General features: G+C 38.7%; 1 protein-coding gene across 1 annotated transcript; it reads right to left on the bottom strand.

The window, feature by feature from the left end:
- Positions 1-2499: 2499 nt before the first annotated feature.
- Positions 2500-113523, bottom strand: sh3bp1 (SH3-domain binding protein 1). Its single transcript, XM_028815260.2, has 18 exons — positions 113391-113523; positions 73620-73662; positions 72966-73070; positions 60810-60886; positions 60431-60542; positions 58109-58185; positions 55413-55503; positions 51642-51710; positions 51306-51396; positions 48302-48438; positions 41250-41361; positions 41081-41162; positions 31481-31561; positions 21726-21839; positions 21013-21110; positions 15732-15876; positions 9349-9590; positions 2500-3633 (listed from the first exon to the last, which is right to left on the bottom strand). The coding sequence occupies exons 1-18, from the start codon at positions 113441-113443 to the stop codon at positions 3362-3364; spliced, it is 2001 nt and encodes a 666-aa protein (XP_028671093.1). The 5' UTR covers positions 113444-113523; the 3' UTR covers positions 2500-3361.
- Between the last annotated feature and the right edge of the window lie 21330 nt (positions 113524-134853).

Below are 134853 nucleotides of genomic sequence, written 5' to 3' on the forward strand. Positions count from 1 at the left end.
AGTCTAGAGGGTTCCATGGACTTCACGGCTTGGTTTTTGTTCTGACATGCAGTGTGGATAGTAGGACATCATAAACACAGGTATGTGCCTTTCTAAATGAAGCCCAATCAATTAAATTTTGTAGCAGATGGACTCCAATCAAGAGTGAGACGTGTCTTAAGGAGAATTAAAGCAAACAGGATAAGCTGACCACAATTTGGAACAGTACAGCAACAGGTCTTAAAAAGTATACTGTATATGAATGAGAGGTTTCAGTTTTTGATTTTCAATAAATTTGTAAGCCATCTGGAAAAATATTTTCACTTTGTCACTATGGGTTATTGAGTGCAGATTGATGGACAAAAATGGTAGATTTATTCAAACTACAACACAATAAAGTGTGCTGAAAGCGAAAGGGTCTGAATTCTTTCTGAATCTATCTATCTATCTATCTATCTATCTATCTATCTATCTATCTATCTATCTATCTATCTATCTATCTATCTATCTATCTATCTATCTATCTATCTATCTATCTATCTATCTATCTATCTATCTATCTGTATATACAGATGGACTCACCTGGTGGTTCCAATATGGTAGGTTGCACGACCCATTCACTTGTTCACACACCTCTTTCCACACAGGCAATTTTGGTGCCTCCTTTCCTTTTCCTCTAGCCAGTCTCCAATAAAAGCTGATTTCCATGTAAGACTCCACCACTTCTTTAGATGACCATTTTTAATTGGTTTGTTATAAAATTGCAAACCTATATGGTGTGCTTACGGTTACAGACATTAAAGAAACCAGAAAAGTGAACAACACAGACACATGTGACTGTTACAGGTTTGCAGAATGTACGTTTCAGGAAGTTTTTCTCAAGCTCTGTCAGTTTGAATGGGCAACATTTTTAATGTTTATTCATCAAGACTTTCCATGATAAAAAGGAAGCCACTTCATTAATTATTTGATGTAGCACATGTAAAGATATATACTGTATATTATATACACTGCTCAAAAAATGAAGGGAACACTTATTCATCACAGTCTAACAGCAAGACAGTTAAACTTCAGGGATAGCAATCTGTCCAGTTAGGAAGCACAAGCAGTTCTGAATCAACTTTACTTGCTTTGGTGCAAATGAAGGTGACAACTGGTGCACTGGAGAGGCAACAGCAAGAGAACATCCAAAAAGGGAATGGTTTTGCAGGTAGTGGCCACAGACAGTTGCTGTCATCTTATCTTTCCCGATTGATTCTTCTCACGTTTTGCATTTTGCTAGTGTGCATGTCACAAATGGTAGCATGAAGCAGTACCTGCAGCTGATTCAGGCTGCACAGTTAGTCCAACTCCTCCAAGTGCCACCTCAAAAAAGTGTACTGTGTATCCAGGAGATGGGCCATTAAATGAGGAGATCTGGATAGGGCCATTGAAGGGCATGAACCCAGAAGCAGGAGTGGAATGTACTCCTTGGTTCGAGGAGGAACAGGAGGAGCACTGCCAGAGTCATCCATGATGGTGGCATGAGGGCCCAACCTTGTGTAGTGATCGCAGCTCATCACTTTGCAGCTCAAATGGCATTCACTAGAAAATACCACAAATGGGAGCTCCACCATTAGCACCCCATTCTCTTCAAAGATGAGAGCAGGCTCACATTGAGCACATGTGACAGATGAGAAAGAGTCTGTGGACACCGCAGTGAACATTATGCAGCTTGCAACATCATCCAGCATGACTGTTTTGACGATAGGTCAGTGATGGTCTGGGGAGGCATATCCTTGGAGGTCACCGTGCTAGACAACAGTACCCTGAGTGCAGTAACTGTAGGTAAATCCTCAGTGCCATTGTCAGACCTTCAGCTGGTGCAGAAGGGGGCCGTGGGTTCCATCTAGTGCAGGACAATGCCTGGCCTCATGTAGCCAGAGCATGTATGTAATTCCTGGCTGATAAAGGCATTGATGCCATTTACTGACCTGCACGGTTCCCAGTCCTGAATCAAATTGAGAACCTTTGAGATGTTATGTATTGGTGCATCTGACGCCACCAAGTAGCTCCACAGATGGTCCAGGTACAATCGGACACAGAAATAAAAGGCAAAGAGTAAGTAGAACTTAATTTTAACAGGCGACAAGAAAGGTAAAGTAGTACTTATTCCGCGAATAACATTAGACCCCAAAGGAGATCTTGATATGCCATTCATACAGTATTAAAACGTTTACAGTTTCCCGTGAGAATAGCTTTTGCTATGACAATTAACAAATCACAGGGACAAACATTCGAAAAAGTCGTTTATTTATCAGAGAGATAGAAACGATATTCACTCATGGGTAGTTATACGTTGCGTTGTCACGATGCAAGTCCAAACACAGAATCAAAATTCAATGCCATCTTGAAGAAAAGTTAATTCAAAATATTGTTTTTACTGAAGTTTTAAAGCAAAAGTAAAAGTAATGAATTTGTTACAATTCCCATGAATTTAAATTGTATATCTGGTTAACCAAACCCAGGGGTTGGTGAGCGAAGCGAGCAGGGGGCAGAGCACCCTTGTATAATAATAAAATATGAATATTTCCTATGGGGTGAAACCTTTTTAAACTCACCATAAGAACTTATTTCCTTTCCTTCTGTGCTGAGATGTCCTGTGGCCAGCCAGGCCTAGTCTTTCATCAGATTCAGTGCTGCCTGAAACTATTCCGAAAGTATCATTAACAAGGCTTTTCTTGCATGGCTGTGCTCATTAAATAAGATTTCATTACAGTTCCCAGTAGCATTTCTATTTGAAATCATTCCAGCCATTTGTGACGGCCTTAGGAAGACTCCATTTAAATCACAAAGAAGCTAAGTTTAAACTAGATCATTGTTTAAAAAGCAAGCAAGTGTAACAAAATGTAATACTTTAATATTTTTTTAATTATGAGTAAAAAAGTCGAGACATTTCATTAGACTTTAACATTATACAGTTGTGTGACAATGTCAAAAAGCCATTATAAATACTGTATGTTATTAACTGAGTTAGACAATTACTTAATAAAATGTAAAAAACACATATAAGATTAACACATTCTACAAGACACTGTACAATACTAGTATTTTGAGGAAACTCTGCATATTTATTAAGTAAATCTTATGGTACTGATGACTGTATAATAAAGACAACCACAACTTTGACTTTTTAGAAGCAATCTGAGTCCAGTGTGATATTTTACCTGATGTTCTAAGTGACTAACTCAGATCCAGATGTTTTGATATGGTGTGGCTTTATAATAAACTCAGAAAAAAAGAGAAAGACATTCTCCAACGTTGAAAAACAGATTTGTATGAACTCAATCAGCCTTTTGTTTCTCAGGACAATCTGAAATGGGGATCATTAACACATAAACGATTACATCTGTTTGCTGACTGTCTTTTGTGATGGTGGCAAAGGAGGTGGAATATTTGGAGCTTTAAGTGGCCCCGCAATTGTTTTTTTCTTCTTGGCTGTAGATATATCTTGAACAGAAGATGATGACCTGGAGATGTTTGATGGACCTGGGCTGTTCATTTGCCCTCGGGGTCTAGAAAGGCTCAGGTTCCGGCTGACAGCCTTACTCGCTGATAGTGATTCGGGATACCTGATGTGACTCAGAGCTGGTTTCTGCATTACACCTCTTTTAGCTTGAAAAGAAAAAGAAGAAAATTTAGAATATTTTACACCAATTTTCAACTTTTTTGGCATGGATGGGGTGAAATTTGAACCATTCATCAAATCTAATTATAAGAAACCTAAAGAGCCTAAAAAGTACCAGCATACTGGAATAACATAACATTTCCAAACCTGTTCAGCCCAACTTAGGGTCTCGGGAGACATGACCCTATTTCAGCAATATCTGGTGAAAAGTAAGAAGCAACTGTGGTCAGGGCATCCCACCCACTAACATCCTGGACCAACTAACTTTCATCAATTACTTTAACATGCATACCTTTGGGATGCAGGAGAAAAAAACTGACCGAGAAATGGGAAGAATGTGCTAAATCTGTTTTGAGTTTTCTTAAGTAAAAATGAATATGGATCCTTCCATATATTCCAGATCACTCATTTTTACTTAATCAATCTTTTTTATTCTTTATTTAATAGTGTCTTCCATGCCAACTACCATCGTCAAGGATTTTGAGTCAAATTTACACAGGTATATTTTGAGCGTAAATGCAGTCTCATAAACAGTGAAGGTTAACTATTGTCTATGGAATGAAAGTCCATTGATAATATACAATTAGGCCTTTGTGATGGATGGCTGGGGATCGTGCCCTACCGGGAGACCTGGAGAAACAGGGTACCAGGAGAAGGGCAATTTATACCCTAGGACATGAGAGGGCACCCACGGGCTTGGGGCTTAGAAGCTCCAACCTGTTGTGGTTCATGGCCACTGCCAGGGGGCACCTGGACAGCTCTGGAAACAAGATCTGCAACACTTCTGCCACACCCGGAAGTGTTCCCTGAAGAGGAGCTGGATTCAAGAGCAGCGCTTCCGCCACACCTAGAGGTTAATCGGGAAGCACCTGAAGCACTTCCGGGTGCACTATTAAAGGGGCTGCCTCACTCCATTCAGGGAGTCAGGTGGAAGAGGACGAAGCTTGCGAGGAGTGCAGTAGAAGTGGCAATAGAGAGAGAAAGAGAGAAGAAAAGGACGGTAAGCATTATTATTGGTTGTTTGTGCACTGTGTCTTGTGCAGGTGAAGAATTGTGCAATAAACGTGTGTGTTTTGGAACAGTCAGAGTCCGTGTCTGTCTGTGTCCGGGCTGAATCATTCACACCACAAAAGTGACAAAAGTTAACTAGAAGGTGAGATGTGGAACATCTTTAATGGCATTTCTCATTTCATAACCTCTCAAAAAAGGTCAAATAGGTATGAAAAATTAGTAAGACATAAAAAGATCTTAGACTTGCAAAAAAAGCATTGCTGTTCAAATGTATAGTTACCATTAAAGGAATATCTTCTATATAGTAAAACACTAAAGTCTGTGTGTTCAGTCCCTCTGAGCAATCTGATTGGTCATTTTAGCTTTGGTGACATGACGAAAGAGGAAGAGCCAGAGGAAAAACACCATGGGAGGCATGAGGAGAGTCACCTTCAAAGACGGCAAGCATAGGTGCAGACAGGTTGCGAGAAAGATGCCTTGAAAATAACGACAGAGTCTAAGAAGGAGGTTTTCGCTCTTTAGAGTAAAGAAATGTGCTACCGACAAAACGTTCACACACGTGCGCACCTGAATACCAAGGAAAGTAGCTGAAAGTGCATGTAGGGCAAGAGACAGCAAATATTTGAAACATTATTCTATTACCTATCTTTACCAGGTAGCATCAGGCTAGTAGTATATAGTACTTAAGGTCTTTATATATACAGAATAATAGCTAAAATGATAGCATATTTCAGTGGTGCCTATGAACAAAATTCATCTAGTCAACCATTCTGCAAGGCAATTTCTGAATCTTCTTTATGCAGCACAGTAACACAGGGAGACAAATACTATCTTGGTAACAACTGGTGCAAAGGCCGAGGCCAATCTACTAACCACTGGTGAGCTAAACAATTTATACAGAGTTGAGTTGACAGTGAAACTCGGTGTCTTGCTGAACACAAAAAAAAAATTCACACCATTCACACAAGAAGAAAGGTGAAGTGTCACATCTGGAGGCATTTATATGCATTAGTTACACATGTGTATGCCTGTCAGTTAATATTTAAATAAACAACTCTGATGGCGAAGGGAATGAATTAATCAATGTCTTGCCACATGTAAACATTATTTTGTTCTGGTAGTACTATTCCCAATTATGATAGCAATCTCACAATCACAAAATAAAGATTTACAGTGCATCTGGAAAGTATTCACAGCACATCACTTTTTCCACATTTTGTTATGTTACAGCCTTATTCCAAAATGGATTAAATTCATTTTTTCCCTCAGAATTCTACACACAACACCCCATAATGACAACGTGAAAAAAGTTTTCTTGAGGTTTTTGCAAATTTATTAGAAATAAAAAAACTGAGAAATCACATGTACATAAGTATTCACAGCCTTTGCTCAATACTTTGTCGATGCACCTTTGGCAGCAATTACAGCCTCAAGTCTTTTTGAATATGATGCCACAAGCTTGGCACACCTATCCTTGGCCAGTTACGCACATTCCTCTTTGCAGCACCTCTCAAGCTTCATCAGGTTGGATGGGAAGCGTCGGTGCACAGCCATTTTAAGATCTCTCCAGAGATGTTCAATCGGATTCAAGTCTGGGCTCTGGCTGGGCCACTCAAGGACATTCACAGAGTTGTCCTGAAGCCAATCCTTTGATATCTTGGCTGTGTGCTTAGGGTCGTTGTCCTACTGAAAGATGAACCGTCGCCCCAGTCTGAGGTCAAGAGCGCTCTGGAGCAGGTTTTCATCCAGGATGTCTCTGTACATTGCTGCAATCATCCTTCCCTTTATCCTGTCTAGTCTCCCAGTTCCTGCCTCTGAAAAACATCCCCACAGCATGATGCTGCCACCAGCATGCTTCACTGTAGGGATGGTATTGGCCTGGTGATGAGCGGTGCCTGGTTTCTTCCAAACGTGATGCCTGGCATTCACACCAAAAGAGTTCAATCTTTGTCTCATCAGACCAGAGAATTTTCTTTCTCATGGTCTGAGAGTCCTTCAGGTGCCTTTTAGCAAACTCCAGGTGGGCTGCCATGTGCCTTTAACTAAGGAGTGGCTTCCGTCTGACCACTCTATCATACTGGCCTGATTGGTGGATTGCTGCAGAGATGGTTGTCCTTCTTTAAGGTTCTCCTCTCTCCCGAGGACCTCTGGAGCTCTGACAGACTGACCATCAGGTTCTTGGTCACCTCCCTGCCTAAGGCCCTTCTTCCCCGATCGCTCAGTTTAGATGGCCGGCCAGCTCTGGTGGTTTCGAACTTCTTCCACTTATGGATGATGGAGGCCACTGTGCTCATTGGGACCTTCAAAGCAGCAGAAATTTTTCTGTAACCTTCCCCAGATTTGTGCCTCGAGACAATCCTGTCTCAGAGGTCTACAGACAATTCCTTTGACTTCATGCTTGGTTTGTGCTCTGACATGAACTGTCAACTGTGGGACCTTATATAGACAGGTGTGTGCCTTTCCAAATCATGTCCAATCAACTGAATTTACCACAGGTGGACTCCAATTAAGCTGCAGAAACATCTCAAGGATGATCAGGGGAAACAGGATGCACCTGAGCTCAATTTTGAGCTTCATGGCAAAGGCTGTGAATACTTATGTACATGTGCTTTCTCAATTTTTTTATTTTTAATAAATTTGCAAAAATCTCAAGTAAACTTTTTTCACGTTGTCATTATGGGGTGTTGTGTGTAGAATTCTGAGGAAAAAAATGAATTTAATCCATTTTGGAATAAGGCTGTAACATAACAAATATGGAAAATGTGATGCGCTGTGAATACTTTCCGGATGCACTGTATCAGAGAAAGACATGAAATTTGAAGCTCCATGGCGCTTTGACAGTGCTTATCCTCAAACTCTTCTGCAGGAATCAACAAAAAGGAAGAGGTGGCTCCTAAATAATGGAGAGTGGTGTAGAGAGGCCATCTGTGTAGTGAGATTTTTCCCATTTGAAAAAATGTTCTCAATTTGATGGGTCTTCATATGAAAAACATGCAGCATGTCACTGAAAAAAAACACACACACTAGTCTTCTCCATGGTGATGTGAATGAGAGACATTAAAAGAATTAATTTTACTGGTGTCTAGCAATATTACCATAATTGTTTTCTACCCCAATAAACTTTTAAAACTGCCCCAAAACTCTTTTATGTGTGTATTGCATTTCACATTTGCAAAAATCATCGGTGAAATGAATTTTAGTGTCAGTTCTGCAAAACTATGTAAATTGTAATTCTACTATTTCACTTATCACTACAAATAACACACCCAGCAGCAAATTGCCTCACTCTATCAATCATACAGTATTTCTTTGAACTATAGGAGGAAACTGCTGAACTGAGAAAAACAACACATGCAAACATGAATAGAATACGCAGAACAGAAGGCTCATTGGAGACACACCCAAATTATTGTGAGGTGGCAACAGTAGCTGGTTCACCACTGTGACATCTGAATGTTCTTCAAATTAGAAGGAATTAATTGCATTGCATGCAGAAGGAAAATTCTATACCTGAGTGAGAAGAGGTGAGCCAACTTTCAGGAGTAAGTGAACAACCACTATCCTTACGCGATACCAATGGGGGTTAAGGGGAAGTGCATTTAGGATTGAAGGCAGATAACACTCCTTTATGAAAAGATTTGAGGGAATCTGAATCAAACTACCAGGCCAGGTAACTGAAGCTAAAACCTTGGCAACCTTTAAGAAGTGTTTAGGAGTTAGAAAATGACTGACTGACATTGGGACAGCTTAGCTATAAGTTAAATATACAAGCCTGATGGACTGAATGGCCTCCCCTCTGAGTGATATAGATAATAATAATAATAATTTATTTTACTAACCTACTCATCTGTTACTGGGTTACGGAAAACAATAATAAAGAAGGGAAATGGTGCAATCTTTTCTTGTGTTTACAGCTGTTTGTTTTTCTACATTTAGAGGCTGTTAAATGTTAAAGTTGCATTATTTTTAAATTTGTGTTTTTAGAATGTGCAAAATGCCAAATGTATCTGATTTTCATCTATCTAATCTAATTGAATATCCTTCATAACCACTTACACTGCTTACAGTACTGTATGTTAGCTATTTTAATTCTTCCAGTTAAAGTACTGTAAGATGCAGAGATGACCACCCGTTGTCATCTTGTTTTATCCTTTTCAATGTATTGCAGAAATTACATTTGAATAAGGTTTTACACATTTTTGTCACTGAAACACATGTTATATCTGAAGCAATCTGTGGTAATTCAATATTGTGATCTTGTTTAATCTGACATGCAGAACTATTCACTAGGAAATATACTCTTATTCAAGTTGATTTTTAACCCAGAGATCCTATGGATTTAATTTAAAATACTTAAAATGTTAACTTACTTTTTTAATGTACCCCTAGCCTGTCCTGTTAGCATTAAACACATGGAGGGTAACCAATCCAGGTGGAGTCACCTGTCCATTACAAGGTAGACTTATTCACATTCTTACACCCATTCATGTAGTCCAATTTAGCATTACTAGAGAACCTAACATGTCTTTGGAATGAAACAGCAAACTGAAAAAGTCCACAGAGACAAAGTAGAAAATTCATACAACACCACAATACACAATCATGAGATTAACTCATGTGCTGGAGATGACCAAGCAGGTAATGCATATATACACTGAGATAGATGCGTAATGCATCCCTCAAATTCTTACCTGGCTTTGGCGATGCTCCGGATCCAGTGGAAGGTTTAGGCTTTGTTGTCAATGTTGCTGGTACATTTTCTGTTATTTTTGGCCCTTCTGTGTGAGGTGTGGGTGCCTGCTTTATTGGCTCTTCTCTAGAAAGATTCCGATCAGGACTTTTTTCCCATTGGCTCGTCCGTCTGCTTATTGATCCAGACTTTATGATTGGAATAGCGTTGCTTTCTATGGAGCTAGCTGTGCTTATTGAAAAGCTGAGAACAGATAGATAGATAGATAGATAGATAGATAGATAGATAGATAGATAGATAGATAGATAGATAGATAGATAGATAGATAGATAGATAGATAGATAGATAGATAGATAGATAGATAGATAGATAGATAGATAGATAGATAGATAGATAGATAGATAAATCAATCATTATTTACAAGACATCAGTCTGCATGATGCATAATACATTTACAACTTTCAGGCCTTTCTAATCACATTACACAACTCGAAATTTATTTCCTATAGAACATGAAGCATTACAATATCTAAAATTTCCAGATAGGCAGATAAATAGAAAGTGTGGAAGAAAAATGTAAAACTTTATTAAATCCAGTGAAGCAAGCTTGGTTGCATTCTGCAACTCTTTGATCTGCTTGCTTCGGCAAGCTTTGATATTACCAGCTTTTATTGATCAAGTAGTTGTTCTTCTCATAGGCACAATACGTAAGCTTGTAAACAAACCCACCTTTTACAGAAACATGTTTTGTATTAAAGGGATCAAACTGTAACATTGCTGTTTTCCCTGGGGGTTTTTGCTGCCCCCCAATCCTTTCTAGACATGAGATGATACCCTTAATCCACATAAAATGCATATTGTAATACAAGCTTCAAAAAGCAGTACTCCCATGATACAGTGTATCTTCATCTCATAACACCAAAGCAAAATAAAAAATAAATAAATAATATACAGTATTTTGGGAAAAGTAAAGTTCAGCTAAAAAAAATCACTTTTACAATTGCAGAATAAAAGGCAAAACAAAACTCAGCTGTTTCACTCATTGGCACTCTTTTCTAAATACCTTGCCAGTTTCAAACTTTGTCTTGCAAGGCAAAAGGGGTCTGCCCCTTTTAACGAAACACACGTGGTGCAAACTTAGAGACATTTAACAGACAATGTACCTGTGACTGACACCTTAACAACATTGCAGAAATCAACATAATTTACAAAGTGAAAAAAATCAGTTTATATATATATATATATATATATATATATATATATATATATATATATATATATATATATATATAAAAAACCATCCAGACGCCCCCTGGCGGTGCCAATGGACCCCAACAGGGTTGAGCTTCTAAGTTCCGATCCCGTGGCCCCGATGCAAACCAGGGCGGCTGCACTCTTGTGTCCCGGGGGAGGTATCGTTCCTCTCCCGGGCCTTCCATTCTCCAGGTGTCCCGGCAGAGTAGGATCCCCAGCCATCTGCCTCAATAATAATAATAATAATTCTTTGCATTTATATAGCGCTTTTCTCACTACTCAAAGCGCTCAGCAATTGCAGGTTAAGGGCCTTGCTCAAGGGCCCAACAGAGCACAGTCCCTATTGGCATTTACGGTGATTCGAACCGGCAACCTTCCGATTGCCAGTGCGGATCCCTAGCCTCAGAGCCACCACTCCACCTATCAATATATATATATATATATATATATATATATATATATATATATATTATATATATATATATATATATATATATATATTATATATATATACTAATAAAAGGCAAAGCCCTCACTCACTCACTCACTCACTCACTCACTCACTCACTCACTCACTCACTCACTCACTCACTCACTCACTCATCACTAATTCTCCAACTTCCCGTGTAGGTGGAAGGCTGAAATTTGGCAGGCTCATTCCTTACAGCTTACTTACAAAAGTTAGGCAGGTTTCATTTCGAAATTCTACGCGTAACGGTCATAACTGGAACCTCTTTTTTGTCCATAGACTATAATGGAGGAGGCAGAGTCGTGTATCGCGTCATCACGCCTCCTACGTAATCACGTGAACTGAAAACAAGGAGGAGCCCCAAAGAGCACTGAAGAAAACATTCTCCGTCAACCCCCACACTCCCCCCGCCCTTTCGCACATCACGGCATTTTCGTTAATGAAGTGAGGTAATACTCCAGCTCCACCTTCTTCACAAGTTCGTTCACCAAATTATTTGTCAATTATATTTCACAGTAAGAATTTACAGCATGACTCAAACGCGGGAATGAAGGTAAATGACGTTAATTGTTGAGTGTCTTTTAATACTGTGTAAGCATACATATTAACACATGTGCAATTAAACGTGTGCATTTACGGGGTGATTTCTCAAGCTTAAAAGCTCGCCTTTTATTAAAAAGGTAAATGCAAACTGTTTTCATTCTGAAGGGCACAAACCACGTTGGATTTCAGCTGTTAAACGCGCAAAAATGTCGGTACACCAGATAAATAAGCTCAACATATTATCAGTTGTATTGTATGCTTACAATACATATAGAAATGTGTTAATCGTTAACTAATAGTATGGAATGGTGTTTTTCGACTCAGCTACAGATGCCGATGTAGACCAGAACTGCTTTGAAAAAATATGAACACCTTGAGGCCGATCTGGAAGAAGGTAGCGCAGCTCCTTGATTTAAACGATTCCATGTCTTGGTGGGTTTGCGTAACTTATTGTCAATATCTTTACACCTGTTTTTAAATCTTATTGACTGAAACGGGCTTTCACGAAAAAAGTTGGGCTTTGCTACAGGATACACCCTCCACAAGTTAAGGAAGTAAAAATAAAGGTATATATTTCTGTTTTATTTAAACCTTTAAAGTTCGTATGCATAGTCCCATTTGGCTGTTTTAGTTTTTTTTTCAGGTAAATGACGTCAATTGTTGAGTGTCTTTTAATATTGTGTAAGCAAACATATTAACACATGTGCAATTACACGTGTGCATTTACGGGGTGATTTCTCAGGCTTAAAAGCTCGCCTTTTATTAAAAAGGTAAATGCAAACTGTTTTCATTCTGAAGGGCACAAACCACGTTGGATTTCAGCCGTTAAATGCGCAAAAATGTCGGTACACCAGATAAATAAGCGCAACATATTATCAGTTGTATTGTATGCTTACAGTACATATAGAAATGTGTTAATCGTTAACTAATAGTATGGGATGGTGTTTTTTGACTCAGCTACAGATGCCGATGTAGACCAGAACTGCTTTGGAAAAATATGAACGCCTTGGGGCCGATCTGGAACAAGGTAGCGCAGCTCCTTGATTTAAACGATTCCATGTCTTGGTGGGTTTGCGTAGCTTATTGTCAATATCTTTACACCTGTTTTTAAGACTTATTGACTGAAACAGGCTTTCACGAAAAAACTTAGGGCTTTGCTACAGGATACACCCTCCACAAGTTAAGGAAGTAAAAATAAAAGTATATATTTCTGTTTTATTTAAACCTTTTAAGTTTGTATGCATAGCCCCATTTGGCTGTTTTAGTTTTTTTTTTTTCTTTCTTCAGTAATATTTAATCTCCTTAAAGAAAAACAACATATGCATTTTACTTTTTTTGTATCTCTTTAGTAATATTTTAGTGTAAAAGGATAACCAGTACAGTATTTAAACCTTTTATGTTACTTTATAAAGTTATTTTCCACAATGTTGAAAAATTAATAAGAAAGCTACATATTTTGGCAGCTGCTGCTTTCATTTTCAATGAAATGAAAAAAGCTCTCCAAGAGAAAACCTCAATGAAGAAGAAACAGTTTGCACTATCTAAAAAGGAGAAACCCTCATTTATAAAGGTTTGCTGCAGATGACTTAACTGAAAATAAATGAATAGTTCCTATGTGTATAATACATATTTATCTATTTGACTTATGCCTTTATTCCAGCAACTTGCAACATCTGAGGTACAATTTGTTACATTACTTTTGTTTTTTGCAACACAGGCAGGTGAAGTGACTTCCTCAGGGTCACACAGTGGTGTCAGTACCAGGATTTGAACTGACAAGCTCCGGGTTTGCTGAAATATTACTGAAGAAAGAAAAAAAATGAAAACGGGCAAATGGGGCTATGCACACAAATGTCCATCCATCCATTATCCAACCCGCTATATCCTAAATACAGGAGCCAATCCCTGCCAACACAGGGCACAAGGCAGGAAACAAACCCCGAGCAAGGTGCCAGCCCACCGCAGGGCGCACACACCCACACACACCCACACACCAGGGACAATTTAGAATCGCCAATGCACCTAACCTGCATGTCTTTGGACTGTGGAAGGAAACCGGAGTACCCGGAGGAAACCCAGACAGACACGGGGAGAACATACAAACTCCACGCAGGGAAGCGAACCCGAGTCTCCAAACTGGCACCTTTCACTGCGCCACCATGCCGCCCGCATACAAACTTAAAAGGTTTAAATAAAACAGAAATATATACCTTTATTTTTACTTCCTTAACTTGTGGAGGGTGTATCCTGTAGCAAAGCCCTAACTTTTTCATGAAAGCCCCTTTCAGTCAATAAGCCTTAAAAACAGGTGTAAAGCTAAACTTGCAGCACCGCTATTCAATTACACTTCCCTAATGCCTCTCCTAAGGGGAGATACTGTGGGATCTGGACATCAGTCAAAGCACCAATCACAGGCCCGATTAGAAAGCGGGAAGCTGTGATTTGTCGTCTCCCTCCCATGTAACAATCACAGCCCGTGTTACAACGCACTATGTATGTATGTGTATATGTATATATGTATATGTGTGTGTGTATGTATGTGTGTATATGTATGTGTATATATATGTTGATATGTGTATATATATATGTATATATATATGTGGATGTCTACATGTGTGTATATATATATGTATATATATGTATATGTAGATATGTGTATATGTAGATATGTATATATGTATATGTATATATATGTTTACATAACCTCTTTAACACACTACTTCTCCGCTGCGAAGCGCGGGTATTTTGCTAGTCATATATATATATAAATACACACAATATTGAAGTCCAGAAAATAAATGACAGTATCAGGCACAAACAAGTAGCTTTGAAATGTACATGATTCTCAGAAGTTAGTGGTGTGACAAAGCTGTGCGGATTTGCATTACGTGCAGTTTGAAACTTGAAATGAAAATGTTTCTCAGTTTTTAAAGTTAGTGTATATATAAGGAACAGGGTGTTCATGTATTTCTTAAGGTCTACAATTAAGTTTCATTTTTTGGTATTATTTTGTATTGTCAAAAAATATCTTTAAATGAAAATATCGGCCTTATCAAAGTGCTGCCACGGGTCTTGTCTTGTCTTGTCGCATCACCCCACATGCCTGCTCTATTTTAGGCCTTGCAACTTCAAGATTCTGCTGCTTATGAACTGGGAAACAGAACTAAGTGCCAAACTATCGTAATCTTTATTTTAAATGATGATTTGATTTTGATCTAATTAGTCACTTGAATTTCTCAGTACAGAAATTTTTAAATTGAAGAGTCTTGGACTTAAGCTGGGTAGAGTATATGCTGCCTGTATGGTTGACTAGATAGAAATGGCACCAAGATGAGTGTAGCCATTAGTTCAAGATGTAGCTAATGCCTGCTCTATAAGAACCCAAGTGTACACCCTACAGTACTGTGTGAGTTTTATTTACATTGGATAGTGCTCTTCGGTTATTTAATTGAATTATTGCATGGTTCAATGTGAGGAGAAGAACACCAGTGCTCTCAGCATGACTTCCACACAGACTTGTTCAAGTCTTTAAGCCAAGAAAATATGACATTTACTCAAATATAGGAAGCCAATATAATACGTAAATAAGGTCACAGTTTAAAATATAAAAAAAAATCACTATGCCCATTGCATTTATTTTTACATCTTGAAAATGTGGCTACTAATGCCATGTCATGCATGTATGTCAGAGGGTCACATTTCCAGCTCCTCCAAGGTAAGCGCTACCAGCCAGGGACATTAGGGGTCACGATCACTAATCACCTTATCTCCTTTTCCACCCACAGTCCAATAAACCCCACCCGTTCCAGTCCAGGAGCTATAAAAAGGGGGAACCCTTAGAAGGTGGCAGTTCACAGGCAGGACAAGCCTGGCAAACATATTTAAACACTACAATAGCTCATGACTTATTTGATTTCTTCTGTTTTTGCGCCATTACGTGTTTGCTCTTTTTATCTTTATATCAATGAAGCAAACTGGGTGACCCCAACATTTCACCTGAGGTTCTGTGATTACTAGTGGTTGATTCAAACCAATATATGGTCATGTTCTTCTGTCTATCGCTCCCTGTGTCTTAGACACTCTTTTACAGACCACCTGAAATATAAGTTTAAATGTACCTGTCTGAAATTGTTTCCTTTTGTGGCATTGGTGGGGCTTCTGCTACAGGAACCTCCTCCTTGATGTTTAGTGCAGAAAGACTCATCTCATCCGAAACATTGGTATTCATGGCTTCTGGCATTTGTGTTTCTCCAAAGTCGTTCTCTGTATTGAGAAATAGGCTGATAGGTGATGTTTCAGTATTTTATTTTACTTCATTTTAATCTGCTAACATTTTCATCATAAATGCTGCTGCTTTTTGTTTGCCTGTTCAGAAAACATATACACAAAATAAAACATTTAGCCACTGGAGTGTCATGCCATGTAAACAGGCAAAATACAGTGATCCCTCGCTATATCGCGCTTCGCCTTTCGCGGCTTCACTCTATCGCGGATTTTATATGTAAGCACAATTAAATATATTTTTGCTGGATTTCTGCGGACATGGGTCTTTTAATTTCTGGTACATGCTTCCTCAGTTGGTTTGCCCAGTTGATTTCATACAAGGGACGCTATTGGCAGATGGCTGAGAAGCTACCCAACTTACTTTTCTCTCTCTCTTGCGCTGACTTTCTCTGATCCTGACGTAGGGGGTGTGAGCAGGGGGGCTGTTCGCACACCTAGACGATAAGGACGCTCGTCTAAAAATGCTGAAAGATTATCTTCACGTTGCTACCTTCTGTGTGCAACTGCTTCGTGAAGCGACATGCTGCACGGTGCTTCACATACTTAAAAGCTCAAAGGGCACCTATTGATTTTTCACTGTTTTGTTTTTCTCCCTCTCTCCCTGTTCCTGATGGAGGGGGTGTGAGCTGCCGCCTTCAACAGCTTTGTACCGGCGGTGCTTCGCATACTTAAAAGCCAAACAGCCCTATTGATTTGTTTGCTTTCCTCTCTGTTTCTGACAGCCTGTGCTCCTGACACGCACTCCTTTGAAGAGGAAGATATGTTTGCATTCTTTTAATTGTGTGACAGAACTGTCATCTCTGTCTTGTCATGGAGCACAGTTTAAACTTTTGAAAAAGAGACAAATGTTTGTTTGCAGTGTTTGAATAAAGTTCCTGTCTCTCTACAACATCCTGTGTTTCTGCGCAAATCTGTGACCCAAGCATGACAATATAAAAATAACCATATAAACATATGGTTTCTACTTCGCGGATTTTCTTATTTCGCGGGTGGCTCTGGAACGCAACCCCCGCGATGGAGGAGGGATTACTGTAATGTATTTGAGAACAAACTGGCTTAAAAACTTGAACTTCAGATTGCAGAACTCAAGATGGTGTGTGAAGTCTGACCACATGAAATTAAGGGTTTTCACTCCTGTTCTCAGAAACCTTGGTATTTTGTTTAATTCACTTAATTTTGAGCTACACATTAGGCCTCTGTCCAAATTTTCATTCAATCATCTCCGTAACAATACTCGACTCTGTCCATTTTTGTCCTTTAATTATGTTTGAACTCTGGTTCATTGTTTTATAATGTCTCGTATTGATTACTGTAATTTCCTCTTCATCAGCCTCCCTGCAAAATCTATACAGAGGCTACAGTACGTTCAGAACTCCACTCCAGTCCTCACCCATACAAAGCATTCTGCTCACATCTCGTCTGCTCTCTCCCAACTCCACTGTTTACCAGTTCCATCCAGGATGAAATTCAAGATTCTGCTTCTCACCTTCAAAGCCCTACATACTGTAACCTTGGCCCTCTCTACCTCACAGCTCCTAACACTCCTTGTCACTCTCTCAGGCCTCTCCTTACTGTCCCACACACCAGACTCTCCACCCTGGGAGACAGGCAGGTCCTTCAGTGTTATGACCCCTCAACTCTGGAACTCTCTTCCTCAGTCTCTCCGAGATTTCTACTCCTTCTCCATCTTTAAATCTCAACTCAAAGCTTTCCTCTTCAAAGAACTTTTGTCTTCTGTGTGGTCTTTATTTTTCTTTTTTCTCCCCATCTATATGTAAAGCAACCTTGGGTTTGTGAAAGGTGCTTTATAAATGCAACTTATTATTATTATCTTTGCCAGGGGCTAACTATTCAGGCAGATGTTAAAGTGGCTTTGAAAGAGAGTCCTGTGCAGTGATGGAGACTGTCTGGGCTGTAGAAAGACTGTGAGGTGTGTGTTGGGTTGGCTGAGAAAAAGACAGAGACAGTGAGAGAGAAGAAGGGTTGATTTCTACAAGCAAACAGAAGCTGATGAAGAAGGAATGAAAATAGAAGTTGAAAGTTGTTTGCAAGAACGATTCCACTGCCTCATTTATATAGATTTACATTTGTTTACTCAGCAGGCGCTTTTATCAAAGGAGGTCAACATAATCGAGCACTACCAGTTTAGAACTGTTTTGAACAAGTGTAGCAGGACACGTTACAAAAGTTGATCGCCACAAGTGAAGAGCTATAAAGCTAACAAAACAAAGAAATGACTAATAAACAATACGACAGATATCCACAAAGCAAAAAACGTAACTTAACGACTTTACAAATATTCATAGAACAGTAGGGTTTTCAATCGTTCCTTAAGCACATTGAGGGAATCAGCAGTTTGGCTTGAGGTGGGAAACTCGTTCCATGAAATAGGAGCTGCATATAAAAAGAGAGTCTGGCTTGAGATTTGATACCACACAGAGGTGGCATCACCAGGCTCTGTTTACTGCCAGAACTGAGTGGGCAAGAAGGAGCGCTAGCACCTCACCAGGGTCTCCATATATATACAGTACTCTGTGGGCAAACATCCAGGATTTTAACTTAGTGTGTGCTGCTAACGGGAGCCAACATATTGACCTGAAGAAAGGAGTCACATGTGCCCATCTTGGTAGGTTAAATTCAAGACGGGACACTACATTTTGGATAATCTGCAGTGGCTTGATAGCACATATGGGAATTTCTGTGGAGAAAGTCATTTTAAGAGCACAGAGGTCAGACAGCAGCATGACTGTTATACATAAATAGTCACATAAGTAAATAAGTACATTATCTCTCTATATACAGTATATAAAATCCAACGTTTGTCTGTCTGCCTGCTTTTCACAGCACTACTTAACGGATTTAGATCGGGTTTTTTTCTATAATTTGCTTTAACATTCCAGTTGATTTTATGACTTCTCTCATCGCGCTAAGAATCTGCTTGCTAATCCGAGACAGAGGATGTGGGCCAAGGGGGAAGTGTGATGTTAGCAGTGGGGAGCCTGGCAGGGCCCTCTCCTCGCTGTTCTGTTTCACTACTACACGGGCAGAGCCGCTCCAGTGTGCTCAGCACACATTAGTAATTTATGTTAAAGGGGTCAGAGAGATTGTTACCCAATTAGAGAAAGGGAGATTACCAGAATGACCAGGCACCCTACACCCTACTCTTTACAAAGGATGCCCCGGGGTCTTTCATGAGCACAGGGAGTCAAGACCTCATCAGACATATAGGTGAGTTGAGCCAAGAAAGAAAGAAAGAAAGAAAGAAAGAAAGAAAGAAAGAAAGAAAGAAAGAAAGAAAGAAAGAAAGAAAGAAAGAAAGAAAGAAAGAAAGAAAGAAAGAAAGAAAGAAAGAAAGAAAGAAAGAAAGATCTAATATGCAAAACAAATATAAAGGTCAAAGAAACAAAGCAAAGGTTTAAACACTAAATGTTCTTGGGAATGCCTTTTTGCTTCTCCTGACACTAGAGAGGAAGAGAAATTTCTAGAAAATTCATTCCAGTACATGGATATCATAAGCTGTGTGCCACCATTTTATATTGGTGGACGAAGATGATGCGGTATGAATTGTGACTGCAATGTGACATGACCAATGAATTTAAACACCATGACTGCCACCATAAAGACTGGTGGCGATCATTCAAAGAGTAAAACCCAAAATGATGCCAAAACAAAGATGCATATGTAAAAACAAATTACATATTGTGATAGATGGCCGGAAGCTCAATCTGGCCGGGACGTCCCAGAATGGGAAGAGTGGAGAAGGACAGCCTTTCCAGGACACTGCCTCCCCCAGGGAGCTAGGTGGCAGCTCCCCTGGACAGTAAATGTACCCCAGATTCTCACAGGGAATCATGGGACATGGAGTCAATTTTCTCAGCCCTGATGGGTGCCGTGGGTGCCGCCAGGGGGAGCTCATAAAGGACCTGGGGACTTCTACTTCTCCTACAACCCGGAAGTACTTCGGAGTCATGGAGGAAGGATGATGTGGCGTTTGACCTGGAAGAAGAGGAGAAGCACTTCCGGGTCACAGAATATATAAAGGACTGTTGGAGACCCAGCAAAGGGAGCCAGAGTTGGGAGGTTGGGTGACGAAGCTGCTGGGAGAGCAGGATTATTATATTGTGCTTATTGATTACTGGATATTGGTGAATTGTGGTGTGTGTGGTGCTTTGTGCACTTTATTTAAGAAAAATATTAAAGATTATACATAGTGGTTTTACATGTGTGTCCTGGACATCTGTCTGGTGGGTTTCACGGGGCAACAGCAACCCCTAGTGTCCACAATATATACAGAAGGTACAAAGATGAGCATTCAGAGTACAACACTATTTTTCAGTTTGTTTCTTGTCAGTCAGTGCTGCCCACCTTATATCTACCTGCATGTACTTTACATGTTTCTTCTTGATCACTCAAACGGTTATTTTTGTCAAACCCAGTCCAATTCAATGAAACATCACCAGTGTGTCATTTATACAAAATGATCTTTGCTTTTTTAAAGTCATCATTAATTTTAATCAGATCAGTTTAAAAAAATTGGATCATTAAGATGAAACTGTTCCAAAAGCTAAAATTACACACTTGCAAATTTTGAATTTTTCTTCCAGATTCAAATTGTATAGCACATCCCTAAGACATGAAGAAGCAAAACAGGGTAGAGGGATCTGATCGTGTTCAGCTCTGACAGGAGAGCGTCCCCCGCATGGGGAGAAGAGCACGTGGCCGTGATATCTCTGCCAATCACTAGGACCCCGCCTTCTTCACCCTCCCCTTGGCCCTCAGCCTCTCTGTCGGATTTACGTGAATAAATCGATACCGCAAGGGAACTATGTTACTTAGAGCGATGACAAAAGTCGCAAAATTAAATGGGATGTTATAAAATTATAGAAAAAAGCCGATCTAAATCTGTGAAGTAGTTCTCTCGTGAAAAGCGGACAGACATACAAACAGAGAGACAGACGTTGGAGTTTATATATATATATATATATATATAGATGTGATGGTTGAAGCCTATTCCAGAAGTATCATTCACAGTGCTAAGGTCCCTTCTCGCAGGATTTTTTAACTTTCAAATCCCCTAAGCATTATTAAAAGTGTGGAACTCAACTAGGAACTTACCTCCAGGAAAGAGTTGGTCAGCTAGCTGGATAAGAGGCTCAATCACTGTGACCACCTGCACAGAGGATGCTGAAGCCATGTCCAAGGTGGCTGTGTCCCTTTGCCACATGAATAAAGGGAGAGGATTACATTTGGACTGTTAAAATTGTATTTTATGTTTCAGAATAAAAGCCAATAGATTTTCCTTAACAGCGCAAGGATTTTGTTACTTCCAACATTTTTCTGACAATCAAAAACATACTTTTAAAGTTACAGTGCTGTAAGGCTTTTGACATAAAGTGCAATTTATCAAAGGTTCAGTCTTTTTTTAAATATTGAACTTATTTCATTTGCTGTAGGTAAATAAAATGTTAACATAACAAAACCCATTGTTCAAAAGCTGAAATGTTGCATTTGCAGCTGTCATTTTCTGTTGTCCATATAGGATTAATTTCCCACTGGCACAGCCATCCGCTGGCTCTGTTTGTACATTGCAAATCAAAAGGAATCACACAAAGCCATGCATTCATAAAATGGTGCTTTAAGCGGTAACAAACAACAAACAGCTGATGAAATTTTAATTGTTTTGATTTTTTTGTGTTGTGGTAGAAGGATTAAGGTTCAGCAGAGAGCCAAGACTTAAACACAGCTTGGCATTAGTTAAAGAGCAAGAATTTAGAAAGCAGAATTCAGAAGTTCATAAAAAATGGTTATATTACCAAAAATATACTTACCCTTCATTTTGTGACCACAGCAGATTGGGACCAAGGACAATGGCAATATTGCTTGGAGACATTTTATTGATTTCTTGCAGCTCGGCTAATTTAGCAAGAAACTTGACCAAATACCTAAAGAACAGCACAGAAATAATAAGAAAAAACTTAAGCATTAATATTTAGAAAAGTGGGCAGCACAGTGGCTCAGGGCTTAGAGATGGTGACTTACACATCTAATGCTAAAAGTTTAAATATCGTGACTGGTAAGTTTTTTTGTGTGGATTTGACACATTCTTTCCATGTCTATGATGGTCTTCCTCTAGGCACTCCAGTTTTCCTCTCACCCCTCCAAAGACATGCATGTTAAATTAATTTCGGTCCTGAAATGGACTGGTGCCTCATCCAGGCTTGTTTCATGTCTTGTATTCAGTGAACCAAGAGAGCCACTCATCTTGAATTGACACACCTCTGCATCAAACCTTCAGCACTTCTTCTTCTTTCGGCTGCTACCATTAGGGGTTGCCACAGCGAATCATCTTTTTTCATATCTTCCTGCCCTCTACATCTTGCTCTGTTACACCCACCTCCTGCATGTCCTCTCTCAGCACATCCATAAACCTTCTCTTAGGCTTTCCTCTTTTCCTCTTGCCTGGCAGCTCCATCGTTAACATCCTTTTCCCAATATACTCAGCGTCTCTCCTCTGCACATGTCCAAACCAACACAATCTCGCCTCTCTGACTTTGCCTCCAAACCGTCCAACCTGAGATGACCCTCTAATGTACTCATTTCTAATCCTGTCCATCCTCGTCACACCCAATGCAAATCTTAACATCTTTAACTCTGCTACCTCCAGCTCTGTCTCCTGCTTTCTGGTCAGTGCCACCGTCTCCAGCCCATATAACATAGCTGGTCTCACTACCGTCCTGTAGATCTTCCCTTTCACTCTTGCTGATACCCGTCTGTCACAAATCACTCCTGACACTCTTCTCCACCCACTCCATCCTGCCTGCACTCTCTTCTTCACTTCTCTTCCAGAATCCCCATTACTCTGTACTGTTGATCCATATTTGTTTTACTCAGGTTTGACTTTCCTCCCATGTCTCAAAGATTATGTTAACTGGTAAACTGACAACTGTGAATTATCCTTATGTGTGCATATGAGTGCGCCATATGGCAGACTGACGTTTGGTCTGCTCTTTTCCCATCTTGTGATTGGGGTTGTCCGCACAGGCTTCACCCCATGACTAAACTAATCAAATATATAATTATATAAGATTTTTTGTTAGATTTTCTCAGTTTTCTAAAATGTATCAATATTTCTGAAAGAATTCAAAATAGAATAATCCAAAATAAAAACTGATACAATAAAAGTTATGCAGAAAGTAATTCACAAGACACAGAAAATGAGAAGGGCTAGAGCTGCAGTGAATGGAATTTGAATGAATATTTTGTACAATAGGTCTCATACATAATGCCACTGAGATACAGTACCTAGAAAATGTATTTACCCCCTTGGAAGTTTTCACATTTTATTCTTTTTAAAACATTGAACCACAGTGGATTTAACTTTTTTGATAGTGAGTAACAGAAAAAAAAATAATGTAAAAGTGAAAACAAATCTCTGCAAAGTGTTAAAATGAATTACAAATATAAAATGCAAACTAATCCATGGCATAAGTATTAACCCCCTTCAAAACAGTATTTAATAGAGTCACCAGTCTCTGTAAACATGTCTCTCTCTCAGCTTTGCACATCTGGACATGGACATTTTTTTCCTTAGTTGAGTGAACAGGTATTTTCAAGTGACATCACAAATTCTCTGTAGGACTAAGATCTGGACTCTGACTGAGCCTCTCCAGTACATCAACATTGTTGTTTTGAAGCCATTCCTCTGTATCTTTGGCTTTAAGCCTGAAGTTGTTGTCTAGCTGGAAAACAAATCTTCCAAACCACAGATGTCTTACAGACTGCATCAGGTTTTTGGTGGATTTTGCTGCTTTCTTTTTGCCCAGTTTCCTCATAAACCTTCTAGGGTCTACTTGAGAGGAGCATCCCCACAGAATGCTGCTACAACCACAATGCTTCACGGTGGATGTGGATGGTGTGTTTTTTGATAATGTGCAATATCTGGTTTACACCAGACATTGTGTTTAGCATAATGGCCAAACCGTTGGTGTCATCAGATCCTAGAAACTTCTTCCAGATGACTTCAGAATTCCACATGTGCCTTCTAACAAACTCTAGCTGAGATGTCATGTGTGTGTTTAAAAAAAGAAAAAAGAAAAAGTGTCTTTCTCTTTGCATCTTCCCGTAAAGCTGTGACTGGTGAAGTACCTATTCAATGTTCTTGTCTGCATAGTCTCTTCAATCTCAAATACAGTAGCATGTAATTCATTCCGAGTTCTCATACGTCTCTTGGTGGCCTCCCTCACTTATCTTCTTGCGCGATTATTCACTTCTTGTGGACGGCTTGCTCTAGGCAGATTACATCTCTGACATACTCTTTTCATTTCTTAATGATTGATTTAACTGGACTCCAAGGGGTATTCAGTAACTCGGATATTGTCTTGTCTCCATTCCCTGATTCGTGCTTTTCAGTCACTTTTTCACAGAGTTGCTTGAAGTGTTCTTTTGTTTTCAAGGTGTAGGTTCACCACCATACTGAGTGACTGCAAGATGGCCCTTCCAGATAAGGTGAGTTTATACTTCAATCAAATACGACCCAAGACAGGTGATCTCCATTGAAGTAACTTTGGGACTTCAAAAACCAGTGGGCTGCACCAGTGATGATTTTGGGATGTCATATTTCCATCCAACCATTATCCAACCCGCTATATCCTAACACAGGGTAACAGGGGTCGGCTGGAGCCAATCCCAGCCAGCACAGGGTGCAAGGCAGGTACAAATCCTGGGCAGGGCGCTAGCCCACCGCAGGGCACACACACACACACACACAACCCACACACCAAGCACACACCAGGGACAATTTAGGATTGCCAATGCACCTATTCTGCATGTCTTTGGACTGTGGGAGGAAACCCATGCAGACACGAGGAGAACATGCAAAATCCATGCAGGGAGGACCCGGGAAGCGAACAAAGGTCTCCTTACTGCGAGGCTAGCACTGCGCCACCGTGTCGCCCCAGGGATGTCATATTTATGCAATCAAATTGTTTGTCTTGTATTTGCATTTAATTTAGAACAGTTAGTAGAGATCTATTTTCACTTTGACTTTAAAGGGTCTTTTTCTGTTGATCAGAGTCAAAAAAAGCCAAATGAAATCCACTGTGATTTAATGTTGTATAACACTAACATGTGCAAACTTCTGGTTGAATACTTTTTGAAGGCACTATCAATGTTAAATATATTCTAATATGTAATGCTGAATGTGTGTTTGTGTGTTATGAAAATCCAAACCACTGAATGTCTCTCTGCATTGATTCCATATTTGTACAGGGGATGACTATAGGTTATGCTTCTTTATGAAATTTGTCATTGCAGGGAGACCTTATTCAGTTATTATTAGGAAAGTGCACTATGGAAACATTTTTGAGACCTGCGAGAGGGGTACAAAGTTGCTCCCTACAGTAGGTTTAGTCAGTGCAATTCTGGTTTGTGGCCAAAATCTTTTCACCTGGGAATTAATTTAGTGAATGCAACTGCGCTTTATTCTATCTCAGGAAATGCCAGGTACCCCTTGGAGTTTATGATACAAGTGCACGGAGGCTGACTGACATACCTGTCGAATAGTTTGACCGTGGGCTTAACATAATTAAATTTACATTCACATTCTGACTTGCAGGGCAGTTCTAAGCAGTTTGGGAGCCCTACGCTGTTCAGAAATGTACAGGACCCGGATGGGGGGGGTGGGGGTGTCCTGGGGGGCAGAGCCCGCCCGGAGCTCAGGAAGGTGTTCTAAGGCCTGATGACCAGTAGACCTACATATACGCTTGTGTGTATGCAGAGTGGTAAAATATTGATTTTGGTTCTGGATCTGGTAAAGGCCGGTAATATAGGGATATTTCATGATTTTATGGGGATCTCTCTGAATGAATCCGAAACGAATCTCTAAAATTAACGTTTGCTATAGTGCATTTGGCAAAGTTACGATGGCGTGACAATATTATTAGGGATTTAGGTGAAGATTGCAATTTGGATAATAAATTACCATTGTTAATAAGACTAAGAGATGCACTGAACTGAATTTCCTGGGACTGGCACAGACTGCTGCAGTGTCAGGGGCATGACAGGGACCCCAGGCCCACTGCCCGACAACAACAACAAAAAAAAATTGTAAGTCGGGGCCCTACGCAGATGTGTAGTTTGCGTATGCCTAAGAACGTCCCTGTGACTTGTACGTATGCTAATAAAGCTTTTCTAAACAGATATTTTAGTGATAAATATAGTAAACTAAATTTTGGCAAATGGAATACAAAGTAATCTTAAACTTAATAAAAGTTTAATAGAAGAAAGGTTCAGAAAATAACATTTTCAGGAATCAAAAACTTACTATGGGGACATAAGTTACTATTATCTATGGAGAAAGATCAGTTAGGCCCGTACCTGCGTGGGATTGTAGCTGATACAGGAGCTGTTGGGCTGTAAGCTGTTCTGCTAAAAGTTGTACTGGTATAACTTGTGTAATCACACCTGAGTAACTAAACCATTGTTGGGTGGACGTGCTATGTCTTTTATGATATGATTTCATGGAGATCGAAGGAGGCAGTGTGATCAGGATATGGCACCAAACAAACAGACAGTACTTAGAGTCACAGGCAGATAGGAGAGTCTAATATCGGTAAACAGAGAACACAGACTGACGAGCAAGAAACTCAAACTAAAATACTAGAGAAAGAAACAGTTAACACAACATGGCCTCTTTTTGGAAGCAACATTTAACTTTGCCTTGAGAGAGAGAGAGCTGCCTAAAGGCAGGAGTGATAAGAGTTGAGGTCAGGAACAAGAAAGATGACCAGAATACCAGACAAATCATCAAAGCCAAAACACAGTAATTAAATTCAAAGCCAAATGATACCAAGCAAAATTATCTCAACTTGTTTTCCTCTAACTAAACAACAAAGACATTTGAATTGTTTTGTAACATAATACAATACAAAGACAAATGTATTACTGCACCGCCATCTTATGTAAGGAATGTGAAATGACATCCGATGTACAACTCTGATTCCAAAAAGTTGGGACAGTATGGACAGAGAGAGAGAGGGAGAGAGAGGTTAGGAGCACATGCTGATACACCGCATTGCCGGGATCCCAGTGCAGCCATGTGACGTGTGACACTCCAGTACCACAATAGTTCAGATTAGAATGGAACCAGTGTGAGGTTTTTTATGGTGACTGGAGTGCCAGTTCTGCCACCAACCCCCAAGGTTTTCCCTGCAGGTAGGGCCTCCAACGCAGATGCAGATTAACGTCATACCCAGGATGGATCAATTTCAGGTTAAGGGCCTTGCTCCAGAGCTCAAAAGACTAGAGTCACTTTTGGCCTTTATGGGATTTGAACTGGCAACCTTCTGATTACCCGTGCAGATCCCTAGCCTCAGAGCCACCACTCCAACAGTATGTAAATGTTAATAAAAACAAAAAGGAATGGTTTAGAAATTTACTTTGACTTGTATTCAAACAAAAACAGTATAAAACACGAGGCGTTTCATTTTTTGCCTCATCAACTACATTGTTTTTTGAAGATACACATTTATTCTGAAATGAATGCCTGTAACACATTGGGACAAGGCAGTTTAGAACTATAAACAATGTGATAAGTAAAGTGACGTGAAAGAGGCGATCATGATATAAGGACCATCCAAAAAACGGCCCAGCCCTTTAAGAGCAAGGATGGGTGGAGGCTCCTTACCAACAGATGCATCAGTGAATGATACTACACTTTTTGAGAACAATGTTCCCTAAAGACAAATCAGTAGCCATGAGCAGGGAGTTCTGGAATGAGACTGAGCTGCCCGCTGTACTGACCTGCCTCTGACTGAGAATGTGTGGCGCATTATCAAGTGAAAACTATGGCAATGAAGGCCCTGTACAACTGCTGAAGACTTGCATCATGGATGAAAGAGGGAAAATTCCTCGGGGTTATTAAACAAACTAGTGATGCAACACAATGGCAGGCAATCGATTGTCCCAACTGTTTTGCGGTGTGTTGCAGTTATTGGATATGACATGAGTGTATCAACAATTAAATTCACAAAGTAAAACATCCAATAAATGTGTTGTGATATTTTCACTATAGTACACAGTGAATGGAATGTACACATCACTCCTGTTTGTTTTTATTAGAATTTTCCATTACTGTCCAAACTGTGTTTTTAATAGCTTCCTGGCCGCATAACCAGCAACAGGTGTCATCTGCATGAACAGCATTGCTGCAGCAATGCAAAACAAGCACAAGATGGCACTGTGGTGACATCACCTGTCACAATGCTACAATATTTCTCTGTGGTACATAAGCATCCATATATCTACTAAAAGTGGACATGTATTTAGGATGGGGCTTAAAAGGCTTTCCTAAGAAATGGTCAGTGAACTCGGAATTAGGAGATGATTTGGGATAAGTGTTGAAAATGTGGGAGAAAGGAAAGCCAAGGATTCTAGAAAATAATTGGGAAGTGAGGTAGAGCAGTGTTACTGGTGTTATTAGTACAAATACGTGAACAAGGCATCTGACCAGACTGACAGGGTTGCAAGTCCAACATGGTTAGATCTGGTGCGGAGTGTTTGTATATTTTGCATTTTATTATTTGGTGTTTTCCCATTTTTGAGCCACATTTTCTTCAGGGTCCTCAGAAAGCACAACCTGGACTCCAACCTGCTACTGACCTTCTACCGCTTGTCCATCGAGAGCCTGCTGATGTACTGTATCACAGTATGGTACGGCAGCTGCACCATGGACGACAGAGAAAGGCTTCAGAAAGTAGTAAAGGCTGTACAGAAGAGCATCGGCTGCCCTCTCCCCTCCCTGATGGACATTTACACCTCAGCAGAGCAAAAAACATCATCAAGGACAGCTCCCACCCTGGCTCTGATCTGTTTGACCTGTTGCCCTCAGGGAGGCACTACAGGTGCATCACAACAAGGACAAACAGACTCAAGAACAGTTTTTTCCCAAAAGCCATAACCATTCTAAACTCACACATGCACTGACTACACAGTCTAACCCCCCAACCCCTGGACGTCCTTCTATGCATCAGCTGTGCAATATCCAATATCTAAATGGTACTGATAATAAGTGTGTAATATCTGTATACTGTACAATATCATTACTCTCAGGGTCCAACATCCACTACTCACTGCACATGATCATCATTATTGTGCAATATTTAAATTATGTGCAATAACCCAATAGTGCAATAGTAATTTATTCTTTCCAGAATTTAAATAATGTGCAATAACCCAATAGTGCAATAGTAATTTATTCTTTCCAGTATTTAAATAATGTGCAATAACCCAATAGTGCAATAGTTATTATTCTTTCCATATGTATAGGCCTATAGCGTCGCAGAACTTTTTTGCAACTTCTTTGCAGCTTTTCTCAACTTTTTGCACCATTTGTTTATTTACTTGTTGTGTTCTACATATATGTCTGCAGTGAAGGAGCTGCTTTTAATCTCATTGTACATGTGTATAGTGACAATAAAAGGCATTCTATTCTATTCTATTCTATTCTATTCTATTATTCAGGTTTCATTTATGTCTTATGTGCTCTCTTTTTTCTAATGCCACTCTGGTATTTGCAATTATTTATTCTTTAAGAAAAAATCACTTTATTCGTAACTAGCTGAAATACCCAGTGTTGCCTCGGAGGAAAATAAAGTGTTTTTTTTTTTAAATTGTTTGAGAAAAATATAAGAAAAAAAAACACAACTTTAAAAATAAAAATAAATTAACAAACAATGAAGACTTACTAATGTGCTTGTCTTGTATGTATGTTATCATGCAGTTGACGCTCGGAACCGGACAACTCTATTTAATTTCAAAAGCAACAGGGACGCGGTGTTGCTCAAACCTAAAGAATGTTGGCAGTCACTTCCAGTTCGCCCTCTGGTGGTCATTCCAAGTGTCTACTGGATGATAACGTGCATACAAGACCGCAAGATCACCCCCACAATACCCAGAAGGGTTGATTTCATCCTGCAGTATTTTTAGTTAACCAATGAGAAACGTGTGTAACAAGTTTCGTGAAAATCGCTCCAGGCATTCGGAAGTGATACTGGAACGAATGAACGAACATACATACATACATACATACATACATACATACATACATACATACATACATACATACATACATACATACATACATACACATAGACTTTTATATATTTAAATAGATTAAGATTATTTGATTGACTTCATCAGCATGCCATTTTGATCATCATCTTTCTTGGGTGAGTTTTCTGACATCTACAGTGACTTGTTGATGGGGAAGACCTCTGGTTGGTAGTCATGAGATGGGATGCTGACAATACACCCTTGATTTCATTATGTACATCTTATTTAAAAAAAATGGCCTGCAGTTTTCAAGCTTCTGGATGCAAATTTACAAAACAAGTTGAAATCATACAGTTAGGGAACAGGAGACTTAGTCATGGCTTGGACCTTTTACTCTTCTGTTTATTTAGTCACTTGCTTGTCATGACATTCCAAGTTTAGAATCTTAGCTTGATATGATTATTTTATATCAATTTTTAAAGTCTTTTTAGATGTCACCTTGGGCAGAATACTGTCAGTCATGACAATGTTTGTTTGTTTAAATAAATTTAGGGCAATGCACAATTTAAGTTTTCTTTTTCACTAACTAAAGCTAATTCAAATCCAGTAAACAAGTGAAAAAAATGAATTCATTTCTAATCAACAAATTAGGCATGATTATAAATAACAGGTTAAAAAAAGTGTTAACGATTCCTGTGATGGACTGGCAACCTGTCCAGGATTTGTTCCTGCCTTGTGCCCTGTGCTAGTTGGGATAGGCTCCAGCACCCTCTGTGCCCCTGGTCTGGATTAAGCAGGTAAGAAAATGACATGACATGGCACTAACAGTTCATGCAAAAATTAAATGTGATTGCTAACCAAATAAATGAATTGGCAGGAATTACTAAATTTGTGCAGGATACCCACAATCCCATGCCATATTTCAAGCCCTGATACCTTCATTGTATAAGTCAGCGTTTCTCAACTTTTAAGTATTTGCGACCCAAGTTTTCATAACAGTTTTAATTGCGCTCCCCTAACGTTTTTTAGAAACCCTAATAAAATATATTCCTATATTTTTTGCTGCCGATACACCTATACAAGTTTCAAATTTCCCTACGAATAGCGAAATTCAGCCACATATGGCAAACATTCGCGCCCCCTTTTTTGTTTTGTTTTGTTACGCCCCACAGTTTGAGAAACGCTGGTATAAGTGAACAACATTTTGCTTTAATCTGTTTTCAGAAGTCATTGAGTTCCTCTTGGGGTCGCTGGTAGTCACAGCCTTTTCCAGCAGCAGGAGTCAACCCGGGGTGGCACATTAGTCAACTGCAGGGTAGACTCGCACATTCGCACTGTGTGTGAGATCGTGCAGACTTCCTATTGAAGGCACCCCACTATAGTCCATTCATTATCACTTGCTATACCATCATGTTATCATATAAACATCTGTTAAACCATCCATACATTAAACAATTTAACTCGGAAATTATTCTGTTAATGGAACAAGAAGATTAAAAGATGAAAATATAAGCAATTCACTTAAAAGGCTTACCTCAGGTTGTCATAATTCTCATTTGGTAACCTTCTACAAATGTCTCGGAATACTTCCAGCTTTGCTTCTGTATTTTTCTCACTGTAACATTTCAGAAAGAGTAGTCATATACAGTTTAGGGAGAAAGGCTCTTCCAAGACTTGATTAAAATCAGCCAAACATATAGTGTTTATTCAAACTCAAGCCCTAATATTTCACCCTTACGCTTTAACATCATGGTTTATGGACATGTTTGCCTGTTCACATGTACAGAGTACAGTTACTTGCACTCGTAATAAATATGAAACACACTGGCCACTCTTCACAGCCATGATCCACAAGTATTACTAGAATGGAATGGGGTAAGCAGTACTATGACTTCACAGGTTTGGTTTGCTGACTTACTTTCAGTCTGTCGTCTTTTCCAGATTATTTGATTTTATTTTTAAAGAGTTAGTGTGATTGGTGACTATAGCTTTGATTTTGTCATGACTGTGTTCTCCATTCACACCCTTTATTTGTTAATTTGGCCTCTCATCTGGAAAGTACAGGGATGCCATTCACTAGGCTGAGAACTGGACTCATAGCTGAAGGGCACTGAACATTGAATGAGTCAGTAAAAGCTGAGCACTACTCATGTGATCAAGGATTTATGGATTTTATTTCAATGGTTGCTTGCAAAGCAAGTGCCTAAGGGATTTTGCATCATAAAAAAGCAAAAATATAAAACAATTTCAAAAAATAAAACTTTCTATTAAATTACAAAAAGTGTTCCATTGTGTCCGTGTTATTCAGCCTTGACCACTCCCCTCCACAAAGCTCGCCCAATCGTTACTCCTACTGCGCACATCCTCTCTCCGTCCAACCCCGTGACACTTTCAGTGCTAACTCGCCCTTCAATGCAATCGGTTATAATGGCAAGGCAGGAGAGCAAATTATCTGTTCAAGAACATCGAATTTTAGATTGCGACAAATAAAGAGCAGCAAGAGCTGATAATGAACGTCGAAAAAAAAGAAGTCCCCTAGTGTCTACATAAAATATAATTACATGAAACAAAACAAGATTTAAATATTTGAAATACATGAAAACAAATATCTACATGGAATTAAAAAATTGCTCAAGTAATACAAAAAGTTTCATGTCTTGATTTGAACTTGTCTAAACACTGCAGCTTCCTCATTCTGATTGGAAGTGAATTCCAAAGTTTAGGTGCATAAAAGCTGAAGGCTCGAGCCACAGAAGATTTTGGAGCCAGAGGAAGATGGGAGTCAGTGGACTAAAAGACCTCTATTTGCCACATAATAGTTTATCAAACTGAATAGTTACAAAGGAGATTTATTGTTTAGATTAAAGTCAAAATTTTTAAATTAATTTGGTTCATAAAACTAAAGTTATACCAGAACATGTCTTGCTATGTGCTGAAAGGTGAGTGGCTGAAAACTAAAGACCATTTGAAGGCTATATTTAGATCACTTTTGAAGAATAAAGCAGTGGCCAAAGTACCTGTAACTGCCTGGTTATATTTGTTTAATGGGTTAAGGTAAGACAATATTACTGTTGTGAAAGAGTGCTCGGACACAGACAGACACGACACCAGAGATCCACAACAAACACATTTATTGTTCCCTCTCTACTTCGCAACACAGTGGACAAACCACCAGTATAAATTTAGCTCACAGTCCTTTTCTTCAGCCACCTTCACTCCTCGAATCGCAAGCTCCGTCCTCTGCCTCCCAACTCCAGCTCTCCGACTGCAGTGAGGTGGTCCCTTTTATAATGCACCCAGATGTGCTCCAGGTGCTCCCTGATGGTCTTCTTACAGCATTTCCTGGTGTGGCGGAAGTGCTGCGGTCCAAGGCTCCATAGTTCATCGGGCGCTTCTAAGCTCTGATCCCGTGGCCCCAATGCAAACCAGGGTGGCTGTCCTCTCGTTGTTCAGCAGAGGTATTGTCCCTCTCCTGGTACTTCTAGGTGTCCCGGCTGGGCAGGATCCCCAGCCGTCCGCCACACTGTACTAACTGTGTAAGCCCATGCTGTAAAAAGCTTGGGGTTGTAGAAACTATTGACATCATCAGAAAAAAAAAAAATGAAATGTAGAGATGTCAGGTAATTGAAAGGAACTACTCTGGTCGTCTCTCTCCTATGAGGATTTGTGTTGCCGATGTGCTTACATCGCTTCTGCATTAGCAGCTAAGTGACTTTGTTTTTCTTTGGAGGTTTTATTTTGCCGACATGCTTGCCTCACTTGTGTATTAGCGGCGGGAGGAAAAGTAAAAGGGGTACCATTTTGCCGATGTGCTTGCCTTGCTTGTATATTAGCGACTAAGCGAGTTTCTGTTTTCTCAGAAGTGGAGCCCTTACCCGACTCCAACTCTCACTTCTGGGTCGGACAGACACACACACTTCCACGCGTAGATGTTTATATATAAGATGTTTTAAATGTGTACCTTTTCATAATTGCTGACTTAGACTTAAGTGGCTTATCTATTATCAATCTTTTTGTGTAGTTGACCATTTTTTAAAATGGTATATGTTCAAGGAGCGGAGTTACAGCTGCTCGGTAAAGGGGGCTTTGGAGATGGTTTTCCTAGGAGTTTCAAATGATCAGTGAAGGCTCCCACTTTGCAGTTTTGAGTTTGGGGGTAGGTTACCCTGGAGTTTCCAGTGGCTTGTGAACAGTGGGTTTTGACCGGCCAATACGTTTAACCAGAAATATTACTGTACAGCAGATGAAAAATGAGCTGGAATAAGATCTATCTATCTATCTATCTATCTATCTATCTATCTATCTATCTATCTATCTATCTATCTATCTATCTATCTGTCTGTCTGTCTGTCTGTCTGTCTGTCTGTCTGTCTGTCTATCTATCTATCTATCTATCTATCTATCTATCTATCTATCTATCTATCTATCTTTTTCAAAGAAAGACATAATCGTCCTTTTATTAAGAACTAGCTGTGCTAACATTCAAAGGTGGGTTAAAAATGTAAGTAATCAACAATCTCATTGTTAACATGTACGATGCAATGTATGTCTCTGTTAAATGCCATTTGGTATTGGATTCATAAAAGCAGTGTTAATGTCTGAGATGTGCCATCTATTGCAATGACACATGTGATGCATTTTATTGCTAAAAATGTTTGTGATGTGCCATCTTTTTGAGTGACAGAGACATAACAACTGGTTGGACACAAAGGCAGACATTTGTCCTTTTATTAAGGTGGATAATATGGCATTTCTTATCAGTTTTTGTATCATACTTGAATCCCAAACTATAGTATAATTCAGGAGACATAGTTCTTTGAGTAAACAATAAAACAAATTTTCTCTAGGAAATCAGAGTTTTGGTAAGTTTGTACTTCACTGCTAACGAAATAAGGTTCTTTCGAGTGTCACTGGCTATTTCTGATTCAAACTGGGTGTTTTTATTGTGAATTCCAAGAACTACAGAGGCCCCCACTAACTCGTAAGACGGCACTCATCAGTTGCTTGGTGATGACACAATCCTTACATTTCAGATCATCAGTTTTCACACATTGTGCACAGCTCAAATACAAATTATAGTATAGAGAGACAAAATACCAGTTACCACTTTTTTTTTTTTTTTATTTTACACACTTTTTAATTGGAAACAAATTTGTAAGCCTTAAAAATCACTGTATTGATTCCAAAGACAAATTGTTTATCTTACTATGGAGTGTAAAGTTTTCCTATCCTGTTTCTTGATCACAGAGAAGGCTAATTAAGCACTCACTGTGCAAAGGAGGTAGTGAAATGTAATTAAAATTTGAGTATAAACCAGGAAGACATATAGTGTAAATGGATAAATACTGTATATGATTGTAATGACACCACTTGGATGGAATTTCATTTGGTGAATATTGTACAAATAAACATCTATAAAAGCTAGGGGCCTTCGTTTGCCAACCCCCCTGCATGCACTATGTGCCAGCAACTTTGTGTCTCTGCCACTCGCAAACAACAAAACGTTTAATTCTCATGGGAAGAAAAACTACTTTTCCATGATGGCAACACGAATTAGACGATCTACAAGTCTCCGACTTAAAGTTTAAATCCAAACAATATCTACATACTTCTGTCATATCACCTATGTCCATATATTCAATCTCTTTTAGCTTTTACCTTTTCGTCAATTTTGCTTTGAATTTTGATTCCATGTTTGGAATTACATCGTGACAACTCAGCGTATAACTGCCCGTGAGTGAATATCGTTTCTTTCTCTCTGCACAAAGTGTGTCTGACAATAACATTCATACAAATGAGAAATGATTGAATTGTGTGCGTGGTTGTAAATATTTTAGATGTGGGCAGGACTTTTCCAAATCTCTTTGCATAAAGTCTTGTCTCGCGGGGCTTGAAATTTTCTCTTGCGGGATTTCACTTTCACCAAACAACCAAATCTTTTAATTCCCGCAGGAATCCCCTCTTCATTGGGAAGAAACACTACTTTTTCCTGATGACAACACGAATTAGACGATCTACAAGTCTCCGACTTCAAGTTTAAATCTGAACAATATATTTGATCTCTTTTCGCTATTCCGTTATTTTGCCGAGTATTAATTTCCATTTGTTTGCGCTAATGCGATCTTTACTATAATTTTTTGAGTCTTTCGAATTTTCGTACTTCCATTATCTCTAACCTGCTCTGCATGTGTATCGCGCCAACATTTTTTGAATTCTTTACGACGTTCTACTTTGTCATCTACTCTTTGTCTTTTATTTCCGGCCCTGGGCGCGGTTAATTCTCTTGGCACAAAGTCTCATCTCACGGGATGTGAAAATGTCTCTCTTTAAAAGATCACATCTCGTCGCAGGATAAAAAGTCTCCTCTCCCAAGATTTTTTATTATAATAGAGAGACATACAATAACAGAAATCAAAACACTGTAAACAACCAATTGAAAAACATGCCAAGATACATTTATAAAATTGGTGCAGATCTATTTTAAGTTCACCCATCTCACCACTTGTGTATAAGTACTATTATAAAATATGACAGTCCTGACCTTGATTGGGTGAGGTGTGATAGGTCAGTTAAGATCTTAATGGTTTTACACTTCATTCTGCAAGACTATAGTAAGCTGACAATGGAGAAGAAGTGACCGCTCTATCAGACCACTTCCTATCCTTGGCTGACACACTGCCATACTGAACTGTGCTGGAGAAGGTCAAAATGTTCAAGTAAAGGACCAGTAGAAATTTGTACTGCTTCCTCTCATAGTCAGAATATCTTTGACTGCCTCTGCTGAGCATTTTTGATTATGACAGATTTGTTGAGCTGCCATGGTTGTGTTGTAATCTTGGATTTGGGACCTTGTATTCCCAGTTTTGGGTTGAATCATTGAATCATTGCTCTGTGTATCTGGGTAGGCTGTGTTTGCATCACTGCAGCCATATTCTTTACGTTTGCTAGGCCCATTGATGGTCATGCGACCTGCTGAGTCATCTCGAAACAGCACCTGACTTCTATGTATTGGATCCTCTTATGAAAGCTCTCTACTTCTTCTTATGGTTAGTGTGCTGCTCAGCCACACAAACACTGGGAGACAGATAAGAGTAGTAAACAAAAGTGAAAGTCTCTAACCTGAAAATCAATTAGTATGTAGTGTTTAAGCCTAAAACAAAATTTAAGTTGAAGACAAAAATTCAGAAAAATAAAGGGTCAGAAGAACTTTAAATCACACAACAGCACTTGTATTCAGGTATTCCCAATTTCAGGAAGTGACCCTAAGGACCAATCTCTAAACACTGTAACCCCAGAAGTCACTCCTATACTGAATTCTGATGTCGCTGGCAACAGCATGGCAGCTGTCATAAAGCTGTAGCAAGGCAACTCCTGTTTCCAGACCAAAATGTTGTCATGGTGTGACGGTTAGGGTTAGCTCTTTGTCCCTTGGCAGCTGGTGCCGGGAAACATCGATAAACAGACTGAGGACACACACAGTCAAGAGGCTGTGCAAAGTGCTTCAGTGTTTTGCCTTTACCACTACAATGTGTCCAAAATGTGCAGTGTGATCTCTCTATTATAAAAAAAAATCTTTGGCACAGGGAGGAAGACTAGGGAGATGAGACGTGATCTTCTCAGAAGACAATTTGAAGTCCCGCACAAGACACTTTAACTTGCTCCCAGCTCTTAAAACAACGATGAGAGACAAGCAAAACTCACAGCTCGCCAGCAGCAGAAAGCCAGCAGATGATCCGACCGCTTCTCCTTAAGTGCATGCAGCCACCCTAAATCTCTCCCCCAAACCCCCCCCCCCCTCTTCACAATGCGAGTGGCAGAGACGCGAAGTGGCAAAAGGACAGCTGCTGTATAGGCTTTGAAATGATCAGGCAGTGCAACAAGCAGAAAAGGCAGCTCGCAAGCAGCAACAAGCCAGTAGATGATTCGACCGCTTCTCCTTAGCGTGTGTTCAGTCCCCTCCCCGCCCTTCACAATGCGAGTGGCAGAGACACGAAGTGGCAAAAGGACAGCTGCTGTATAGGCTTTGAAATGATCAGGCAGTGCAACAAGCAGAAAAGGCAGCTCGCAAGCAGCAACAAGCCAGTAGATGATTCGACCGCTTCTCCTTAGCGTGTGTTCAGTCCCCTCCCCGCCCTTCACAACGCGAGTGGCAGAGACACAAAGTGGGTAAAGGACAGCTGCTGTACAGGCCTTAAAATGATTGACGGGCAGCGCGACAGCAGCAGCAGCAGAAAGACAGCAGATGATGCGATGGCATCTCCTTAGCAAGCGTTCAGCCGCCCCCCCCCCCCCCCCCCTTCACAATGTGAGCAGCGTTATATGCCCTGCGAGAAAGAGATTTAACCACGCCTGGGGCCAGAAATAAAGGACAGTGAGACATCATTTAAAACAAGTCCACGGACATCTAACCTAGCAGTTGTTGGATTGCTTTTGGCAGTCAAACAACGACAAGCGACAAGTAAAACACTAAGCTCAGCAGCAGCAGAAAGCCAGCAAATGATCTGACAACTTCTCCTTAGCATGCGTTCAGCCACCCTAACTCCCCCTCCGCCCCCTTTCACAACGTGAGCGACAGAGACATGAAGTGGAAAAGGGACAGCTGCTGAACAGGCTTTGAAATGATCGGGCAGAGAGACAAGCAGAACAGGCAGCTCGCCAGTAGCAGATGCAGCGTTATACGTCCTGCGAGAAAGAAATGTAACCACGCCCGGGGCCGGAAATAAAGGGAAAGTTTTGTTTTTCTACAAGTTTTAAAGTAAAAGTGAAAAAAATGCATATGTAACAATTCCCATGAAAATAACAATCTCTTTAAATTGTATATCCGGTAAACCAAACCCGGAGGTGGGCAAGCGAAGTGAGCAGAGGGCAGAGCCCCCTAGTCTTCAATAAATAAATAATCCATTAAACCAAAATGTATGTGTGGGTTAAAAAGTCATTAATAAATAGATACAATAAAAAAGAGGTTAAAATCCAGACAGAAAACAATCTTCTAAAAACAAATATTATGAGCCTTTGATTCCACTTCCTATACTGAAATCTCCTCTGCTTACCCTCCTTAGTGTGAGATGTCCTCTGACTGCTGCTGGAGTATTTGAATTTCCCCTTGGGTATTAATAAAGTATCTATCTATCTATCTATCTATCTATCTATCTATCTATCTATCTATCTATCTATCTATCTATCTATCTATCTATCTATCTATCTATCCATCCATCCATCCATCCATCCATCCATCCATCCATCCATCCATCCATCCATCCATCCATCTATCTATCTATCTATCTATCTATCTATCTATCTATCTATCTATCTATCTATCTATCTATCTATCTATCTATCTAAGTGCAGTCAACTCTTTACCGGTTCGTGCCTTACCGCATCTCTCAGTGTCTCTGTGGAGGCTCATAAGCCCTGCTCCCTTTCTCCTTCCACTGTTCCCAGGCGTCTGAGGGTCCTCTAGGAGTGCCTGGTTGCCTTTGCTCCCCTGCATTGCTCAGCAAGGAGTGACCATATGTTCAAGTGGTATATACACAAACCATTTGGGGTCATTCCATTCCTGACTGATAGCCTTTTCCATTTCTCTTAACCTCCATTCTCTCCACTGCAATCTCGCCCCCTGTTCCCTGTCTGGACTCCTTCTATATATGGCTAGGGATGCAGGTGATGATAGACCCCGGAGTGCTAATGAGACAATCAACTGGGCCATGTCAGCCGATCTCCCCAATTTACATGCCAGAGCTTCTCCACCATGCGACTAGACACACCCACACTGCTCTGAAGCTCGAGTGCCTTTATTAAATTATTTAAAATCACGCATCACTACGGACCTCTCTAATCACATTTGGGGGAACAGAAGTAAATATTAATTACTTTTAAACAACCATCAAAAAATCATTATGGAGCAGTCCATTGTACTGTACAATGATATAAATGTAACTACATTAACCTATAATAAACTGCTCAAAAAATTAAAGGAACACCTTGAAAACACATCACCTCTAAATGGGAAAAAATATCATGCTGGATATCTCTACTGATATGGACTGGGAAATGTGTTAAGAATGACAGGATACCACATCGTTTGATGGAAATGAAAATTATCAACCAACAGAGGGCTGAATTCAAAGACACCCTGAAAATCAAAGTGAAAGAATGATGCGGCAGGCTACTCCATTTTGCCGAAATTTCATTGTAGCAACTCCAAACCATACTCAGTAGTTTGTATCGCTCCCACGTGCTTGTATGCATGCCTGACAACAGGGCATGCTCCTAATGATACGATGGATGGTGTCCTAGGGGATCTCCTCCCAGATCTGGATCAGGGTATCACTGAGCTTCTGGACTGTCTGAAGTGCAACCTGGCGCCGTCAGATGGACCGAAACATAATGTCCCACCCAGAGGTGTTCTATTGGATTTAGGTCAGGTGAGTGTGGGGGCCAATTAATCGTATCAATTCCTTCATCCTCCAGGAACTACCTGCATACTCTCGCTACATGAGGCCGGCCATTATCATGCCCCAGGAGAAACCCAGGACCCACTGCACCAGCATAAGGTCTGACAATGGGTCCAAGGATTTCATCCTGATACCTAATGACAGTCAAGGTGCCATTGTCTAGCCTGTAGAGGTCTGCGCGTCCATCCATGGATATGCCTTCCCAAACCACCAAACCGGTCATGCTGAACGATGTTACAGGCAGCATAACGTTCTCCATCGCTTCTCTAGACCCTTTCACGTTTGTCACATGTGCTCAGGGTGAACCTGCTCTCATCTGTGAAAAGCACAGGGCGCCAGTGATGGACCTGCCAATTCTGGTATTCTATGGCAAATGCCAGTCAAGCTCCACGGTGACAGGCAGTAAGTACAGGGCCCACTAGAAGACGTTGGGCCCTCAGACCACCCTCATGAAGTCTGTTTCTGATTGTTTTGTCAGAGACATTCTGGAAATCATTTTGTTGGCTCTGGCAGTGCTCATTTTGTTCCTCCTAGCCACAGGTCATATAACAAAGATGTAAATTATAACAATGTTCTTAAAAATGTCAGTCCTAGTTGAGTAAAATGCTATCATATTTTATTTCATAGGAACATTTTTGCCCCCAAAAAACTGCATATGGTTGTGGAGTTCAGAAGCCTACCTTGAAGCTTTAAACCAATCATTGTAGAGTTCAAAAGTCATTATTGGCTCAGGAAGTTCTCTCAAGTATGACTTCAAGGCACCTAAATGAGAAAATGCACAATAACTAATGAGCAGAGAAGAGTCACTTGCTGAGGATATCACTGGAGCATGCTGTCTTTTTCCTGTACCTGCAACTGCATGTGGATCAGAATAAAACTCTGTAGGGTCAATATTTCCACTGTCCAGTCCTGATTTGAGCTTCTTCAAGATGGAAGCTGCTGCAGCTAACCTGAAGAGACCCTGTATGTGAACAGACAATGATGCATTAATACACTATACATACTAAAGTTCTACACCCAAGAGTCTGACTGAAGGTGTAAATTATTCAGTTATATACAGTGGTGTGAAAAACTGTTTGCCCCCTTCCTGATTTCTTATTCTTTTGCATGTTTGTCACACAAAATGTTTCTGATCATCAAACACATTTAACCATTAGTCAAATATAACACAAGTAAACACAAAATGCAGTTTGTAAATGGTGGTTTTTATTATTTAGGGAGAAAAAAAAATCCAAACCTACATGACCCTGTGTGAAAAAGTAATTGCCCCCCTGAACCTAATAACTGGTTGGGCCACCCTTAGCAGCAATAACTGCAATCAAGCGTTTGCGATAACTTGCAATGAGTCTTTCACAGCGCTCTGGAGGAATTTTGGCCCACTCATCTTTGCAAAATTGTTGTAATTCAGCTTTATTTGAGGGTTTTCTGGCATGAACCGCCTTTTTAAGGTCATGCCATAGCATCTCAATTGGATTCAGGTCAGGACTTTGACTAGGCCACTCCAAAGTCTTCATTTTGTTTTTCTTCAGCCATTCAGAGGTGGATTTGCTGGTGTGTTTTGGGTCATTGTCCTGTTGCAGCACCCAAGATCGCTTCAGCTTGAGTTGACGAACAGATGGCCGGACATTCTCCTTCAGGATTTTTTGGTAGACAGTAGAATTCATGGTTCCATCTATCACAGCAAGCCTTCCAGGTCCTGAAGCAGCAAAACAACCCCAGACCATCACACTACCACCACCATATTTTACTGTTGGTATGATGTTCTTTTTCTGAAATGCTGTGTTCCTTTTACGCCAGATGTAACGGGACATTTGCCTTCCAAAAAGTTCAACTTTTGTCTCATCAGTCCACAAGGTATTTTCCCAAAAGTCTTGGCAATCATTGAGATGTTTCTTAGCAAAATTGAGACGAGCCCTAATGTTCTTTTTGCTTAACAGTGGTTTGCGTCTTGGAAGTCTGCCATGCAGGCCGTTTTTGCCCAGTCTCTTTCTTATGGTGGAGTCGTGAACACTGACCTTAATTGAGGCAAGTGAGGCCTGCAGTTCTTTAGACGTTGTCCTGGGGTCTTTTGTGACCTCTCGGATGAGTCGTCTCTGCGCTCTTGGGGTAATTTTGGTCGGCCGGGCCACTCCTGGGAAGGTTCACCACTGTTCCATGTTTTTGCCATTTGTGGATAATGGCTCTCACTGTGGTTCGCTGGAGTCCCAAAGCTTTAGAAATGGCTTTATAACCTTTACCAGACTGATAGATATCAATTACTTCTGTTCTCATTTGTTCCTGAATTTCTTTGGATCTTGGCATGATGTCTAGCTTTTGAGGTGCTTTTGGTCTACTTCTCTGTGTCAGGCAGCTCCTATTTAAGTGATTTCTTGATTGAAACAGGTGTGGCAGTAATCAGGCCTGGGGGTGGCTACGGAAATTGAACTCAGGTGTGATACACCACAGTTAGGTTATTTTTTAACAAGGGGGCAATTACTTTTTCACACAGGGCCATGTAGGTTTGGATTTTTTTTCTCCCTAAATAATAAACACCATCATTTAAAAACTGCATTTTGTGTTTACTTGTGTTATATTTGACTAATGGTTAAATGTGTTTGATGATCAGAAACATTTTGTGTGACAAACATGCAAAAGAATAAGAAATCAGGAAGGGGGCAAATAGTTTTTCACACCACTGTACATAAAAGGACTGGAGCATATCCTGACAGTATGGGGCACAATTCAGGAAGCAGCCTGGTAAGAGCAGGCTTATCATGGTCCACTATATTTTCATAGCATGCTGAATGATGGCATTGGTGATGAATTTTTAGTTAACCTTACATGGCATTATTATATTTCATTTGTTTATCCTTTCACTCTGTGGTAAGAGCCATTTCTGGACAGGGCACACGTTTGTGTAATTCACTTTATTAGAAAATAATTTTGAACCGTTGGTTAATGCACATCATTTTTGAGAGATTTATATTTTATGGTACTTTATATGAATATAAGAAGGAAGGAAACATTTTCAAAGACAAAAATATTTTAGTTCACTGTAGCTTGTCAGTTCTGCTTTACTTAATAAATCCCCAGGGATGTGAGAGACTCATATTTAATAGTGAAAAGGGCAAAATGAATTCACATCAAAATTCATGCTATTCACACAAGAAGGAAGGTGTTTAGTTCTTGTCTGGCAGAGCATTCATGCATTAATTCCGCATGTGTCTGCGTAATTTAGTAATTAGAGACGTCTAGTAAAAACAAAAAGCAAAAAAGAAGAAGTGAACATATCCTCGACTAGGATAAGGTGGTTCCTGGGTAATGGTCATGGAGAGGGTTTTTGGCAGCTGTGAATTACTGTGTACTCTGGAGAAAACACAGTAATGTACAGTGTCTGTCTTTGTATGCAAAATGTCACATTTAAAAAAAAATACATACTCTACTCCTCTGCAGCAATGTGAGCAAGAGGTGTAAAAAGAAGTGATTTTACCATGTGTCGTATGGATTATATCCTTTACAAAGCTGTAGGAAAAAATCAGAAGAGGTCTCCCCTAGACTTTTTCATATACTCAGATATGGGGATGGATATTTGAGGAGTAAACTGCAAAACAATGCTTATATTTTTATATTATGTACATTAAAGAACCAGGTGGCACAGTGGTGCAGTGGGTAGCGCTGCTGCCTCGCAGTTAGGAGACCTGGGTTCGCTTCCCGGTCCTCCCTGCGTGAATCTGAAAAGTCGAGATTCATCAAAATCTCGAAATGAAATTTTTGGAGATTCCAATATTTTCCTTATACTTCGTATACGAGAAAGTCAGGGAGGTATAAAATGTAGAGATTCATCAGAATCTCGACATTGAATCTTTGGCTGATTACAATACTTTCCCTATACCTTGTATACAAGAAAATAAAAAGGGTAAAAAGTGTGAATATGGCTTTAAGTAGCAATATTCCTTTGTCTTCTACACAAAAAAAAGATTTAAAACACCAAAAAAACTGTTTAGTGAGTTTTATTGTTTGCAATTTCAAAACTGCCGGCAAAACGAATTTTAGTGTCAGATTTGCAAAAAATGTATGCAAACTGTCATTTGCTTCTCTCATTCATCACTAATATTGAATTATAAAATGAGTTTGGAAACAGTTAATGCAGCTAATGGTGGTCCAACAATTAATTAAGTATAATGGAGTAATAACTTTTTCTAATAGTTCAGTTCATGTTGAGTAACTTCATTCAAAAAAATTCTCAAACAAAAAACAGAAGTGTTATTTGTTCATTCAAGTGCTATTCACGTAATGTTAACTTTTGGTGGCAGCAACTTTGCAATAGGAAAAGAAATTTAAAAAAATACACTTATCTTTTCATGGCATTAGATATATTTAAAACTGTGATGTACTATGAAATGGTGGCATTGTGGTTAGCAGTGCTGCTTCATAGCTCTAGAGTTTGAATATCAGCCTAGGCACTGTCTGTACAGTATATACAGTAGCTTTCATGTTCTCCTTTTGTCTGGAGGGATTTTTTTCCAGAAGTTTAATCTTTCTTCTTAAATCCTAAATGTGTGTGTTAGCTTAACTGGTAGTGCTAAAAATTGCCCCAGCATTGGTGAGTCCACACTGTTCAGAATTTGCTCCTCCCAATGAACACAATACTAAATAAAAGGCTTCAGATCCCCTCAAACCTGAACCTGAACTGCTTGAGTTATTCTGTAAAATTAATGGAAATACTTAACATACACTCCAAAAAACAGCTTTATCTAGTTCATAGCCACAGGAGAGCTGATAGCAATGTCAGCAGCACTTTGAGCAAGGTACAAGACTGCCCTGTCACTTGCATGGCACAAACAGTTACTTATGGTTCTACTCCATGCTCCAGTCTTGCATCTGGGAGCCCTTGAACCCGACACCGTCGGTAATGTTACCGATGAGCTCAGCAGTGAGGCACAACAATGGAGCAAGGGGATGGTGTCAAAGAAAGTGCCAAGTGCTTTTATTAAAATACAACAAAACAAGTGTCCAAAACAAAGTGCAGTGCTTCACAGTTTCTTGAAATAAATAAATAATCCCAATAAAACAGTTGTAAAGTGGAGGTTAAAAATAATAGAAAAAAACAATCCTTTAAAACAACAAGGTTAAAACAATGCTGAAAGCAGTCCTTTAAAATCACAAAGCCTGGTGTCTTCTTTACATGGCGGCTCCCCTGCTTCTCCCATTTGGGCCCCGCGACATGAGAGTCACCCTACCAGCAGCTGACCATCTCTCTCCGCTCATCTGGTCTGGAGGCTTCCCAATCCCTGGCTTCGGTTCAGCACTCTCCAGACCAAGACTTGGGTTCCCCAAAGGCCAGGACGCTCACACTGGGGAAAGCCATCACCCAAGTCTCCCGACTCCCGCAGTTGGTCATGCCAGGATCAGGGGTTGAGGGTTATCACCACAAGGATCTCTCGCAGCAAACATCAACAACCAGTATGGAAGTAATCCACCTTTGTAAAGGCTGGAGAGAAACTGTAGGAGCAGCCCAAGTCTCCATGAGGGAAACTTACAAAAGCATTAGACTGACAGCTGATGGTGGATCTAGGGAAACAGTTCAAATTCCCAGATACCATCATAGAGACCACCCTTAAGCCTGATATGGTTCTGACGTCAGAGACAACAAAATGAGAGGTCGTTCTGGAATCTCACTGTTCCATGGGAAGACCTGATGGAGGAAGCCTTTGAGAGGAAGAGGGCCGAGCATGAAGAACTTGTAGGCAAAAGTTACAGCATGTTATGGAAGGATCAGTGTGAGCCCATTGAGATTGGACTTAGAAGTGTCGCAGGCCAATCCCTCTAAAGGTCACAAGGAATTGTGGGTCTGCATGACAGGAGAGCCATCATGAAATCACAGATGCCACAAAGAAGACACTGAGATTTCTGTGGATCAAGAGGGAGAATGTGTGAACTATATAAGCTACTTGATCACAAGCCAGGGCCTGATCCCATCAGCCCTGGCTGGGTCACCTGGGAGAGGATGTCTGATGTTGAAACACCTCATGACCCCAGGTAACATATCTGATGATGTACAAGTCGCACTGCAAGTTGTATACAAAATCATAGGTTTACAGGATTACTGTCAGGTGTGTACAGAAAACAGTCAAATGTGCTAAGCAACATCCAACACATCACCACTGTACAGTGCCATTATTAGTGAGAGATGCATGTGGTATAAAAGACACTAAAGCTGCCAGTTCAACTAACATGTAGATCATTGATGATATAGGAGGAAATACAATCTAGATATGTGGGAGAATGTACAAACTGAGAACTCTTGACCTGTGAGGTGGCTGTGCTAACTAAAGGGCCACAATGCCACCCCTGGATGGATGCATATTGTGCAAAATGCATTGAACAGGATGTGCTTTGTACAGCATCAGTCAAAACAGATTGCACTAACTTCTTCACAGACCTAGTAGCCTGGGCTCAAATCCAAGCCAGTGCACTTACCAACATTGTCAAATTTATATTCTGCCAGTGTTAACATGAACTGTTTTTGGAGAATTTGATTTGCGTTCACATCACAAAGGCATGAGTATGAAGTTAAGTAGCAATTGGTGTTGGACTGGTGTCCCATCAGTTTTGGGATCCTGCAGTGCACCTGTTGCTACACTCTATAGCAGGGGTGTCCAGGGGTGTCCTGGTTGGTCGAAGTGGCTGCAGATTTTCATTGTAAGGTTTTCCCTAATCAGTTAGCAGTTTTCACTGCTAATTAACTCCTTTTCCCTTCATTTTAATACCTCTGTGTTTAAGGATTCAGTCCTCTGAATTGATTCATGTCTTCATTAAATGGCAGCCAAATCGAAATGAGATGTGAAACAAGCCAACAGATGACCAGCTAAAGTGAAACGACAAACTCCAGCCAATTTCACATTCCAAACAGTTTCTTAATGAGGCGCCAATTCTTGCTGTTAATTCAAGCCATTATTGAATATCAAGAGTTGTTGCTGCGCTCATTCTGCCACAGCAGACTGTTGATTTTCTGTTTTTTCTAAGACCACCATCAAGATGTTTTGTAGACCTGAGCAGACCAACATGACCGAGACCTTCACCTTTCTTTATTTTTAGGTTAGCTGGTCATGTGGTGGCTTGTTTTGTGTTTCATTCTTGTTTGGCTGCTCACTAAGAAAAAAGAAACAACTAAGGGGTATGAGTCACGTCAATTAAAAAGAATGCAAAACTAGTTAATCAGCAGCAAAAAACGGCTCACTAATTAAGAAGATGGATAGAATGAAAACGTGCAGCTACTGCAGCCCACCAGGACCAGAGATGGACACCCCTTCTTTATAGGCTACTGCAGCCTTGCAATGGAGCAAGTTGGTAAAGAAAATGGATTAATAGTTATAATGTTGTAAATGATTACAAATAAAAGCTTATAACATATGCACTCTCAAACCTGTTTAATCCAATTTACAGTCTCAAACAGCAAAAAATGAAGCAAGACAGAATTTAGTTCTGCACAGGGCAAGTCTATAACAGTATGCTATAATTTTAGGATGCACAGAGTACAGAATGTTGGCAGTCATGGACAGACTGTCAGGTAACTCTGTTGTTAAATATATTATAATATATGTTAAATCATCCGTGCATTTTATGGCAGGATGTTAATGCTGAATAGAGCACTTTTTCAGTACAGTGAACAGGCATTAGGTAGATTATCCATCCATCCATCCATTATCCAACCCGCTATATCCTAACTACAGGGTCACGGGGTAGATTATCTACATGCAATTTGAATTTTTTCTCCAATGCTATTGAGTTTTTGTTTTTGTTTCTTCAGGTGGGATATCTTCCTTCCATATCATATAGATGTGATGTGTTGTCTAAGGTGGCCCAGTGTAGTTGTTGGACTTATTGTAGCACGGCTGAATAGAGAAAATACAGTTCCTCACCTCTTCCTTCATTCCTTTTGTCAGTAGCATTTTGACACATTCTTCAATAGGCAGGGCAATCTTACGAGAGCTCGTCCGCAAGTGTGTTTCTAATGCAACACCATACACGCCCAGAGATGGGCTTTGCAACGGTGAACCTGCAAGGGAAAATAAACGCTGCTAACACCACAAACCAACAAATCAAAAGAGAAATCCTGGTTGCTCGGATTAGCATAACCTAAGGGAGAGTGTGGAGAAAAATCAGGAATTTTTCATTATTCAAGATGGACAATGCAGACTTGATACAGGTTTGTAACATTCTTGGACCTAAAGCACTTTGCCACACTCTGATCTCACATCTAAATTAGGAAATATGATCTCATTTTACAGTGAACCATAGCATTTAAACATTTCACACTAGTCTCTCACATTAAGGATGCACTCTAATGTACAAATATGCACATTTGAAGACTTATTGGGTGGAGACCATTATATTTTTAAAGTTCATATAAAAGCAGATCTTATCCACAATCATTTTTGAAGAGCCTTCAAATTTTCTATAAAGAAATATTTTGCATTTCTTACATCTCACAAAAATGTCATGGTCTGTCCTGGATGCCACCGTGAATTTTCGTTTTTACTCTCTTTGTATTTTACAGTACTTTTTTTCTGGAATTTTGTATTAGTTGTATTTTTACAAATTGTTTTCTAGTTATGTCTTCCATATTTCTAGCTCTATTGTTAGTATCAGTAATTCCCTAGTGTATCTATCCAAATATGTCCTTTCTTGTGAGGCAAGAAGCGATTAGTTCTTTGCCCTCATATGCTGTCATTAGGAATTTATGGAAGTTTCTGGGGGCTATTTAAGACAGTAGGGGAGCTCGTTAGTAAGCACATTGTGATCAGGCCTTCACCCTTGTGGCCTGGCTGGGCACAGTCCAAATGAGAAGCATGGTATCATCCTCCAGTGGAGCCACAACGTGTGAATTGTGGTTTTGGTGGAGGTCGAACACAGGTGCCTTGCCAGACTTTCCCCTAGATGTCGAAACTGATTGTAGGAATGCGGAATACAATGGATATAAACAATGAGATCAAATAGCATTTCATTTTTTAACTGTAGTATTATTTCATATAAGAAGTTTGTCTCTAATGTTAAGATGTTTGTCAAAGACTTTTAATCTATTTATCCATTCTGGGGCCTTTAGATCTACAAAGATACAGGGTGTGGTATGGATTATACCATTTATCTGTATGTTGATTGGTACAGTTTAATGTATTTCTGAATTATTCCCGTGTTATGCAAATTATACTGGCATTAAAAACTGAATACTCTCCCATATTTGTCAATTTTATCATGGAAAACTGGACTGTTCTTTTGCAGAACTCCCTCACCCCTGCTTTCCATTTTGGAAACAGAATGGCATTCTTAACTGTTATTTAAAGAGAATTTCCCCAACCCTAACCTTGAGTTGTCTTTTAAAGGCAAATCCACTTTGACTTAATTTGATTTTCCTTCTTGTTGTATATTTAAAAAATAATAGTCTTTGAATTTAAAGAACATTGTTTTTCTTTTTTTTAATTTCAAGCCAGTGGTTTATGTTTATCCTTTCACTTGAAAGTCAGATTTGTATATTTTGTGTTTTTTGAACTTTTAAAGGCTGAGCCACATTTGGGTCCTGTTGCATGTTGAGTTAGGGGTCTGGTTGCCTGAGACGAGGCCTGTTTGAGGCAGACCAGTGAAAGCCCTTACCTGTTTTTGACCCTTTTCTGAGGCCTATCACCCCCTTTTTTCATATTGTGTCACTATGCTTATGAAAGTTTACTTATAATAATAATAATTCATTACATTTATATAGCGCTTTTCTCAGTACTCAAAGCGCTATGTAAACAAAGTTCAATTTCTCCCTCAATATTGAAAGCCTTTTTTACATGATGATGAATAATGGAAATTGTAATTCTGTTAGTTCTGATCCATTTAAAATGAATGGACTTGTGCTTGAAGCAAAACTAGATGTGGTCAGTTGAGCTGTAGGCACAGAACTTATTCACACATGCTGAATAGTCAAAGACAACTGTGGAATTTCACATGGATTTGATGTCCACAGAAAGCTTTTAGAACGCTATTATTTGCTTCTAACAGACGAATGGTTACACAGAAAAACAACATAAACATAACTAAAGCAATAAATTGTTACAAAACACAAAGGTCAATGAAAAAACTTGTAAGAGAAGAACTAGTGCTGACATTTATAGAGAATTATGATTCAAAGCAGAACAAGGGGCCACATCTTTGGACTTCTCACAAAGAACAGCAATGTAATTCAATCATAATTAATTGTTAGGCCAAAAAGAAGGCATTTGATGAAAAGCAGACATTGCTTAGCAAAGAGCATGATAGTAAAGGTTGATTTTTATTTCTTTTGGATTTCTGGATGATGCCTTCTTCTACAGTCTGAATAAGGTATAACTCTTCCCATATATCATTCAGTAGCAACCACAAAGGTGGATTAGTGTTTTATTTAGAAACAGAAAATTAAATTAATAATGTTGTGGTTTAAGATTGAATGCCTTATCTGTATATCACACTGCCTTTTATCCCCAGCTACTTATGTTTATTAGAAGTGTCCTTTTTGAAAGCTGCAAGACTTGGATACAATTTCATTTGTTAAGTGGCCTGTTGCTAGTCTTGATTGGCACATTTCTAAAATAATCTGTTCCCCATCCTAAATCGTTTCTCTAAAAACTGCATTTTATCTCTTGCTTGTACGAGGGACGTTCAAAAAGATTCTGCACTTTTATATTTCTGTTGGAAACGGTGAAGGCGGGAGGAGTAGTAATTGGGCATTAAAACGTTGGTATGATTCTGGGAAAATTGCATCACAAACGAAGGTGACTATGTAGAAAAGTGATGTCATTTGTTTTTGAAATTCTTAATTAATAGAGTTAAAAAAAATTGCAGAAAATTTTAGAACATCCCTCGTACAGTCAGTTAAACCAATTCCAGTCAATAAAAATATTAATTTACCTGCAAAGCTGTTGTTTTCTTTGACTTCACTAATAATGTCATTTAAGATATGCAACGAATTTTTATGGTAGTTAGCTTGTAGTTCTAAAAGCTGTAGAAAGAAAGAGAATAAGAAGCACATTATATAAAAAAAGCTTGCAGAGTCGTATTCCCTATGACAGACCATAAACATGTACATTTTCAAAAATCAGTCCTCAAACTAGAATTCAGGAAAATAGGCTGTTTTGGATCTCTTTGTTTAAAAAAAATGTTATGTTTCTTATAGAAGTAATATTAATCAGACTGATGTCAAATGCTTTGTTTTATGTTTGCAGTCATTTGAATAGGTCTACTTACGCGCATATAATAATTGGCATAGCTGTCCTCTTTGGTAGCAAAAAGATATAAGTCAGCCGAGTATTGATCCTTATTAAAACAAAAAACAAAGATTACTTATCAAGCAGCTACCAAATGTACCAAAAGTACAGTGCATCTGGAAAGTATTCACAGCGCATCACTTTTTCCTCATTTTGTTATGTTACAGCCTTATTCCAAAATGGATTAAATTCATTTTTTTCCTCAGAATTCTACACACAACATCCCATAACGACAACGTGAAAAAAGTTTACTTGAGATTTTGGCAAATGAAAAAGCACATGTACATAAGTATTCACAGCCTTTGCCATGAAGCTCGAAATTGAGCTCAGGTGCATCCTGTTTCCACTGATCATCCTTGAGATGTTTCTGCAGCTTAATTGAAGTCCACCTGTGGTAAATTCAGTTGACTGGACATGATTTGGAAAGGCACACACCTGTCTATATAAGGTCCCACAGTTGACAGTTCATGTCAGAGCACAAACCAAGCATGAAGTCAAATGAATTGTCTGTAGACCTCCGAGACAGGATTGTCTCGAGGCACATATCTGGGGAAGGTTACAGAAAAAGTTCTGCTGCTTTGAAGATCCCAATGAGCACAGTGGCCTCCATCATCCATAAGAGGAAGAAGTTCGAAACCACCAGGACTCTTCCTAGAGCTGGCCGGCCATGTAAACTGAGCGATCGGGGGAGAAGGGCCTTAGTCAGTGGGGTGACCAAGAACCCGATGGTCACTCTGTCAGAGCTCCAGAGGTCCTCTGTGGAGAGAGGAGAAACTTCCAGAAGGACAACCATCTCTGCAGCAATCCACCAATCAGGCCTGTATGGTAGAGTGGCCAGACGGAAGCCACTCCTTAGTAAAAGGCACATGGCAGCCCGCCTGGAGTTTGCCAAAAGGCACCTGAAGGACTCTTAGATCATGAGAAAGAAAATTCTCTGGTCTGATGAGACAAAGATTGAACTCTTTTGGTGTTAATGCCAGGCGTCACGTTTGGAGGAAACCAGGCACCACTCATCACCAGGCCAATACCATCCCTTCAGTGAAGCATGGTGGTGGCAGCATCATGCTGTGGGGATGTTTTTCAGTGGCAGGAACTGGGAGACTAGTCAGGATAAAGGGAAAGATGACTGCAGCAATGTACGGAGACATCCTGGATGAAAACCTGCTCCAGAGCGCTCTTCACCTCAGACTGGGGCGACGGTTCATCTTTCAGCAGGACAACGACCCTAAGCACACAGCCAAGATATCAAAGGAGTGGCTTCAGGACAACTCTGTGAACGTCCTTGAGTGGCCCAGCCAGAGCCCAGAAATGAATCTGATTGAACATCTCTGGAGAGATCTTAAAATGGCTGTGCACCGACGCTTCCCATCCAACCTGATGGAGCTTGAGAGGTGCTGCAAAGAGGAATTGGCGAAACTGGCCAAGGATAGGTGTGCCAAGCTTGTGGCATCATATTCAAAAAGACTTGAGGCTGTAATTGCTGCCAAAGGTGCATCGACAAAGTATTGAGCAAAGGCTGTGAATACTTATGTACATGGGATTTCTCAGTTTTTTTATTTTTAATAAATTTGCAAAAACCTCAACTAAACTTTTTTCACGTTGCCATTATGGGGTGTTGTTTGTAGAATTCTGAGGAAAAAAAATGAATTTAATCCATTTTGGAATAAGGCTGTAACATAACAAAATGTAGATAAAGTGATGTGCTGTGAATACTTTCCGGATGCACTGTATGTTTCATCAACAACATTTTTCTGTTGCACAGACAACAAGACCTGTGAATTATTACTGAACTATATACTTGAGATGTTTTGCATTTACAAGCAAACGCTATCATGTCATAAAATATAAATAGCATGTTCAACATATGTGAAAAATAGCAGTTGACACAGGAAACACCATTTATTCATCCTTTTTCTAAACAAACGAGTTCCCTTCCAGGGATGTGAAAACCATAGAATCTGAAGTAAGGAGAGAATTGATTCTAAGAAGGGATAATAATTTACACAGCCACACCATTACACACAGTACTTGAAAAAAAGGGGATAACTGAGGGTGTCAAGATAACCAACCATGCCAAGTATTTAGAATGTGGAAGGAAATCAGCACCCGCACTCTCCACCTTGCATTTTTTAACTTGCACTGCATTTTTATCACTCTTTAATTAATATTGTTTTAATCAGTATGCTGCTGCTGGAGTTTATGAATTTCCCCTTAGGGATTAATAAAGTTCTATCTATCTATCTATCTATCTATCTATCTATCTATCTATCTATCTATCTATCTATCTATCTATCTATCTATCTATCTATCTATCTATTACAGAAAAATGACACCTATTCCAGGATAATATGCACATTTAATGTTTTTTATTTGAAAAAGGTAATTAACAGACCAAACTTAATTAGGCATGCTTTGGAATCAAATGTCTTTCATTGATTTTGGGCTTTGTTGTATAAAGCTTAATAAGTGTGAATCTTGGAAGGTAACTTTGCTGTTATTCAAAGAAATGACTCAGGGCTGAGTTAAATTCACTTTGTGGAGCCATAATTAAGGTTTCTATTTAAAATTAGTAGTAGTTAACAAGTGTGGAACCTAGATCTATAAGTTTTTGAACCTCATTTTCTTTTCTTATATGATTTTTCATTCACTTGGTTTGCAGCTTTTAAATCTAAGGTTTTTGAAAACAATACCAAATTTTAAGAGAATGTTTCGAAACAAAAGCTCATAATAACCATCAAGTAGTGTGTTGGTACTGGTTTCATTTTGCCTACAAAAAAAATTGTTCACTTTATTTATGTATCGATTACTGAGAATTAACCAAAAATTACAGTCAAGATCTACCACTCCTACATTTTGTGTGCAATATGATTGATCTACAATATGAAGTACTAGAAGTGTTTACACTTTAAGCAAAATTTATTCTGAAGGTGAGTGAGAATTTTGCATACTTTTTACAATCTTAAAGGCTGGCAAATGCACCAGTGATACTGTAACCTCCAAATATTGTAGGCAACTACAAATCGCCATACACTTTCCAAAACCAACAATAATGCCATTTTGACCTGATGTGAACTGTAATCTGGGGTCTATGAATGCTGTTTCAGCAACCACAAGCAAATCTGGTCTTAATTTTCAACTATGTGACAATGTATAATGTTATTAAAAAGCATGTGTTTTATGTACTCAGATAGTAACATACAGTATAACTGCCTTCTGCAATAATTGCGATATGTCAATATGATTTGTTAAAAAGATGAATAAAAATGTAATCTCTGTCATTGAAGAAAAATAAATACAAATTACAATTGCCCCTATTTTCAACAAATGGTTATGTCTCTGAATGCGTTAGAAGGTACATACTATGTGCACATTTTCACCCATGAATTCTATAAATCCCGTTTCCATTACTAGATCCCAAGGGACCACCATTTGTACCTACAGAATTAGGCTTAAAGTAGCAACCATTGTAGAAAAGATACTAGTCCACTGCAGACAAACACAAACACACTCACACTCACTCACACAAGGTCATTTAATGTGCACTTTTGGATGAAAATGAAAGATAATACCTGGGGGCTGAGGGAGAATGTCTAATTCAGCACCTCATTTAAAAACTTACCACATTTTTCAATTGCTTTTTTTTTTTGGCCAAGCATTTATTTATACTCATAGGCCTACCCATTTATTTTTTCTTAATATCTAAAACAGAACAGTTTCCTTGAAAAGTCAAAGGCAGCTGGCAGATGCTCACTTTACTCTGCTCCACTTTCCGCCAAGCCTCTTCCACTTCTTCCCTTAGGCCATCAAGTTTTGCCTGCGCGCCAGAGTTTGACTGAGCTTGTCTGTTAACAACAGAGAAATAAAGTCAATAAAGACACATTGAAGTAAAAAAGTAATGTAAAGATATGATTGTTTTGGAGAATAATCTTTTTTAATATACTTATTAAAGCTTATAGACGTAGTTGAAACAGGGAGATTGTGGGAAATGTCTAAAGAGATGTACACACAAAAGAACCAAAACATTATGGCCACTCCCATATGAAGTGAATGACGCCAACCAATGGCACATATCAAGGACAGGGACATATTAGACAGAAAGCTGACATTACAGTAGGTCCTCTTAGTTGGCATATTGAATGCAGTAGTGTGGGCAGTTATAAAAACTGGAGTGACCTTTAAAAGAGCCAGATTGTTATGACCAGATGACTGGATCAAAGCATTTCTGAAATGGCAAAGCTTATGGGAGTTCTCACGGTCAGTTGTAATCAGTCCCTGCTGACAGTGGTTCAAGGAGGACAAACATCACAAACTGCCAACAGAGTGTTAGGCAGCCAAAACTTATTGATGCAAGAGGTCAACAAAGGCTGTCCCGTCTGGTACAAACCTAAGGAATAAATTACAGATAAATTGATGATATTAATGGAGTAATGTGTGTCAATGCATAGTGCATTGCTGTAGTTACTGCAGTCCTGCACATCCCCCTTATTCTTAAATATCAGCACCAGTACACTTCTTCTCCACTCCTCAGGCATCCCCTCACTTTCCAAGATTGCATTAAACAATCTGGTTAAAAACTCCACTGCCATCTCTCCTAAACACCTCCATACTTCCATAGGTATGTCATCTGGACCAACGGCCTTTCAGTTCTTCATCCTCTTCATAGCTGTCCTTACTTCCTCCTTGCTAATCTTTGCACTTTCTGATTCACTATCTGCACATCATCCACCCTTGTCCCTTTCTCATTCTCTTCATTCATCAGCCTCTCAAAGTACTCTTTCCATCTTCGCAACACACCCTCCTCACTTGTGAGTACGTTTCCATCTTTATCTTTTATCACCCCAAACTACTGCACATCTTTCCCAGCTCGGTCTCTCTGTCTAGCCAATCGGTACAGGTCCTTTTCTCCCTCCTCAATGTCCAACCTCTCATACAACTCATCATATGCCTTTTCTTTAGCCTTCGCCACCTCTCTCTTCACCTTACGCCTTAACTTCTTGCACTTCTGTCTACTTTCTTCTGGCATGTTGACAGGTAAAGCATTTGTCCATTTCACTTTAAATTGGCTGCAAATTAAACCGTACTAACAAAATGAACAAGACTGCTGTTATTCTAAATTGGACCCATGCACTAAATGGCAAACGTTACCAAAGCCATTCGAACATAAATCCTGACAGTAAGGTGCAGTGGAACAACCAGCATCATATCTTGGTCCGAAGGTTCCTATTTACTGTTGCCTCATGTGGATGGTAGGGTACGTGTGCGTTTTTAACCTGGGATTAGAGTGAAGCTGCACGAGTGATTTGACCTTCTGCTTGTTGAAGCATCTTGAGTATGCACAAGTATGAACCACATTCTATTCCTGATGTTTCCACTTAGTTTTCTTTAACTTTTAATGTTTAGCTTAACATGTCTCTCGTTGTCCATTTTTTTTTTGTTGATATCATGTGAAGTATAATGTTAACCAATGAATAAGCTGTTACGTTGGTGGGGCATGAATGATTTTGATTGGCAGTTCATCAATTTGAATGCTAATCCCTGTCTGAACCATTTCCCTTTTTCGTTCAGTATTGTAAAAGCTTTACAGAAGTGGTTTGTTTAACAATATTTTAATGAAAATATATGTGATTGGGATGTTGTGAGCATATGACTGGATGACTTGACTTATGAATTATGTGACATGAATTTTACATGAGCGTTTTTAATATTGTTTGCCGTTGTTCAGTGTTGGTCACCATAAAATCATATTCTGTCATAAAATTTGTTACGGCCGTACTGCATTAAAGCATAAGATCTTTTTTTTTTTGTGGCCATAACTACATGGGGTAAGTAACATACAGTATATGAAAATGACGTGGAGTATACCTTTAAAGAGGTAACATAAGGACCGAACATAAAAAAAAACCTGTAATTAAGTAAATAAATAGGTTTAGCATTTGTCAAATAATAAACACCATCCTCTACTTCCTTGAATCACTTTTCCCTTCACTGCAATATCACTTTTAGCATGTCCTTAAAATCCCATTGCAGTACATTGCTACAGCTATTTTTATCACAAATTTTAAATATTTTAAAATAGTGCTGCTGCCTCGCAGTTAGGAGACCCGGGTTCGCTTCCCGGGTCCTCCCTGCGTGGAGTTTGCATGTTCTCCCCGTGTCTGCGTGGGTTTCCTCCGGGCGCTACGGTTTCTTCCCACAGTCCAAAGACATGCAGGTTAGGTGGATTGGCGATTCTAAATTGTCCCTAGTGTGTGCTTGGTGTGTGGGTGTGTGTCCTGCGGTGGGTTGGCACCCTGCCCGTGATTGGTTCCTGCCTTGTGCCCTGTGTTGGCTGGGATTGGCTCCAGCAGAACCCCGTGACCCTGTGTTCGGATTCAGCGGGTTGGATAATGGATGGATGGATGTTACACTGAAAACACTTTAAAATTAACAAATAATGAGGTCACTTACCTGTTTTTAGCATTTGTCCAGTCACAGCTGTGTTTGGCAAATAACTTTTTATCCCTCAAAATATCTGGCAAATCTTCCTAAATTAGGAAGAAATAACAATTAAATATCAATTAAATTGTAAATGGTAGATTGTTGTGTCACACTTCATACCCTGAAAGAGTTGTAATCCTGAAGATGGTGTGGTGGATGTGCATCATAAATAAACTTATTTTATAATTTAAACAACAAATCCAGTTGTTAAAAATGTTTTTTTAATACTTCTCTGCTCCATGTCCATCCATTCATGATACTCCATTAATTACATTTTTAGAGTTGCAGGGAGCTGGAGCTTATCCTGATAGTATGTATGGCAAGGTAGTAAACAGCCCTGGATGGGGTTTGAAACTATCACAACGTACACTCATGCACACGGCCAAACTCTCGCATGCTGGGCCAGTTTAGAGTTGCTATTTTTTTTTATATATATTTTTATTTTGTTAATTTTCATTGTAATCATTCCATACAAACAGATCAATTTATAACCCAACAAATATGAAGACTAATCAAACCCCACCCCTGAGAAGGAGAGCTTAGCTAAAGGAAAATTGCTTTAGGCTTTTTAATAAGGCAACATTAAACAAAAGAAGGGGAGAAGTAAATATCTATGTAAATAAGAGATGAAGAAGGGAGTTAAATGCGATAATAGTTATTTCTCTTATTCTAAAATAATATTGACTAAATCCTGCCATGTTTTGAAAAAATGTTGTACAGATCCTCTAACTGAAAATTTGAATTATTCCAATTTCAAATAATATAAAACATCGGTTTCCCACTGACTTATAAGAGGAGAATTAGGATTCTTCCAATTTAACAAAATAAGTCTGCGTGCCAAGAGTGTAGTGAATGCAATCACAGTTTGCTTGTCCATCTCCAATTCAAGTCCATCTGGAAGAACACCAAACACAGCTGTTAATGGGTTAGGAGGGATTGTGATACTAAGGCTGTCTGAGAGGCACTTAAAAATTTTTGTCCAAAATGATATTAGTTTAGTGCAGGCCCAAAACATGTGACCCAGTGAGGCAGGAGCTTGGTTGCAGCGCTCGCAGGTTGGATCCTGCCCTGGAAACATTTTGGACAGTTTTAAGCGAGACAGATGAGCTCGATATATAATTTTTAGTTGAATAATTCTATGCTTTGCGCATATGAAGCTCGAGTGAATCCTATGCTTTGCTACCTTCCACTCCTTTTCTGATATATTGATTAAGAGATCTTCTTCCCAATGTCCTCTTGGATCTTTGAAAGGCAGGGACTCTAATAAGATTTTATATATTGCGGAAATAGTGTTTGTTTCCTCGAAATTGAGCAGAATTTTTTACAGCATTGTGGAGGGTGCAAGGTAGGGGAAATCGGGCAATTTCTGTTTAACAAAATCTCTAATTTGAAGATAGTAAAAGAAATGTGTAGCTGGGAGGTTAAATTTTGAACGTAATTGTTCAAAAGATATAGAGTTGCTATTTAACCTCATAGATTCATCTTGGACATGTGTGGGAAAACCAAAGCAAACTAATGCAGATATGGCAGCAATATACAAATTCCAGACAAAGTGATCTGTGAAACTATCTTTCAAAACAAACTGTAAACAAAGGATCCGTTTTTGCAAAAGATATTTTCTGTGTAGTTCCCCATTTTGATGTTGTTGAAGTTTTCTCTTGATGTTAACCCATAATGTGATATGATCAGGGCCTAGTGTACTAGTGGGAGCGATGCTAAAAATATGTCTAGATAAAATAGGTAGGACTGATATTATAGGCTGATTAACCCTATACAATGTTGAAAAAAAATTAACTTTCAAAGTATAAAGCTATAGTCTGTTCACAGCCTCACACTCATATTAATGTTGTTTGTTATCACAGACTGGATATTAGAGGAGATAGCAGACATAATGAATGAGTGGCTAGCACCCTGTCCTGGGTGGCTTTGTTTTTTGCGTCCAATATTAGTTAAATGGACTCTGGTTCCTCTGACCTTAAAGAGGAATATACACAATTAAGAATTGGACAGATGGATACAAGTAATTGAGGGACAACAATAGAAGAAAAAAGACCCCCCCCCCCCCACACACACACACACACACACACAATTTCCTGAATAGAGATGAGCAAAGCAATTTGTGCAATACTGAATTTGCAACAAAGTTTGATGCTTCACTTTGCAAATCAATTGTGAAAAAAAAAAACACTTTCTGTCTGACTCCCGCAGGCCTTCAATTTATTTTAAACTTCAGTATGAAATGAAGCAAGAATTATTAGTCATTACGAGTTTTTATTTGGTTTTGATTCATACTTCACTTAGCTTGTTCAGAGGCTCCAAAACCTCCTTTTCCATCTGCAGCTCATATTCAGCAAGTTCCTTGGCCAGTTTGTTTTCTATACAGCAGCACATTTCCAGTACTTTCCTGCAAAAAAACAAATAATGACAAAAAAGTGCTGGAAATAAAATCTTAATACTGTAGATAAAATGCCTGATTGTTTTGCAGTATGTAGCAGAATTACTTGCCATCCTCAGGAAAGACTTTCTTCCATGATGGAAAAACTAATAGGGTTTTGGCAGTCAAACTAGAACTTTAAATTTAACAAATGACAAATTGCATAACTCACTTTGACAAACAACCCTGTTAGCACAATTCACTTAACGCAGGTGGTCCATTTATGTAAATACTTGCCTGATGCTGGAGTCTACATCAAAATCTTTGAAGCTCTCCGCCATGCCTGCTGCTAGAGCAGTTAGAGGCAGCTTTTTCTGCAACAGCAAAAAGGGAAAGCTTATTGAATACATTTTCTTAGGCACACTGCAAGTTTAAGTTTTTATTGCTTATATGTAATCATCCATCCAGTTGGTAAGGCATAGAGGTGAAGCCAGTGCATGAAGCATTGGGCCCATTGGAATTGAGGATTATCTGCCAATTGTCCAGGCTTGCTCAACAAGTAAAAAAATTAACACCAAATAATTTAGTTTGTAGTCTTATATTTTCTCTTTGTGCTAACCAGCTTGTTACATCCATAAATACATCCTGGCATATTTTACAACTCAAAGCTGTTTTTCAATATCTCTCTCTCATTTTTTTATTGAATTCATTAAAATCAAATAACATTCCATACAAGCAAGTCAGGTTTTACAATACTAGGTTTGAAAGAAATCAGTCCCCACCCCTGAAAAAGAGAGCTAAGCCAACAGAATAGAACATTAAGAGTAGAAAAAAAATAAAAATTAATTAATTAATTAATTAATTAAAAAGGGGAAGAGAATCAGCTTTCTCAATATAAATGCTTATTCCAAAATGGTATTGATTACATCCTGCTAGATTTGAATAAGTTTTGTACATATCCTCTAAGTGAGAATTTATATTTTTTCCAATTTCACATAATATACATGTATAACATCAGTTACCCACTGACTTAAAAGTGGTGAATTCGGATACTTCCAGTTGAGCAAGATAAGTCTAAGTGTCAATAGTGAAGTAAAGGCAATGACAGTTTGTTTGTCCTTCTCCACCTTAAGCCCATCTGGAAGTACACCAAACACAGCTATTAATGGATTAGGAGGGATTGTCACACCAAGGCTGTCTGATAGGCATTCAAAGATGTTGGTCCAAAATGATGTTAATTTGGTGCAGGCCCAAAACATATGGCCCAATGAGGTTGTAACTTGATTGCAATGTTCGCAGGTTAGATCTTGCCCAGGAAATATTTTGTACAATGTTAAACGAGACAGGTACGCTCAATAAATAATTTTAAGTTGAATAATTGTATGTTTTGCAAATATGGCTGCCTTACACACCTTTTCTGAAATGTTGAGTAAGAGATCCTTTTCTCACTGTACTCTGGGAACTTTGAAAGGGAGGGATTTTAAAAGGTTTTTATATATTGCAGAAATGCTGTCTGAGTTCTCAAGACTGATCGGTATTTTTTCCGGAATAGAGGCCAGTGGGAGGTGAGGGAAAATGGGCAGATTTTGTTTAACAAAGTTTCTAATTTAGAGGTAGTGAAAGAAATGTGTTGCTGGAAAATTACATTTGGAGTGTAATTGTTCGTAGGATGCAAAGTCGTTGTCTATGTACAGATCTCTAAGTGATTTAATCCTGAATGTTTTCCAGACATTAAAAACTGTGTAAGTTTGAGAAAATGGGAAAAGGTGGTTAACGTGCAGTGGTGCCACAGATAAAAGCTTTTCTATCTTGAAGTACTTCCTGGATTAGTTCCACATTCTGAGTGAATGAAGCACAATTAGGTTGTTAGTATATTGGTGATAACTTGTACTTATTGGGGTACAAAGCAAGGAATATAAATAAGTGCTGCAAGATTTTATTTCTATTGTGGACCAAGCCTGTGTATGTTCATTTATTTGTGTCAATTTATATATGTATAAATTTATAAATATTTATATATATGGTTTTTATAGGTTGTATATTTACTGCCCAAGAATCAAACTGAAAGTTAGGTTGAGCCATGCCACCTTCTGCCTTAGGTCTTTGTAGGGTTACCCTTTGGATATGTGGATGTTTTGAATTCCAAATAAATTAGGTTATGATTGGATCTAACTTCTTAAAAAAAATATTTATTGATGTATATTGGAATGTTCTGAAATAGAAAAAAGAAGTTTAGGAAGAATATTCATCATGACAGTGTTAATTCTTCCAGCTAAAGTGAGAGAGGGTAGACCATCTATGCAAGTCTTGGTTAATTTTTCCATGCAGACAGCAAAATTTTGTTGATAAAGATCTTTATGTTTACTTGTGTTGTTTACCCTTAGGTATTTAAACTGATCTGCAATGATAAAAGGGAAGGTGTCCAACCTAATATTGTGTGCTTGAGAGTTCACTGGAAAGAGCACACTTTTATTTAAATTAATTCTGAGACCAGAAACCTTTTGAAATTCTGTTAGTGCTGTTAGGACTGCAGGCACAGTATTTTGTGGATCTGAAATATACAGTACCATATCATCTGCATATAGAGAAATTTTCTGTTCAAGTCCTTCTCTGATAATCCCCTTTATATCATAAGCATTTTGACAGTGAACTGCCAGTGGCTCAATGGCGATTGCAAAAAGCAGTGGTGACAAGGGGCGTCCTTGTCTAGTACCATGTTCTAGTTTAAAGTAGTCTGAAATAATGTTGTTATTACAAACTGAAGCTTCTGGACTAGTATATAGTAGTTTGCACAAATGTTCAGGCCAAACCCAAATTTTTCAATGTAGTGAAAAGGCAGTTCCATTCAACTATATCAAATGCTTTTTCTGCATCCAACGATAATAGTATCTCTGGGGTGTTAGACTGTGTGGGTGAATATATTACATTAAACAGGCTAAGTGTCTGCCTTTAATAAATCCAGTTTGGTGTTGTGATATTGCCAAATGAAGCACTTTCTCAATCTCTTTTAGATAGTACTTTGGAGAGTTTCTTAACATCATTATTCAGAAGTGAGATTGGTCTGTATGATGCACATTGTAATAAGTCCTTATTTTGCTTAAAAAAGACAGTAATTAATGCTTGGCAAAAAGTTTGAGGTATAATTTTATTGTCTCTAGCTTCTATAAATGTTGCTAATAAAAGGGGAACTAACATAATTGAGAATTTTTTATGAAGTGTATCAGGGTAGCCATCAGGGCTTGCTGCTTTCCCACTCTGAAGTGAGTTTATAGCATCTAGTAATTCTGATAGTGCCAGAGGTTTTTCCAGTTCCTCTGCACTGGGAGTCTCTAGTTGTGGTATCTTTCTCTTTTTGCTTATAACCATTGTGCTAATATGAAAGACTTGATGATTAATGCTGTATTCTTTCCACTGACTTTTTCATTTATGTTTATCCATTGACATTTAATTGATTTGATCACTTTCCATGTTTAAGATGCAACTGCAGAAAGTGCATAAAAGGTGATCATATTATTATTAATAATATCTGGGTAAATTGGAAACAATATTCTGATTGCAGCAGTAAAGGGGTAATATAGGCAATCGTTTGCCCCTGACAGCTTTTTTATATTGGAAAAATATTAAGACCTTCAAGCAATAGAATCATGAAATACGAAAGCAACATTCATACTGGTGCTATTCAGCATACTGTATCGAGACATTTTGTGGAAAAAGTGCACTCTGTTTCCCATCATATATATATATATATATATATATATATATATATATATATATATATATATATATATATATATATATATATATATATATATATTGCAAATAGTTAAACTCTATATTTGGGGAAGAGACTTTGGTACTTGTTTATTACAAATTGAAACAATCTGAATCTTGTAATGCAGTAAAACCCCAAACCCCTAACAAAGCCAATTAATTACAGTATCTTGTTATTTTTAAATAGGTTAAAAAGTAAGTTTATACTCAGTATATCTTGATGTTTCTGTTTAGAGTTTGTCTCATCCTCTTTCGCTCCTCTAGTTTGGCTTCTTTTGCTATTATTTCCTTCAAACAATTTCTTTATTTATTTACATTTGTTTAGCTAATACATTTACTTTATTGTATTTCCATGGATTCAAGTTCTATTTTGTTCAAGAAAGGTATGAAAAAAGGACAAATTGTACAAAAATTATATTAAAACTATGATTCAGGAATATAAGTAAATTTATTATTCATTGTTTGATCTTCTCTATCTGTTCTGTTTGTACTTGAAGGCTTACTTATTTGTAGCACCAGACTTCTTGGCCCTGAAAAATGGACTGTTGGTCCAAAACATGCAGGCTTTTCTACTTTATTGGTTGCCTTCTTTACAAGCTCCAAACCTTGGAAACTTTTGAGGCCACTTTTGGCTGTTTTGACGAGTGGCTAGTTCAAGATATAGCATCTTGGGAATAGCTACTGTATTGAAATTGACTTCTTTAATTCACTTCCTTTAACACTGATACAAAGACTTGGAATTTGTCTGTAATTTAAGTACTTTGGACTACTTTCCAATATAACTGACTGTTCATTTAACTGATGCATTTCTTCAAACAATATGAAGAATGTTGTTCAGAAGCCATTATCAGGCAGGGATTTAAATCCTGGTTCTTATGGCTATGAGATCATGGTGCTAACCATTGTTGCAGTCCCTCACCCATGTCACGGGTATTCAAAATTAAGAAGGGAATTGATATGTTAGATTTTAGCTAGTACTTTGAACATAAGTTTTTAACCAATGCTCCTCTATGTCCCGGTGATCTTGGTGAAGTGGATAATATTCCTTGAGCATTTTTTCTTCACCCAGAGAATCCTAGATGTATGGAATATGTTACAAAGTAGTGTGATAGACAGTAGGGCTTTGATGACTTTAAAAACTTGATGCTTTGCAAGAGTGCACTTAATAATGATTGACGAACATCGTTAGGCAAAATAGCCTGTTCTTGCTGTATTTATTTAAATGTTCTAATGTATAACATTACACTGAAATTCTTAAACCAACTTTCTCAATAATGACAGAAATACTAAAATAAATTATTAAAGAAAGAAGTGGTTTGGCAGTTCAGGGGTTACAATCATATGCCCAATATTTGACTTTATACAATCTGCACCTTCTACTTGTTTCTGTGTGTGTCTTACTACTCACAACTAGGATGTGCATGGTAGGGTGGACCCTTCGAGATTGATGGATACCTGCTGTGAATTCCATTTACATTTTGACTTCCTTCAAAAATTTGTGTAGTGTAAAGAAAGAGCAGCAGTAAGGGCCAATAATAAACTGAGGGAAAGGAATTGGAGAAGAAAAGCTGCTTTAATAAATTAAAAATTCTTTTATGTTGTCCTTTAATTAAAATGGACGTTGTTTGGCTTAGTTTGTACCATGAGCAGTTTACATTTTTAATTGGCAAAAGAAAAGATAATAAAGAATTTGAATTACTGCTTAGTAAACATCACACTTGTTAGCTTAAGAGCAAAATGTGTCTTTTACTTCTAAACTTGTTAAACATGTTAGCCTTGTGTCTTCTTGATAAACATCTTTCAAATATTACATGACCATTTTCAGCTTTTTTAAGAGAGTTGTATTGTGTTAGAGAAATGGTAAACTTTATTTCAAATAAATAAGTTACAAAAGAAAATTAAACAATATGACAGCTTGTAATTATAAGTAATATTTTATGTTATGCCATTTGTATTATGGAAAAATATTTTGTACATGCATGTATTAAGGACATTTTACTTATTTTTTAGTATTTTTATAGTCTCTGTACAATAAGCCTACAGATTTTCAATTTGTTAAGAAAAAAAATAACAGTTAACATCTGTGGTCTATGGTTTAATGATAAAAATCAAAGTTAATACTATAATATATGACATAAGGTTTGTCTGCATCTGGTCATGAAGTGTAAAAAAAAATTTTATAGGAGTAAAGAAAAACATTTGAATTGACCGATCAAGTAACATGAAATCGGTGTTCAGTATCGACCTGAAAAAAACTGATCACAGCATCCCCACTCCTCTATTTTTCAGATAAGACACATTCCGCTCTCAAGCTCGATGTGGTAAACAAACCACATAATTAATGCAATTGTAGTGGCGCACAAGCACAGCTCTTGTCGACCCCTCATGATTACTTTTCCCAGGAATAAAATCCTTTTTGCCCAATGAAAGAAGTCCATGAAATAGTCACTGTGGAGTTTAAGGTCACTTCTGGTTCACTTGAAAATTTGCTGTGTCAACTAACTGGAGACTGAGACAAAGTAACAAGTCATTTCTTGATTTGGAACAAAGCAAATAAACAACAAATGTGAAAATGCCTTTTAACATTATGTTAGGGTATTCAGTTTTCTGGATATTAATCTTGATTTTGTTATGGTATATTCTTATTTTCTAGTCCTCCATTCTTTCCCTGATTGCACTCTAATATAGTTACCTTCATGTCCACTGACGACAAAATTGTCAGTCCCTTAATGGTGCCTTCTGTTTCCCAGTTTCCTCTATGCTCAAAACATATTTCTGAATGCATGTACCCTACCAGGTATTGTAGAACAGCACCTTTTCATGGCTGGTTCCTATCTTGTGTCTAATGCTCTTGAAATAGGCCCCATCTCCCTCCAACCCTGACCTAAATTAAATATGTTTCAGAATGATGGTTAATTAATCTTATAAGGGTTATAGTATCCAATAGATATTCGCCATACTGTACGGTGATATAAACAAGCCCTTATTGAAGATCACAAATGTTCAAGCAAGTTATATTTGAACTGTAAACTGATTTACTAGCAACATTCAAGACAACCTACAATGAAGCTTCTCAAACAAACCATGTGAACTGTGATGGCTCCTGAAAAAAGTGACATTTTTTAACCTTGCCTTGAAGCCTTTTAACTGATTTGAAACTTTGAATATTTTTTGATCTGAATCTTTATCTTTTACTTGACTTCTTTGGAATATTAAAGCAACCTTATTTATTAGCATTGGGTGGTAAATATTAGCATGGGCATCAGCCTGGGAAAAGGACATACTGTAATTGTGTAATTTCAACATGACAGTGGAATAATTATATTACCATGTATAATAATACAATAATATTATTGTTATTAATAATAATTGAGAATTATTGATCATTTATGTAATTACTGTTAATTCTAATGCAGAGATAGCTTTATGTTTGGTATGCATACTGCAGAAAGAGAGAAGATCTCCACCATCACCCAGACAAGAGGCCTCTGTAGACTGAAGAAACTATCAACCAGCTATGCATCCTGCCTTTAAGGGACTCCTTCTATCCTTACATAAGAATATTTCCATAAGAGTCTTTTAATATAAATGTCTTATTTTTACTATGGTATACTGTGTTTTATTGCAGTGTAATAGCAAGTTCATATTGTTTGGTCGAGTCAAGGTATGATGTTAAGAACACCTTGTGAGGGTGATTGCCATATTCCAACAAAGGTTTGAATCTGAGGAGAAATGCCTTCAATGGGTAGTGGGCACCTGTTTTTGTAAGTGGCGTAGGATTTGTATGATGTTCAGGTCTGAAGACAACCATTTGGTCACCTTATGCCAAGCTAGTAAGTTTCTTTATTAGATGCAGCTGTCCATTTGTGGGTAAAGCCATACAATATGGGATGCTATAAAGCAGCTATCTAGAAGTCTCAGTTTGCTTAAGGTAGCTGTACACATGGGGTGCTATAAAACATATATATATAGCATTCATACACACTCCAAAGTTAGCTATAACTATGCTGTGTAAGTGAGCCAAAATAATAAGTGACCTTCCATGATAATACACATATGTACTGATATTGAGAGACTTTTAAGTTGCCAGTGACCACAACACCTGAGAGGTGCAAACTCTACAGAGATAAGGCTGGGAGTCAAACCCCGGTGCCTGGAGTTAAAGGAGCAGTACCAACAACTGTCCCACCATTGTGCTTTTCCTTTAGCTAGTTGTGTCAGTTACATCCAAAAACATTATTTTTGAGGAATCTGTGAACATGGTCATCATAGAAAGAGATCGAAAACACCTTACAGTACTAATTCTTATACATTTTAGACCATTTCACAAAGGTTCAAGCAATTTTCTTTGATCCTCAACTAGAGATGATTCTTTTGTTTCATCAATAAAGAATACTTAACCTTAGATAAGAAACGGAGGTGTGTTGAATTGGTTTGTTCTTCTTTATTTTGCCTTATACAATTTCTTGTATTAGGAATTTGTTAGTCTTCGCATACCCCTTTGGGTCAGAGCGCAGGGTCATCCATTGTACAGCGCCCCTGGAGCACTTACAGGTTAAGGGTCTTGCTCAAGGGCCCAGCAGAGTAAGATCTCTTTTGGCAGTGACGGGGATTCGAACCGGCAACCTTCTGGATACCAGCACAGATCCTTAGCTTCAGTAAAAACTGCAAAAAAGGTGTAACTGAGAGGTTCTGCTATATTTTTCTTTCTTTTTGACTCCAGATGTCCATTAATGGAGAAAGTGAGTCATGAAGTAAAAGGAGAGGCTGAAGCATTTTTGGTTATGAGAAGTTTAGAGTCAAAAGCTACACTAGCAGCATTTAGCCTGAATGTGTGGTAACAACAAAGCACAGGGAAGCCCTGAGCAGTTAATTTGCCACATCCTGTGTCTGAGCTTTGACAAAAGTGAAGAAATGAGCAGTGTTTGTGCCTTGGGTACTACTATTCAGAAAATCACGACTCTGCTTTGAAAGTGAAAAGTGGGAAATACATTGAAAATATGTTAACCATCACAGTAATCTTACAGAAAAGAGAAATATTATAGATATTATTATTTACCACTTATACCGTGTACATTTATATCTAGAGTAAAGAACAGATGTTTTTATATCTGTTACAGGAACATATAAACAAAAATGAAATAGTGATTTTTCTAGTTTTTTTACAGCTTGCGTTTATTAATTTGTTGGAATTCAGGTTGTACAAATAAAATATCTGAGCTGTGAAATAAATAGAACTTGAAGAAACATATACATGCAGACACAGGAAGAACCATAAGTCTGTGGTTTAAAGTATATGTAGCAGTTTCAGGTCTGTACCCTGCGATGCACAATACTAACAATGCGAAGGAAGCACAACAAACCTCAAGTTGCAAAAAAATTAAACTGCACACCCACATAGATATATAGTGCCCTACAGAATGTTCAGACCCTTAAAATGATGGCTTCTACATTTCAGATAATCAGACCATGGTGCTCTGGTAGAAAATGAGTACAGTATACGGATTCCTTCACATACATACACCATGCAAGACAGTTTTCTGAATAAAAACTACCAATGGTTACTTATTGAATCTGAAGGAAAGGCAAAAAAGGAAGACTGAAGAGCATTCGAAGGAAGTCAGAGATAAAGTGAGAAAATTGCACAGATTAGGGAAGGATTTCGAAAATACTGCATATCTAAATGTTGTCACCTTGGCCAGATGTTGAACAAAAATATGTGTCTGTCAATACCCAGCAGTTAAAGATGGAAAAGGAACTATCTGTATGGGAATTATATTTTTCATTTGGCTGTATGTATTTTTCTCCTTTACTTAAATTTTCTGGCCACCTGCAGCGTTTGTAAAAAGCATTCACCACCTTGGAAGTTTTCACATTTATTGTTATACAACATTAAATCACAGTGGGTTTAATTTAGCCTTTTGACACTGAAAACAGATAAAAATACTCTTTAATCTCAAAGTGAAAGAAGATTTCTGCAAAGTGTTTTAAATTAATTGCAAATATAAATGGCAAAATAATTGCTTAAGTATTCATCTTAGCATTTTGGCAGCCAAGACAGTGTGAACAGGCTTGCACATTTGGACATTTTTGTAACTGCTCAAGCTCTGTTTTGTAGTATGGGGATCGTGACTGGACTGGACTGTTGCTTTAGGGCCATACCTGTATAACCCTGGCTTTATGTTTGGGGTTGTTGTCTTGTTGGAAAAAAATCTTCTGCAAAGGTGCAACTTTTTTCCAGAATGCATCAGGTTTTCCACCAGGATTTATCTTTATTTACTGCATTCATTTCCCACTCTATGCTGACAAACTTTCCAAGACCTGCTGCAGAGAAGTATCTCCACATCATAATGCTGTCTCCACAATGCTTTAAGGTAGGAATTGGTGTGTTTTTCATGATGAGTATTTTTTTTTTGGCTTATGCCAAACATGCCATTTACATTGATGGCCCAAAAGCTCTTGGTCTTTGGTCATCAGACCTTAGAACCTTCTTCCAGCTGACTTCAGAGTTTTCCATGTGCCTTTTAGCAAACTCTAGTTGAGCTGTTATAATTGTATTTTTCTCTTTCTCACTCACCTATAAAGCTATAACTGATGAATCACCCCTAGAAGCAATTGTTATCTGCACAGCCTCTTCATTGTCATCCACTGGAGCTCAGAATTCCTTCAGAATTCTCATAAGTTTCTTGGTGGCTTAGTCTTCTTACACAATCACTCAATGTTTGTAGATGATCTGCTCTTGCTGGATTTCCAGTAGTGCCATACTCTTTCCATTTCTTAGTGGTTGATTTAACTGGACTCAATGACTTGAATATTTTCTTGTCTTCATCCCCTGATTTTTTTTTTAGTTTTCAATACCTTATTAATGAAGTTACTTGGACTCTTCTTTTGTCTTTAGTCCACGCAGATTCATCACAAGTTGGACCTTCTAGATAAGGGGCATTTAGACTACAATCAAGTAGAACCCCAGATAGGTGAACTAATTCTGGGACTTCTAAAATCAAATTGCTGCACCAGTGATGGTGTAGGTGTGTCACATTAAAGATAGATAGATAGATAGATAGATAGATAGATAGATAGATAGATAGATAGATAGATAGATAGATAGATAGATAGATACTTTATTAATCCCAAGGGGAAATTCACAAAGCGGGTGAATACTTATGAGATCAATTATTTTGTCTTTACTATTTGTAATTAATTTAGTCCATTTTGAAGGTATCTGTTTTCACTTTCACCTTAACGAGTATTTTTCTGTTTATCAATGTTAAAAAGCCTGATTAAATCCACTGACATTCAGTGCTGAATAAAAGTAAAATGTGGAAACTTTAAAGGAGGTGAATACTTTTTAAATACTATAACAGAAAACAATAATATCTGTATATAATATCTTTTGTTTTAAAATTGGTTACAATAAAAGTACAGATTGAGAAAACTAAGTATTTATTATTTTTAACCCAGCATCAACCAAAAATTCAGATCTTAATACTTTTCCAAAGACCTCTTTTGTCATATTTTTATTAAATAAATAAGCAATCACAGAAAAGGGAAAATCAAACATGACCATTAAAATATCAGTTCATATAAAAACACTACCCAATGACGCCTGGCCCCTCGAACCCAAGTAATAGAAGGCTTACTTAGATTTGCAGTCACAGAAGAGTCACTCATAGGCTTTAAAGTCATTGCACACTGTAAACTGTCTGGAAGGCTTCCCGTTCAGCAATGAAAGGATTCAATTATTTAATTTGTGTCTCCCTTTTTTGATTAAAAACATTAATAAAAATAATAAAAGCATCTATTAATGGATATTTCACTGTTTTCTGCAGTGAAAACTAAAAGACTAATAAGTTAACCAAACTAGGTGGATTGATACCAAAGAAGGTGGTTGGACTGATAATACAGAATTGGCAAAATTACTACAGAGAAACCTGGACATCATTAAAAGCTTGGGTAGATTCATGGCACATGAAATTTAATATAAGAAAATGAATGCTATTACACATAGGAAGTAGAAATGAAAGAAATGAATAAATAATGGGAGGTCTGAAACATGAAAGTACGCCTTATGAGAAGGATCTAAGAGTCCCTGTGAACTCATCACTATCTGTGAGTTTTCAAGACAGGCCAACACTGCAAATATTGACTGCATAAACTTAATGTAATTGTCAATAAAAGCCTTTGAAACTTATGAAATGCTTGTAATTCTATTTTAGTATATGACATAAACATCTGACAAAAAGATTTAAAAAGACTGAAGCAGCAAACTTTGTGAAAATCAATACTTGTATCATTCTCAAAACTTTTGGCCACAACTGTACTCTAACTTCACAGCCTCCCTCTCACAGATGATGCATTAGTCTGCATTCAGCAAGAGGAAAATCATAAGAAGCAGCACCATATCAAGAAATAATCATTAAATAGTGTACTACATCAGGTGTTTATTCCATCTGCAAACTTTCTTCCAGGAACATAGGATTAAAATGAAGCAACGTGAATTTTGGAATTACAATAAACAACAACTAGCTCTAATTAATTAGAAGGTCCGAAGGCACTAGGTTTATGGGATTTATTTGGTTATAAAATGTCAAAAGAAATAGTATCCATTCACAGTATTTAGTGAAAAACATACACTCCATTTCACCTAACAAGGCAATATATATATATATAAAAACATTGTACCATTTTTTTCTCCATGTCCAGTCCTGGCTGACTCTGTAAACAGCCAGTTAGTTTTTTGTGAACAATCTGGCAAGCTTTTCTGGTGGGCTCCAACCTCTGCTCCACCTGTGTAAGATAACATGGAAATTATGCTGTAGGCTGCTTATAGGAGCTTACACATGTGCATTTCTATACTTTATATGAGAAGTTACTTGATGCCATACTGCTTTACACTTAAACTGACTTTTGGCCTTCTCATCCTCCCAACACCACAACATACAGAAGGTTCCCAAATACCCATTGCTGGGATCAGTTTGACCCCAAACCTAACAGACGCCATTAACTTATACACAGTATGAGAGTTAAATAAGCAGTGATCTCCCTACTGGAAATTAGGCTACAGGATCATGAGTTTAACTGAGCATCTAGCAAAGACGGTAAGCTTGTCCTGTTCAGGACTCCTTCCAGCATGTGTGCCCAATGCTGCCAGAATAGATACCAAGCTCCGCAATTAGATTAAGTATATTTAACAGCAATACATTATTTGCCTGTGTTTATATTTTATGTGTATATAATATACTGTATACTGTATATGCTATATGTTAAGTATGTATGTTTAGAGTGTACATGTATGTAAAATTCAGATCAAGAAAAATAAATGAGCAGGTGACATACCTGAGCCAAATCATCACAAAGCAGGTCTGTTGCATCTTGTACTCTGTGAATTGAAAACAATACGAATTAATGCTATATCCAGCTAAGGTTCAAAACTATAGAGAGAGAAGCATGAAATGAAAATGTCAATTTTAAGCATTTCTAATCATGTCGACTTGTAAGAAATCTAGACAAGAATTTGCCGTAGTTGACCATTTTTATCTTTTATTTCCCTAGGCTTTATTTTACACTGCTTTTACCAACATGATATGAAAAAGAAACGCTTTTAAAACTAGCAAACGTGAGAAGCTAAAAAATTATATTTATACCAAAACTCCAAAGCTCTAAATGTTGTTATAGTACAGATGAAAAATAGCAGAGAGAAAAATGTTTTTAAGGACCAGGAAATGGAAGAGGTAAAAAACAATAGTCAAAGACAAAGGAGAAGGTCAAAAATACCATGAGATCAGAATGAAACCAAGTAAATGGCCTGAAAGGTTAATCTCAAATTATAATCATGCTTACATTTTTTTACCCTGAATAAATCTTGGAAACTATTTTTTTATAGCTTGAAATCAGGAATCTTGGACATGAGGAGTAGCACCCCATCTCCCCTCATACTTCCTAATTATTATTATTGTGAATTTCCCCTTGGGATTAATAAACTATCTATCTATCTATCTATCTATCTATCTATCTATCTATCTATCTATCTATCTATCTATCTATCTATCTATCTAAAATTAGGGTTAACCCTAACCCTAACCCTAACCCTAATTAATATCATCACTTCCTGGTGTCACAATGATGGCAGCAGTTCTGTGTTCCTATCAAGAGAATGGTAATTGAACCACAAAATGTTGTTGAGTGCAATATTGAAAGTAACAGTTATGAGTGTACTCGTTATTACATTTTTTGTAGGACTTTGAGTCATGTGTTTAATGCCAGATGTGTACTTTTCTGAAACTTTTAAGTATGAAGAATCTTGAGATTCAGGGCCTATTACGTCCCTTTGTTAGCACACTGCTCTCAGTTGCCATGGGCATGGTCTCTGAAGTCATGACTTCTGATGTCATTAATGCGATTTTGTTAATGGTTGACAGCGACGACCTTTCCCTATTGTAGACTGCAGATAGCACAGTTCTTCACAGCTAAATTCTTTCTGAAAGTCTTTTTGGTTTTAGATCTGTTCACTCTGAATTTTAACCATGATATTTGTTTAACTTTTCGGCCTTGAATAGAATTATTTTTGTCTACTATTTTTTGATTCTAACCTTGTATGTTTATTCTTCTGGTTCTTCTCCTTTAAATCTCTTACATAACAAATTAATAACAAAACAATAAAAAGACTCTGCACATACAAAGTAATGTTGATAATAATTCCATTACAAATAGAAATAGAAAAACCAATCACTAAAGTCCCAAATCATAATATAACACTGACAAACTTGCAGTCAAAGGGAACTCACCAGCATTTGTCTCCCTGAAAAGATTTCCTTAACTAGATGTAACTAGTGGTTTTTATTGCAATGACCTCAAGTCAGGACAGTAAACATTGCATCCTCTTATATGGGCAGGGAGCCACACCACGATACATTTCCTAAGTCAGTGGTTCTCAGTCTTTTTGGCCGTGGGACCAAATTTCATTTACTTTTGTTCAGTGGCGACCCTTTACTAGCAGTAATTGTAAGGAAAACTAGCCAACATTTTACCCTGATTAGCACAAATAAATAAATAAAAGTAACTACTGCACAAAACTTCCTGTGTAGTCCCAGTGCCGAAGAAAGGGCATTTCAGTAACCCCAAAGACATCAGACAAGTTGCTCTTACTTTACACATCATGACCTTTGAGATGCTGGTCCTGAAAGAGCTCTGACACTGAATTTCAGAAACATGTAGATCCTCTGCAGTTTGTCTGTCAGACACAGATAGGTGTAGAGGATGCTCTGATCTACCTGCTCCACTGAGCCTACTAACACTTGGACAAATCCGACACCACAGCTAAGATAATGTTCTTACATTTTTCCAGTGACTTTAACAACATTTTGCTTTATCACCTAGGGAAAATGCTAAAGATTTTGCATCATGATGTCTGCCCAGTCTCTTGGATCATGGACTACCTGACCAACAGACACCGTTTTGTGAGGCTCAGGATCTCTGTGTCAGAAATGGTGGGTTGTAATACTAGAGTATCTCAGTAAAGTGCCCTGTCTCTATTCCTATTTACCTTCTACAAAACAGGCATCCAGTACAATGCCACTACTTGCCATCTACAGAAACCTTCACAAGATTCATCCATCATTGGCTGCATTAATAAAGGAGACAAATAGAAGTATACTAGAAGATTTTCGAGAACTTCATTTTGACAGCTGATCAGATTGACTTTTGGTTCTGATTTTGACTTCTTCTCCTGATCCTTCTTAGTAAAACATTTACTGTCTCACTCCGAGTTAGTGCCCTCAGTGCCTATTAAGACCATTCACTTCGAAGTTGTCTTTAGTTTCTCAGTTACTTGCATATTGCCCTTCTACCTTAGTGAAACAATAACATGGTGCTACGTGTTCCTGCTTAGCGTAATGATCTGATTATTTTTTAATTTTCCAGCATGACATATAAAATCTTCCTCCTTACTTTTCATTTGTAATATTTAATATATTTGTATTAATTTTCTCAGGGTGTGCTTTGCTGTGATTTTGTTTTTGTGTTAATTTTTGTCTCCCCACAGCAATGTCATTGCCAGTTGCTGGTCATGTCTGTCTAAGTTACGTGGCTCGTTGTTATCACAAGTGCTATATAAGATGGCACTGCATGTAGATGGTAAGTTTTCTTTAAACTCATTGCTAAAAATAATCCTTTTTAGTGGTAGTTAAGAAAAATTAGGCCAAAATACCCCACCCTGGACCATTACTTTCATGTACTTGTGGAGCTTGTGCACCTTAGTGATGCTCATAGCTGGTTGTTCTTGAGCATTGTTCTCCTGGTAGGTTCTCCCTTGGAGGAAAGGTTTGGGCTAAAAGGTCAGACAAAGAATGGTTCACAGTGACCCCCTTGAACTAATTTAAAAACAGTGTGCTTTGCACAGAAAAGGGTTTATAGGACCCACTTCTGGTGCCAGGCCTGGAAGTGGCATTCGCCAGCAAGCACCTGGTGATCGGGTAATCCACATAACCCAGCCGTGCTCAGCCTGGAACCATGATTGCAAGCCATCTTGTGGGCTTACCACCAGCAAGAAGAAGGGTGCGGGTCTGGTGCAATACCAGTTTAGTGGTGGGCACAGGCAGAAGAGAGTTAGACAGACTAGACCCTGGCAATGAAGACTGGCTTTGGGAACTTTGAACATTACTTCTCTGGGTGGCTGGGATGACACACTGTGATAGAGTAGAGCCTCAGAGTAGAATTCACTGCTGCTCCAGAGCAAGAAGAGCCAGTTGAGGTGGTATGGACATATTGTAAGATTGCACCCCAGGCAGCCCCATCTAGAGCTGCTCCAGGCACGTCCTGCTAGGCATAAACCATGCAGCAGACCAAGAACATGTTGGGGGGGATTATATCTCTCAGCTGGCTTGGGAACCCCTGGGACTTCCACAGGAAGATCTGGAATCTGTAGCTTTAGACAGGGATGTCTGGGCTGAATCTGCCTGCCCTGCTGTTAATGTGATCATCACCAAGAAAATGGGATGGAAAGCTGAGATGAGATGCCAAAATATCAACAAACTTTTTTGGTGAACTTTGGTTTAGTGTGTCTGTTGTGTTTTGGCAATTGGTCTTGACTCCTTCTGTATTTCGATCCTGGCCATTTTTCTAACTTAGATTTCGACTGCTTCTGTTCTTACCATGTCAATTCCTGGTTATGATGTTCTATTTTTCCTATTGATCTACTGATTTATATCACAATGCTCATAACAACTAAAATTTAAAGTTGTTCCTGTTCATGATTTCTTACTAATCTACCAATTTGGTTTATAACATACTTCGTAAAGATGGAAGTTTTCTCCAGAAAGCAGACTATTATTGGAAATTGGAGCAGATGGCATAAGGAAATCATATGTGCATCAGCAATAAACTGTTTGTCTCCAGAAAAGAAATAATTCTTTTCATCTTACGAGAATGGTTGCACTCCAGGAAAAGATATGCTCTTGTCCCCAAAACACAGCTGTTACGTCACCACTCTGCCAAATGGATAGTCACCCAGTTTTATATATTTAGAGATCACTGGAATTAATTTAAGAATTGCTATGTCATGTGTAATATTTTCTTAGCGTTAAATTAAGATTAAACAGGCCTAATTTTGTAATTCATCTTTTGGGGTTATTTTCAGAAAGATTTTTATGTTTTATGTGTCTATACTTACGCATATTAATTAAGTATGCTTTCTCAGGGGTACAACTGTTGGTTTTATGACATACAAAGTGTCAACCTGTTCCTTCCCTCTTTTTATTTCTCAACAACAAATGAAAATGGTGTTAACTCTTCTGAAGATTTTATTGCTTCAGATTGTCCCACTTGTATGAGCGTAGATCACTGACAAATTTTAGTTACTCAGTGAATAAAAATAACAAGTTTAGATGTATGGAGGGAAGATAAGTCATTTTGTCTTCTGGAATTCATGCCAGTGCATTTATAGTATTCTTTATTTTGCAGGTTTTATTACTTGATTCTGTTCTGTTACCCTGTCCAGGTGTAGGCAAGATAGACAGCCACGGCCAATAAAAGGTGTCATTTTACCCTACTTTCTCCTGTATCAACCACCTAGGGTACAGAAATGTTAAAGGGTGTCAAAAACAAGTCATTGACACCTTTTTTACAAAAAATAATATTAATTAAAATAAATGTACACAGGGTGGCATGGTGGCGCAGTGGGTAGCGCTGCTGCCTCGCAGTTGAGAGATCTGGGGACCTGGGTTCGCTTCCCGGGTCCTCCCTGCGTGGAGTTTGCATGTTCTCCCCGTGTCTGCGTGGGTTTCCTCCGGGTGCTCCAGTTTCCTCCCACAGTCCAAAGACATGCAGTTTAGGTGGATTGGCGATTCTAAATTGGGCTTGGTGTGTGGATGTGTTTGTGTGTGTCCTGCGGTGGGTTGGCACCCTGCCCGGGATTGGTTCTTGCCTTGTGCCCTGTGTTGGCTGGGATTGTCTCCAGCAGACCCCCGTGACCCTGTGTTCGGATTCAGTGGGTTGGAAAATGGATGGATGGACGGAACATCTAAAATAAAATAAAATTTGCTGTTGAGTGCTCTTATTGGATCAATAATGTTATCCTCTCTCCCTTAAGAAGGTTTGCATTGCTTAGTGCTCACAAAGCCTCTTCTACTTCATAAGTTAATTTGGTAAAGGTTTAAAGCTATGGACAGTTCCATAGAAACTTAGGAGGTTAACTGTGTCACTATAATGACCTGGAATAAGTGAATGTGCACGTGAGTGTGCCTTGTCATGGACTGGTGCCACATTCGGGGTTGATTACTGTTTTGCAACTGACAGTAATGGGATAAATTCTGGTCTCTGTGTCAGCCAAAGCAGGTATAAAAGTATATTCAGACATTAAAAAAAATAGAAGAGGAAGATTAAAAAGAAATTTCTGATTTCAATCTGCAACTGCAGATTAAACTGCAAAAAACTGATTATATGAGTTGCAGTTAAACTGACTTAAAATGCTACATAAATGTAGTTTATCATTTCTTGTAGGTGCTGTTTATGTTTAATATAGGAATAATAAAAATCTTGAATATAATTTTATAAAATAGCATTCTATATCAAACTATAAAAGCAAAAAACTTGATTATATTTACTATAAATATACTGTATATTAAGATTTTGGTGAATGTCAGTCATATCCCAAAACCACATGATTTTTTTTTTTTGTTGAGGCTGGTGCCAATCAACTCCTCACTTTGGGGCTTATCCAAATAATTAAATCTATTAATTCAAAAATCTTTGGCACATATACCTAAGAATTAAGGAATCAACAGCTCACTGGGAGTAAATCACATAACATAAAAACATTCTTAAGCCCTCTAAAACCAATTAAATAGTATGGGAGGTAAGAGCTAATCTCAGCAGAAAGCCTTAGAATTGACAGGCGTCAGTGAGGTTTCTTACATATTCTTCACAAACAATAACATCAGAATGCTAATATGTAATTCACAAGTAAGCAAGCATTCAGAACTATTAACAGGTGGCGATGAATGCCAATGGAGTGCTTCTTCTTATAAAAGGAGTACAGGATGCACTTTCTTTCTCTATACATCTCAGCAACTGTTTGTATATGCTAAGGAAGATGAAAAGAAAATTCACAGGCTAGATGATACCAAGGTTATATTGCAAGGATCTAATAACAGAATTACCTGTTACCTTGAATTTCTCTGATTTTAACATATGAAGGTGTCAATAACCTCCAGATGGTAACAGGGAATACCAAGGAGGTACTGAATGATCATGAAATTGTAGAGGGATAAGCAGTGTTTGGATTAAATAGACTGAAGTCAAACAAATCACCAGGATCAGGTAACATTTATCCTTGTTTGCTTAAGGAGGTGAATGAGTGCATATAAAACCTTGACAAATATTTTTCTAAAGTCGCTACACACTGGAGAAACCCCTAAAGACTGGAAAATAACAAGTATTGCCCCCTTATATAAAAATTGTGAGTGGTCTCCCATAGACTTTCTCGTATACTCTGATATGGGGATGGATATTTGAGGAGTAAACTGCAAGACAATTATTATGTTTTTATATTATGTACATTAAAGAACCATCAACAACAAATCAAATAATATTAATAATATATTGAACAATTATTATAAAAGTAAAGTTGAAGAAATCGGACTCTGCAGCTGCATGAATAAAAGGTAAAGTACCACTTTCGGTTAGCAGAAATAGCCCAAAAGTTCATAGAAATCTATGTTTTGTACCTAATACTTTTATGCAAAATTTGGTTGACCTAAGTGAAAGCAAACTCAAGTTATCGTGTTTACACACACACACAGACATAATTCCAAAAATAGTTTTCTAGACATCTAAAACATCGAGATTCATCAAAATCTCGACATCAAATCTTTGGAGGATTCCAATACTTTCCCTATACTTCGTATACGAGAAAGTAAAAAATGATGAACAGGCAGAGCCAAGTAACTATAGCCCTGTAAACCTAACATGAATGACAGGTAAATTAAAAGGAGAAATTATTAAGGAAATGATTGAGCAGCACATTTCTGGAACAGGAGTTGGTAACACTTCAGTTTAGGTACTGCAAAAATGCAATACTCGTTTACTTTTCTGTAACAAGACCTTAAGTAAGGCTTTTTCTGGTCTTAATTGCACTTATAAAGGATTGGTAGATGGTATGGCTGCTGTTTGATTAAACAATTTTATCGTAATTAATCGCACAATTAAAATTTCTGCATATTAATCACAGTTTATAAATGTTTCCTTTAAGTATATTAATGTTTTTCTATAAAGCAGGAAAAGCTCAATGAATATTTCTAATAAAAGCAGTTTTAATAATCACTTCCCTTGCATAATAAATTTTGTCAGTTTAATAAACAATTTTGTGTAATAGAAACAAGACCCAACAAACACCAAATGCCCCCTTCACTCACACCCTTCAGGGACTGCTGTAATATTTGGGAGAACCACCACAATAAAATATTAAAAATTAGTAACATAAAATCATGGTTCAGCTTTTCTGCACAATCAGCACTGCTATAGCTCAGGTTGTGCTTAACTGTGTGATGCACACGGGGCAGTAATTAGTTTAAAAATTGGTACAGATTAGGTTTTAAAATAGCAAAGGATAGACTAGAACAAGTGTCTAAATATGTATCTAAAAAAGTAATTTAAATTTTTTAAATTAAACATAGAATGTATCTCTCTATTATATTAAAGTTTTCCATTGTGTCCGTGTTATTCAGCCTTGACCACGCCCCTCCACACCGCTTGCCCAATCACTACTCTTACTACGCACATCCTCTTTCTGTCCCACCCCATGACTCTCTCAGTGCTAACTCGCCCTTCAACGCAGTCGGTTATAATAGGCAAGGCAGGAAAGCAAACTGTGTATTCAAGAACGTCAAATTTTCGATTGCGGTAGAAAAAGAACGGCAAGAGCAGATAATGAATGTCGAAAAAAGAAAATGAACAAAGAAGATCTGCATATAATAAAAATGAAGAACAAAGAGAATAGTCCAATAAACAGAAATGCAAAAAAACTTTATACTAGAATGAAATTTATAGGATAAAGTAATTAATAATATTGTTTTTGAAGAGGCATTAATGTAATTTAATTTATTTACTTTTTATTACGTTTTACTTTTTTTACTTCTACTTTAATTTTTACTTTTACTTTTTACTACACTTTATTATTCATTGGTATTTAAAATAGACAGTTGTGGTGAAATACTCAAGTAACTGATTTTCTGTCTATACTCACTAAGAACCAAACTGTCTTCCTCCCGTGCCTCGTACTGTTTTATTTACCATCTCTTTAAATAAAATCACTTTCTCTAATAGATGAGTGCCCCGACAGCCTTTGAGAGGCTCAGCTGCAAGACAGTGGGTGCCCAGAGCCCACCCCTGGGGGATGGCAAGTGAAGCGAGCAGGGGGCAGAGCCCCCTAGTCGTGTATGATTTATTAAATAGCATTAAATTTATGCCTAAAAAGAGGGAAATATTAGCATGAACAATTTGCACTGATTGTTGTCTAGTTTTATTGGTTACTGTAGGCTAATGTAGGCTAAATAAAACAAGAACAACATACCATGTTTGCTTTGGGGGAAGTCTGAGTGAGGTATAATGTGTGAAGCATGGTCGGATTAACCAAATTAAATTAATGCATTTAGGGATTGTGTTAAAAATTGTAATCCAGAAATTTTTAACACGTTAATCACATATGATAATGGTGATTAATCCATATCTCTGGTAAATAGGTTATTCATGTTTGTGCTGTGTGGCATATTGAGAGCCTTGATACACTTCTAAAATTGTGAATATAAATGATTCCTAGGCCTTCTACTGAAGTATGAAATAGCAAGAGAAAAATGTCTCAAGCGACCTCTGACCATTCTAAAGTGGTTATTTTAGTAGAACACATTGCTCAGAGATTAACAACAATTTACTGAGGTGTTGTAAGTGTTATTAACACCAAAAGAAGCCTTTGTTAAGGCCTTGTTATGTAAAGTAAATGAATAATGGAAGTATTTTTTGCAGTACCTAAAGTGAAATGCTACCTCGGAGTTTTACTGAAGAGTCAATTTGGGTTCTGACAGGGAAGGTCTTGTCTTACTAACTTATTGGAATTCTATGTGCAAACAGATGCCATCAGAGAAGTGCATATGATATTATTTATCTTGCTTTTCAGAAGGCACTTGATAAGAGTGTAGTGTGTAGATGGGTGCAAAATTTGTTTAAACATAGGAAGCAAAGGTTTATGGTGTCAGAAACTTTATCGAGAATATGTGATGCTAAAAGTGGTGTCCCTCAGTTGTCAGTGCATATACATACTTGATTTGGAGATAAATATAAGGAATGTGAATATTATATATATATATCCCTGGTTTCCATCACTATATATATATATATATATATATATATATATATATATATATATATATATATATATATATATATATATATATATATATATATTATATTTATATATATATACAGATGGAAACCAGGGCATCAGTGAGTCCCAAACCCCCAAACACAAACACACAGTGAGTCCTGAGTTCAAATAACGATTGGTTTATTCACCTTCACTCTTCTGCCCAGTAACAAAAGCACAAAAACATGTTTTCTTTCTCCACAATTAACACCACTACAAGTTTTCTCACTATTGCACTGCCCTCCTCCTCTAGTCAAGTGTTGCCTCTCTGCCTCCCAGCTCTGACTCGCCTGGATAAGGGAGTGCGGCCCCTTTTATTACAGATCTGGGAGTACTTCTGGTGCCAGAGCGATTGCCTATTTGAAGCACTTCCGGGTCACACAGAAGTCCATTGTAAAAGGGAGCTTGTCTCCCTGCAGCACCCTCTTGCGGCAGCCAGTGACCTCAGCAGGGCCTGCCGGGAAATGAAGTCCTACTGAGCACAGATATCCGGGGCTACTGCCATCTAGTTTGCTGGGGGAGAAAAAAAAACACAGTGCCATCTTTCCTTTTCAGTGGGCTATCCGGCTATCTCTTCTGGTCCTTTCTTCTGGGTCTGATCCCTTTCTCCTCTACGGCCAGGATGCCCATCTGCCTGTTAGGAGCCTCCCATCCGGGTAAGAAACCATCCCCTTTTCTGGCCGGGATTCCTGTCCATCCCCTGTGGCATCTACAATGGCAACTGTCAAGGAGTGTGAGATTTTAGGTAGCAAGTGAACAGTCAGTTCTTGAAGGTGTGTCTTAGAAGCAGGAAAAATGGGCAAGCATAAGGATCTGAGTGACTCTGACAAGGGCCAAATTGTGATAGCCAGACAACTGCGTCAGAGCTTCTCCAGTATGGCAGGTCTTATAGGGTGTTCTCAGTATGCAGTAGTTAGGTCCTACCAAAGGTGGTCCAAGTAAAGACAAATGGTGAAACGGCAGCAAGGTCATGGGCATATGAGGTTCATGTGCTTACGGAGTGAAGGTAAGCTCATCTGGTCTAAACCCACAGAAGAGCTACTGGCTAGGAGCATGTGCAATGTTTACCTGGTGAAGAGATAGCAGCAGGATGCACTATGGGAAGAAGGCATGCTGGTGGAGGCAGTGTGGTGTCCTGGGCGATGTTCTGTTGGGAAACCTTGGCTCCTGACATTCATGTGAATGTTACTTTGTCACGTACCACCTATCTAAAGATCGCTTCAGACCACTTACATCTCTTCATGGCAATGGTATTTCCAGATGGCAGTAACCCCTTTCAGAAAGATAATGCTTTCTGACACACTAAAAAATTGTTCAGGAATGGTTTGAGGAACATGGCAGTGCACTTACCTAAATACTTTGGTTTCTTCCTACAATCCCAAAACTGTGCCATTAGATCAACTGGTGACTCCAAACTGGTCTGTTAAGTGTGTGTCTGTGTGGACTTCCAATTTGTCCAATGTTAGTTTCTTCTCCTTTATATTTTAATGGACAAAACGGGTTTAGAGAAAGGATGACTGAATGACCAGAAACCTTTACAATCCAAACACTGTTCCAAATGTTTTATCAGTAAGTTCAAACACACTGTGTTAACTTACCAATGATCGATTCTGTCACCTAAATACTTTTCATTCCAGTGTTTATTTCTGATTTACATTAATTGTTGTACATCATTTAGCAAATCAGAAGATTACTACTATGGAAAATATTAAGGAAAATAAGTTAAGAAGTTTAATAAAAATGAAAAACTCAAGCCCATCACGGATCAAAGGAAACAAGACCCACCCTAGACTGGCAGATGCAGTGGTGAAAAGATTGGCTAGATGTGACTAAACCTCAAGAAGACCGAATACCTCGAAAGCAGTGTGCAGACAAAGGGAATAATACGAGTGGATGGCCACAACCTGAACAAGATCACTGAGTTCAAATGCCTGGGATCCAGTGTAAACACAGAAGGTACCACCCTCCCTGACGTCTGAGCACATGTTGATGTGGCATGGGTCAAGTGGCAACAAACCACGTCCTGTGCAATCGATGGATTCCAAATTAAATCAAGGTATAAGTGTACAAGACGATCGTTTGACCAGTAGCCCTCTACAGCGCTTAATATTGGCCAGCTACAGCACAACAAGAACAGGCGCTCCATACAATGGAGATAAAGATGATCCGATAGTCTCTCGGACTCATGAGTTGGGATCATGCCTTGAACGTGGACATTAGGAGAAGAACCGTCAACATTAGCAAAACTAAGGAGATAATTGTGAATTTCCGCAAACAGGCAACAGAGCACACCCCCATCTACATTGGAGGTGAGGATGTGGAGCTGGTCAGCAGCTTTAGGTTTTCTCGGAGTCACCCTCACTGATGACCTTAAATGGTCAAGTCACACTGCGGCAGTAGTCAAGAAAGCCCAACAACGCCTCTACTTCCTCAGGAGACTGAGTAAAGCCCGGATGTCCCCCACAACCCTGTGCAGATTCTACAGGTGTACTGTGGAATCCATACTATCAGGATGCATCACATCCTGGCACAGCAACTGCTCAATTCAGGACTGCAGAGCAGAATACAGCACAGCAGATCACGGGCACACAGCTCCCTGTGATCCATAACATCCACACTAAACTCTGTCTCAGGAAAGTGAACCGTATCAGGTGAGACCCTGGCCACCCTGCACTGTCACTTTTCACCCTTCTCCCATCTGGGAAGCGACTAAAGTCCATTTGGACGCGCACCTACAGGTTCAGGAACAGTTTCTACCCAACTACAATCAGACACATGAACAATCAGTAACTTTGTGTCACCTCCACTGCTACCTGCACATATACTTCTGCCACTGTCTATTTATTCCTAGGGTTCTGGTTTTATTTATTTACTTATTTATATTCATTTATTTATTGTGTGTGGGTTTTTTTTTGTCTATGTTCACTGTCTGCAGGGGCAAATGCAAGCAAGCATTTCATTGTACATGGTACTTGTACTCATGACAATAAAGAATTGAAATTGAAAACTGAATGGGAGTGGCACCAATTACAGAGAAAAAGCAAGATTGCGATGGTACAGACATGTCCTGCATAGTGAGATCGCCCTTCGACTCAGCCCAGACAACAAGCGACCACATGGAAGACCCAAAAAGTGATGGCTTGACAGAATCAAGGAGGGCATGCGACAGATTGATGTACGTAGACCCGGAAGACGCCATAGATTGGAAGAATTGGAGGAAGACATTGAAAGCAGTGCTGTGTCTTATAAGAGGAGATTTAGATTTCCAATTTACCTAACAGAAGATGTTGTTGTTGTTGTTGTTAGTATTATTATTATAGTCACAAGGACTGTCTTCTTGCCTTATGGCCTACGCTCTAAATGCAGTCTGCAGAGGTGCTACTCTGTCTTTATTTTACTTCTGCTTGCTCCTTTTGCCCTCATCCACACATCATAAATTTTGAGTAACAGACTACATAAACAACATCTAATCAAATCCTGAAGGAGATCTGGATGTCTGCTCAGCTTTCTCTCACTGAAATCCTCATTAAGACATCTTGAAGTAATGATGGACACTTTATCGATAGTTGGACTGTCATTATTTTAATTAATGGACTGATTGAAAAGCATGTACCACACTTTAGTATGTCATTGTTGGATGGAGCCATGATTTATTAAAAGAAATGTCAACTGGGCATAATGACACAGGGACCTTAAAAAATGGCTGACTCCAGAAGATGATTCACAAAACTCAACATACAGAACAGATTAAATATTTGTGAGAAAGGATTCATCCATCCATCCATCTTCCAACCCGCTGAATCCGAACACAGGGTCACGGGGGTCTGCTGGAGCCAATCCCAGCCAACACAGGGCACAAGGCAGGAACCAATCCCAGGCAGGGTGCCAACCCACCGCAGGAGAAAGGATTCTAAAGTTAATAAATACTGTATGTATTGGTTGAGAATGGTGTTACAATAAATTAACAAATGGTGACAAGAATCCTCTTAATGTGTTGATATAAAGTTGCATAGTCAATAAGCCCTTCAGAAAACTTTTGATAAGATAGAAATCATTTCGGTGGGTTGGCACCCTGCCCGGGATTGGTTCCTGCCTTGTGCCCTGTGTTGGCTGGGATTGGCTCCAGCGACCCCCGTGACCCTGTGTTCGGATTCAGCAGGTTGGAAAATGGATGGATGGATGGATGGATAGAAATCAGAGGTTGATGATCAGCTGCAGCATGTAGATGAGAACAAAATTAACTTAAACATAGAAAAGAAAGGATTATGGTGTGATGAACCATACTAGAATTAGGTGATGTTAAAAGTAGGGTCACTTACGGATCAGTGCTGGGCAGCAGCAGTTTTTATTCTATATAAATGGAGAAGATAGAATATAAATAACAAGCAGTTATTTGGTAGAATTGTGGCAGATGAAATTTAATGGAAGTAAATGAAGGGTATTAAAAGTAGGAAGTGAAAGTGACAGAGATGAATACACAAAGGGAGCTTTCGAACTTCAATGTGCACATTATGAAAAGGACCAAGATATCATTGTGGACTTACTGTCGTCATCTGTGAAATGTACAGCAGTGATTAAGGAAGCTAAGAGGATTTTAAGTTATATGGCCTAATGTATGGAGTACAAGTCAAGGGAAGTTATGCTTAACTGATAAGTTTGGTCATTTTCAAGCCAAAGTTATTTTCTCACACACATGGCATATATGTATTTGAAATTGTACTCTAAAGTTAAGTGTTTCTTCTAAATTTAAAACAACTAATGCTTTACAATGGATGCTAATGGAATCTGGGATTTCACCAGAAAATAAAAGCATGAAAACTTACTGAATACATCCAAGACAGTTGTTGAGTATTGATTTGCATCTTGCGATTATAAACACATATATTATAAAATTGTTTCTACATGTCATTTTTGAACCAAAAAAAAACCCAACAATATTATGAGATTTGGCCATTCTCAAAGAAAGCCAGCTGTGCACACCATAACTGTATTTGCCTTCTTCCGCAATAATTATTCACCCTTCTGGGGTGTAGTTTCCTTCGAAGGACTAAATCACAGTAAACTTTTCGTGCCATGTTGTTGGTTTTGTTTTAATTAACTTTCATATTTATGTGAGAACTCACACAAGCAAAGAGTAAACATAATTTTACCACGAGAAATATAGTGCCAGGCATATGCGATACACTTATTATTTTCCAGATTCCTTTTGTTATCACAAATATGCATTGGAAACATGGAAGGATTTTTGTCTTATTTCAAAACTTTTGTTGCTACAGTTTTTAAGCCTTTATTTTTACCCCATGCCCTATTTGCCTCCATTGTGAAGCACCAGTGAAGGCAAGATATACTGTAAATATTTTTTTATTATTTACAGAAAGTGCTGAACTTTAGAACACAATTTTGCATTTGCACAATATGACAAATGCATATATATTATGTTTGTGAAGAAATAACTTCTTTTAAGCACCAGTGAAGGCAAGATATACTGTAAATATTTTTTTATTATTTACAGAAAGTGCTGAACTTTAGAACACAATTTTGCATTTGCACAATATGACAAATGCATATATATTATGTTTGTGAAGAAATAACTTCTTTTATGCTATAATGGAATGCATATGGAACACTGTCTGCTGTTTTGGTCTCCATCTTACAAAAAAGACATAACAGTACTAGAAAAATGCCCAAAGGAGAACAACCAGGCTGATCTGGGGATTAAGAGATAAGAGCTGCGAGGGGAGGCTGAAGGAGTTGAATCTTTACAAAGAAATAAACAAAAACTAAGTGGTGACATGATATTAGTTTTTTTTAAAAATGAAGTGAATTAGGACAGTAAATGCCAGCTATTATTTTAAAATTAGTTCTTTAACCAGAACAGAGGTAGAGTTGGAAAATTGTTAAGTACATATTTTGCTAGAATGTTGAATAGTGTTTCCTTACAGAAAGTCATAGAGACATGGAATAACTTACCAAATACTGAGATAGACAATAGAAATTGAGATAGCTTCAAAGCTTGACTTGTTATTGTTAGTTTGGAGAAGTTATTGGAGTTTGGATGGAGAGTTTGTTGGGCTGATTGACCAGTTCATGTTAAAATTGTTTTAATGTTCTAACAGGCAACAGAGATAACTGCAAATTATAATCAGTAAATTCTCACACCATGATACCTACTGGTCTAGCAGAACAATGCTCAGGAATTCTGATTGACTTGTATCATTATGGTTTCTTTGTAATTTTCTTATTATTTCCTTGTGTAAATGTGATGGTCAGTAATGAAAAAGCTTAAGGTGAACCACCTATAATCACCAATAATTTAGACAACTCAATGCACATACTAGGACAGTAATATTTCAGATTTATGAGCATGAATGAAGTCCTTATTTTGTGTGTCACTGGCCCATGATCTAAGTTGTTACCTATCAATCCTTCAATCAGGTGACATTCCGTGTAAGACAATCCGTGTATGACTGTATGTGTATGTGTACTTTTCTACTTTTATTTTTCTATTTTTTATTTATTGATCACTCCTATCACTTTATTTTATGTGGATTTGTTCACTGGACACACTTACTTTTACAACGTGGGCATGGATTTTTACACGCCGAGACTCGCCTATTCAAGTACTCAACTTCGAGCGCTGAGAACAAACGCCAGTGCCGGTGTGGTTCCCTATTTACCCGACGAGGTAAGAAGGCGGTATCGTGGCAGCAGAGCCGGCACTAAGCTAAAAATGAAGCGGTTTGCGAGAAAGTGGCGTTTCAAGCCTTCGGTGCCTTCTGTGATTCTGGGGAATGTAAACTCAATCTCAAATAAGATCAACGAACTGGCTGCGCTGGTGAAAAATGTCAGAACCTACAGAGAATGCAGTTTGTTGTGTTTTTGCGAAACGTGGCTAAATAACACCATCCCAGATGCTAACGTGTAGCTACCCGGGTTTAGCACAGTTAGAGCGGACAGAGACGCAAGTACCTGTGGGAAGCACAAAGGAGGAGGACTCGCTCTCTATGTTAATACACGGTGGTGTAAAATTATTTTTTTATTAATTTTTGTGAATTTCCCCTTGGGATTAATAAAGTATCTATCTATCTATCTATCTATCTATCTATCTATCTATCTATCTATCTATCTATCTATCTATCTATCTATCTATCTATCTATCTATCATTATCCTAGGTGGGATCACATTTACAGATCCAGCATGTGCCTCAAAAATGAGAACAGAACAGCTGGCTCCACAAAAAGCACCAATTAGTCCCCTACCTACAGTAACTCATTCATTTGTCTCTATGTGTTATGTTTCAGCCAGGGTTTTTTCCCCTGCTTATGTTTACATTTTTTTCTCTGTTTCTGTTCTGATTATTTGAATGTATTTGTCATGTGTTTGTGTATTTTTTGTTAACCCTTAAACTGCCATATACTTGGGGGTTAATGCACCCCTGGACACCAAATACTTTTTTTGCTGCACTTTTTAAGTAAACATCACAATTCACCAAGAAAAAGTGAAATTTTAATGGAATACATTTTTTTTCATGCAAAGAGCATCACAATTACTGAAACACTGATCATTTTACACACTTCCAATGAACTGTAAAAACTATTAAAAAAAACTACTGCAACAATATGTACAAGGTGCAACTGACGCCATTGATGAAATTCAGTAAATCACGAGCCAACTGCGCTTGAACTAGCTGCACGCAAGCACACATAGGCCAACGCTGATGCTTGCTGGCTAGTCTAGTACAGTGGCTGAATGCCACGGACAGTGATGCTGATTCACTAGGGGGTGACAGTGGTCATGAGCTGGCTGCTCAATGAATGTACGACACGGACTGATCAGCTGTGATGTGCTGGCAAATTGCACTGGGAAGTGACTATAGCTGGTTGCAGTGTTCACTGAATGTACATAGCTGAATATACTCGGTTCCAGCGTGCTGGCAAATTGCATTGGGAACCCCGGCCGCATGCTACTATATATATATATATATATATATATATATAAACTGCTCAAAAAATTAAAGGAATACTTTGAAAACACATCAGATCTCAATGGGATAAAAAATCCTGCTAGATATCCTGCTAATGTGCTAGGAACAAAAGGATGCCACATCATTTGATGGAGATAGAAATGATCAACCTACTGAAAGGACTGAATTCAAAGACACCCCGAAAATCAAAATCAAAAAATGATGCAGCAGGCTAATTCATTTTGCCAAAATTTCAATGCAGCGATTCAAAATCATACTCAGTAGTTTGTATGGCCCCCATGTGCTTGTATGCATGCCTGACAACGTCGGGAGGCATGCTCCTAATGAGACAACGGATGGTGTCCTGGGGGATCTTCTCCCAGATATGGACCAGGGCATCACTGAGTTCCTGGGCAGTCTGAGGTGCAACCTGGCGGTGTTGGATGGACTGAAACATAATGTCCCACCCAGAGGTGTTCTATTGGATTTAGGTCAGGTGAGTGAGTGTGGTGGCCAGTCAATGGTATCAATTCCTTCATCCTCCAGGAACTGCCTGCATACTCTTGCCACATGAGGCCGGGCATTGTCGTGCACCAGGAGGTACCCAGGACCCACTGCACCAGCATAGGGTCTGACAATGGGTCCAAGGATTTCATCCCGATACCTAATGGCAGTAAAGGTGCCGTTGTCTAGCCTGTAGAGGTCTCTGTGTCCCTCAATGGATATGCCTTCCCAGACCATCACTGACCCACCACCAAACCAGTCATGCTGAACGATGTTACAGGCAGCATAAGGTTCTCCATGGCTTCTCCAGACCCTTTCACATCTGTTACATGTGCTCTGGGTGAACTTGCTCTCATCTGTGAAAAGCACAGGGTGCTAGTGATGGACCTGCCAATTCTGGTATTCTATGGAAATGCCAGTCAAGCTCCACGTTGCCAGGCAGTGAGCACAGGGCCCACTAGAGGACATCGGACCTTCAGGCCACACTCCTGAAGTCTGTTTCTGATTGTTTGGTCAGAGACATTCACACTTGTGGCCTGTTGGAGGTCATTTTGTAGGGCTCTGGCAGTGCTCCTCCTGTTCCTCCTTTCCCAAAGGAGCAGGTACTGCTTAAAGACCTTTTAAGGCCCTCTCTAGCTCTCCTAGAGTAATCACCTGTCTCCTGGAATCTCCTCTATACCCTTGAGACTGTGCTGGGAGACACAGCAGACCTTCTGGCAATGGCACATATTGATGTGCTATCCTAGAGAAGTTGGACTGCCTGTGCAATCTCTGTAGGGTCCAGGTATTGCCTCATGATACCAGTAGTGACACTGACTGTAGCCAAATGCAAAACTAGTGAGAAAACAGATGAGGAGGGAAAAAAGTCAGTGACCTCCACCTGTTAAACCATTCATTCCTGTTTTGGGGGTCATCTCATTGTTGCCCCTCTAGTGCACCTGTTGTTAATTTCATTAACACTAAAGCAGCTGCAACTGATTAACAAGCCCCTCTGCTACTTAACTGACCAGATCAATAGCCCAGAAGTTTCATTGACTTGATGCCATACTCTCATTAAAAAGGGTTCCTTTATTTTTTTTTTACTTTATTTTTCACACTTGGAGCAGAAGTAGGATAATAGACTTTCTCAGTGCCACACAGCAAGTACAAGGCAGAAACTGAACCAGAGTCCATTAGGTTAAAAGTCCAGCCCTTTATTTATTACACCAAGCTGCCAGCCTAAGGCAGTGATTGCCCTTTAATCTAGAGCTCCAAAACCAGAAAGTAGCTAGTTATAGTGAAGATTTAATTCAACACAGTTGATAAAAATTAGTTATAGTGAGATGAATAAGCAGATGACAATACCAAAGGTAGGCCAGCGTAAAAGAGGAAATCTAAAAACACCAACTACTAAGAAATCCTCAATAACCACAGGCCAAAAATACATACTAAATAAATTTCCAAAAGACAAATGAATAACTAAAGGAAAGACCATAAATGAATGCCTAAAACACAATTTATTGTGATGGGAAAAAAACAAAATTTAAATGCACAAGGAGCATCACCGCTAACGTAGAAGATCTAGTTAATGCCTCAGCAAGGACACAGTGGCTTCTTTTACAGGTGTCTGCCATAATTGACAGAACAACCTGAGGACTTAATGTTAGCCTTACACCGAAAAAAAGGCTACCAAGGTTAAAGGTGATGACCAGGAGAGGAAACCAAAAATCTGTTCTATCTTTTGCCTAAACACAAACCTTAAACCAAGAATTGTAGTGAGGAAATCAAAGGCAAAAGTCAAGAACCAGGACATCTAGATAGCTGTTATGCTAATGAGAACTCCCAAAATATTTCTGAGTAGTTCTAGGAGATACGACATAGTCAGAAGGCAAAATGGGGTTAAAACCTAGTGAGGGAGACATCGCATGTCAGAAGGGTAATGAGAGGCAAAACTCAAAGCCAAAAAATAACAAGCAAAGGGTCAGCACCACAAAAGACTATTGGGTAACTGATTTTGAGAATATATTCGTTTGACAAAAAGGAGTTTTGTATCTGCAAACTCAGATGAGGAAGTGCTCAAAAAGATAACTTTTTACCCATTGTGTTGTAATTAGGAGTTTACAACCTTCCAGGACACACTCCTAACAATCTGGGCTGCTGACATAACAATGGAAGAAACAAATTGTGGCAAAAATGGTGTTGAAGATGGATCACAATAATTCACAACACAAAAAGTAAGATATGATTCAATAAACTGACTTCAAAACTACATTTCTCACCTTAAAAACCTCACAAAAGAAATGTAAGAATGTACCATTTACTACATGGACACCTGTACAAAAATGTAAACAAACCAATTCTTTGGAATATCAAAATTACCGGTAATACATGCAGAATTTATTTTTTTTTTTAATATCCATAAACTTAGATTGGGGGACATTTGACAAACCGATACTTATAATAGCATACTGCTGATGTCAATCACCTAACTGCCAGGAGCAACTTGTATCATGTCATGACAATGGTTGCATAAAATGGTGGTCCCCAGGAAAAACAAAATAGCAATGAAAACTGTGCATAATAATTTTAAATAACTGAAAACAAACTAGATTATGAAAATAAATTAAAAATTCCTATTGATGACCCCCAAAAACCCATAATGAGACGTAACTAGTAAGGAAAAAGACTTAATAATAATAATTCATTACATTTATATAGCGCTTTTCTCAGTACTCAAAGCGCTATCCACACAGGGAGGAACCAGGAAGCGAACCCACAATCTTCCACAGTCTCCTTACTGCAAAGCAGCAGCACTACCACTACGCCACCTGTGAGGACTTAAACAAGTGAACAAAAAAATTACCAAAACACATAATCATAACACTTAACTGCAACTGGAGGTCCCACCCACCCCAGGCTCAATCCTAAAAAAAACTAACAGAAAATAAATAACAAACCCAGTGGAAAAGTTAGAAAAGCAAGAGAAGGGACGTATTAATCGATGAATTGTGTCTTTAAATTATCCCATCATTCCTTGCGTTTTATGGGTGTAATCTCAGGAGGCATGGACCCTTTGACGTCACTGAAGCTGGCTTCTCCCTCTGCCTTCATATTGAGCTCAGAGAAAAGTTCAAGGCAGTCAATCATTGAGTTTGCTGAAGTTTTCAAATTGTGAGCAGTGTCTTGTTTTGATCTTCCCATTCTGTAGACTTAATGTACCTGTTTTTGATTCTTGAATTTAGTATTAGAACTTGCTTGCTCAGGGTTGCCTTTTAAGGGAAATACTTTCTACTTCATTTTACATCTATTTCTTCTTTTTTGGCTTGTTTTTGAAGTTGTAACAAATTCTTGGATTTATAAAGGTTAGTTGTTGGCCTTGTTTCATCTATAAAAAGTATTTTTTTTAGGCCTGTAAAGGCCAAGGCCTGTCTCTGGTGGTTGGGGGTTTCCTGGGATCAGTTTTATCCCCTTTTTCATTAGCAGAATACTGCAGCAATAAAGGTAAAGTATCTGGTCTATAATGTGTTCAAAAGAATAAACAAAAATTCAGTAAATGTGAAAAATTTCTATCAACATTTTCACATTTGACATTACCTGAACATTAAAATAAGGAAGCAACATTCATTCCATATAGAGGAAGAAATTGTTAAGGTGGTATATTATTAGACACACTTCACATGTGCTTCCATGTTAGTGATGAAAATGCTATATAAATGTAAAGTATTATTATTAGTAGTAGTAAGTGGAAATATTTTTCACACACTGTGCTCAGCTAGCAACAAAGCAACATTTATTACTATGGATAGAAGTCAGACTTTGTACAGCAGTATGGGAGACTCTGAAGTGAGATGTGAGAATGATCTATAATCTGATGAGACCAAAATTTAGCTTTTTGGCCTTCAGACTAAATGCTGCACATTATCAAAAAGATGCAATTCTCACTGGGGAGCATGGGGGTGGCAGCATCGTGCTTTGGAGATGTTTCTGTTCAGCAGACCCTTGAAAACTTGTGAGGGTAAAATGAATTCAGCAAAATACAAAGAAATCATGGAGGGAAACCTGATGCAGGCTACAAAAAACGTATACCTTGGGAGAAGAACAACAACCTAAAGCTTAAAGCCAGATTTACATAGGAATGGCCTAAAAACAACAACGTTAATGTCCTGCAATAGTGAGTCAGAATCCAAACCTCCATTCAATTGAGAACCTATCTGGACTTACCAAAGGCTGTCCGAGCACAATCCTCATTCAACCTGACGGAGCTTCAGCAGTTTTCAAAGAAGAATGGGGAAAAAAATGCAGTGTCCAGATTTGTAAAGCTGATGGAGCCCGGTGCACAAAGACTAAATGGTGTCATGGCTGCCAACAGTGCAGGTGCTAAACATTGACTTCAAGAGGGTACATCAATTATTTTGTGTTTCATATTCTTAATTAATTTAGTTGACTTTGCAGGTATTTGTTTTCACTTTGACATTAAAGAGTCTGTTTCTGTTGACCAGTGTCAAAAAAGACAATAGATCAGCGTTTCTCAAACTTTAAGTATTGTGACTCGAGTTTTCATAACAGTTTTAATCGCGCCCCCCTAACGTTTTTTTGAAAGGAGCCCACTAATACCAATTTGTTCTTTTGTAATTAATAATATATCATAGATGCATATTTTATTATACCTACTTAACTTTTATCGACATTTATCTAACTCTATATTTATTTTTCTAGCATCAGAATGTCGTTTAAGTTAATTTGTTTTGGTTGCAATAGGTGTATTTTTCATATTTTCGATTCTTGTTTTCTTTTTTTCACACCCCCCTTTTTGTTACTTCACGCCCCTCTAGGGGGGCCTGCCCCACAGTTTGAGAACCACTGCAATAGATAGACAGATAAATATTTTAGTATAGTTGGCAGGATTAGATAGATAGATAGATAGATAGATAGATAGATAGATAGATAGATAGATAGATAGATAGATAGATAGATAGATAGATAGATAGATAGATAGATAGATAGATAGATAGATAGATAGATAGATAGATAGATAGATAGATAGATAGATAGACGGCCTTAGGGGTGTGCGGGGCCTAGGGCTGACCAATCCCACGCAGGGCCGGTTACATCAAATGCTGTTACCGTTATGTGCGGACTGTATAAACTTGCTTGCAAATTTAATAGAAATAATGTTACTATACACCAGATTTTCTCATTACAGTATTCAGCTAAATTTTTGCAAGATAACACGCAGACTTTTTCAAAATATAACGATGTCATCTATTAAAAAAGTGCACCACGATCTCCTCCATTCATGACGTCAACAGCAATACGTCTAAACCAGTAATAAAACGTTGCTGCTCGTTCCTCTACCAAACACTTCCCGCACTGTTTCAACTAGGCATACTGTAGCAAACTGAACCAAAGACTCAACTAAGATACGATGGTGGGCTCACTGGACACGAATGAGTCGTAAGCGACAAGCCACCAGTTGTTCACAAGTCAAAACAGAAGCCAACCCAGTGACCAATGGGCTATACCTATTTTAGGAAGGGATTATACTGGCAACCGTTTTCGGGCAATGAAGGTGGACTATGGAACTTGAAGAGGGATTTTAAAAGGGCTCCTCTTAGAAGCATCTCATATATATATATATATATATATATATATATATATACAGGTATATATATATATGGAAGCAAAGGTCTGTGATACGGTTTGCATATTAACAGCTGGAGATCCACAAAGGGAGAAAAAATGAATCACGTATCATTTATTCCTGAGCTTTCAGCCCCTACCAGGAGCCTTCATCAGAGGATGATACTTAGACATACAAGAATCAAAGGCAATATATAGCAAAATTAGGTGGGGGGGGTTGGTTTGTGGGGGGGGGGGGGGACTTTAGCGTATTGGTCGTAACATTTTATTTATTGTGAATATGTAGTTACATTGTGCCTGATAGAATATAACTTGACAAATCCGCTCAAATGGGACACACAGACCTAAAAAACCTAAGGGGCCTGGGGAGGTCACCCCACTTTCCACCCCCAAACGCCACTCTTAGATAGATAGATAGATAGATAGATAGATAGATAGATAGATAGATAGATAGATAGATAGATAGATAGATAGATAGATAGATAGATAGATAGATAGATAGATGCTTTTTAATTTTATTAAAAAATGTGATAGCACTCAGCTCAGTTACAGCTCTCTATTCAGTTTTCATGCTTTCACATTTAAAACTCTGGATGTTCCACTACAGTTGAAAAGCTAGTAATAATCAATAATGTCATAAGAGCTCTGGTTTTTGATATACATGCTTCTGAAAGTTGTTAAAAGGAAATTCTATAAATGATAAATATTTGTTTATAACAGTAAAGTTATGAATTAAAAAAAATTAAAATAATAATAATTGCAAAGCCTACCCTGGCTGAAAGTTTAAGGTTGCAAGCTCTGAGTGTAGGAGATGTGTAGGTGACCTCAGTGGGTTTGCATAGCAGCTCTAGAGATTAAAATAGTAAACAGGCGAGCATGCTATATTTAAAAAAAAAAATTAAAAATTAAAAAGGTCAGCAAATGGCATCTGGAAAGTACAAGAGGGCTGGCTTCAATGTCCCTATTTTTTTACTGTACAACTCAAATAGTTTAGGACATCTGTGGAAAGATAAAATTAGCTGATAGTTTTCAGAAAGCCACTACATTCATTGCTATGAGGGGACTTTAACAGTTTGCATCTACAGAATATAGTGTGCCTTTTCCAAATAGTCAGCATTACCCAACAAGTGATGGTAATGCAAGCAAAAATAAATTCATACACAATTTCCTGTTGCCTTACAATGATTGCTGCTAGACAGTTCACTTCCGTTCTACTGATTTTTAATGAGAACTTTAGATTAAAAGGACCTTAAAGAGAAGAAATCCACATCTTCATCTTATTTACACTACCAAGATAAGCATCAGAATTATTTTCTAATGCAAAAATGAGAATCTATAGCATAGTTTTAGTGTTTACAAGGACACTATTGTTCCCTTTTTGGGTATTTTTACGTCACTAATAAGGTGCTGCCTCATTTGATTGGGTTCATATTTTTTAAACATGTACTACTACTTGATTATAGATTAGATTTACTTTGTAAGTCACCTTGGGTAAGATTGTCTGCTAAATAAATAATAGTTATTATTATTACACCTAATGTTCTTTCAGACATAATTAAAATGTTGAACACAGCATTATTACTGATTACCAGTGAATAAAAATAAATAATAAGAATACAAATTGAAATTGCTTGGGCTTTGTTTTATGGTGGCCAATGCTCATCATGCACCTAAGATTAGTTAACATCACTTAATTACCCAAGAGTGCCAGTGTGTATTTAGAAATGCACTAATACACCATTCAGGGTGAGTTTTATCCCAGCAAAATGACAACTGATTAAATTGCATTAGTATATAAAACATAAGAATACTTTTCATTCAATACATATTAAAAATCTGTTTTTTTATTGCCTGGAATGCAGACAAAAAGAGCAAAGCAAGCAATAAAAAGTGCAAAGAAAGGACCAATATTTTGTGTGCCCACACGTCAAAAGCACTCTCTGCCTCATCCACTATCTGATCTAATGGTGTGCAGTTTCAGAATGGTGACAGCTGCTAATCCCTGGAAATGAATCCCAGCTCAGTCATTTCTACCCCTCCTCGAGTCCTTTTACAGCTCAATTATATCACATGCTATTGATTGCTAGATTGACAGCAAAAATAAATACATAATCTGGAAATGTGAGCGACCATAACCACAAGTACACAGCACACCAGCAAAAGTCAATGCAAGAATGAAAAGGAAATTATTATAAATATGGAAAACACACACACAACAATATAATTAAAATAAAAACAAAAACTGTATTGCAGCCAGGGTAACCAACCATTCCAAACTGGGGGGAGACGTCCCAATTTTCAGCTCACAAACCCCCCACCCCGCCCATCCCCCCCACACTTGCCTGGTTTACAGTTGAGTTTCCTGTGAGTCAGCCAGTTAATTTCGTCGCGTGCATTGTAGGCGTATGATTGAAATGGTGCATTTCTGAGTATAGTGCATAATGTTTTGGAAGTATTTGTTTTATCGATATCGTAAAATAGAAAAAAAAAAAAGATTAATTGGATTTAATTATTTATTTGTTTCAGTTAAAAGGAACTTGTCTGAGAGTGTTGAACATAAAAGGAGAAAAAACAATGTGTGAGAAAAGAATGTGTGTTTATAGACAGGAAAGGCAGATTGTATAAAAAAAATGATTTCTCACATTACAAAAGTTATTGCAGTTTGTGTAGAAATTCATTTAGTATCTCTCATGGCAGGTTTAATGTTGTTAAAAAGCATTGTTATCGATCAGAGCATCAACGCTATGACTTACCTACACTCTGAAAAATAAAAGGTGCCAGAGCGGTTCTTCAGAGTGATGCCATAGGGAACCAGTTTTAGTTCCAAAAAAACATCAACATGAAGATTCCACAAAGAACCTTTACTGATTTAGATCTGAAACAGACTCCATACAGTAAACAACCATGAATAGAAGGTAGCAGATCTGTGAAGTACCCATGGGTTCCTGATTTTAAAAGGACTCCTGCTGCATACAATAACACAGGCCGAGTCCAGGTTTTTTAAACTGATAGTGTCCTACGAAGTAGCCTTACATACCATACATTAAAGATTTAGTTTTTTTGACTAGATATTAGAAAGTTTTTTAAAGTACAAAACACTTTATATGTAAGGAACCCTTCCCAGAATGAAATGTTGCTTTATCAAGCAATATTTCTACAAGGAACCACACAACCCAGTAAAGAACCATAAAGTTCCATTAAAGATCCCTCTTTATAATAGTATACCTCTGTGTATGTAATTTATTTAACATAATGATTTTAATATTTAATATGTCAAGTATATGTATAATATCCAAGAAGGACCAGGTACACTTAACATTACAAGGTATGTTGTGGTTTGGTGTACCAATGTAAAAATATCAATGTTTATATTTGTGTCCTTGCTCATCTTAACTGCAGGACACTCTCTATGCACGAATTGCAGTGCAAAATATTCAGTAAGCCACTATTCTGCGGTGGGCTGGCACCCTGCCCGGGGTTTGTTTCCTGCCTTGAACCCTGTGTTGGCTGGGATTGACTCCAGCAGACCCCCATGACCCTGTAGTTAGGATATAGCGGTTTGGATAATGGATGGATGGATAAGCCACTATTACACTAACAACAATTATACAGATGAATTTAAAGTAACAAGAAAAGTTCTTTAAATGCTCGTCCAAAGTATGAATGTTGTCATTCATTACTTTTCCTTAATGAGAGAGTTTCACCCAGCTATAACTAAAGTCCAGGGGAACTATCACCCACCATCTCTTCATCCAGGTCCACCAGGCCCTTTCTCTCAAATTCACCCCCAGTCTCTTCAATTTCTCTTGCCCACTACATAAATGAACTCGTGTTCACCTGTTGGCTTCCTGTAGGTGGTATACTGTATATAGTTTTTTTCCAAAAACACAAGTGAATTCAATCAACCTTCTCTGTTGTGCTATCTCTGTCACCGTTGATCTTTAACCATTTCAGGCACAGTCAGCTCCTCCCCTGTTTTAGTTCTTTTTCGGCTTCCGAGACAAGTGATCCTTTCAAGGTAGTCCACAAGCCTCCATTACCTATTAAAACCCTCTTCTTTACTTACTGAAACACTGAAAGGTACAAACGAACACTGAGCACAAAATACACATGACAGCTCTTAAACACGGTTGAGCTCTCAGTGGAGTTTATGCGCTCTCCTTATGTCCATTTTAGTGTTCTCCAGGTGCTTCAATCTCATATCACTATCCTAGACACATTAATGTTAGATTTTTTTATTTTTTTTATTTTTATTGAATTTATTGAAATCACACAACTTTCTATACAAATAGTGTTAGATTGATTAGAAACACTAAACTGGCTCAGCATAATTGAATGAAGCAGTGTGTATGATTGTGTTCAGCGATAAATGGACTGGTGACTCGAGCTGGGGGTTGGTTTTTGCTTTGTGTCAATTGCTGCTAGGAATGGGTCCGGCTAATATTGACCTGGTGTTGCACTAACAAAGTCCCTTGCTATATACAATGTTTTTAGTTTTTCCATCTTTAGCCAATATATAAAGGTTGTTAGGATTTCCTACCATTGAAAAGGCCGCATAAAGTTGTCCATGTGAGAAGCAGGCTGTGTCCAAATTGATTCCAGCAATTTTCAATGATTGTCCAAACATTCCAAGCGTCAAGTAGACAGACATACAAGACCGAATCTCCAATTAGACTCTTCCAATTGAAATTCTTTTACAATCAATTAAAGGTTAAATATTTTACCTATATAAATAAATATTATAAGTTAAATATCATAGCTATATTTGGTCTATACTTTACCTTCGATTTTGATAAGTTAATTAAATTAGTTTTTTGATTATGAACGTATTAAAAAAATTCCTATTTCTTTCTTACGAAATAATTGTAACCCCAACACATTAGCTACGATGTTGCAAAACAAATGACATTTAGTTAATTAATGAATAAACAAAAATCACAAAGAGAGACGCTGAATCCACAAAATAAATATAGGATGTTTATGGTAGATAAAAAAAATTGCTTACTTATCTATACTAATAAAAGGCAAAGCCCTCACTCACTCACTCACTCACTCACTCACTCACTCACTCACTCACTCACTCACTCACTCACTCATCACTAATTCTCCAACTTCCCGTGTAGGTGGAAGGCTGAAATTTGGCAGGCTCATTCCTTACAGCTTACTTACAAAAGTTAGGCAGGTTTCATTTCGAAATTCAAAGCATAACGGTCATAACTGGAACCTCTTTTTTGTCCATATACTGTAATGGACTGCAGCTCGCTGGCCGTGGGAGGCGGAGTTGCGTATCGCGTCATCACGCCTCCTACGTAATCACGTGAACTGACTGTGAATGCAGTACGTAGAAAACAAGGAAGAGCCCCAAAGAGCGCTGAAGAAAACATTCATTACACAATTGAGAAGGCAGCGAAACAATAAGAAGCGAGCGAGTGACGCATACAAGCATATTCATAAGTGCAGCTAAGGCGGAAACAAAGCACGGTGTAAACCGTAAGTTTAAATTAAGCTTGGCAAGATTGCTTTTCTCCTATACAACTATACATTGCATTCTCAACAGTAAGCTTGCACGACTTGGTCATATTATAACCGGAGTGCTGAACTGACAACGTCGTAATAAACGAACAATAAAACAGCGGAGAACCTGTGGATTAAATAAAAAGGCTGCTTCCTTGGCGAAGCAAGGAAAAAGGATGGCCTTATATGGCGTTCGTTTATAAAACAACGGAGAAGCTGTGTAAAGACTGCTTCACAAAAAAACAGCAGAGCACCTTATATGAGCAGGCAGTCAGCTAAAGAAGGGAATCAATAAATAACTATAATCATAATAAACGAACAAAAAATAGCGGAGATTCCACGGATTACATAAAGGAAATGGATACCTGAACAGAAAAGTGAGTCTCAAATACCTACACAATAGCTATAACAATCGAAATAAACGAACAATAAAACAATACAGAACCGCTAAGCAAGGAGAAAGGACGGCCTTATATGGCGTTCGTTTATAAAACAGCGGACAGGCTGTGTAAAGGCAGCTTCACAAAAAAACAGATCCTTAACAAATTGTTATTGGTATATTTTCCCTCAATTTAAAAAGGTTTTCTTTTCTTCTTAATTAAAATTTAAAAGCAATACTTCACCGCTGCGAAGCCCCTCTAGCGCTGACGTCCGAGGTTCAATTCCCGTAACCGAGTGCAGTGAGTGTGTACCCCTGATGAGCCAAGAATTAGGGCGAAACACGTGTCGCGTACTCTTTGCATTATTTGGCTGTAAACTATTTTCAACCATTCTATGATCTGCTTCTCACAACTGAAGGCACCGTGGCGGATGTTAGCTGACTTGCTGGCCAACCATAAGTGTTACCTGGTAGGTAACCACCCATACAATCAGATTGTGATTCAGACTACGAATGCCGTGAATATACATATATATATATATATATGTAGATATGTATATATATATATATATATATATATATATATATATATATATATATATATATATATATATATATATATATATATGTGAATGTATGTATGTATGTATATATGTCTGTCTATATTTATATATATATATATGTGCATATGTATATATATGTGTATATATATGTAGATATGTATATATTTATATGTATATATATGTACATATGTATATATATATGTAGATGTGTAAATTTGTATATGTATATATATGTATATGTGGATGTGTATATGTATGTATATATATATATATGTATATGTAGATATGTATATATGTAGAAATGTATATATATGTATATGTATATATATGTTTACATAACCTCTTTAACACACTACTTCTCTGCTGCGAAGCGCGGGTATTTTCCTAGTCTTATATATAATATAAGAGATAGCCTATTTTAATCAAAATATAATCGCGGAATATGTTCAAAGTAGTGTAAAAAGGATGGAAAAAGCAAAGCCTTTTTTAAGGTTTTTTGACAGATTCATTTTTGTTTTGTGGTGTAGTAATAAGTTTTCACTTGCAGAATTTTTGACGACTTAAAAAAGTCAATTAAATTAATGCTATTATTAGGTTGATTTTAATTGTATTACCACTACAACATTGTTACAATAAGAATAATCCATCCATCCGTTATCCAACCTGCTGTATTCTAATACAGGGTCACAGGGTCTGCTGGAGCCAGTCCCAGGGCAGGAAATAAACTCTGGGCAGAGCGCACGCACACACACACACCAAGCACACACACTAGGGACAATTTAGAATCGCCAATGCACCTAACCTGCATGTCTTTGTACTGTGGGAGGAAACCGGAGTACCCGGAGGAAACTCCACGCAGGGAGGATCCGGGAAGCGAACCCGGGTCTTCTAACTGCGAGGCAGCAGCGCCACCGTGCCACCCACAATAAGAATAATGCAAGATGAAAATATAATTAACAAAAACAAACATTAAACGAGAAACAAATAATACTACAGATTTTTCATGATAAAATTGTTGGTTGCATTTACAGAGCACACCAGAAACGTGCCAAGTGTCAACGGGATGATAATATACTGTACATACAAGACAGCAAGATTGTTACAGTCTGCTTTATATATATATATATATATATATATATATATATATATATATATATATATATATACACACACATATATGGCAGTTTGAGTCACAAAGACAGAATGAGTCCTAAAAATAGTTGGGATGCCAACCCGGCCAACTGTATTTAATTTTAAAAGCAATAGGCGCATGGTGTTGCTCAGACATAAAGAATACTGCCAGTCACCTCCAGTTCGCCCTCTGGTGGTCGTTCCGAGTGTCAACTGGATGATAACGTGCATACAAGACTGCAAGATCACCCCCCACCTTTCCCAGAAGGGGAGGGGGAGGTTAGGGTTGATTTCACCCTATAGTATTTTTAGTCGACCAATAAGAAACATGTGTACCAAGTTTCATGAAAATCGCTCCAGCCATTCGGAAGTGATACTGGAACATACACACATACACGCACATACATTGACTTTTATATATAGATGTACAGTATATATATCATGTGGCTACATGATAGTGCTGCATTTGCTCCTAGAGTGGTGAAACCTGATTTGAATGGCTTTGGTTTTCTTCTACAGTCCAAAGGTTAAGATACATGGCTGTAAGATGTCTTGAGGTTTATCTTTCTGGTGAATGACTTTTGTATTGAACAGGTGTCTTCTCTAGGACTGACTGTTCTTTACTTTTGAGTTAGATTCCAGCACTCAGAAGAAACATGAATATAACAGCAGCAAAAATAGATTTACAGTTTATACTCAAAAAAAGAGGGCACTGAAACGAGGATAATTTTATTCTATTACTTATTTGGCAGACCACAAGCAACGGTTTCTTGTAATTTTTTTTTCTGTGCAAAATTCACCTTGCATGTGCAAAAGCAGACTTGTGTTTGCCATATGACTTCATATTAATTTTTCTGTGCCCATCTAGGGAATTGGTCTCTTAATAATTAGAACTAAAAACTATTGTGACTTAATGAGAAATGATCAGCTCAGCATCTCCATGAGTATTGTGGCTACTATGTGAGTTTAACTATAATATGTACAATCAGAAATCAATCACTATTGTGATGGTTGTCTTTTTAGGCTTTTCCATCTGGTTGCCCTTCATACTTAAAATACAGCATCAGTGACTTCTACAGTTTAACACAGAAGCTAATTTTCTGTCATCTGAATAAGTGCAAGAGTACAGGGTCTTGGGGCAAATCCCAAAAAAAAAAACGATCAAGCATCAAGTATTAATTAATGCTTAACAGGACATGACATTCTAGTAAAAAGTACTGGAACTCCCATTGGGGCAGTCTAGCTACACTTATTGGAGAATAACAACCAGAGGACATGGTGGGGAAAGCATGCAAGCACAGGCAGAACAGACAAGATTTGAACCTGAGAAGAAGTAACACTATCATTGTGCCACCATGATGGCACACTATTATTATTAGCCTATTATTGTTTTTGCTTTTGTTGTCTTGAAGATGAATGACAAGCTAGTGATGTTTGCAGATGATACCAAACTAGACAGAATGACAGATAAGATATTATTAACTATTTGAATCATTACATTGGGGTTTGAATAGAATACAGGCTTGGACAGATGAAGTTTAATGTAAACAAATGTAAACTGCCACACAAATATTAGATTTCAATACACAGTATGAGGTTTGAAGTTTAAAAGTCACCTTATGAAAAGGACTCAGGAGTTATAGTGTCCATGTCCAGACAGTGAACAGAAACAATCAGTAAGGCTAACAAGATGTTAGGTTATAGCACAACGTATAGGATTAAAGTCAAAGGAAGTCATACTGAAGGTATATAATGCGCTAAGGAGGTCTCATCCGAAGCACTATGCAAAGTTTTGGTTTCTATATTACAAAAGAGGCATAGTCACAGAAAAGAACTTAGCCACTAGTCTTATCCAAGAGTGGCAAGGTATGAGTAATGAGGAACGACTGAAGGAGATGAAGTTTTTTAGTTTAAGCAAATGAAGATTTACAAGTAATATAAATTAATTATTTAAAATTATGAAGGGTATTAGTGCAGTGGATGTCAATGTTACCTTAATAATCAATTACTAAAGTAATAAAATAGCAAGAACACGGGGACACAGATGAAAACATTTTAATGGGAAATTTTACAAAAATGTTAGAAAATGCTTCCTCGCAGTAAGGAGACCCAGGTTTGCTTCCCAGGTCCTCCCTGCGTGGAGTTTGCATGTTCTTCCTGTGTCTGCGTGGGTTTCCTCCCACAGTCCAAAGCCATGCAGGGAAGGAGCATTGGCGATCCTGTTATTGTCCCTAGTGTGTGCTTGGTGTGTGTGCCCTACGGTGGGTTGGTGCCCTGCCCGGGATTAGTTCCTGACTTGCGCCCTGTGTTGGCTGGGATTGGCTCCAGCAGTCCCCGTGATCCTGTGTTAGGATATAGTGGGTTGGAAGATGACTGACTGAAAATGTTTCTTTATACAAAGATCTATAGGCACATAAAAAAAGTGTGGTAGACTGTACGGTGTGGGGAACCTTCAAAATGTGACTTGATGTCAATTGGGTCAATTAGCTTTGTTGGGCTGAATGTCCTGTTCTCCTCTGAATTATTTTATTGTTTTGTTATTGTGTTTTTAGACTGAAACTTATGGTCATATGTAATAGGAAATGTTAAAACATATGTTAATCATCATGATTCTGATTAATCCATATTGTTAAATCTCATCATTGTTATTCTGAGTATTGCTTAGTTTTCCCTTTTAACAGCTGCAAGATACCTTTTTCCATCTGAGCTAAATAACTATTCACATTCAGTTTTGGTGAGGGAAAGCAGAGAAACACTTCTCACAGCAGACTCAAGAGTCCAGCTCACTGATCCCCTTACTTCACAATTTCCTCCATTAGTCTGTGATCATCTTCTGCTCAATGGACATAGAATAGGCAGTGTTAGTGATCTCTTTTTGTTCTCTGCATCTTTAATTTTTCACTCATAAGTTCATCCATCCATCCATTATCCATCCATCCATCCATCCATCCATTTTCCAACCCACTGAATCCGAACACAGGGTCACAGGGTTCTGCTGGAGCCAATCCCAGCCAACACAGGGCACAAGGCAGGAACCAATCCCGGGCAGGGTGCCAACCCACCGCAGGACACACACAAACACACCCACACACCAAGCACACACTAGGGCCAATTTAGAATCGCCAACCCACCTAACCTGCATGTCTTTGGACTGTGGGAGGAAACCGGAGCTCCCGGAGGAAACCCACGCAGACACGGGGAGAACATGCAAACTCCACGCAGGGAGGACCCGGGAAGCGAACCCAGGTCCCCAGATTTCCCAACTGCGAGGCGGCAGTGCTACCCACTGCGCCACCGTGCCGCCCCCATCCATTATCCAACCCACTATATCCTAACTACAGGGTCACGGGGGTCTGCTGGAGCCAATCCCAGCCAACACAGGGCACAAGGCAGGAAACAAACCTCGGGCAGGGTGCCAGCCCACCGCAGCTCATAAGTTCAGTTGCTGCCTTATTGATGATCCTGCTATGCGTTCACCATTAATCTTCTCACCAACCATTCTTGATGATTTCATTAAACTTTATTCAAGGCATTTCTAGTAGCAGTGGAAAATGAATGCAACTGAAAACCAAAATGTGCCACTTGCCCATCCACCATGCAAAACCAAAAACTGTTCAGTATTTAAAACACAACATTGTTTCCACCATGTTAAACATGAAAAGGAACACTAGCCAAACCACCATGCTGGGCCATATCATATGTCAGTTTACCAAAATTTCCACAACATTCAGTTGTTTTTTTAATATCCTTTATGCTGTTTAAAATAAACAGCATGGCATGGGAAGGTTTTGATATAACAATAATATAGACCACAATGATTTAATTAATATACTAAAACATAAAATATTGACTTTATGGTAACACTTTATAACAGGGGGTTCCCACCTCTGATCCTGGAGGGATGCAGTGCCGGTAGATTTTCATTTTAACCCTTTTCTTAATTAGTGACTAGTGTGGCAAATGAACTTCTTTTGGATTCATTTTAATTGACTTGCTGTTTAAGCTTTTTAAGCAGAAAAACATAATGATGCTGTTATCCATTTACATCAGAAGTTGGACTCAGAGCTGAGAATAATGTCACACATGAGTTGGCCATGTTGCAGTAAAACATTCGGGAAAAACAATATGGATGCCTCCATGCTCTTTCGAGATGCGGACATCTTCTGAACAGCACATTATGTGGTATTCTGCGCATCCAGACACCATACCAACATGGGCACAGATCAAGGCTGGACAGTACTGTGTGTAGAGATAATTTAATGAGAGACAAATAGACAGAAGTGCTAGTAAACAGTATTTTAGCACAGCTTTCACTTAAGTCTATGGTATACGTTGCCATTTTGGATTGAATTCATAATCTGAAGCTGAACAAACTCTGTCTTGGTAGACCTGTGGTTTCTGAGTAGGAAGACTAACCAATGGGGACATTCCTGCTGAAAATTCAGACTAGGAACTCAGAAATTTTGATTTCCAGCTCAATGAAACACAGTATGAGATACAAAACAAACCAACACATATGCAGCAACCTGTGCCCATCATACAATATCTGAAAATAAAGAAAAGTGAAGGTCTTGGTAATGTCAATCTGCTCTGGTCCACAAAATATTTTGATGGGGCGGTTAGAAAAAGAAAATCAACAGTTTTGAAAATACCCTCTGTAGGCAAAATGAAAGTATCAACAAATCATGAAATTAAACAACAGATTTAATTAACAACAAGAACTGACTTTTAATTAAGGAGCTGGTTGGTGTGAAGGTGGTTGGACTTAGCGGGTCATCTGTTGGCTCGCTTCACATCTCATTTTTGTTTGGCTGCCATTTAAGGCAACGTCAGAAGCAATTCAGAGGACTGAGTCTTAATAAACATGGCAGTTAAAATGAAGGGAAAAGAATTAATTTAACAGCAGAAAAAAAGTCACTGATCAGGAAAGTGGCAGGACAGAAATCCTGCAGCCACTGTGGGGGCTCCAGGACTGGAGCTGGACATTTCTGCTTTATAATAATAAGTAAAAGACCTCACAAAGTACTCATTTGTATCTTAATGAATCACCCATCCATCTCCTAACCAGCTTATCCAGGAGAGGGTCACAGGAAAGCTGGAGGCTATCCCAGCCAGCATAGGGCAATCCCTGGATTGGCCGCTAGCCCATTGCATGGTGAACACACACACACACACACACACACACACACACACCCCCACACACACACGCACACACACACACACACACACACACACACACTAGGGACAAGTTAACAACACCAGTTTCACTAATTTGTATGTCTTTGGACTGTGGGAGGAAACTTGTGCGGTCTTGCCTCCTCCTTACCACTGTGCCACCCTCTTTAAAAATCTTGTATTCCTTAATTGGGCATCTTTTTTCAGTATCAAATCTAAACTTGAAATTTTAAAGGTGTTATAAAGTGTTACTGAATATAGTTTGTGTTGCACTCAAAAAGTCATATAGTGTGTGCTTGGTGTGTGGGTGTGTGTGCGTGCGCCCTGCGGTGGGCTGGCATCCTGCCCAGGGTTTGTTTCCTGCCTTGCGCCCTGTGTTGGCTGGGATTGGCTCCAGCAGACCCCTGTGACCCTGTAGTTAGGATATAGTGGGTCGGATAATGGATGGATGGATATTAAAGATCAGTAAAACAAGCAATCATTACAATTACAAGACTTTTTCAAACAACTAGGCTGTGGAAATGTAAAAAGTATAATAGCAAAAAGTAATTTAAACTTGCAACCATGTGAAGAAAGTAAAATAGAACTTTCAATAAAAGTATCACTTTTGAAAGTTCCTTTGAAGTTTTGTTTGTATCCATTTTGAAATGCAAATCTTAAAGCTCACATAGTGTGATTTTATTTTCAAAACAGTCTCCACTCTGGCAGCACGGTGGCGCAGTGGTAGTGCTGCTGCCTTGCAGTAAGGAGATCTGGGTTCACATCCCAGGTTCTCCATGTGTGGAGTTTGCATGTTCTCCCCGTGTCTGTGTGGGTTTCCTCCCACAGTCCAAAGAACATGCAGGTTAGATGGATTGGCGATCCTAAATTGTCTCGTGTGTGTGTGCCCTGTGGTGGGCTGGTGCCCTGCCCAGGGTTTGTTTCCTGCCTTGTGCCCTGTGTTGGCTGGGATTGGCTTCAGCAGACCCCTGTGACCCTGTAGTTAGGATATAGAGGGTTGGATAATGGATGGATGGACTCCACTCTTTTTTCATGTCTGAGATGCTTGTATCAAATGTATTCACACCAGATGCTGTCATCTAGGAATCTAACCATTATGACAGTCTCAGCTAACACCCATCTACCCATCCATATTCCAACCCATGAAGACTTGGAGCCTTTCAAGACAAGTCAAGTGGCTTGATTGTCATAGCAGCCATACACCATATTGCAGTATACAGTGGCACAAAATAATGTTAGCCCTAGAACTGCAAGGCAAAATATACATAAACACAGGACAAGTGCAAGACAATTAAAGAACAATGCTTCTTCTTCTTCTTCATCTTTTCCCAATTCTATGTGGGGTGGATGTACTTGATCAACCTTCTCAAACAGCTTGGCCCTGCATATCCTCACCAGTCAAGCCCTTTTCCTTTGGGCCTTCTTTTACTTTATCCATCCACCTGCCTGAACTTTCTCTTCCCCTGTACTTCCATTCCTCTTTTGCCCACATATGTGTTGTCTCTCCTCTTCATATGTCCAAACAACCTTTCTGTATTTTCTTAGATATCTCTTACACTTTTGTTGTAACACTGATAGCCTCATTTCATATTCTGTCCTTTTTTTTAAACTCCACATATTCACGAACAATACTATACTAGATCAATAATCCACCAAGCACTGGGCACGAGGCACCAATCCAGGGCAGAGTGAAAACGCACACACACACATCAGGGCCAACTTAAAATCAACAATCCACCCAACTTGCTTACATGTCTTTGGACTGTTGGATGTAACCAGAGCACCTTGAGGGTTAGTAAGCAACACACAGGGAGCATCTGGGATGTGAACCGGTGTCTTCTTACTGAAAGGCAGTAAGTGTGCCTCCCCTCTCTAGCGTGGGATTCTCGATGTTTGATTAAACCTTACAGTCTATTTCGATGTGACCTATTATTGTTTATCCATGTAAGAACCATTTAATATCCCGAGCCAACATTCCTAGAATGCAATCCTAAGCATCTTGTGATAATATTCATAAATGTGCTAACAAAAATGTATCCTAACCTGCTTCATTTTGTTACAACTTTTTGCTTAGACCTTACTGGAATGAAATAGTTTGGCAAGTTTCAGTCCGTATTGCATTTAAAATAATCCCTAATTCTCTTAACAGTTTGATCTGGGTGGGGTAATACTAAATGGGCCATACTGAATAATGAACAGTCTTTTAAGATAACTGATTCTATATTAGAACAATGCTGTTTTATCTTGTTCATCTGAAAAAAATCTCCTAATCCACATACTATAAAACAAAGTGAAGAGAATGTTTTATTTTGCTCAAAAGTGGGAAACGATAAATTCACGTTATGAGGATCAGTTCAAAAGCTCTGAAGAATCTGTAAGGTATTTATTATTAACTTAATCTCAAACCTGGGATTGTTCCTGCTTTGCTTTCTATACTTGCTGGGATAGGCTTCATCTCCCTGTGCCTGTGCTTGGTTTAGAAAGTGGATAGATAATCTGAAACCCACTTGATTCATTTCTTAATCTCAAGGGCCTATGTCTGCAGCACTGGACACAAGGCGGGAAACATCCCTGGACGTTGCTCAGGTTCATAGCATTGCCCACTCATGCACACACCTACGCTCACACTGGTCCAGTTTGGAAAACTAAATTTCCTTGGCAGGTATAAGAGAAAAACCAGAGTTCTGTGAGTAAAAACCCAAACTTGACTCGGAAGACAACTAGGCATGAAATCCAAACCCAAGAACCAAGAAGCAGCAGCAAGACAAAAGAAGCAGCAACAATAACCATCACATTACCTTACCTTCCTGTTTATCAACGCTGTTCTCAATTAGTTACGTGCGCTACATGAATTGCCCACATTTTAAATATTTCTTAGCCTTTCAGTGATTACATAGGAAATAGTTGTTTCATGACTGTCTAGTTTGGTATCTGTTTTATCCTGAATAAGATCAAGCAGTATATGTCTTAGTCATGAGTAACGTAATCATTGTATTGTTATGCAATTCTTAAAATGAGTAAACTATAAAAAGGGCACTTATTAAATGCTTGAAAACACTAAAAACGAAATACATTCAGGTTAATGTATTGTTAAAAATGTTACCGTTCAAATTAGCATCATTATTTGACGTTTTCTCCTGCGGCAGACTTGAGATGCTTTGAATACAATAAAATGCATTTTATGCTGTGAAAGGGCACCGACTTTTAATTAAAACAAAAGAGCTGCGAAAACCACAGATCTATCAGACAGCTTCCCATAATGAGCCAGAGCAGAGCAGCCCTCCGTGCAAAAGTTTTGTTCTGCTAAAATATTACAAGCCCACAGCGAACAACAAGGCAAACACATACCTCCCTACATTGGCGAGCTGTTTCATGCGATTAAACTGCTTTTTCATCATCATCTTTCCATTCAAGAAGATTGTGTTGTACTGAATGCACTGCCCTCACTTCCTCAGTACTCAAATAAAAACTTTTTTTTTTATAATCACAGGGGCTGGTTTCTACTTCTTCCTTTTACAGAGACTATGGGTTTAAAAAAAAAAAGTCATGCTTTATAAGGGGAAGTAACGCTGCGAGCGTGGTGCTGCAGACGACACGGGGTTTGTTGGTCTGCAGTTTAATGAACAGAGCCCTTTTTTGATTTTTTACAATTAATTAAAAAGCTTATTCTGATTGAAATATGTAAACTAGTGTCCTCCTGTATTAACTGTGCTGTCCACAAAGCTGTTATGCTGACATAGGAAAATCTAATGGATGTCAGCCCAACTGCTCTATATCTACAAAAGCTATCTGTTAACCCATTTTCCAGCCTGTTTCTCCATCAGGGTCAGTTAACGCCTTCCCAGTCAGCACCGAGTATGAGGTGGGGCAAACTCTGAATGGGATAATCACTTAGGGTGACATCCACACTCACTCCTAAAAGTTCTAACACAGTTCTGACTAACACAGCATGTACTTCATTGAGATATAGAAAGAAAATCAGAACACCCAGACAGAACATGTGGAGAACATGCAGACGCTACTCAGACACTGTCCAACTTGACATTTAAACCTATGTATGCAGTATAATTTATGCACATTAATTTTAGTATTAAAAATAGAATCTCGGTAAGGGTTACATCGAAGGCCTACCTCACCCTTCTTATAAGCCAGATTGAAATGAGATCTTATCAGATGATAGTGTAACATGGAGCCCTGAAAAGGCCTGACCTGTTTGATACAAAACAATGTCAGAGAGAGATTGAGTGAATGTGATGTCTACAGTAGATGTGACCTGCTATGTAAGTATTATTAGAATGTTGACTTATTCACAGAGACTCATTAGGCTATTCAGCTTCCACCTACATCTAAGAAGATCTAAACAGAAGAAAGTCTTAGTGTAGAAACTTCTGTTCCCCTTTCACTGCATTCCGCAGATAGAACAAATCCAGGGTAGAGATTACCAAATGCTCCTTCTCATTTTTCACTGAGATCTGAGGTCAGCAAAGCATGAGAAGTCCTGAAAAGACAGTCATAGTGGCCAGATTTGTATGAGATTTATTATTCTGCATCATTTGGCCCCAAGGTCTTGAAATTGGATAAAGTGGTTATAAAAAAATTGATTAATTGATTTCAAAACTATGGAATGTACTCCATATGTGACTCTCAAGGTAAATGTTGGGTCATGTTTCTCTTTGTAAGTTAGACGTTTTACTTCCATTCTTTTGTCTATTGCCACCTTGACTCAATTTTTCAAGTTGGATTTGTGCTCTAAGGATTGTGACAACGCAGGTAAGCTCCTGGCTCCTTCTTCTATTATGGGAGCCTCATGAACCCGACACCGTCGCTAAGTAACAGAATGAGCTGAGCAGATGAGGACAAAACACACCAAGCAAGGGGATGGTGAAAAGGAGTAGTGCTTTTATTAAAACAAATCAAAGTCCAAGTGGTGTCCAAAATGCAGTGCTCAAAAAAAAAAGTTAAATAAATGATTCATAAAATGAAAGTGCTGCTGGAGGTTAAAATCAATAAATAATCCAATTAAAATGAGGCTAAAACAATGCAGGAGTCTTTCAAATTCTCATTCCTGGTGCTTTCTTTTTAAAACCGACATCTCTCTGACTTATCTTTCTAGGACCTCGCAGCACAGACAGATATCTACCAATAGACACAGACACCTTTCAATCTTGGCCCGTGTCCCCACTGCCTGATCTATGGCGTCCCACAGGGAGCCACCGGACTCTACACCCACGCATCCCACTGCCAATCCAGGCTCCAACCAGCGAAAGCGCACTGTCCTCCCACCGCTGCCAGTCACAGGCTCCTCCCGATGAGAGGATCTGACTGTGTAACGATCACTCCTGCTCTTGGCTGCTCAGCAGGGGTGATCCTCATGTACCCTTCTGAGCGCCTACCACGCACTACCTCCTGGGGCACCACTCCCATCCTCTTGCTTCTCTCCCAAGCTCCTGCCTTTCTCTCTCGGTCCTTTAACCTCCGATCCGCCTTCCTCTTTATAGGCTGGGGGAGCGGTTGCAGGTGCGATCACCTAATTACCGCCCCGGGCTGATAACAAGGCAATCAGACTACCTGCAAGTGCTGGCAAGGCAAAACATGGACAGCTGACCGTCTCATACCAACCCAGAGGCAGATCGCACGCACCTGCTCCACTCCAGAGTACGAACGTGTTCGTTATTTATTTACTGATTAAAATGGCCAGTCTTTTTGAGCTGCGGACCCGCTATACCACAAGGATGATTTATCATTGAAGCATGTCACTGAGCAGCCATTATTTGTTGATGTATTAGACACATTTTAGAGACATATGTTGTGGTTAGATTCTGATTATATCAAAAACTGAAAAGAAAAGCATACCTTAGAAAAAGAATTAAAAAATATGGTTTTGTTAGAATGTCACATCACTGATTTATCACTCTTCAATATGGAGTAAAGACCAATCAGTCCTACTGGTTTGGTTAGCATGTGTTATAATATATATGTAAACTGGTTAGCATCCTGTTAAAATGCCTTCAGGAATTCACTCTGTTCACTTTGAGAGAAAGAGAGAGACGCTCTCACTGGCCACACTGGCGAATACAGGCTCAGGGTGAGACTCAGAACAAGACTGAGGTGATTTGGGTTTGCTTTGTCTTGGATGCCCAAAGAGAAGAGTCTTCTTTGGGCATGAGAGAACATATGAAAGTGACTAGAGCTGAACGATCTTGGGAAAATATCTAACAGTAATATTTTTAAATAATATTGCAATGATGATTTAAATTTAAATTATTTTCATTTCCTAATTTTACTTGTTCCTACATTTAAAGAATCAGATGAAAAAATACAGTTGCTCTGCTTTTTTATTTAAAGAGGACTGTTATATAAAACGGTTACAGTTTATGTTATATTAGAACATTAAAATTCAGAGAACAATAAAAAAATATCTTTTGATAACTCCATTGACCATTTACCCCACACCATGCCTACTACATCAACAACTTCTATAACGTCAACTGAAATGGCCGGTGATGAGTCCACCTCTGTCCACCACTGAAGACAAAGTAAGGATTTAACTGCACACAGGCACAGGAAAAGCTGCAGGACCAGATGGAGTCAGTCCTTGAGTTCTTAAGGCCTGTGCTGACCAACATTGTGGTGTCCTCTGTCACTTGTTCAGGCTTCAGAAAGTGCAACTGCTGTGGAAAACATTCTGCATTGTTCCTGTTCCAAAGAAGGCAGGCACCTCTTCAATGACTACTGACCAGTCGCAATTACTACTCACATTATAAAGACCTTTGAGAGGCTGGTCCTGGACTATATGAGTCCTCTTGTGGTAGACCACCTGGACCAACTGCAGTTTGCCTATCAGGTAAAGACTGGAGTGGAGAATACCATTATCTACCTGATCCGTAAGGCTTATTCTCACCTGGACAAAGCTGGAAACACTATGAGGATTATGTTTTTTGATTTCTCTTTTCCTTAAATCTCATCAAACCATCCCTTTTAATAGATAAATGCAGAGATATGCAGATGGATGAACCAGAAATGTCCTGGATAATGGACAATCTGTCAGGTCGACCGCAGTTTGTGAGAATCAAGGACTGTGTTTCTGATACAGATGTGGCACTGGAGAAATACAAGCAACAGTCCTGTCTCCTTTCCTTTTCACTCTGTACACCTAAGACTATAAATATAAGACCAGGTCATGTCACTTACAGACATTGTCTGATAATTCTGCACTTATCTATTGATAAGAGAGATGAGACAGAGGAGAGGAGTCAGGTGGAGAACTTTGTTTCTTGATGCAAAGAGATACGTCTACAACTAAACAGCAGCAAAACTAAGGAACTGCTCATTGACTTTTGCTGCACCAAAGAGCCTCTATGTCTGGTTACTATTCAAAGAGTGGAAGAAGAGATGGTCCACTTCTGCAAGCACTTGGGGGTACACATTAATGACAGGTTGGATTTGTCTCATAGTACAGAAGAACTAAATAAGAAACGGCAGAGCAGGCTCTTTTTTCTAATTAGACTGTTTTCCTTTCAAGTGGGTAGTGACATCCTTCACGTCACTCATTGATGGTCAACGCGATTTTCAATGCTGTGGTGTTTTGGGCAGGAAACATCAACAAGCTTATTAAAAGGGCAAGCACAATTAAAGGAGGCACTGTGGATCCCCTGGAGGTAGTAACAAATGAGACAATTAAAACAAAACTAAGTGCCATTATGAATAATGCTGCACATCTTCTCTCTGACACACTAACACTGTGGACTTTGAGATAAAGAATTACGGTATTCAGCAGAAGTGTGTATCTGGGGCAGAGTGGTGGCTCTGAGGCTAAGGATCTGCACTGGTATCTGGAAGTTTGCTGGTTCGAATCCCTGTTACTACCAAAAGAGATCCTACTCTGCTGGGTGCAAGGTCCTTAACCTGAAGACCTTAGATCAAATGAGTGTCTGCTTATTATTCCAAGAGCTAAACTTAAAAGAAGTGGTGAGGTGGCCTTCTGCTGTTATGCACCTAAAATCTGAAATAGTTTGCCAATACGAATTCACCAGGCTAATACAGTGGAGCACTTTAAAAAGCTGCTAAAACCCCATTACTTTAACATGGCTATCTCATAGCTTCATTTTACTTTAATCCTAATACTCTGTATATTCAATTAATTATCATTATTATTCATGGTGGCTCCGAAATCCTTACTAACCCCTACTTTCTCTGCTGTTCTTATTCCGGTTTTCTGTGGTGGTGATCTGTGCCACCACCACCTGATCAAAGCATAGTGATGTCCCTACATTGACGGATTAAAGGCCAGAAGTCCACATGACCGTCATTATCAAGTTCTTCCATGTGAACTCTGAATACAATGAGGATTGATTGAGGTCATTTATGTTAGGTAGAATGCCTAGCGGGGGCTGAGTGGTCTCGTGGCCTGGACCCCCTGCAGATTTTTTTTTTTTTTCTCCAGCCATCTGGAGTTTTTTTTTGGTTTGTTTTTTCTGTCCTCCCTGCATTGGACCTTACTTTTATTCTATGTTAATTAGTATTGCCTAACTTTATTTTCTTATATATTTTGTCTTTTTTTCTCTGTCTTCATCCTGTAAAGCACATTGAGCTTCATCATTTGTATGAAAATGTGCTATTTAAATAAATGTTATTGTTGTTGTTGTTAACCTGCAATTACTCCAGGGGTGCTTTACAATGGCTGACCCTGTGCTCTGACTGCAAGGGGTATGCGAAAGCTAACAAATTCCTAATACAAGAAATTGTATAAGGCGAAATAAAGAACAAAAAAAGATAACTGGGGATCCTTTAAATCAACAGCAATACTTTCATTTTCGTTCTCAGTCATTCTTGCCTGTCTTCAAACTAGACTATGTGGAAATGTTTATTTATTTAAAGAACTTCAGTAAGAGGCCAAATTTACCCCTGGCGACTAATTAAAATCTGTCTGTCTATCTAAATACCAGAAAATGTACCCACAAGACCACAAATAAATAAATAAATCCAACAGGAAATGTATATAAATAATGACCTTAACAATGAGATCGGTAATATGAAATTTTTTTGCATTATAAACTGAACAGTGACTGAATCATTAAAGCAATACTGCTAAATTTACATATTTTCATTAAAACTCACCGACATGCTGACTTTATAAAAGAATTTGAAAAGCACTTGGGAGCAGGACATGTTCATAAGCTTTTTGACAATGGTGGCAAACAGCAATGTAGGCCACTGTATAGCAGACCAGATTAAAGGGAAGTTTCTCAATTTGATTTATACGGAGACTTGTATTAAGTATCACTATGAGTTTTTGTTCAGTACGTTTTTTAAGTATGAGTGAAGGGCAATGCTCCCCACTTCAACAAGTGAATGCAAGCATATACTGTACATAAGATGAATACATTTGATCGCATCAGCAGTATTTGTACTGAAGGGTAGGGGCACCACCCTAAGCCCATTGAAGAGTTAGAACACTCTATGACATTAACATTGTTGTTTTTAAGCCATTCCCATGCAGCTTTGGCTTCATGCTTGGGGTCATCTTCCTGGAAAACATATCTTCTCCATAGGTGCAGGTTTTCTGCATGAGGTTTTTCTCCTGGATTTCCATGTATTTTGCTGCCTTCATTTTACCCTCACAAGCTTTTCAAAGCTTTGCTGCAGAGAAGCATCCTCACAACATGATGCTGTCACCACTATGCCTCATTGATAGGAATGGTATGAGTTTGATAATGTTTAGAATTCTGCTTACACCAAACATAGTGTTTAATCTGATGGCCAAAAAGCTCAATTTTGGTCACTTCTGACCACAGAACCTTTCTCCAGCTGCCTTCAGAGTCTCCCATGTGACTTCTGGCAAACTCTAGCTGAGATGTTACATGTGTTATTCTTTTTTTTTTTTTAAAACAGTCACTTCCCATAAAGCTGTGACTGGTGACGTCTCCGGGCATGTGTGAGATGTCTCTCTAATCACAGTTGCTGTATTTTGATACTCCTTCAGAGTTCTCAGTGGTCTCTTGGTGGTCACAATCATTTGTCTTCTTGCAACATTGCTTGGATCTTGTGAATGGCCTCCTCTAGCAGATTTACAGTTGTGTTGTACTCTTTCTGTTTAAGGATATTCTCTTGTCTACATCCCCGACATGTTCTTTTGAATTACTTTTTCACAAAGTTGCTTGGAGTGTTTTTTTTGTCTTCATTGTTTAGGTTAGGTAATGATCTCCCCACCAGCTGGACCTTCCCGATGATGTGCATTTATTCCACAATCAACTGAACCTCAGACAGGTGGTCTCCAATGAACTAATTCTGGGACTTCTAAATTAAATTTTGAATTAATGTTGTCATATTATAGAGGGTAAATACTTATGTGACCAATTAGGTTGTGTTTTATATTTGTAATTCATTTAGAACACTATGCAGAGATCAGTTTTCACTTTGACATTAAAGAGTCTTTTTTGACCCGTGTCAGGAAAGCCACATTCAATCCACTGTGATTCAATGTTGTACAACAATAAAAAGTGAAAATTTCCAAGGAGGTGGACACTTTAGGCAGTGTATCGGTAGGTGAAAACAATTCACTTCTATATAGGATCTTGTTCATCTTTTGCACCACACACTACATTAATACCATTTTTGCCATAATAACTGCTTTTTCTAAGCATTTCTCCCTAGACTGTAATTATTTCAAAGTGAAGGGTTGTGTGTTATTGATGGGGTTAGATGTTATTGTTGCTTATATATGGGGAGATGGATGAAGATTTATGCATGAGTTCACACAGTTCATGCATTGTTATTATGCATAATTATTATTTATTATTTATTTCTATAAAAACAAATATGTTTCAATCCATAAAGCATAAACTAATACATCATACTCATATCTACTGAAACCATCTTGCCTGAAGCAATAAAAGGTGTCATTTTGCACCACATCCATAATGACTAACACGGTACAACACCCTAATACTACTGAAACCATCAAAATTTTTAATGATACAGTGATACCTTTTTTGGCCATTTCCCATGTAACACCTGGCTGTGACCAAAATATAGTAATTTCTGGAGGGTGGGACTGGACTGCATGTCTGCCTTGGGGGTTGCCAAGGGATCCTGAGCTATTTTGTCGTGTGGTGGGTGTGGCATTGTGCTGTACCATTGCATGTTCCCCAACCTAATCTGACCTTGATGAACCTATATGTTTGCTTGCTGTTATTAGGCTGTATTTGCTCTCTGCAAAGTATGCAACGCTGAAAATCTTTATAATGTTGTGAGACTTCTGAACTCTTTCGGGACCCTCCCCAATGGGACGACACACAGTAGCACGACTGCCACGTCTGTAGAAGGTTGCTTGTTCAAACAGAAACAACTACAAGCTGACCTCTGCCATGCACAAAGTGTCGGTCGGACCATTATAACTTGGCCACTGACCCTGCCTGTTTGCTGTGTCTGTCTATAGTAGAGTGGTAGACCCCGCTACAATAAATGACCTTGGTGTTCCTGTTTCAAGTAGAATAAAACTGGTTTTGCTTAAGTACTGAGAATCAGCCTTGTCGTTGGGGTGCAAGACACCAACTCATGCGTCACAATGTATAGACTTAAAGTATTAATACTGCAATTTAAAAACTGTGTTATGTCTAATCATGATTTCAATGTGAAATCAATAAATTATATAACCTGTCACACACGCGTGTTTAGGGGACAACCAAAGGGCCTGAATTAATGTAGTTCCACGCCAGACCAGGGGGTGGTGAAGTGCTCTAAGTCTCTCTCTCAATTCCTTACACACCATTCTCAGGAAATCCCGCCCTGTTTTGGGGTAGCCAATGGTGTCACTTCTGGTTCCGGCCCTGATGACATCAGGGTTTAAAAGTTGCCATCTTAAAGATGATACTCAGTTCTGTTTTGGACTCAGTTGTGTGAACATGTCTTTGTCTTTTGACAGATTTTGCAGCCGGGAAATATTATACGGGTGGCTGCCTCAAACCCCTAAAGGTGAAAAATATTTGGTAAGCAATGTTAGTAACGTCTAGTATGCAGTTTTAACAAATTCGATGGAGAACATTCAGGAAGGGAGCCCAGAATAGTAGGATGGAAATGAATGGGCCTGGGATGAAAGTTGGTTCCTTACCAGGAAAGTAGGCCACTTTGGAAGGATGGTGGTGGACGGGCATCCTGACTGTAATGGGCGCTTGTACCTTTCACAGAAAGAATACTTGTTTGGAAGTACGGATGGTGGCTGATAGTTTCCCCCTGCACACACGATGGCAGTATCCCACTGGTAGAACCCCCATATGGATGCCTGCAGGGTAGGATGGGAATTGTAGTCCTGTGGGACAGCTCAGTCATAGTTCTTGCGTGATGCCAGGGGGTGCTGAAGGGGAGTACTATCCCTTCTTTGGTGAGCTTCTGCCTGACCTGGAAGTCTGTTCAACAACCACTGCTGTGGCACCTAAAGTGCTCCTACATCCAGCATAAAAGGAGACGGTTTTCCTTCCTCAGAAGGGAGGAGGCTAAGAGATTGTGACTTTGTTATATTATCTGAAAAGGTATTGGCCTAACTTACTGTAAGTTTCTTGCATTTGAACTCATGACTGCATTGTGTAGTTGTGTCAGGTGTCTGGGGCTTGGTGGCGGCCCCTGCTGGTCACATCATTCATATGTTTTATTCATCTGTTCCTGAAATCCATCCATCTTTTAAGCCTGCTTATCCAGTGCAGGGTGATAGGTAAGCTGGACCCTATCCCAACAAGTAACAGGAAATATCCCTGGACAGGGCACCAGCTACTCACAGGTGGTCTAAGGAATTCAGTATCACAGGAAGAGAAGGACCTATCGTCAGAGCATTAGATGCAAAGGAAGAGCTAACACTGAACAAGAAACGTGTGAGTGACAATCAATAAATATAAACTACTGAATCCTCAAACTTGCCTAATTCAGTTCATGGTCACAAGTGGACAGAGCCTATCCTGGAAATATTGTGAAGTACATTGGAACCAATCCTGGACATTGCATCAGAGCTAGAAAGGTTTATAGAGCAATTATTATAAATGATTTTATATGCTAATTGTGCAAAATCTCTCGCTGTGGCCTGGTAATGTCTACTGAGTGTGAGAAGTCTTTGCCAGATATGACTCTGAGTACACTTTCAGCTGAGTTCCAACTGGCATTACAGAGTAAGCACAGCGCCTCTCCTTGGCTTTGTGCCTATTTGAAGACATTCTTGCAGCTTAGCAGTCAGGCTGGAAATAAAAAAAAAGGAAATAGAACACAACAGTTTTAAAAGAAAGCCTCAAATATCTTAGCTGAATATCCAAAATGACTTAACGGCTTGAAAACAGGAAGTGATGACCTACAACACAGGATGCCATGACAATGTTAAAAAGATATATTTCCCTAAGAAAAGGAGAGAATAGGAAATTAGTACTACAAACTGTCAGGGCTCATCAGGGTTATCTACAGGATTTTGCCACACTAACTGAGCGAAAGAGACGTACTTAACACCGGTTCACTCATTTACTGCACTTTTAGCTGCAATGAACTCCATCTGTTATAGCGCAGGTTGCAATGCCCCATCTTACACCCATAGCTTCATCTAGAATTTTGAGATCAATGAAAAGCTACCACAAATATTTCCAAAAGTGGTACTAACACAACTCTCCATGACCGAAGGGTTGATTTTTGATTCTACACGTCCTTTTGTACTCCCAATGATGCCCAAAAAGTGGCATGGCTTGTTACTACAATAAGTATGAAAACTTGAGAGGGACATTTGATGTGAGTGAGGAATACAGTGGAACCTCGGTTTGCTAGTAACTTGGTTTACGAGTGTTTTGCAAAACGAGCTAAAATTTTTAATAAATTTTGACTTGATAAACGAGCGAGGTCTTGCAATACGAGTAGTATGTATATGCTTTGTCTGCTGAGCGTCATGTGATCACAACTGAGCTGATGGTTCTTCTCTCCCTCTCTCGCTGTGGGATTCTGGGCAATCATCTCCTATTCTCCGTCTTAGTAGGCGTGCCTTACTCATATAGTCAACATCCGTAATTGTGACTCTGTGTGTGTGTGTGTGTGTGTGCGCTGTGATGTGCGTCTTGCACCCCAAAACACAAACCTGAGTCTCAGTACTTTAGCAACACCAGCTTTATTCAGCTTGAAACAGCAACAGCACGGTTATTTATTGTAGCGGGATCTGCCACTCTCCTAAACACAGACACAGCAGTCAGGCAGGGTCGTGGCCAAGTAGTACTGTGCCGTGCGCATTTATAATGTTCCTTGTTCCTTGTATCACCTATTGACGGCAGGCGCTTATAACATGTTCGCGATCTTTTCGGATTCGCTTTTACGACGAACTGCTGCAGCGCTGGGAGACTGCGATTGCTTTGGGATACTCTTCCGCGTGTCGTCCCGTTGGGTGGAATCCCACAAGAGTTTAGAAACTCACTCACACCAGCCATGATTCTTCTTAAAGGTAAAGTGCAGGTTAATTTGTTTTATGTATTTTTACTTTATATTTTGCATTAATCATTTTTATATGAATAGTTTTGGGTTGTAGAACGAACCATCTGAGTTTCCATTATTTCTTATGGGGAAATTCGCTTTGATACATGAGTGCTTTGGACTGCGAGCACGTTTCCGGAACGAATTATGCTCGCAAACCGAGGTTCCACTGTAGTTCTTTACAATCATCAGCTTGATAAATATGAAGTGGCCTAACCAGAATAAGGGGTATGTGTGAGGAATTTCATGCCATCCTTCTCCTTAAAATGACTGGGTCATCTGCCATGTCTGGTTCACTGTAACAATCTGGATTGTTTTGGAAATTTTTAAATGGAAGGACAAAGAGAATTTTAAGGAGCAACTCTGAAGCATAGAGCAACAGAATCTGAGAGGACAAGGTCAAGGGTTGGGGTCCAGGGTTGGAATCCCCATTTAATGTTGGGCTTGTCCAAGTTGAAAGAAAGTACTGAGGATGGTTGTGGTTTGAGTTGAAGTTATTACGAGTGCTCCTGAGGACACAATAGTAGCTCCTTCAGATGCGGGTCCAAGAATGAACAACAATGTCTAGTTTGTAATGTCCTTATTTTGCGATCTGGGCAGTAGGGAGGAATTCCGGTGGAAGAGCAGAAGTGACATTAGTCATCAGTGGTTGATTCTTCCATTCTAAAAGCAACAAGGGAAAAGACACTCGTAGCTGTGTCACACCCTTCCTTGTCCCCTGGGTGTTTACCTGAATAGAGCCCTCGACACATTCCTATAGCAGTCGTGCATGGCAATAGCCTAATTAGTTTAGGCCAAAATCCTAAACCAGAGATAGGAAAACAAATATAAAGAGCAAAACAAGTCACTGAAGAGATGTTTTTTGCAACCAAAAGAGAAATACATTTACAAAGTTGCTAAAGAATGAAGTTTTCTCAGTAAGTCTATACTTTCACAACATTCAGTGACTAGTTGACACAATGCCTTTGTTAACATGTTTAAGTAACCGACCACCATGAGGTCACAAATACTGCAGCTCACATGTATTTCAGCATGTGCTGTCATAGAAGTGGTCACAATAAAATGTAACAAAACAAAAACAGTAAGAAAAATAAGAAATAACACCAAATACATAATAATTTCTTGAATGCTGACACTACCTGTCCTTTTTCGATGCTGGAACTCTGTGTGGATGGCATTCTAGGGTTCATTTTCATAAAGATCCACACTACTACTGGTCCAATTTAGAGTCGCCAATCCATAAAGAAAGCCAATTAACATATTAAGCTGAAATGACAGAAGGAGCCCTTGTGAACACTGAATATGCAATGGAGTTTGGACACTTCCATATTTATGTTTTCTTGCTGACTTTGTTTCCTTTGCTAAATTTTAATTACATGGTTTGTCATGCACTTCCTCAAAAGTGCTTTGTATACTAAATTTGATCTTTTGACACTCACTTTGCTTTGTAGTTATTCCCATCCATTCAAATTACTAAAAGTCACTAACATTATAGGAATTTCAGGAAGGTGAAACCTCTCCAGCCAACACTGGCTGTAAAGCAGGAGCAAATCTTCAATGAGATGCTAGTCCATCAGATGCACATTCAAAGAATTTCAATTTTGGGTTACTCAGTAAAGTAAAATGCATATTTTTGGAATGTAAGAGGAAAGCAGATTACCAGGGGGAAACTCACAATGACTATAGGCAGACAGCTTCCAGGGCAGGGTTCACACCAAGTCCCACTAGCTGATTTAAAAGAGAAGCTAATAAATACGATAAAGCATTAATATAATTCTAAAAGAGAATAACATGACATACTAGAAATACTCCATAAAAATTTAAAATAATCCTTTATAACCAATCAAAGCCTGATTTTGAATATGCCAGTGGATTTGTTGTGAATCTGTCCATCTATGGAAAAGGAGGCCCGAGTCATGTGTAGGGTTTTCACTTGGTTCAAGACTGCAATTGTGCTGTACAGTACTAAATTACGAACTGCACTGACAAACGTCTACTTGCCAGGCTTTGTCAGTGTGGTCAGATCATCATATGGTAGCAGGAAAGCCTGTCATCCCTTATGTAGTGCTGTGATACAATACATATTATAATGGGTATGTGACTTGAGCATTATCTGGCCCGTGAAATAATCACTGGAGCCCAAGAGTGTAAGAACACAAGATGGAAAGCTCTAGAAGTTCTAGGCATTTGACCCTAGGATATCCACAAACAGTTGAGAGCATAGGGTTAGTTTGGGACATCAGAAAGCGCCTCTCACAATAATCACTTGAACTTGGAATCAGGTGAATAACAGACAAAGCTTTAGCTGGCAAGATGAAGTGAGGAGTAATTGTTGAGTTGAGAGAAGTGAAGAAAAGAAGCTTTTGAGACACTTTTAGGTGGGGACCATGCTAAGTAGTATCTATCTATCTATCTATCTATCTATCTATCTATCTATCTATCTATCTATCTATCTATCTATCTATCTATCTATCTATCTATCTATCTATCTATCTATCTATCTATCTATCTATCACTATAGATTAGTGTTATAGTTCTATGAAAAAACAGGATTTTTTAAAAATTCAGCACGTGATGCTACACAGCCAAATCACATGATGCTGCTTCTTTTTTTTTCATAAGACTTTGACCTTAAAGTATGCAGAGCTGTAAGCTGGGCCAGAGGATCTGAGAAAAGGGAAATTTTTAGCTACACTGAACTCACCCAATTTTAATGAAAACTAACCACTGAAAGAGGAATTACCTTAAAGCAGAAGAACAGCATGCCAAATTTAAGTGACAGAGGAGACTGGCTTCTTATGTGTTTCCACAAAGAGAGAGGAGACACCTTGATTCAGCTGTCTAGCAATACTAAATAACTTAAATAATCAGCAAGATTTGTTTTGTTTTTAAAACTTTTATTTGAAAGTTAATATTAGGGGCCGGTATTTTGATCAACTTTGGTTTTAATTTGGGTATTTGCTCTCCAAATGAATGAATGGTTTTCAGTTTTATCCATTTATAAATGGTGGACAGGACTTGGTTCATTAAGTTGCTGTATCAAGCCCTGAACCTGCTCTACTATGTGACCTTGAATAAACTGTCTATCCTATTTGCACTGGAAACATTGAGGTTTTTATTTTTAACCTTTGGTAATTATTACAGATAAACAAGGAATTACATTACATCTTACCTGAAGAAGGGGCCTGAGTTGCCTCGAAAACTTGCATATTGTAATCTTTTTAGTTAGCCAATAAAAGGTGTCATTTTGCTTGGCTTTTCTTTACAGATAAACAGAAATCATGATGACCCCCAGCCTTCAAATAAAGGTGGTTCATATACAGCAAGCTGCACTTTTCCATTTTGATCATACAGCCTTTTGTTTTCACAATGAACAGATACAACCTTACTGTGATCAGCTTGGAATGTAACTTTTCAAAGTAGTTCTTGCTTTTTTGGCACACATTTATCTCTTGTTCATGTACTTGTAGTCTGTATCCTGTATGAGGCCTTATTACAGAGTTCCTTGTCAAGCACAATGATCAGTAAACACAAAACTTACCTTTGATTCTGAATTCTAAACCTGTTTGTCAATAGGTGGCTTGAAGGGCCTGAGTGTTTAAATTAAAATGTTTCCAAACACCAGTCACATGCTCTACAGAAGGCTCCACTCTTATTTTGTTCCTATGTTGGTATTCTTTGTCACATCAGCAGTTTCTGCAATTTACCTTATGCTAGGTTAGATATCTCTGTTGTTCTTTTCCTTCCTATCATGTCAATCTCTTGAGCAGTTAACCATAAGAATGTTGAAGCCCTCAAAAACTTTTTGGAGGTTGCTACCACCCCAAATTTTTGCTACACCAGTACATATCATGTCATAAGCCTAGCCCTGGTAGTTTGCAAGGAGCAGCAAGTTGCTGTGCCACTTATGCTTGATGAAACACTGAGTATTGGTATGAAAGCAATTTCACGCAAATCGTTTCACTCATTACTAAGTCTTACCACCCTTGACTATCTACCCCTCTGTGGTGGCACCTGTGCTGATAGTGTGATTTTTTTTAAATTCAGTTATTGGTAAATGCAAGTACAACCTGGGGCTGGCAGAACCACCTTGAGGATCTCTATAGCTTAAAATCTGCATTATTGAGATTATGTTATCATTATGGCTGTAAAAGTATTCAAAGGCAAAGTTTAGGTCCAGAATGGAGGAATTTGATATAGCTACTGGGGGTGAGTTGGATTTTCCACCAAAATATTTGCTCTAGAATTAAACTAAGATGCAGGAACTTTTCACCCTTTCCATTCATTATGCCCACTTTTTCCAATATAGAGTTTCAGGGTGCCAGAGTCTACTCCAGTAAGGCCATTCCTTCCTATATGCAGATCATGCACTGTGTCTGGAACCTCTGATACAGAATTGATGTGGGGGGATGGCCTGCTGGACAGCCAATTAGGTTGCACATTTTTGTCATTTGGTTTACTTCTCCCACAACTCTAATCTTAACTATAGTGTAATGGAGCATATCATGTAATATCACTGACATACAGTACTGTGCAAAAGTTTTAGGCAGGTGTGAAAAAATGCTGTAAACAAAGAATGCTTTCAGAAATATAAATAATGATTGTTTATTGTTATCAATTTACAAAATGCAAAGTGAGCGAACAAAAGAAAAATCTAAATTAAATCAGTATTTGGTGTTCCTACCTTTTGCCTTCAAACCAGCATCAATTCTTATAGGTCCACTTGCACAAAGTCAGGGATTTTGTAGGATTCTAGTCAGGTGTCTGATCAACCAATTCTACCAAACAGGCGCTAATGATCATCAATGTCACACGTAGGTTGAAACACAGTCATTAACTGAAACAGAAACAGCTGTGTAGGAGGCTTAAAACTGAGTGAGGAACAGCCAAACTCTGCTACCAAGGTGAGGTTATGGAAGACAGTTTCATGTCATGGCAAGATTGAGCACAGCAACAAGACACAAGGTAGTTATACTGCACCAGCAAGGTCTCTCCCAGACAAAGATCTCAAAGCAGATTGGGGTTTCAAGATGTGCTGTTCAAGCTCTTTTGAAGAAGCACAAAGAAACGGGCAACGTTGAGGATCGTAGACGCAGTGGTCAGCCAAGGAAACTTAGTGCAGCAGATGAAAGACACATCAAGCTTATTACCCTTCAAAATCGGAAGATGTCCAGCAGTGCCATCAGCTCAGAACTGGCAGAAACCAGTGGGACCCAGGTACATCCATCTACTGTCCGGAGAAGTCTGGCCAGAAGTGGTCTTCATGGAAGAGTTGCAGACAAAAAGCCATACCTCCGATGTGGAAACAAGGCCAAGCGACTCAAGTATGCACGAAAACATAGCAACTGGGGTGCAGAAAAATGGCAGCAGGTGCTCTGGACTGATGAGTCAAAATTTGAAATATTTGGCTATAGCAGAAGGCAGTTTGTTCGTCGAAGGGCTGGAGAGCGGTACAATAATGAGTGTCTGCAGGCAACAGTGAAGCATGGTGGAGGTTCCTTGAACGTCTGGAGCTGCATTTCTGCAAATAGAGATGGAGATTTGGTCAGGATTAATGGTGTTCTCAATGCTGAGAAATACAGGCAGATACTTATCCATCATGCAATACCATCAGGGAGGCGTATGATTGGCCCCAAATTTATTCTGCAGTAGGACAACGACCCCAAACATACAGCCAAAGTCATTAAGAACTATCTTCAGTGTAAAGAAGAAGAAGAAGTCCTGGAAGTGATGGTATGGCCCCCACAGAACCCTGATCTCAACATCATCGAGTGTGTCTGGGATTACATGAAGAGACAGATGGATGTGAGGAAGCCTACATCCACAGAAGATATGTGGTAAGTTCTCCAAGATGTTTGGAACAACCTACCAGCCGAGTTCCTTCAAAAACTGTGTGCAAGTGTACCTAGAAGAATTGATGCTGTTTTGAATGCAAAGGGTGGTCACACCAAATATTGATTTGATTTAGATTTCTCTTTTGTTCATTCACTGCATTTTGTTGATTGACGAAAATAAATTATTAACACTTCTATTTTTGAAAGCATTCTTTGTTTACAGCATTTTTTCACACCTGCCTAAAACTTTTGCACAGTACTGTATAATAGAAAGCAACAACATCCTCAATGCAGCAGAGCTCTGAATGTTCACAGCTTGACTCTATTGGCGTCATTGTTTTTTTCTTGATTCAAAAAAATTAACATTGTTTACAGCCACCAGTTGTAATAATTTTCTATTACTGAGCAGAGATCTGCCTTTAAGTCAACACCAGTCAGGAGTCACAGGAAAAAAAATGAAAGCATGAAGAAACAGCTCATGCTGCATTTGCAGATGTGCTTAGAAATCTAAATTTGTGTATCTTCCAGCAAGCTAGTTAATGCCACTATTGGCACTAATGCACAGTTGCCACTGCACTAAAGCAAGTTGTTTACTGGAGTAACAAATGAGTAGCATCAGGTGTAATAGTTTTAAAATCAAGTGTTTAACAGATATTATCTGATGTGACAGTACCCAGCTGACTCATGGTTAATGTCAATGTCTGTTTATAGAGCACATTTAAAATAATATCATTAATGCTATACATTGAAACATACAATTAAAATAAATAGAAATAAAGTACAATAAAACAAAATGCAGCCAGTGGTGAGTTAAAAAAAAAGACGACTAAGAGTGGGAAAACCATCAGTATCAGTGAAGGTCACTGAAAGCTACAGAATAGAAATGGGTCTCTTTTTAAACAGTTCAATTGAAAGAGACTCCTTAATGTAATGAGGTAAAGAATTCCACAGGTGAGGTGCAGCGGCTGCAAAAGCTTAGTCCCCCTTAGTTTTGAGCTTAGTACGAGGAACCACAAGAGACAACTGACCAGTAGATCTAAGCTCTCTGGATGGCTGGTGTAAAACACAAAATTCAGATAAATAGGCAGGACATACCCATGTAATGATTTAAAAAACTAGCAACACAATTTTAAATCAATTCTGAAACTATCAGGAAGCCAGTGTAAAGAAGCTAATATTGGAGGAACAGAATTAAACTTTTTTGCCCCATCCAAAAAATGGGCAACCGTATTCTGAACCAACTGCAACCTGCATATCAGTGATTTACTGATCCCAGAATATGATGAGTTGCAGTAATCAAGCCAAGAGAAGATAAAAGTATTCATAGCTTTCTCAAGATCCCCTGGAGATAACAAATCCTTGACCTTCGGTAAAAGACAATGCTGGAAAAAGCAACTCTTGACTACAGAGTTAATCTGTTTCTCAAAAGAGAAGTTACTGTCAAAAATAACACCAAGGTTAAGTTCTTGAGGTTTGTGAAAGTTAGCGAAGAAGCCGAGAAGTTCAAGACCAAGTTCAATTTGAGCTTTTGCTAAAGGACCAGTTATTAGGTCTTTCGCTTTATTTTGATTGATATCCACAAAATTGTTGCCATCTAGGATCTTAGTTCAAAGAGACAATTGTGCAGCCAATTAATCGCCGAATTGCACACAGGAATATATACCTGTGTATCATCAGCATAACAGTGAAAGAAAATATTACATTTATTAAAAATAGCTCTTTTAGGATTAAGATATATAGAAAATAGAATGGGACCCAAAATGGATCCCTGAGAAACACCACATTTAACAGGTGCAGTAGACAAGAAAGAGGAATTGAAAGTCACTGAAAAGTGTCTACCAGTAAGATATGCAGCCCCTTTAAACCCTACCAGATGTTCAAACCACAGCAGGAAGATCTCATGATCAATAGTGTCAAAAGCTACAGAAAGGTCTAGGAGGACAAGGACTGCTGCCCTACCTGAGTCAGTAGTAAGAGAGATATCATTAAATACTTTGAGGAGGGCAGTCTCAACACCATGATAATGTTGAAAGCTGGATTGATAGATTTCAAATAATTATTGGAGTTAAGATGATTAACCAATTGATTATACTACTAGGGTGTTGTGCCGTGTTAGCCATTATAAATGTAGTGAAAAGCCAAGCAAAATGACACCTTTTATTGGCTAACTAAAAAGATTACATCCTGCGGTGGGTTGGCACCCTGCCCGGGATTGGTTCCTGCCTTGTGCCCTGTGTTGGCTGGGATTGGCTCCAGCAGACCCCCGTGACCCTGTGTTCGGATTCAGCGGGTTGGAAAATGGATGGATGGAAAAGATTACAATATGCAAGCTTTCAAGGCAACTCAGAGCCCTTCTTCAGGCAAGATGTAAACCTTGCCTGAAGAAGGGGCCTGAGTTGCTGCGAAAGCTTGCATAGTGTAATCTTTTTAGTTAGCCAATAAAATGTGTCATTTTGCTTGGCTTTTCACTACAAGCAATTGTTTATAAATAATTCTTTCTAATACTTTAGCCAGAAATGGCAATTGGGAAATCGGGTGAAAATTAGCTAACACTCCAGGATCTAAATCTGCTTTTTCTAGACAAAGTCGCACCAAGGCATGTTTAAAAAATCAAAGCACAACTCTATCACTAATAGAAACATTGATAATATCTAATAAAAATGGACACAGAACATCAAAAGCTTCAACTAAGAGGTGTGGTGGAATAACATTAAGAGGAATGAAAGTAAGTTTAAGTGTGTCCAAAGTACTTTTTAGCTGTGAAAGTGAAACAACATTAAAATATTCCAAGACAATGCCATGATCAACAACTGGAAGTGCATAACCAGTAGGAACAATGCCAGAGCAGATTGTATCAATTTTGCTGACAAAGCATGAAAGAAATTGCTCACATGAAAGAGCAATACTATTTAATCCCATTTCTGAATGCAGATACATAGCCGCATTAATTGCATTAAATACGTCCCTAGGTTTATTAGAATGAGAGGATACCAAATTGGCGAAGTAATTAAGTTTAGATTTCTTAACTACATCCCGGATGTTGAACAGAGAAATCTTAAAAATCTGCTTAGATAACTTCTTCCAATGCCATTCAGCAATTCCACAAATGAGGCGCAGCTGCCGTGTAATGTCATTAAGCCACAGAGCAGATCTTCCTTTTGTGCAACATAGAGGGGAGTAATTGAGTTTAAAACTGTTTTTCATAATGAATTTAAAGCTAAGACAGAATCGTCAATACTATCACAATGGCCTTGTATATCAACACTGGAGAATATGGTTTTAAAATCAGACATAACAGAAGAATTTAAAAAGCACAAATAGCGTGAAAGGCACAGCTTGTCGTAGCAACATCAACAGTAATATTCAAACCCATCATCAGAGAAAAATGATCAGTAAAAAGAACATCACATATATCAATATTATTGACTGAAATACTACGTGTAAGAATGAGATCAAGGGTGTGACCTAGAGAATGAGTTAGAGCATTAAAATGCTGGATAAAATCAAATGAGTCCAATAATGATAAAACGTTATTAACCAAAGGTTTAGACTGGCAACAAACGTGATTGTTAAAATCGACAACAAGTACTTTATCATAGGAGAGCATAATATTAGCCAGGAGATCAGAGAATTCAGAAATGAGCGTATCATTAATTACAGACGGCCTATAGACCACAGCACACAACAAAGAAGAAGAGCTACACACTTTAAAAAGTTGCAGTTCAAAGCTACTAAACAGACCCCTTGTAAAGCTCCGACAAATTAATATACTTTTAAAAACAGTGGCCACACCCCCCAAAAACGAGACAGCGGAGGAGAGTTCAAAAACGAATAACCTGGGGCCTCATGTATAAACGGTGCGTACGCACAGAAATGTTGCGTACTCCCGTTTCCACGCTCAAATCGCGATGTATAAAACCTAAACTTGGCGTAAAGCCATGCATATTTCCACGCTAACTCATACCCTGGCGTACACAATTTCTCCGCTCGGTTTTGCAGACTGGCGGCACCCAGCGTCAAAGCAGTGCTACTGTTCCTGTGTGGTCACCCTTTCTTTCTTAGCTCCACATTCCTGACGCGGCTTTATAAATACACTGAAACTAACTGCATATTGTTTATTAGTGTAATGCATCTGATTGTAGTTAACCTGCAGCAATATAATGGTCCAGGGAATAGCCATAGTATTCCAAATACTATAACTGCTTTAGTGTTGTTACTCTCACTTCACCACTCGGAGTATTTATATCACTGTATCTGACTGGGGAATCAGAGCAGCAGCTGATTGGAAAGAAAATTATCGGTACACAGCATGAAGCAGACGCTGCCTGAGCCAAGGCAAAACGCTGCAGAGACTTCCCTGTACGGACTTCGCGGTTTAGAAAAGGTTTCATCCCAAGAACTATAAACGGACTCAATCAGTCCATCAAGTGCTCCTTGTAGAACTGTTTACTTATAAGTACAATCACCTGTAAACTTGCACTACATTTATAATATTG

This window comes from Erpetoichthys calabaricus, chromosome 12 (genome assembly GCF_900747795.2).
Source record: "Erpetoichthys calabaricus chromosome 12, fErpCal1.3, whole genome shotgun sequence".
Lineage (NCBI taxonomy): Eukaryota > Metazoa > Chordata > Cladistia > Polypteriformes > Polypteridae > Erpetoichthys > Erpetoichthys calabaricus.

Coding starts and splice junctions, on each gene's coding strand:
- sh3bp1 (XM_028815260.2), bottom strand. CDS start 113,443: ATGATGATGAAAAAGCAGTTTAATCGCATGAAACAGCTCGCCAATGTA. Junction 73,071..73,619: donor TTTGTGATGATTTGGCTCAG/GTATGTCACCTG, acceptor TATCTTACACAG/GTGGAGCAGAGGTTGGAGCC. Junction 60,887..72,965: donor TGGACATGGAGAAAAAAATG/GTACAATGTTTT, acceptor TTGCTGTTGCAG/AAAAAGCTGCCTCTAACTGC.